The 106,515-nt window shown below is 54.2% G+C and overlaps 22 protein-coding genes across 22 annotated transcripts in view; 16 read left to right on the top strand and 6 right to left on the bottom strand.

The window, feature by feature from the left end:
• Positions 1-2,512: 2,512 nt before the first annotated feature.
• LBRM_20_2160 (putative acyl-CoA binding protein) lies at positions 2,513-2,782 on the bottom strand (the record flags this gene model as incomplete). The annotated part of the gene is made up of 1 exon (XM_001564447.1): positions 2,513-2,782. The coding sequence occupies one exon, from the start codon at positions 2,780-2,782 to the stop codon at positions 2,513-2,515; it is 270 nt and encodes an 89-aa protein (XP_001564497.1).
• A 995-nt stretch (positions 2,783-3,777) lies between these two features.
• Positions 3,778-5,184, bottom strand: LBRM_20_2150 (putative adaptor complex subunit medium chain 3; the record flags this gene model as incomplete). The annotated part of the gene is made up of 1 exon (XM_001564446.2): positions 3,778-5,184. One exon carries the CDS (start codon positions 5,182-5,184, stop codon positions 3,778-3,780), a length of 1,407 nt encoding a protein of 468 aa, XP_001564496.2.
• A 5,136-nt stretch (positions 5,185-10,320) lies between these two features.
• Positions 10,321-10,917, bottom strand: LBRM_20_2140 (conserved hypothetical protein; the record flags this gene model as incomplete). Its single annotated transcript, XM_001564445.1, has 1 exon — positions 10,321-10,917. The coding sequence occupies one exon, from the start codon at positions 10,915-10,917 to the stop codon at positions 10,321-10,323; it is 597 nt and encodes a 198-aa protein (XP_001564495.1).
• A 2,111-nt stretch (positions 10,918-13,028) lies between these two features.
• LBRM_20_2130 (conserved hypothetical protein) lies at positions 13,029-14,708 on the bottom strand (the record flags this gene model as incomplete). Its single annotated transcript, XM_001564444.1, has 1 exon — positions 13,029-14,708. The coding sequence occupies one exon, from the start codon at positions 14,706-14,708 to the stop codon at positions 13,029-13,031; it is 1,680 nt and encodes a 559-aa protein (XP_001564494.1).
• Positions 14,709-16,313: 1,605 nt separating this feature from the next.
• On the bottom strand, positions 16,314-18,818 carry LBRM_20_2120 (conserved hypothetical protein; the record flags this gene model as incomplete). The annotated part of the gene is made up of 1 exon (XM_001564443.1): positions 16,314-18,818. The coding sequence occupies one exon, from the start codon at positions 18,816-18,818 to the stop codon at positions 16,314-16,316; it is 2,505 nt and encodes an 834-aa protein (XP_001564493.1).
• A 7,028-nt stretch (positions 18,819-25,846) lies between these two features.
• On the bottom strand, positions 25,847-28,459 carry LBRM_20_2110 (conserved hypothetical protein; the record flags this gene model as incomplete). Its single annotated transcript, XM_001564442.1, has 1 exon — positions 25,847-28,459. The coding sequence occupies one exon, from the start codon at positions 28,457-28,459 to the stop codon at positions 25,847-25,849; it is 2,613 nt and encodes an 870-aa protein (XP_001564492.1).
• A 6,331-nt stretch (positions 28,460-34,790) lies between these two features.
• On the top strand, positions 34,791-39,419 carry LBRM_20_2100 (hypothetical protein, unknown function; the record flags this gene model as incomplete). Its single annotated transcript, XM_001564441.2, has 1 exon — positions 34,791-39,419. A coding segment is annotated over one exon (4,629 nt), but the record flags the coding sequence as incomplete, so codon positions are not given.
• A 53-nt stretch (positions 39,420-39,472) lies between these two features.
• LBRM_20_2090 (hypothetical protein, unknown function) lies at positions 39,473-43,285 on the top strand (the record flags this gene model as incomplete). The annotated part of the gene is made up of 1 exon (XM_001564440.2): positions 39,473-43,285. The coding sequence occupies one exon, from the start codon at positions 39,473-39,475 to the stop codon at positions 43,283-43,285; it is 3,813 nt and encodes a 1,270-aa protein (XP_001564490.2).
• A 214-nt stretch (positions 43,286-43,499) lies between these two features.
• Positions 43,500-47,825, top strand: LBRM_20_2080 (hypothetical protein, unknown function; the record flags this gene model as incomplete). Its single annotated transcript, XM_001564439.2, has 1 exon — positions 43,500-47,825. One exon carries the CDS (start codon positions 43,500-43,502, stop codon positions 47,823-47,825), a length of 4,326 nt encoding a protein of 1,441 aa, XP_001564489.2.
• Positions 47,826-47,859: 34 nt separating this feature from the next.
• LBRM_20_2070 (hypothetical protein, unknown function) lies at positions 47,860-51,036 on the top strand (the record flags this gene model as incomplete). Its single annotated transcript, XM_001564438.1, has 1 exon — positions 47,860-51,036. The coding sequence occupies one exon, from the start codon at positions 47,860-47,862 to the stop codon at positions 51,034-51,036; it is 3,177 nt and encodes a 1,058-aa protein (XP_001564488.1).
• A 1,425-nt stretch (positions 51,037-52,461) lies between these two features.
• LBRM_20_2060 (conserved hypothetical protein) lies at positions 52,462-59,727 on the top strand (the record flags this gene model as incomplete). The annotated part of the gene is made up of 1 exon (XM_001564437.1): positions 52,462-59,727. The coding sequence occupies one exon, from the start codon at positions 52,462-52,464 to the stop codon at positions 59,725-59,727; it is 7,266 nt and encodes a 2,421-aa protein (XP_001564487.1).
• A 2,881-nt stretch (positions 59,728-62,608) lies between these two features.
• LBRM_20_2050 (protein phosphatase 2C-like protein) lies at positions 62,609-63,964 on the top strand (the record flags this gene model as incomplete). Its single annotated transcript, XM_001564436.1, has 1 exon — positions 62,609-63,964. The coding sequence occupies one exon, from the start codon at positions 62,609-62,611 to the stop codon at positions 63,962-63,964; it is 1,356 nt and encodes a 451-aa protein (XP_001564486.1).
• Positions 63,965-69,048: 5,084 nt separating this feature from the next.
• LBRM_20_2040 (protein phosphatase 2C-like protein) lies at positions 69,049-70,239 on the top strand (the record flags this gene model as incomplete). Its single annotated transcript, XM_001564435.1, has 1 exon — positions 69,049-70,239. One exon carries the CDS (start codon positions 69,049-69,051, stop codon positions 70,237-70,239), a length of 1,191 nt encoding a protein of 396 aa, XP_001564485.1.
• Positions 70,240-80,371: 10,132 nt separating this feature from the next.
• On the top strand, positions 80,372-81,931 carry LBRM_20_2030 (conserved hypothetical protein; the record flags this gene model as incomplete). Its single annotated transcript, XM_001564434.1, has 1 exon — positions 80,372-81,931. One exon carries the CDS (start codon positions 80,372-80,374, stop codon positions 81,929-81,931), a length of 1,560 nt encoding a protein of 519 aa, XP_001564484.1.
• Positions 81,932-82,863: 932 nt separating this feature from the next.
• LBRM_20_2020 (conserved hypothetical protein) lies at positions 82,864-83,943 on the top strand (the record flags this gene model as incomplete). The annotated part of the gene is made up of 1 exon (XM_001564433.2): positions 82,864-83,943. One exon carries the CDS (start codon positions 82,864-82,866, stop codon positions 83,941-83,943), a length of 1,080 nt encoding a protein of 359 aa, XP_001564483.1.
• Positions 83,944-84,992: 1,049 nt separating this feature from the next.
• On the top strand, positions 84,993-88,337 carry LBRM_20_2010 (conserved hypothetical protein; the record flags this gene model as incomplete). The annotated part of the gene is made up of 1 exon (XM_001564432.1): positions 84,993-88,337. The coding sequence occupies one exon, from the start codon at positions 84,993-84,995 to the stop codon at positions 88,335-88,337; it is 3,345 nt and encodes a 1,114-aa protein (XP_001564482.1).
• A 1,286-nt stretch (positions 88,338-89,623) lies between these two features.
• On the top strand, positions 89,624-90,790 carry LBRM_20_2000 (conserved hypothetical protein; the record flags this gene model as incomplete). Its single annotated transcript, XM_001564431.1, has 1 exon — positions 89,624-90,790. The coding sequence occupies one exon, from the start codon at positions 89,624-89,626 to the stop codon at positions 90,788-90,790; it is 1,167 nt and encodes a 388-aa protein (XP_001564481.1).
• A 2,608-nt stretch (positions 90,791-93,398) lies between these two features.
• LBRM_20_1990 (conserved hypothetical protein) lies at positions 93,399-94,109 on the top strand (the record flags this gene model as incomplete). The annotated part of the gene is made up of 1 exon (XM_001564430.1): positions 93,399-94,109. One exon carries the CDS (start codon positions 93,399-93,401, stop codon positions 94,107-94,109), a length of 711 nt encoding a protein of 236 aa, XP_001564480.1.
• A 2,378-nt stretch (positions 94,110-96,487) lies between these two features.
• LBRM_20_1980 (conserved hypothetical protein) lies at positions 96,488-96,904 on the top strand (the record flags this gene model as incomplete). Its single annotated transcript, XM_001564429.1, has 1 exon — positions 96,488-96,904. The coding sequence occupies one exon, from the start codon at positions 96,488-96,490 to the stop codon at positions 96,902-96,904; it is 417 nt and encodes a 138-aa protein (XP_001564479.1).
• A 998-nt stretch (positions 96,905-97,902) lies between these two features.
• Positions 97,903-98,337, top strand: LBRM_20_1970 (putative ribosomal protein l35a; the record flags this gene model as incomplete). The annotated part of the gene is made up of 1 exon (XM_001564428.2): positions 97,903-98,337. The coding sequence occupies one exon, from the start codon at positions 97,903-97,905 to the stop codon at positions 98,335-98,337; it is 435 nt and encodes a 144-aa protein (XP_001564478.1).
• Positions 98,338-100,069: 1,732 nt separating this feature from the next.
• LBRM_20_1960 (conserved hypothetical protein) lies at positions 100,070-102,520 on the top strand (the record flags this gene model as incomplete). Its single annotated transcript, XM_001564427.2, has 1 exon — positions 100,070-102,520. One exon carries the CDS (start codon positions 100,070-100,072, stop codon positions 102,518-102,520), a length of 2,451 nt encoding a protein of 816 aa, XP_001564477.2.
• A 3,909-nt stretch (positions 102,521-106,429) lies between these two features.
• LBRM_20_1950 (conserved hypothetical protein) overlaps positions 106,430-106,515 on the top strand; it is a gene marked incomplete at both ends in the record, with an annotated part of 5,628 nt that continues 5,542 nt past the window's right edge. The window contains one exon of the mRNA XM_001564426.2: positions 106,430-106,515. This exon is cut by the window's right edge and continues 5,542 nt beyond it. Within this exon, the coding sequence (XP_001564476.1) occupies positions 106,430-106,515 (86 nt within the window).

Genomic DNA, 106,515 nt, shown 5'->3' with positions numbered 1-106,515 from the left:
AGAATCTCAGCTCACTGACCCCCTCTGCGCTGCGGCTACACTCTGCTTGTCCAGGACGACAAGCCGTCCCTGCCGTCGAATCAAGGCCTGCGTCTAACAGTCACCTGTCCTTCCTCATCCCTTCTTCGCATAGAGGCTGTGCAGTCGACGCCAGACGGGCCTGGATGCACTGCATGCCCTGATCCAAGCGAACTGCATCCAGGTTCCTGCTCGAGGACCACAGCGGTGGTGTCTGTTGTGCGCATAACATGGGTCTGATCTAGGTCCATGTCCGGTGAATTCGAGGAAGAGGTTGACCAGCCTCAGGTCAGGGCCTTCGGAGACCTGGTGCTCTGCCTGTATGCCATGCTTCTCCACTTGCCTTGAGCCACAGCATCTTGTAATGTGAGGTAAAGGCTCCTCACATGGGAGTCTGGAGGGCCCAATGGTATGATTCGGGGCGTTCTCGTCGTGCCTCCCACATCTGTCCCCCATCAGGCCACCTGGTCGAATGTAGAAGATGTCACATGCTTCGCACGCATGCGCGTTGGAGTTGATCGGCGTGGATCTCTTCGCGCCTTGTTTGCCCATCACGCGTGCTCCTCAGACCGCTGGGCCCCTTCTCTGGATGCGATACACCGTGCCAGATGTGCATCTCAGCGCCTGCGCATAGTTCTCGTCCTTCTGCATCCCGAGACACGTTTCAGAACGACATTGCGCTGGGGAGGGGACTCACTGCCTTCAGCCTCCACTTCCGCCGACGTGGCAAAGGGCTTGTCTGGGTGGTTTGCCCACATGTGCCGCGACAGGTGGAGCGCTGACATGAGTCTGGTGGGGCAAGGGCACGCCATCTTCTCCTGAACACGCACTCTTGACAGAAGTAGGTGCGTCAAGCGGAAGGAGCCCGCGCATAAGCTTGTCCCTAAGCACAAAGAGCGCATGGACCATCGGTCTGAAGAGGCACAGAGAGAGTCGTCATATACACCCGACGGAGAAACCCCATACAGTGCGAGTAAGGGTGGGTGTGTCATCAGATCACTACATGCAACATCATCGCGCAAAACGCGGTGTGTAGTGAGCGTCGAGAGATCCACTAGTCTCGCGTGGCATACCGCGCATGGCGGCGGGTTGAATGCCTGCATAGCTGAAAAACGGGCAGAGACGGAAGCTGTGGCGGAGGTGGCGGTACCACAATGCTAGCTCCGTGTTAGGCAGCACACCATCTGCACTCCATACAGTCACTACCAGTCACCCACCGCTGCAGCAATTCAAAGTACGAATAGGCAGCAGTGCAGAGCTGGGTGAGGATGGCCGACTGTCGTCTCGTCAGTTAAATATTCCTGTTCTTTTGGTGTGGAGCGGTGGCCGCGAAGAAGCATGAGTATCAGCGCGTCACATTCTGTAGCACGCCTTCGAGGAATGGCAGCGTGTCAGCCGAAACCGGTGATCAGGTACGTAATCCGTAGAGTTGGCGTCGGCCCCCTGACATTGCCGATTTTTTAAGCGTGTCTACCTCGCGGCGGTGTTCCCATTCACAAGGACCAAAGGCAAACGAGAATGAGGGGCGCGCGTAACAGACTAGCGGTGCGCCTATTCTTTGCTGTATCGGCGGCACAATGCGTAGTGTGCCGGTACAAGTGTCATCATGTCCGTACGCCTCTTCCGCAGAGCGCCAGCCCAGGCCTGTCCACCGGCACCCAGAGTCCGCACAGCCGCGCCCGGGGGGGCAAGCCGCAAGTTCCCGTCTTACGCGCAGAGCGGGTACTCGACGCTGATATCACAGTAAGGTGGTCGGCATCGCCAGGGACCTTCTCTGAAGTGCATTCGCAGCAAAAACAAGACAGCGACTCAGATAAGAGAGATAACATCTCCTTCCCTTTTCCTTTTTCTCCTCACGCCTCCTCCACTACATTGACGTATGCGTCCGCGTTGATTGAAAACGGTGGTACATTTCAGCGTGCGTTTGTGCGTTAGTTTCCTTCTCTGTTCTCTGTACTTCTAGCCGTGTTAAACGGGGGAGGGGAGGGGAGGGGGAATCTGACACGCACTGGCACATACGTGCAGACACACACGCACGGGAACGACGAAAGCGGCGAACACACGCGCGAGAGACTCTTTAAGGAATGCGCTGATGTTCAGAGAGCGGAAAGAAAGAAAGGCGCGTGCTCGGTAGGGATAATGAGGGCTACCCTCGGCAGGACTGCCACGGGGTCAGCATGCCGCAAAGGCCAACGAGAAAGAAAAGAAAGAGGAGGGGCTGTGGAATGGCACGCATTCATCGAAGCCACCGCCACCTATCCCGCTCAGAGAGTCGGCAATACCCCAGGCGACTTTCTGCATCCTCTAAGGAAGCGCTGAGCCGCCATCTGTCATCGCAGCAACCGTCTTTGTGGATTGATAGAGGTGTTTGGATGTTAGTTAAACTTTAGAAGTTGAGCATCCAACCGCCTGAGTGCGAAGAGAGGGAAAAGGAGACGCAGAGCAAACCACTCCTCGTCAGACACATACACGTTCCCCGCCTCTGACCATCCCATCACAGCTTGGACGGACTCTTTTTAATGATAGCCTTTGCCTTCTCAACAAAGAGCTCACGGGCGTCTTGCTGAGTAAGGTGCTCGTACTTCTTCCACGCAGTCCACTTGCGGTACTGCAGCAAGTTCGTGCGGGACGGCTGCTTGAGCGTGCATTTACCCTGGGTCGCCACACGCCAAAGTCCATACATCTCAATCTTCTGCGGAATTGACAGTTTTGACCGCTGGTTGGAGACCAACTTCGAGTATCGCTCCAACTCGTCGGCAGACATTTTCCGTTTTTGTGGCTCTATCGTTCTTCTTTAGTGAACTGATTAGGTGTGAAAGTGTGCCTACGCGAGGGCACCAGAACGTAGTGATGGAGAAGCAGAGGTGAGGTGTGAAGGGGTGCGAAAGGGAGAGGGGGGAGAGGAGGTGACAGATCAGCAAGGATAAATAAAAAAGGTGGCTAGCGTTTGGAGAGAGCTGGGGGGTGCGTTGCTGCGCGCGTATAGGTTAGTGTTTACGTGAGCAGAATAGGGCTAGAAGACCGACGTGGTGTCCTTGGTGTAGCCACAGCAGCACCACTGCGAGGAGACGGGATTGAACGCCAGGAAGCAGCATAGAGGCATGGAGGGGATGGTAGGTAGGCGATGCGATCCTCTATCAGGGAAGAGGAGGTGGGGCAGTGGACAAGCAACAAAATGCCGGCGCAGAGAGCTAGTTCTCACCGAGGCATGCGAGGACCGCAGTGCGTAGATGCAGTGACCGCGGCAGCGCTCAAAAACAAGTATTGAGCCACCCCTCTGTTTCGTCTGCAGGGGCACTTCGACCGCTGTACCGAATAGGCCGTAGGGGTCCCCCCGCTGCTGTCTCTCGCACAGTCTACTGCCCGGGTAGTGTGCAACCATTAACGATCCAGTAACGCCTTCTCGTGGCACTCGGCAGCCGATAGTACGCGGATACAAACAAAAATGCAAAAAGGGGGAGGGAGAAGGGCGTAGCTAAATCGTACAAGCCACATCCTTCACAAGACTGTTCATGGTGTTTCTGCCTTTTGTTTGTTGTGCGGTTATATCGTAGCCCCTACGAGCACGTGCCTTGGGTAAAGAGGAGAGAGGAGAGCGAGGAGCTTAGGAGGAACCCGCAAAGGCACAGGTACATGAGGCAAGTCCGCTGATGTAGCCCAAGTAAGAGGAAGAGATGGTGCCAAACAGAGAATGATGCGCAGACGCACGCAGATGTCCCACACCGTGCTTGGAGGCAGGCATTGCACCTTGTATGTGCCTCATACACCTCGGATGAAGTACTTGCCAGACTTCGTTATATACTTGATCCCTTTGTATGGCCTGCCGATCTCATTCAAAACCTGCACCGAGTCTACACAAAGGCTACTCATGATTCGGTTCGGCAGCTGGAAGGTCACGGTGGCCATGGAGGCGTTTCCAACTCCGGCCTCACGGGTTGTTCTCCGTGCCAGCTTCGATGATGCCGCGGCATCAGGCCCTCGCTCACCATTGCTGCCACCACCCTCCGCTTCGAATAAGAACTCGCCGCCAAGAGACGGCGTTGCGGAATACGTTAAGTTGCCCACGCTCCACGTGAGCGTCCCCTTGGAGCGGTCGAAAACGGTTGTGCCGCTTGAGCAGTTCGTCACAGTGAGCGATGACGTGTTTGGCGGCAGCAGGAGACACACCGACAGCCGCTGCACCTCCTTATCCCTCTCCACCACAGAAGAGAAACCCGTGCCACCACCGCGGATGCCTGCCATACAGTGGAAGCGGCCACCCGTGGCGTTAAAAGTGACCTGCGGCGTCACGTAAAACGGTGGCAGCGGTATCGGCAGGGTAGTTTTGCAGGTGTACTTCATCAGCGTGAACTTTCCATCGGGAGGAATGAAGCAGAGTGTGCGATCGTGCTCGTAGCGATCCAGACGGACGCATCGATGAAAAGCTACGTCGTCCACAACGGCGTCGAAATCCCGCAGGCGCAGCATCATGTCAGGCATGCCGCTAAGCCGGCAATTCACCTCGATGCTCCCCTGCACAGCGGCCCTGACGCAGCGGCCCTCGCTGTCCAACACGCAGTCCAGCGACTCCACCACGTCAAAGAGTATTTGATTCGTGCTGTGACGCGTCTCTGGGTCCCGCCACGGCACACCGCCGAAGGAGCTGGACACCTGCCGGGTGCCTACCCCAATGGCAGTGCGGCTGCCCACTGGCATCACCTTGTTCACAAGCGGTGTGTCTAGCATCGTGCGCACGCGGTTCTCAAGTGTCGGTCGCGGCACCAGCTCCTCCAGTGCGCAGAGCTCCGTGGTGAGGGGGTAGCCGTAGTCAAACATCTCCTGTAATAGCTGATAGACGGTAGAGAAGTTTTCTCGAATGGTATTCTCCGTCACCTCGCTAAGGTATGTTGTGAGAACGTGGGCCACGAGACAGAGCTGCTCTATTACCACTAGTGCCGTATCGTCCGAAGGGTATGTACCGACCAGAAATACATTGTTGCGGTGGATTTGCGAAAATACGGTGCCACCGTAAGTGACAATGGCCGCTGGCGCCTCGCTGGTTTCCTTCCACGGTGCTATGAAGGTGGACCAGAATCCCTCCAGCGTCGAGCGCGGGATTCTCTCACTAAATTGCAGCTCGACCATCACCTCGCCATCTTCACTAAGCAAAAAAATACACGACAACATGGTGCTCCGCGAGGTGACAGAGCGTCGTGCGCCAACACAACGCACACAGAAGGAAAAAGGAAAATAGACGACGTCTCCACTTCACGCTCTTTCCTCGGCTTGATGGAGAGAGAAAGGAAAACAGCAATGGAGAGGGAAAAAGAATGAACTACGCCCTTCCACAAGAAGAGAGAGAAGGGAGCGTACACGGGTAGCCCCCTTCCCCCGAAGTAATGAGTCGATTAGTGTGAGAAGAGCGCAACGATAATGTAATGAGAATTCCAAGAGAGAGGCACATGTGCTTCTAAAGAGGAAGAACGAGAGTGAAGAGGAAGCAGAAAGATGTGGTTAGGCGGTGGGGAGGACAGCGCCAGAGATTGTTGCAAAGTCCTTCTTTAGTGTGTGCGTGTATACTTGTGAGTAGGTGCAAGTCCCCTGGTGCACCGAATGGCAAACAGCAGGTGGGTGTGTATCCTCTGACAATTCTCTTCCACACACACACACACTCTCTCTGTACCTGTGCACTGCGCTTTCTTTGAAGGAACTCTACAAGGACACGCAACGTAAACAGAAACAAAGCACAGAAGAGAGATCAAAAAGCACCAGCGGCGGAAATCAGTTAGTATGAGCAGAGAATGAACGACAAGGAGAGAGATAAGTGAAGAACGTAGGGACAGTCTGTGTGTGGCCTTTTATGCAGCGTCCGCTCTTGTGGCGGAGATAGAATGTACATGTACGCTCAACAGTGTGGCTTTGCGGCTGTATCGCCTCCTATTTCGCGTGCCATGAACGTGCAGAAGTGCTTGTTTGCATGGAGAAGAAAAGATGCACGCAGAAAAGCGCACCACTCTCCCACAGTAGCAGTGCAAGCATGTGCAGTCCCGAAGAAACAGAGACAGGGAAGATAGAGAGGGGCCATCACGTCGAGTGGTGCGTCTCTCGCTCCTCATCTCCCTCACGGTAACACATCACAGAGGACATGTCCGCTTTGCGGCGATGTCTTTGGTGTCCCCCAAAGCCGCAGAACGTTTGGCCGAGCACACCCAACTTCACTTCTTTTTGTTTTTTTGCGTGTTTTAGTGGTCGATTTAGCAAACAAGAAAAAAGAAAACGAAGAGAGAAACAAAGGAAAAAAAAAGTAACACAAAAGCGAAAAAGCAACCATAATGTCCATGACACGAAGAGGGGAGATGGTGTTGCGCGAGGAGAAAGGGGGGAATGGAGTCAGATAGTAGGAGGGAAATAAATAAATAAATAACGCAGGCACACACGCACACACAACACCAGTTCTAACAGAGACGACGACAACACAGTTGAATCACAAGAGAAAAAAAGAAAGAGAAAGAAAGGTGGAAAGAAAAAAAAGAAAAAAGCACTAGTAGCAGCAGCCAAGAGAAGAACAGCAAGGCACAAGAGAAAAAAAAAATAGACACAAACGTAAAGTACGACGTAGAAGAGCAGCAGGTGACTTCCCCCCTTCCCTTGTCTTCGCTTCGCGGGCACCGGACTTTTCTCTGTGCATATGTTTTTTTTTTCGTTCCTTTAAGTTGTGCAGTGGCTCTTTTGTGCTTTCACTTGTTCTCTTACCATATTGAACCCTCATCTTCCTTTACCGTCATTGTCACTGCGGACGCCGCTCATGAGCAGCGCACTGCCCTTGATAGAAGCGTTGAACGTGGGGATATGTCTGGCCCATATGTTCGTGTGCGTGTGCGTGCGCTTGGGTGTCCCGCTCTTCTCCTGGTGAAAGGGGGGAGGGGGGGAAAGAAAATGGGCTCCCTTTCGTTTTTCTTCCGTGCACTACATTCTTTTACCCTCTCCTTTTTTTCCATATTTGGCTTTTACTTGTTTCGTTTCTTCTTTTTTTTCTCTTTGGCTTCTCTCGCTCTCTCTTTTTCCCGTTTCCTCTTTCGTGTATGCTTTGATCTTTTCCTTTTCCCTACAGCAAAAACCCCCTTTGTTGTCGCCTCGTGCCTTCCTTTTTCGCTGGTCCTCGTTGCTGCAAATCGAGCTTGATAGAGAACTCCAACTAACGAAAAATAGACAAATGAAAGAGAGAATAGTACTTTTTCGTGCAGTCGCTGCGAAAAGGGTGGAGGCAGTGCGTTTACGTTTGTGGTCGTGTTCGAGAACCCCCGGCATGTCTTTGGCTTTTCTTGTTTCGTCTCGTTTCGTTCTCTTGGTGTCTGCGCCACACTTGCACCTTCTCACACCCGACTTCGCCGTCACCGTTCTCCCTCACTCTCTTTTCGCATGGCAACCACAAAGTGCGATTGCGTCAGTGAGCAAAGAGAGAAGAGAACATGAATGAAGAAGGAGGAGCGACGTAAATAATAATAAAAAAAAAGCGACACCAACAATGAGCACACGGTAGGCAGAGAAAACCAAACAAACAGACAAAAACAGAGGGAGGCACAAAACACACTGACAAACACAGTGAGAAGCAAAAGCGTTAAGGTGCAATCCGAGAAGGGGAAAGGAAAAAATGATACAGTGCAAGTTTGGGTGCTGAAGCGACAGGGCGAGGTGCAGAGGAGACAGAAGAGGAGCAGGTTCATTCCTCGCGCCTCGGGGCATCTTCTACCAACGACACTCCTCACCACTGTGTGTATGTGTGTGCCCTGTCATCTTTTCTACACCTCCCTTGTACAATGCAAGTTAGAGGAAAGAGATCAAGAGAGAAAAAAGGAAACTGAGTTGCGCTAACAGGCGGTGGAGTGAGGGAAGAGACAGTCAAACACACAGAAATAATCTCTTTTACGTTTGGCTTCGTCGTATTTCGCGCACGTCATCTACGATCCCTCTTCCACGTGTACTCGTGGTTTGCTTGTTTTCTTTTCTGATGTCCGAGGTGCTTTTTTTTCGTTCTGTGAAGAGCACCAAACAGAATAGTGCGCACGTGTGCGATCCTGCGGGTGCATTCGTGTTTGTTGCGGTTCACTGTTCTTTTCTATTTTCCTCCTTTTGTGGTCTTTTTTTGGTTTTCTTCTTCCTCTTCTACTACGCATCTCTTTTTATTTCTGATTTTCCTCTGTTTGCTTGTTTTTTTTTTTTTTCGCTATGCTCGAATGGCACGAATGCGCGCTGTCTCTTCCGTGTCCCCTCGTGACTTTACGCGCTGCGCGAGGCGCTTCACTTCGAGGAAAATGAAGACGTTCATGGCACATATGCCCTCCTCTCAAAAAGGCACAGAAAAAAAAAAACGAAAGTAAACCTAAAAAAAAAAAGAAATGGCAGGAGATGGGCAGATTAAGAGAGATACATAGGAAGAGGGACGGGTCAAATTAAAGAGAGGTAATAGTAGTAGTCGTAATGGTGGTAATAGTTCAGAGGAAAAGAAACATAAATGAAAGGAGAACAAAAAAGAGGGAGAGAGAAAAGCTCTTGTTAAAACAAGGCAGAGAGAGAGAGAGAGAGAGAGCAAGCACAATACCGTTTGTGCGAATGGCGCCAACGAAAAGAAAAAGACGGGGCAGAGAGGTTCTTCGTTAGTTTCACTCTTGGTTAAGCGGCGGATTTGCGGGGGATGTGGAGAAGAGGGCGTCTCCCCCCCCCTCCCTCCCTTCGCTTTCACGATCTTTCGTTTTGCAAATCCTCTTTTTAAACCCCTCATCACAATCAATAGCGGGGGGGAGCACCTCTTCTTTCCTCCTCTTCGGCATTATCACTCATCTTTTTTTTTTGTTTTTGTTTTTGTAGCCATTCTCTGTCTGTCTCGATTCCCCATTCGCACGACTCTCTCGCGTGCATTGTCTTTCTGCTTGCTTCGTCGATAGTGAAAGAGAAGAGGGGCTCGAGCGGCAACGGAAAACGTAAGAGGAGCACAATTTGAAAATGGCACAGCAAACAAGACAAGAAGACTCGACACAAAAGGAGAGGAATGGTAAGGTGGCCCACCTCATTTTTCCTCTTTTTTTTTTTCTGCTTGCTTAAGTTACTCTCGTCGAGTCGCACAAGTTTCGGGGACTTTGAAAAGATACACGTAACGCTTGTTTTCTTTGTGTCTTGTTTTTTGTCTTACGAAAGAGAAGGGGAAAAGGAAAGCGACAGAGAGAGAGATGGCATAACCAAATACAGGAAAAAAAAAAGAGAATAGAAGAGAGATTGAAGGGCGAACGACGTCACGCCGCTCATGTGTGTGGGTGGGGGGTGGGGGGTGGGGTGCGCGTGCGTGTTTGATTCTGAAAATGCGAATGAGATGTTCACTTGGCTCCACATACGCCATTCCTGTGCACTGTGCAGAAAGAAAATGAGCTGTACAGCGGCTGTGGGGACACAGGCGAGTCACTACACGAAGAGAGTCGCGCCCCATGTCCCTCGAAAGAACAAAGAAAAACGGAAAAGAACCAAACCGCAACAAAGCACACCAAAGAAGGGGGAAAAAAAGACATGCGCTTGAGAGGAAACACAAAAAAGGGGCACACGAAGAGGGTGAAGTTGGAAGGGTGGAGGAGGCGGGAGGAAAAGAAGTAACGTGGTTGTCCCTTGGCCCTCCAGTCCCCCCCCCTCCTCTGCTCTTCCTCTTTTCTCCTTTGTGGTTTGCACTCACGCCGTCCATTCCACTCGGAGCCATCACTCTTTTTTGCTCCTTCACCTCAAATCCCGCACAACCTTCACTTCATTTCGGGTGACCTGCCTATGCACACCAAGACACAAATTAGCACCCCAGCAAGATAGATAAAAGGGGATCGAGCTCGGCGCTGCTGTCATCGCCATACCACCAGCCGAAGCACCGCGGTACAATGCCACCAACACCAGCAAACAGAAGACAAAACAGGGCAAAGTGGGTGAGCACAAGAGGAGGTGGTAGAGTTACGATGTGGGTACGAAAAAAAAAAATAAAAGCGAAAAGAAACCGTACAAAACAAGCGCAATAATGCATCTCATCGTCCGTCTCACAATTGAGCCTTGAGGTGTGCTTGATCTTGCTTAGGCGTGGCTTTTTTTTCCGGAAACATCCACCCAAGCCATCACCAATCTGAGACCTCACACAATGAACGCCCAGACATACAAAGATGGTCTAGTTTCAAAGGCGAGGATGAGGCGAAGGTAGATATGAACGGTCCTGGCGCTGACAGGGACGCTTGCGCGCCACCTTGGTGCGCCCCGGCGAATCACCAACCCCCTTGATTTTCGCTATTTTTTCTCCTAGTGTTTCTAATTCTCGCGGTCATCGCGGCGATCGACACCGATTCCACCACGCCCACCACGGCTGCCACCACGCCCACCACGGCTGCCACCGCGGCCACCGCGACCGCCGCCACGACCACCGCGACGGCTCATAGTGTGGTCGCGCTTCTCCTGTTCCGTCACCTCGCTCTCCGAGATCGGATCCTGGTAACCAGGGTTGGTCTTGTCCAACGGGTTACGGGACAGCGTGATGAGGATTGTGGACACCTTGCGCTCCACCACGACGTTCTCAGGGTTCTGGTTGCGGTCGATTGGCTCGTACTCGTCGCGAACCAGCTCAGAGCCCAGCTCCGTAACCTGGTAGAGCCCAACAATGCGGCGCTTCACAATCTCGGCGATGTTGACGGCGTTATAAATGGCGCCGCCCATACCGCTGATCTTCACCGTGTCGTTGCGTGCCTTACCGTCCTCACCGTTCAGGACGGCGATGACGTACGAGATGTAGCTGTGCTGGCCATGGGTGGCAGTCACACGCACCTCGTTCTCAGCACCCTCGGTGCGCTCGTGATTCTCGCGGTTCTCGCGGACGCGGCGGTATTCCTCACGGGACGGGCGCTGTGGCATTGTTGCTTAGCGGGGTTCCGTGCTGCGAAGATAACAAAAGACAAGAGGGGAGGAGGGGCAGAGGAAGACAGTCGTGTGCGATGCGAGAGACGAAACCGATTTAAAACACAGATGAGAAGGAAGGCCCGTTCTTTTTTCTCGGTGCTAATCTTTGAAAAAGAACGGGCGTCAGGGTGCGTAGATAAGTTATGGTGAATGGGGTGGGGAAAGAAATGGGGAAGAGAATATAGGGGAGGCAAGACATGTGTACCGAAGACGCCAACCAACCAGCAGCGCAGGTTTGTTAGGAGTAGGTAGGTAAACAAGCAAACCAGCGTGCACGCAGTTAGGTAGAGAAATAGAGGAGAGGATAACAAACAGGATGAAGCATACACGCCAGTTGTCAGAGAAGTGAAAGATGCAGTGCAGCACACATGGCAAACGGGGAGGAAGCATGAGAAAACACGCCTTAAGGATACTAGTCACGAGCATAGGAGAGAACAGCGAAAGAGTGGCAAGAAGGGGAAGCAACAGAAAGGATGTGCACGCAAGCATCGCACAAAGAGCGCCATCGATTTCCGAACGGCCTTTCCCTCCACCCCCTTTGACCCCCCTCCCGCGCCCTCCTCTCTCGATTGAATGAGGCGTGCTGCTCGACAGGTTTCTCCATCATGTGATACCCCTACGCGTCAGAGCGAGCACGTCTAGTCCTCGTATTCGCTCTCTGGTCTGATGAAGTTGTTTTGTGTCTTTTTCAGGTCAGGGAAGAGCAGCCACGTACGCCACAGCAGCTCTCTCTCTCTCTCTTCCCAAGTCGCGCCAAAGAAAACGACACTCCCATCACCAGTCGACTCAAGAGACAACATAAGGAAACGAGTACAAAAAAGAGTGATGAGAACCAGCACCTACTCACTCCATCCCATCGGCAAGTTTTTAGCGTACGTCTTTGCACACATACAAGCACAAATGCAGCTGTGTGACTGCATTCTGAGCGTTCTTGGGGGTATGGACTACATGAATGTTTTCCCTTCCTTCACATAGGCGGGTATGGGCTTCTCTCCACGCACGCTCATGTGTTTGGCGATTGCTGTCGCCTCACTACTTGCAGAGAGGGAAACAAGAAACAGAGAAAAGAGAAGAGACAGACGGTGAAAGTCAGTGAAGGCAAAGTGAAGACAAAAGGAGTTGTATCTGCGCGGGTGTGTCTAGTGAAAGAAGAAAGTGCTACCGATTCCCCCCCCGCTTCCTTCTCTCTCCACAAGCCTCTCGTGTCCATGAGCGCAGCTCTCTTTTGAAGTGATCATGACGGTAAAGTTTCTCTTCTCAAACTCTTCACTTCTCTGGTTTGTATGTCCATAACACTTGGCCTTAGTCCGTTTACTGTCCTTCTTCCACCTCGAGCCTTTGCTCCGAGATAAAGTTGCCTTTTCTTTTGGGGGTGTGCTTAAGGAAAAGGCTTGCGCGCATTGAATTCACTTTTGTGCGTCGATACGTGGTCAGTTATGGTCGAAAATATGAAGAAAAACGAATGAGCTGAGAACCCGCGGCTGCGTACTTGGAAAAAAGAGAGGACCTCCACATGAACATCGCCCTCGCCCAACCCCTTCTTCATCTCCCCCCCCCGCCGCCGTGCTTTTCAGAGAATGCGGAAGAAAGCATGAGATGCAAGCAGAGAAAAACAGACGTGCTGGTGAGGCAAGACGCACACACACACACACACACACACACACACAAGCGAAAATAGGTGACAAAGAAACAATGTGGGGTGTTGGGAGGGGGGGAGGGGGGGAGGGGGGGTAAGAGGGGTCACTGGATGGTTTGAAACGAGGAAAGCGCCCTCATGGGTCGCCTAGGGCACACAGCAGTAAACACGGGAAAACACGGCGAACCAGAAAAAGAGACAAGCGCGCACACATGCACATGCACAACAGTAGCAAAGGGAGGGGGTTGTTGCTGCTGTGTTTGTGGGGGAGGGGGGGGAAGCAATGATGACGGTAACGGGAGATTAACACCAAACGAAGAAACGCAGTGGAAACACGCATACACGCAGAGATACGCACACAGAAATGTGTAGTGGGGAAGTGCATTCGATAGGGAGGAGGAGGGTAAGCGGGTGGTGGAGAGCAAAAGGCCTATGTCTTGGATACCTTCTCGTCCATCAGTGCACGCTGCCGTTCAAAGGCTCGCTGGTTCAGGTCACGCAGAGAGCTCAAGAGCTCGCACATCATCTTATGATGCTGCTCCATCCAATTCCTGCGATCACTAAACGCACGTGTCTTGGAATCAAACATAGCAATCACCACGCGCACTGCCGCACTCGACTTCTCAGCGTTGGAAGCGGCTGCGTCGAGGTTCTGGATAATCTGCTGCGCTTCCGACTCGCGAGAGCCCCAGTAGATCTTCTGCAGCGCAATCGAACTGGTACGAAAGGTCTGACGGATCGCCTTGCTATCCTCGTCTTGCCCAACGAGAATCTGACGCTCTTTCGAAACGTTCGCCTCCGCCTCTGTCAAGTAGTTGCTGTACTCCTCGCTGATGGCATGCAGGTGATCCTGCAGAGAGTTGATAAGATTCTCAAGGCTGCTGGTGTACTGGCGCACAATCGTCGCGTTCTCCTTTACTGCCTCGCTCACCGAGCTACGACCGAGCTGGCGGTTCTCCTTAGCACGGCGTTCGTGGTCCTCCGCAATCCTCGTGTCACGGTACGAATGAACCTGCTGAGTCAGAGTAATCACATTGTTGTTGTATGACACCGACTCCGCCTGGCGCGCCTCCTCCGACTGCTTGAGCAAATCGGACAGTCGCTGAGCCTGCGCGCGAGCCTGGCTCTCCGACTCCTGGGTACGCTGCAGCACCGCGGCCATGTCCTCCATGCGCTCCATCAGCTTGTTGAACTCCTCAGACTGATCAACGTCGATAATGCTATTGCGCGGCGACGCGCTTCCGTTCGTGCGGGTGCGCAGCTGAGACTTGAGGTTTTCGATAATGTAGTCCTTCACCTCTATCTGCTCATTATGCTCGCGCTCCTTCGCCTCTTTTTCTTTCTTGTTCTCCTGAATGATGGCAGCGATGAGATCGTTGTGGCGCTGCGCGGTCTTCTCGGCACGCAACTTCTCCTGCTTCAAAGCGTCCAACAACTTCCTGTTCTCGTCATCCGCAGCCTTGAGCTGGGCTTCTATCTTTTTGCGAGCACCCTGCTCCTTTCCTAGCTGGTGCAGCAAGGCCTGCTCGCGCTCAGCAATGGGCCCGGCAATCTCCTCTTGAAGAGCTTGCAGTTGCTTCTTGAGCTCGTTTACCTTTTGCTCGTTGTCACCGCGCTCCTTCTCCAACTCGCGATTCTTATCGTTGAGCTTCATCTCAAGATCCTTGAGGCGCTGCAGGGCAGCATCCAGGCCGTCCGGTGCGCCGTCACGCTGGTTGTACAGGCGCCACATCTCACGGAACGGGTACTCCTCAATGCGGCGGTCCATCTCCTCTTGGCTGATGTCTTCATCGTGGGTGACGTGGAAGGTCACGTACAGGCTTCCAAGGCGAAACTGGACGTTCGTGATGGCCTCTGGACGCACCTTCAGCGCAATGCTTGCCTCGTAGACAAACGTCTGGCGGAGTAGCAAGGGTATGGATGCAACAAGACTCTTCCAGTCATCGCCGTCGAACTTTTTTGTGAGTCGAGACAAAACAGCGGCCACCGAAGGTGCTATCACCGCGGGCACTGAAACATTCGTGGGAAGCTTCTGTGGCGCCTCTTCAAAAGTAGCCGAATGGCCGCCAAGAATACTCACCCAGGAGGAGTGCTCAAATGTGCCCATCATCCCTTTTGGAATAGGCAAAGAGAGGGAGGTGTGTGGGGAAGAGGTGGTGGGGCTATTGTTCGCTTCCTATGAGAATTACAAGCTTCGTGTTGCCAAAGATGCACAGCTGTTTGATTGTGCAGCTGCGTTGTTTAGAGAGGAAAGGCGTGAGAGTCGCTGGAAGAGAGCGCAGAGCAGTCCCGAAAGTGAAAGAGGGGAGACACACTGTAGAGCAGGTTGGCCAAAAGTGACAACCAAAACACGGGGATGAAGAGGAATAGGGTGCGAGGTACGAACACACACACAAGACAAGACAAAAAAAAGGAGGCGCAAGGGATTAGACACGTCAGATTCTCAGTAGTGATTTGGGGCAAAAAAAAAGCGGCTGAAACGCGCAGCTGCGAATTGTTGTTGTGCCTCCGTACATAATGCGCGTGCCGAAACAAATGACACGCAGTGTGTAGCGCGCGTGCCAGCCTTCCGCCGAGCGCGTCGATTTGTTGTTCTGTTTTGTTTTTGTTTTTGTTTTTCCCATTCCTTCGATGAGTCTCTCTTCTCTGAACGGCCAGAAGTAAAACAAAGAGGAAGACGGGGTTGGGACGAAGAATTACCGTCTCGACACGCGCTTTGCACTGACGTCAGACACGAAAAAAAAAACGCGAGTGGGGAAGGAAGAGAGAGAGAGACGCGCCAACTTTTTATTTGATTTTTCTTTCCGTCTGCTGTGCCTCTACAATACGATACGACTATACTCTTCTTCAATGCGTGTTCGATTACGAGCATTCTGCTGTGGATGCGTATCCTCATTGTTTTCTGTCTTCATTAAACAAACAATGTCGTGGGGAGAGGGGCGAGGAAGAGTAGAATTAAGATTTTCAACGCCAGAAGAATGCGCCTCCGGCCAGTGTGAGCCAAAACGACGGCTACGCGGGAAAGGCATCACTACAGAGCGCGCGTGCAACCTAAGCACCTCTCCTGCCACCGCCAAAAAAAAAAGCAAAAGGAAACGCACATATGTAAACAGAAAAAGAAAAGAGGGTGGAGCGCTCACCGACTAGCACACACATATGCAATACAAAACGCAAGCGTGTGTGTATATGTGTGTGTGTGTGGGGGGGGGGGGGGGGGGGGTAGGAGCCACTGAAAGGCGACACGGCGAGGAGAAAGCGAAAATCTCAAGCTCAGGAGGCCGCATAAACGCAGCGTGTGTGTATATGTGTGTGTGTGGGGGGGGGGGGGGGGTAGGAGCCACTGAAAGGCTCCACGGCGAGGAGAAAGCGAAAAATCTCAAGACCTCAGCCGAACACCTAGCACCACAGGTGCAATGAGCATCGCACCAAAACACACAATGCGGGGCATATGAAAACACAAACACTACAGAATCACTTATGTGTGTATACGTGCATCTTGTGCAGGATCACCTGCCTCAACACAGAGAACGGAAGTTCCATTCTCACATGAGGATATGCAGATCTGCGATTACCTTCATTCTCGCACTCTGGCGATATGCGGTAAAACAAAGGAACACTCAGACAGGCACATATGAGTAAGAGAACGCTTGAATAGATTCCTCCATCCCCATTCATGAAAGCATGTGAAAAAAAAAGGTAAACACCAACTTGACTACTATACGCTACTTTCCCATCCATACATTTCCGAGCGAAACTTCTCTCGCAGCATTCGGTTAACTTGCTGCATAGTCTTGAGCCTCTCACAAGCCTCTATCAGCTCGCGTGATAAGTCAGACACAAGCAGCTCCCATGGGTTTTCTTTTTCAGAATCCTCTTCCGCATTGACTGCTGCCTCCACCTCCAGATAACGCTCCATCATAACTATAAAATCACAATGGGTCGCCACAAGTTCTTGATGTAAGTCCTCCCCGTCTTCTAAAGAATCTGAATCCACACAGGCTCGCCTCGCACTTAATTCAGCACACTTTAGCCTTGCCGCCTCCACAGAAGCCTTAGCTGCCATCACTCTGCGAGTTGAGCTCACCAGCTCCTTCGCTCGAGCCTCAAAGACTTGACGAACAACAAACACAGCAACTTCAGAAGAAGAATGACATCCCTCAAACAACGCCAGTACATCACTCATGACAGGCAGACTAATAGAACCATTTTTCTTCGTCACAACATCGTCGCGCGCAGCAGCCATCTCGCTCTCGGCAGCCGTGTTCTTCGCCTCCAGCGCAGCAACCGCCTCCGCTCGTGCAGCAACCGCCTCCGCTCGTGCGGCGTCCAGCTCAGCGCAGCGCCGCCTCGCCGCCTCCAGCGCGTCGCGGGCCTCCACAAGCGCCGCTGCGTCCAGCTCAGCAGCAGCGTGCGTCTGATACTCGTTGCGCACCGCCTCCACGATGCCGCGCGTGCAGCTCACAGCGGCCTCCTGCTCCGCACGAGCAGCAGCGGCCTCACGCTCCGCGGCACGCGCCTTCCCCTCCAGCTCCGCAACCACGCGAACACGCTCCGCGTCTGCCGCCACAGCACGCTCCTCTGCAGCGCGTATCGCATCGCGCGCAGCAGCCATCTCGCTCTCGGCAGCCGTGCTCTTCGCCTCCAGCGCAGCAACCGCCTCCGCTCGTGCAGCAACCGCCTCCGCTCGTGCGGCGTCCAGCTCAGCGCAGCGCCGCCTCGCCGCCTCCAGCGCGTCGCGGGCCTCCACAAGCGCCGCTGCGTCCAGCTCAGCAGCAGCGTGCGTCTGATACTCGTTGCGCACCGCCTCCACGATGCCGCGCGTGCAGCTCACAGCGGCCTCCTGCTCCGCACGAGCAGCAGCGGCCTCACGCTCCGCGGCACGCGCCTTCCCCTCCAGCTCCGCAACCACGCGAGCACGCTCCGCGTCTGCCGCCACAGCACGCTCCTCTGCAGCGCGTATCGCATCGCGCGCAGCAGCCATCTCGCTCTCGGCAGCCGTGTTCTTCGCCTCCAGCGCAGCAACCGCCTCCGCTCGTGCAGCAACCGCCTCCGCTCGTGCGGCGTCCAGCTCAGCGCAGCGCCGCCTCGCCGCCTCCAGCGCGTCGCGGGCCTCCACAAGCGCCGCTGCGTCCAGCTCAGCAGCAGCGCGTGTCTCGTGGTTGTTGCTGTTTACGTTGTCCGTTGCTTGAGTACGTGGTGTGAATACGTGGTTTGTTGAAGTGAAAAGATGCTCATCACGTGCTGTTGTTATTTCGTTGTCAAACTGTGTGTTGGTGTTTGTGGCTACGGTGGCAGCTACTCCATATTTTGTAATGAGTGGGGGTACGTGCGCTTCGGGTGACTTATTGCGCAACAAACGGAGCTGAGTTTCGTAGTGGTCGACGAGGGTTGCGTATTCCTCTTGAAGTGTTGTATGTTCGCGTTGCGCTTTTTGCCGTTCGTAGCGATGTCGCTCTTCGTTCTCACTGACGAGTTGTCGCAGTAGATTACATGATTCTTGCGTCTCTAGCAAAGCTGCAGAAATGCTATCAAGTTCGTTATCCAAGCATGTATGGTCCAGGCGCATTGTGACCAATTGCTTCTGCAAGTCGGCAACATGTTGTGCATTGCAGCGACGCTCTTCGTCGAGCTGGGAGGCTAGGTGCTGAATTTGTTGTTCCTTCTGGAATTGCATGGACTGCATGTCTTCCAATGTGGTTTCGAATTCGGCAACCAGCTGCCGACGATCTTCGCCGACCCTGCTGTGGCTGTTGATGGTGGGCACGAAAACTTTATCGACAGGATGATAATCATCTTCCTGAGAGTGTGAAGTCGATTTTGTGTTCTCCCCATCCACTGGCAGAATCGCCATGGCTGCGGCGAGGAAGATGTGGTAGAGCCCTTTAAGACGCCGGAACTCACACATCTCCAGTCCAAGTCGCAAGGTGTGTTCGCGCTGCGCGTCACCACACGTAGCAACCTGAAAGCAAATTTGGAGCCCAGCTTTCTCGGTGGCTATTATTGTCAGATTCGATAGCTCGCCTGTGGTTACGCCACAATCGGATGTGATATCAATGGTTGCGAGGCGGTGCACTGCATCTGTGTGCGCAGCGACCACAGCACACCATTCAGCCCCCTTGCACGTATACTGAAAAGAGGCAGTAGTGGAAACGAACTCATCCTTGCTGACGTCGAAATCCGCCACGGCAGACAAAAGGTCGAGCGTTTCCGGCTCGTACATATTGTCCCTCGAGGAATGGAGGACAGTGAAGAGCGCCATTTGAGTCAGAGAACCGTCAGTTTTGTCGCTGACACTGTCACGAGCGCTGCAAGCAGGAGTAGCAGCACACGTCTGTATGCCAAGCTCAACGCGAGGTGTGGTTAGCACACCAACTTCATTTGTAGCCAGGTGAAACCCCATAACCTGGGACGAGAGTGGTGATCGCGCATGTTTGCAATGGCTCAAGATGGAATTGGGAGACCCGATCGGTTTTTCTTTCCCAGTTGTCAACCGTGGGGTGCACTGCACGCTTGTCAGCGGAGTCGTGATCACCGATGCCGTTGTGACGTCTGTGCACACGAGTGCCTCAACAACAACACTTGTGGAAGTGCACTCGGCAGGCTCTAGCGCTGCCATTTCCTCCATTGGATTTCCGGGGCTGCAGTAGTCTCTGGGCACGGATGTCTTCTGGAGGCAAGTGTTGACGACAGACGGGTCGCAAACCCGCAGCAGGGGCTCTCTTCTCGACGGCCGTGCAGGAGAAGTAGACGCCATGTTAACCTTCCGTGGCTCTCTCAGCTCCAGATGAGTGAAGCTGAGGTGTGCGTGTGGGTGATGGGGAGGGGGCAGAGGAGACTATAGTTCGGGGTTTCCGCACCACGGGTTCGTGAAGGCAAGTGTCTAGGTGCGCAAATCCGCTGCCCTTTACAGCTGTTCTGCTCACCGGGCAGTAGGGGAGAGTAGAGGTGCGAATTGAGAGAAGCGGTCGAAAACGAAAAAAAAAACGCACAACTGTGTGCCCTGTCGAGGTCGGTATCTTCGGTGCTTCTTTGCGCTGTACGACGTTTTCTGGGAGGAGGCAGACGCAAGACGCACAACTCTGAAAAAAAAAAAGAGGAAGCAAAATGCTGCGGAGTAAGGAAAGGGGGGCCAGGAGTGAGGGAGAGGAGGACAAGGAGAGGAAAAAAAAATGAGAAGGAAAAGTGAGAGGAAAAGTCACATACACACACACAGTAAAGAAGGAACGAAAAAAAATGACAGATACTGAAGAAGAGAGCGTGCACTGCTAGTTTCTCTTCCTTTTGTATGCTCGCTTTTTAAAATATATTTTCGGAGACACACACATACAGCTTGCTTACTTGAGAGAAAGAAAAGGGGAGAGAGTACAAGGATAAACACATGAAAGGTAACGGAAGAAAAAAAAACTCAAACGAACATGCACACACACACACACATACATACACAAACAGAGAGAGCAGAGGAACAACGCTTAACAGTACAAGGCAAGAAAAGCCAAAGTAGCAATCGCCCCAATACGACTTTACATAACCGTCTTTTCTGCACCACCTCTCACTTTTTGTGGTGGTGGTGGACTTTTTCCTTCCTCCCTATAGGAGGGGGGGGGGGGGCCGGGGGAAGCAAGTGGCCTTTGCTCTTGGAGGTGGGGAGAATGAGCGGCCGACCCGCAATCGAAAAATACGAGAAAAGAATGCAACTGAAGGAAAGGGGTGTCCCGGTGTGCTTATTCCAGTTTCTGAAGAGGGGGACGGGGGAGAGGAAACAAGAGAGGTAATAATAAAAGGATCTAGGGTGAAACGGAATGAAAAAATTTCGAAATGAAAACAGCTGATAAAAAAATAAAAGAATGAAGAGCTATCCGAATGGTACGGTCTTTGTGGCGAGAAGAAGGGGAAAAGGGGGAAGGTGTGTAGAGAAGTAGATCAATCCAAAGAGAACGGGTGGGTCGGTTCACGGTACAGATCGGCTGTAATAGCCAGGAGGAAAGGAAGGGGGGGGGGGGGGGGGCAAAGAAAAAAAGGAAGCTGCAGAAGCAGTACAAAACAGAGGAAAGGTGACGGGGGCGGGGGGCTCAATTGTACAATTAATGTGCTTGAGCAAAAAGGGGAGTAAAAAAAAAGGAGGCAACGCGTGAGTGAGAACGAAAGAAAAAACTGAATTCTCGCGAACAGAGAACACCGAGGAACCTTGAAAAAAAAAAAAAAAACGAAGTGGAAGAAATGGAGAGACGAAGAGGAAGTTACAAACTTGTGTTGTCAATCAATATAGTTGACGTGTGTGCTGAATCATCAAACCAAGCTCAGACGGAAAAGAGGATAACAACCTGGAAAACAAGATAAGAAAAAATGGGACTTGAAAAGGCCAACACGAGTGAAGAAGAGGGGGGTCCTTGGGAGGGGGGTGGATCTAGTGATGTCGTGATGATACAAAAGGGGCAATCTACAAGGCTAAAAGGGGAAAAGGGGGAAGCCAGAGAAGCAATTTCTCTGCCCTAGGAAAGAAAAGATAGAGGACGGCAAAGAGTTGAGATGAAGGAGAGCCCTTACCACTCGTATCTTGTTTTTGTTGTTGCCTTCGCTTTGTTTTCTTTCTTTGGGGGGTGCTTTTCCTGTGTGTATGTGGAAGTAAGGAGGTGGGGGGTGAATTGCCAAACGTGTACGGAAGGAGGAAACGGAGAGTGGAATCAACGAAGCGAAATGAAAATCTCGACGTTGTCCTCGTCGTGGAAAAAAAGAACTAACGTAACTGGCGTGGAATCACTTGTATTGAGAGGAAGCGCACTCCACAGTGCAGAGAGAGGTAGGGCACAGTCGAGGAAGAAAGTGGGTAGCAAGAAAAAAATTATGCAGTAATTACAGTGGGGAGTGGGAGAAAGATGGGAAAAAAAGTGAAGGAAGTGAAAGGGGTGAAGAAGGCCAGGCGCGACGAGAGTATCAGTAACGATCGATGCTACCCAAGTGGCTAAAGGCGAGGGGAAAGCACACCAGTCACAATGTTGCCTGAAGTAGCGTGCTACATGAGCGGAACGACTACTCGAGGCTACATAAGTGTAACTATTTTTCTTTCCTTTCCTTCTCATGTCACTACATTGGGCAAGAGCACCGAGACGACAAGAGCGAAGACTAATGTACGGCTCAGAGCTGTGTTGTTGGTTCATCACGTGACTTTTTTTTATTGAGGTCCTAATTCACCCGCTTCACTTCTCCCGTGTAGGTCTTTCTGTTCTTCACTGTTTTTGTGTGTGTGGTGGGGGGGGGGGGGGTCGAGAGGGGATGCTTCTGTTGTGATTTATATACGTAGGAAGACAAAGGGTAGTGGGCACACACGCACAGGGACATGCCGTGCCATATTACTTCGAAGAAAAGCTGCCGTGAGGGGGGAAACAAAGACTTCCCGTTCCATTTCTTCTCTCAGGAAAGTAAGGAATCTCTCGGAACCTCTACGTCTCCCACCTTTTCTGTCGCTGAGAAGACTCTCCCTAATTTCACGCGAGTGCGGGTGGGGGTTCTGCTGGCGGGTGCCTGCGCATTTTGCGTGTGAGTAGGCAACGACTGCCGCGTCATTCAGATGTAGACAACTAACTTCCATAATCACAATACAAGGACCGATGTGTCACGCTACCACGCAGTACTCAGCAAAGACAATTTTGTTTAACGTTCGCCACGAGATGACATGCACAAAAAAAAAAAGTATCCTCCACTGTCTGGTGGTGTGTCTTTCAGCTCTTCTTTCAGCCGTTCTTGTCTCCTCCCCTCTGAGTCTTGTACTGCCATAACGAGTGGAATGACACATTAAAAAAAAAAACACAACTAAAGCGGAGAAAGATTCCCCAATAGCACAGACAAACAAGGTGTATGGTGAAATTGCCCGCTACGAATTCCTCTCCCCGTGCATATCACTCTCCTGGCTTGTGCTACGGGGAGATCAAGTTTAGAATGTCGAGGAAGATGAGAAGCGCACAACAGTGGGGAGCAACGACAACGAAAAGCGTGCAGAGGAGCACGCACTTTCCGGCGAATGCGGACGCAAAAGCGCACGCCACAGAAAGAGCAAAAGAGAGAGAGCACGAAGTGAGAAAACTGAACATTATTCAAAAGCAAATGGAAAAAAAAAAAAAGAAACGTGCCAAAACAGAAAAGCACATAAAGTCAGAAAAGAGGAATGAGGAAAGGCGGTGGCAGTGATCAAATGTAACGCTGAGAGAATGGACGCCCGTAAGCGTCAGCGGAAAGGGAAGAAATCGGTAATGGGGCGGCGAAGAGAAGAGGGTGGGCAGGGAGAGGAGAAAACTAAAAGGAGTGCGCAGAGAAGAAGAAAGACCGAGATGCACAAGAGAACAATTTACAGCAGCGAGACAAAAAATAACGCGTGTTTTCCGTGTTTTCGGTCCATGTGCGTGCGTGTGTGTGTGTGTGTGTGTGTGTGTGTGTGTGTGTGTGTGTGAACGTACGCGTGCATCGTTGGTCACACCCCCTCCCTCTCTTTACTCGCTCTTTTCCTACCCACCAACGCGCACGCACAGGGAGAGATGCTGGTACGGGGGAGTTCTAGGCCCTACCGAGAGAGGAGAAACAACACAAAAACAAGAGCAAACAACATAAACTGTAAGAATGGAGAAGAAAGGTAAGCACAGAAAATAAGATGAACCAACAAAAAAAAAAGCAACAAACGGCGAAAGGTCTTTGGTAGGCATCTTTCTCATCTGTGTGATTAGGGGAAAGACGTCGAGGGAGGAGTGGGCACGTGAGTAACAGCGCGACGATTGAGCGGCATTAACTACGCTACCTCACCAGCATCTTTCCCACTCTTGTAACTCACCCCCTCCCACTCCGTGTCACCTCTAGGATAAGCTCACACAGTGAGGGTTCATGCATTCCTGTTGAAAAAAGCCTCGCTCAAAGCTGATGTCCCTATGAGCTGTGCGAAAATATTTCGCTACGTTTCTCCCCCTTATATTCCAATGGGCCTTCCTCACCACCACCCCACCCCTCCGTCGTACGTGCACATGCGCAAGATGGGGTGAGAAGATGGAAAGAGCGACGCACACACACACACACACACACACACACACACACACTCACTCACTACAGCACACGCCAGTCATCATTCGTTAAGATTTCTCCGATGACCACGTCTTCTTCTGCGCCAGCCGTTGTGTGTCTCTCTCCCTCTGCAATGCCCAGTAACCCATTCGAAGACACCAAGCAAGAAAAAAGAAGAATCTCAAGAAGAAAAACGAGAAAAAGATGAAAGACAACAAGAGAACAAAAGAGATGTGTCCGAGTTCGAGCACGGAAAATCGAAAAAAAAAGAGGGTGTCCGCTGATGAACAACGGCGCGCCAAGCAGGAAGCAGAAGACAGGGCGGTGGCTCCCTCCTGCGCTCATCTATCCCGATGCCCTTCTGCAGAAGGGTGGAAAGAAAAGGTGATGCTGCAGGAAATGACGCCCGCCATCTTTTTTACGTTTCTTTACGACTGTTGCGGTAGGCAGTGATCTTTTGGCAGTAGAGCGGAAGCGTTATTGTTGCTGTTGCTGCGTGTGGGGGAGGGGGGAGGCTATCCCACCTACTTTCCCTCACTCTCTCCGTTCCGCCACCTCTTCCAGAGAAATTTCGACTGAAGGATGCGTGCGCATATGCCTTTAGAAGAGTGTGCGAGAGGGAAGAAGGCAGAGATGATGGGAAAATAAAAAGAGATGCTCATTTATTACATTTTCCTTTTTTTTACAATCCTGTTTGGTATTGGGACTTCGTCAAAAATACGTGGAGGCAACCAGAAAACTCAACATCCGCCACGAAGCGTCACAAGGATCTTACAGCGAGAGATCCTGAAGGGTGCATAGCCGTGTCGTTTCTTCTCTCATAGGCTTATTGAGAACGTCGCACTCTGATGTCGAAAGGTGTGCAGGAAATCGCATCACGTAAACACCAAGACAGAGCTGAGAAAACTGGATGAAGGGAAGAGGCACACAGGGCAATCAGGTGACAGACACGTGCGCTTCAAGAAAATGAACATCATCTCCAATTCTCTTCTTCTGTACTAGACGCGTCATCACTTCTATTCGACTCCACAATACGTCAGTTTGTAGACCGCTATGTGCCGACGTAACGCGCAAAATACAGACTCCCGTGGCCGACCAACAGGAAAGAGGAGCACTTACCAGCACCCCGGCTCCCCGTCCCTCCCCCTCCACACACACGCACACAAAAAGAAAGAATGAAGACAAAACGATGCACATATTCTGAGAACGCTGCTCTCGGAAATGGGGTAGAGAGCGGCAATAATAAAGAACAATGATGAAGCACAGATGGGAAAAAAAGTGAAGAGCTTTACACGAATGACCATCGCATAGAGGAGGGGAAGCGAGGCCGAATGAGAAAGCACACGACAGAGACACATAGCATACCACACAACGCAGATCACACGCAAACCCAAACACACCTAGTAAGACAACAAGCAAATAAAAAAAAAGGCATGGGGAAAGGAATGAAAAATATGTCGACGATGGTGGTAGCGTAACGACAGAGCGCCCGCAAAAAAAAAAAAAGAAATGACACTTCGCTGTTGTAGTCTCAAAGACACAAGCAGGGAGCGACGCAAGACAAGACTCGTCCTGGAAAATTGAAGGCTGTGACACGTTAGAAAAAAAAAAGCGAGCGATAAGGCGAAACCAGAGGCACGCGAACTACAGCATATCGGAAGTAGGGCAATGAAAACTGTGTGTGGTAGCAAAGAACAAAAAAAAAAAGAACAGTGTTGTTTTTCGCGTTTCTACAGTCATTATGCCTGCAAAATGTTATTGCTAAGATGTGCTGGCTTGCTTACCTTTGTCTCATGCAATCGTGTTCAAGCGCACCGCAACACATACACACACGTACACATACACTTGCGCACGACAGAAAATGCGCGCATAAGAAATAAAAGCTCTTACAGAGAGGGACTCGTGCCGGCCGCAGACACAAAAACAAAAGAGACACGCAAAAGAGGAACGCACTCAATATTCATCCACCTTCTGTACAGATCTAACACACAGCTGCGAAAACGTTACTCCCAACGAGAAACCGACATTCGCAAGACTAAACCCACATGGAGAAACAAGCTCTACACGCAAGAAAACGAAAAAGACCTAAAAACAGACATGTACTCGCCAACACTCACTGACACACACGCGCGCGCAGGCATCTCACACAGCGGTATGGCCGCGACGACACTGTTTGTTGCTCCTGTGCAGCAGGTGCACGCGAAAATGTTACTGTAGCTCGTTGGATGCCATGTAAACATCTACCGCGTGCAGCATCTCCGGGGCGCTGTTCTCAAACTTCTTCACGAGCTCGTTGAATGACGTTCTATCCTTCTTCACCTCCTCCTCGGTGGGCTCCATTGTCTTTCCGAAGTCATCTGTTTGCAGACACACTTCGACTTGTGCGGCACGACGCGCTTCTTTTGTTCCAGGGTTCTGCACCACGGGAGCTATGCGCTGGCGAGGAACTCCTCGGTACAGTGTTGCCATGGAGAAGCAGGCATCCCCGATGTGAAACTCACGGGAAACGCCGTGCTGCTTATAGAAGACGTGCAGAGTGATGACATCCTGGTCTGGCTGCGCAAGATAGAACACAAATGTCTCGTCAAAGCGGATCACAGACGACAACACCTTTACAGAAGTCCTGTACTTCTCTTTGATGGACTTCAGCTTGATGATAACGTGGCCAGGTTCAGTGATTGGTCGACCATTGCGCAGTACATCCATCAGCATCACAACTGTGAAAGCGAGGTGGGCACCTTCAGGGATAGCACTTCTATGCTGCTCATCTGTTGAGCGGACAGATAACTCGGAGAGAGCAATTGCCTCAGGTGTCCGACGCCGGGCGCTGGGTCGTGGAGAGCGAGTAACAGATTGCGGAGAGCGGGCACTGATGTTTGGAGAAACAGGCCGACTACCTGCCTTACGTGCATTGGTCAGCTTGCGTGTTAAGTCAACAATCTCAGCCTGCAGCTTTTCGACACGCCGTTTGGCTTCATTTTGCTTTGCGCTCTGCTGCTGCACTACTTCCTCCTTGTCCTTCTCCAGGTCCCCAACCTTCTTTCGAAGCCTGTCGTTTTCGCTGGTCACACCTCGGTTCTGCTTGCGCAGAGCATCCACGGTGTCCTTCAAATCGTCATTGTCGTGCGCCAGCTTTTCAGTGTCGCGCAGTTTGCTTTCCAGGTCACTGACATATTTCTGGAGACGCTGAATCTCGTCGTCCTTGGCGGCACCCCGAGCAGCCATGGCAGCACCTTGGTACTTGGCTCTGCGTAGCTGACGGTTCGCCTCATCCTCGCTGTCCCACGTGAACTCAAGAAGTCGCATCATTTCCTCTACCGACTCTCGCTTGTCCTTCGTCAAACGCATCACACCATCCAAAAAGTTAATCACAGTGTCTCCGCCCTCAGAATCAACCTGAGCCCTTCCTACATCTCTAAGATTCGCATTTTCGTGCAGTAGCTCCACGATCTGCTTTTCGTACTCCTTAATGCGAACATGACTGATTGCCTCCTTCTGCTCTTGTGCGCTGTTAAGCTTCTTCAACTCTGCCTCTAAGTCACGCACTCTCTGCTTCAAGACTATCATTGCACGCGCATCGTCCTGGCTGTGTGGAGCTCCGGTTGCGCGACTTCCATAACTGTACCCACCGGTCGAGCGGACAGATGATAGCCTATCTGTCAATGACTCATGAGAAGCGTCTTCGAGTTGCTTCTGAGCAGCTGCGAGTCGGACCTCCATCTCTTTGCATGTTACCACCTTCTCGTCAATAACGTTTTGAAGTTCAAGAATTTTCACCTTAGCTGCATCTGCCTGATCACGAAGGTCGTCATTCGCCCTCGATACGGATTCATAGCGAGCTGCCCATTCCTCCAGTAAACAACTCTTCGCAGCCGGCTTCACAGTCGAGGAAGCATGTATCAAGCTCATCGGTACGGCTTGTGCTGATCGAGAGCCACGCCTATCATACCGAAGAGCCTGAATTTCATCTTGCAAAGACCTAACTTGATCCTTCATGGCCTGGAAAAGTGCTTCGTCGTTACGGCCTTCTGAGCTGCCATTCACCTGCAATTCGCTAATCTGGTGGCGCAACTCGTTCTCGGTGCGCACCCACTCCTTCTCCTTTTCCCAGCTTTTGTGTTGCGCCTCCTTCAGCTTCCTTTCTAGCTGTGCAACCTCTTCCTTCAATAGAAATTGCTCCAGCGGTTCCTCAACGCCGCCATTTCTGTTCCGAGCAAAAGGGGTCACAAGAGGCCTTTCCGCGCGCTTATTGAAGTCTAGCAGTTCATCGATCTTCTGCTGATACCTCTCACGCTCCTGGTCCCATAGCTCTTTTGCAGACTTCAGTGTCTCCTCATTGTCATCAAGGCGCTTTCGCAAGTCAGCGCACTGATGACGAGTGTTCTCCAACTCTTTGCTCTCGCGCAGTCTCTCCTTTTGCATTCTTTCGCATTCGCTCTGTAGTTCACGAATTCGCTTGTCAGCGCCATGGTCGCTATTGCGCTCACGGATTGACATTTGCCTCACATGTCTCTCAGCCTCTGTTAGCGACTTCCGCAGCTCCTCATTCTCTTGAATGAGCTTCATCGCCTCTCTCTGCAAGGGAAAGACATCCGAGGTATCGCTTTCCTTCTCAAGGCTCTTGATACGAATGTGATAGTTGCTGTTTTCCTCTTCAAGAACTCGGGCGTTACGGTTCGCGATACGTAGCTTTTCATCGAGTTCTTTGGCTTCGATAAAAAGATCCTTGACACGGTTCTCAAGCTCGCCTATTCGAAATTCCTTTTCTGAGAGTTGTCCCTTCAACAGCTTCAGGTGGTCTCCGGTAGCCATGCGAGACATCTTAGCTACAAAATACAACAGCGGAGATACCTGAAAAGGGAAAGAAAAGAGGAATCTTTATCTAGCATGCAAAGGCTTCTTCCGTTGTGGCGCACACTTCGGAAAGAAAACAGGTTAGCACCTAGATTGATTCTCATAAAATTTACATACAGCACCAAGTGGTAAATACAAACTAATACGCTAGGGGGTTCGTATTCCTTCGAGTGTTGTAAAAAAAAAAAAAAAGAAGCGAAATGCTATGCGTTGCAGAAAAGTACTGAAGCCAGAAAGATCCCTTAATAACAGAGTCGGTAATAGGGAAAAGGGCGCAAATAAGGATAAGGAAAGGTACATAGTAAGATGTCAAGGGAAAAGTGCAGTAACACGACAGGTTTCTCATCTGAGGAAAGCAGCACACCATAAGTTGCACTAAACTGTGCAAGAATGACTATGCTCCTCCTCACTGAGGCGCAACGAGTACTGTAGAATCAGCTCAAACCCGCGCTGGGACAGAGTTGCACACTACCTACATTACAGCTGAGAATACAGAGAACGCTTTGTAGCAGTCCCAAAAGGCACCTAGTTGCGTAATTTGCAATATGTTCTTGTTGTTGGTATTCTCCTCTGCAACATCCAATAGTGCGTATTCTCATGTCAAGTCCGAGCATATTAGGCAAAAAAGTGAAAATACTACTGTGCATGCATATTAAGGCAGAGAATCTTGCACAGCGTACAACGGAGAAAATTTCTTTCAGTGGTGTAGAGAAGATGTAATTGCTAAAGTGAAACTAGAGGAACCTTCAAATGATATATATATATATATATATATATAATAGAAGCTTTGCTGCCGTTAGAAAATATGCTGAGGTAACTTCCGAGGTTTAGGTGCACAGTTGCGTATCTACGAAAGTGTCTGTAGAGGCTTAACAAGAGGAAAGATGGAAAGCACGATAGCGTGCGGCGTTAACCTCTCCCTCTGGAGATACACTTAAGCTGTGTCAGCCAAGTATAGCTAGCTGACAGTGGCAACAAGAACATGTAGACACTGAAAATGATCAGAAACAAAATCAGCGGAATGAATAAATAAGGAGTATTGAATAGCGTCGACTAAGGTATCTAGTTCATGCCTCTAGAATGTAAGTCAGATGCCCCAACAACTGAAACGGAGAAGCCGGTCTTCTTCCTCCAGAAGTGAGTCAAAAAAAAAAAAACATATCCTATGTTTTAGTCGTAATCACACGGATGCACTCATAAGCTTCACAGCAGCAAATTACAAATCGTTTAGTAATTACAGTGTTCAGCTTTAAGGTAACTCTCCAGCATTCATATTTTGTGGTAACTACAAAAGAATGAACCTTGTGTACTCAAGCTGCGGATATTGCTCTTCGAGGAGCCTTCATGGTGTCTTGCCGTTCGAATGCTTGAGTTGACTTCCTTAAGAAACATTTTGACTCGGCTCAAAGCGTTATTACGGAAGTAATGACTACGGTGCCTTGTTGCTGCATTTTCAAACCATTTCGGTAAATTCATTGAAGACAGCATAAGCGGCAAGTAAAGGGATGCTAGTCCTAGGTAGCCTTTTGCTTGGTTCATGCCTTAATCGCCTTGATCAACACACAGAACCCCCAGGGATAAGTGCAGTGCCCGTTTCGCAAAGACTGAGGGGTACAAGAGCCACGAGCAAGTACCACTTTTTTTGACGTACGCGGTTGTATACACTTACGCAGAGCATGGCTGGCAGGGATCACGAAAGACAAGTAAGGTGCGAATGGGTATGGGTTGGCAACATCCACCAAGAAAAAAAAATATTGCACTAGCAAATTCGGACACTGTTTACTGATGTGACAATTGCCATAGCTTTTTATTGGCTCGGAGTAATAAGCCAATTGACTCAGGCAACACAATAATTACTAGCGGATTCAAGAGATAAGACGAGCATAAATTCCTCAAGCAATTAGAAACCTAGGTAGTTATTTGGTCCACAGCAACCATTTTAGCGTCCTTTGGCACTGTTCTTCTCAAGAGCAACCGAGGGGAAAGGAGCGACAAAAAAAAGACGAGCAGCTGCAACAGAAAAGTGTCCTCACAGAAAACATAGGCTTCAAGGAGAGGTCTCAGATTCCATTTGAAGTTCCAACTCACTTGATGGCCTCCACTACTTACGACTAGGTAAAATCTGTACCAGATACCTTATGATCGGTCAACAACAGTAACAGGTACAGATGATATCTCAAACTTGACTATCGCTAGCACTATGAGGAACTTTCACCCAGTTGCCTTCCACTGTTTATCATCTACAAAGCCAACGGTTGCTGGTGCCACTTCATAAGCAGCTTCGACTTCTATGCTGGAGTACACAGCGGTGAATTGTATGAAGGGTAGACTTGCCACCTTACATCACTTCTGCAAGTACTTTAATGGGTAAAAAGTGACTCAGTACGACAGTTCTAATTGAGGAAAGGGAAATGGTTCCACATGTGTACATGCAAATTGCTGACCTGCCCGCTGGGCATGCCATGCCTAGGTCTCACACTTGTTAAATGTTACGAAAGGGGTCAGCATGCTCAAGCCACTCCAAAAAGTTAATTCTTGGGTGTTTGAAAGAGCCGTCGGCCATGAAAAGTTAATCCAGTGCCAGTTCTTTTCCATAAAGAGAAATGCTTCAAACGGGGAATGTCTGTTGGATTGTCCCTAACGCGGGAGACGGACACGCCTCTTTTCCGCTCCGGAAGGTACCTCATGTCTGGCTGATAATTTGCGCTCAAAAACGTCTTCCACAGCGTCGAGGTCAGCACGGATGGGCAAGAGGTATCGTGGCTTCTACCAATTGTTTCTGCCCTCTGAGAATGCAGCATCGAAAATACCATCCGTCAAGCAAAGGATGTCATTGAAAGGCTTTCGTACCTTCATCCCCCGCGGCAGGGAATTCCTTAGCGCATCGCAAAGACTACGGGGGCTCCGCTCTTCACCGGGGGGCAAGGCAGCTTTTTCAGCTGCAAATGCCAAGCCGCACCTGCTGCTGACAGGGCCAAGTATCCACGACGTGGGGGGTTGACGCGGCGCACCGCTGCTGCTGTCAATGGAAAAGCCCTGAAAGATGTGGCGCGTGATGGCGAACACATCAGCGGCACCCAAGCAACGGGCATTGTTTCAACACGGTCCGGCTTATCTCACGCGACCCCCGCGGCACATTTGTACGGGGAGCCTTCATGTCACACAAACGGTTGCGCCACACAGGCATCAGCATGGTGGAAGGAACTGTGGTGACCTGCGAAGTGGGCGAACAAGGTTTGATGCGGTGATCATGCTGAAATCACTGAGTTCGCGCATTCCTGCAGCGCGCATGTCCGCAGCTGCATTCCACTGTGTAATAAGTGTGTGGCTGGCCCAGTAAAGTTTGCTTAGCTCATACTGAATGGCAGGAATGGATGTGAAGGGCGATTAAGCTAGCTGTATTTTGCGGTTATTTGCTGAATTAGCTATACGCCATGGGGGTTCAGTTTAGATGGTAAAGGTGAAAGTTTCAATATTACCATATTTTTTTTTTTTTTAAGCAAATGAATATCACGACGAATGAAGCATTGTGTACAAGCGCTATCAACGATGAGAAATACTCGAATACGCTGAGGTTTAACACAGTGCCACTTTATATATGAGCTGACTGCACCTCTATTACCTGGCGCTAAAAGAAGAACAATATTCATAAACACTAGGACTCCACCGCTACGCATTATTTGGACCTATTTCTATTGATAATATGTACTAGAATAAAGCAAACTCACTTCTCCTGAGAAGCCACAAAAAAGGTGCTCTTGCTTCACTTCAGAACAACTGGAGTGCAGGGCTCTATAAGAGTTAAAAAGTCGAGGGATGACGCTTTAAGCAAATCGACGTCAAGCAGGTGTGCTATCATTGAGCTTTACATCAGCCACAAAATGAAATAGTTGCATCCTTTTGTTATTGCCTCTTTACAACCTCATAAAGCAACATATTGCATCACGAGTGTATCACCGTTGCACATTCACGGGATCGGTAGTGTGATACGCCGCGAACCCCCCGTGAGAATACAGGAACCAGACACGCTGGGAGATAAATGGGGCCTTGCCGCACTTCTCGCTGCGACACTTTGTACTGATATCGTGCCTATCTGAAGGTGGCCCTAACACACACACACACACACACACACACACACACACACACACACACACACAAAGCTCTGTTTTGCACAAGTTCCTACAATCGGAGTGTCGTGATAGCCAAGCGCATTACTTGAACGTTCTGTTTGTATCACTGTATACAGATCCGCACACGCTTTCTAATACTTCGCAAACCACATCTTCGTATATATATATATATATACGAAATCTTCCCGGGGATGAAATAAGGGCTTTGAGCGTCATGCCGACAAATTCACACATCTGTTTTCTGTTCGGTGGGTATGTGGTAAAGTATATATTCTGCGATTGACAGGCTCTAATATAGTTCTCGGTATTACTTTTTTTCGTTTCACAGAAAAACAAAGAGGAGTAGCTTAGTTGCGAGCGTCGAGAGCTCGTTAGTCAAGCAGCGGAAGGAGTATCTAGTCAAGAGGACTCATTAATTCGCTTTTTAACTCGAACCATCATCTAGTCTGATGTCTGTGATAAGTCTTACAGGAGGACTGTATCCTCAAAAAGTCTGCAGCTGCCTCAGCACACGGGACTCGCGAAAATGTAAATCGTGGGATCTCTATTTCTCATGGCATTCAATTGAAGATACGTTAAGTATGCTATTGACTTGTCTTCTTTTTTCACCCCAGTAATTGCAGGCTTAACTTTAAGTGCTGGAAATGCTCTGTTGGTACTGAGGGTGCGATCTAAGTACAACCTTCTAGTGCATAAAAGTTCGTGAGGCGTAAATCGAAAAAAGGGAGTGGGTGTTGAACTACTGTATGCTAAAGGGTAGTTTCCCTTTGACTGCACCGATGAAAGAGCTACACAGATATGTTTTGTTTCTAAGAATCCATTCCAAATTGTGTGCAGTCTTCGAGTGCGCATCGCAATGGGCGAATAAATGCGTATTTCCACAGCGTCACCTACTAAATGGTGCATTAAGATCCAGACATTTGCTTGCAGCAGACTTGAGCCGCACGAGGACACGTATGTGAGGCTTTCCTTTCATTCCCTTTGTCTGAAAATTTCAAAACGAGTCTTGCATAACCCTAATAAATGCAACCTGTATGTGTACACGGGACCTCAAGCCTCTCATTGTTGCATGCTGCTTTCGTACTTACCTTGGGTAAAACAACAACAAAAAAGATGAAGTCAATATTTGGCTATACCACTTGGAAAGCCACGCGATGTAGTTAATTCAAACAGATAGAAAATGCTGATGCAGTTTTTTTCTGCTGTTTTCCTAAGAAAGTTAACACCGCGGCATCACAGCGCTCTCGATTTTCATGTTATAGAACCAGTTCGTTGACGTTTATCTAGAAATACTCCATTTTCGTCGTAGCGGAATTAAATGTTCTGCTTTTGAATGGAAATTCTTGACACTCGTGTCGAGCGTTGTATTCTCTTACACCTCATGTTGCACACTCCACCTCCTTACCTTTTCGTCCCCTCTTTGCTCTCCAGATAGCTTTCATAAGTCTCTCTATCTTTCGTACTCACGAACAGTATATAGCGGAATTTCTGTTTCTGGACATGCTTTCGGAATCTCGTTTTCAACTTCTCTCGGACACTTTTTCCGCGCTACCAAAATTTTCCCACTCGCGAAAAGAAACTTAGTTGGATCGGAAATACAGTATCGTATTTTCGCTCTTCAATTTGCGCGTTGCTAGCGCCTTGTCTATTTTCTCAGTCTCGATCACTCTTGCAGTTTTGTAAGTTGTGTATCCACATCGCTTTTTTTTTTTTTATGATTATTTCGTTTAGGTCCTTCGCTACTTTTCTCCTGCCATTTTTACCATTCGTCTTTTTTTGTACTAAGCCGCTATTGTGTGCTTTAGCTTTCTCATTGTTCAAAAGGCCAAAAGTATTCTGCTTGGGCTCTCTCAACAGTACTAAAGAGCATTATCCGTGATCAGTAAATCTTGACCCGTCTCATCCACTTTCAAGGAGTCGAAGCGTAGAGTTGGTTTTCGGGTGTCTTTTCTCCCGTTTTGTGTGGCTAGCACGTGGTAGACGCAGGTTTTAGAAGTTGACTCTTTTTGAGGTGTTTCTGAATTGCACGTGGTTTCATCAGGACTATCGCTACATGCTTGCATGAGAAAGTAGAGTTATCAGAAGCCTTCTCAATTTTTTTCTTCCTGAAGCGATTATCATTCAGTACATAGTTTTCTTTAGAGGGACTCTCTGTAAACACAGTGACGATGTCCTATATACCTCTGGAAGGGTCTGTTGTGTCTTATGAGTTTCTGGATGCTCATAAGGAGTGGCTGTGGGGTGTTGGGACTGTTACTCGCTGTGATGACCGTGTGTGCGTAATCAAGCAGTGGGTGGGCGCCACAGTAGATGAAACTATGGTGACAAAACTAGAGAGTGAAGCCGCTTCTTCGAAGGCTGAAGCGAAGGCCTACCAAGAGCGTCTCCTCGCCATTCGCGGGCACATTAACTCACAGGACTCTAGAACTTCCAAGGAGGAGAGAGAGCGAACGTCACAGGAGTTGTCAGAGTGCCTTGCCTTAATTGGCAAACATCGAAATCACTCTCGATCATTGTTGGCTGATCTGGAAAGGATAAAGGGATCTTCGGTAATGCAGGTGAAATGCCAACATTTCGCCCCAGCGTCTTCTTCCATAACAGTCCTCTGTAGTTCCGTTCTGCGGGTCATATCGCAGACGACAGTTCCGTTTCTCTTGCTTTCCTCAGAGGAAGTAGATTCTATGGAGGAGGTGATTCAGAGTCGCAACCAGCTCAACAGTGAGCTTCATAAACTGCGCGCCGCCGTTGAGGCGGCGAATATCGAAAATGATGACTTGCACAATCAGCTTCACCACCTCGCCGAGCAGCTGAAGTGCATGGAGAATGTATCGACACCCATAGGAATTTCTGATGGTGTAGAGAGCGGATCTGTTTTCTCCGAAAAACTTAAAGAGCACCAGCATTTGGACTTGCTATCGGCATGGGACAAGAACGCAGCGTCGGTAGTGACTGACCATACTATAACATTTCCTTGGGTTGATGGAGATACCCTGTTACATCACAAACCCGAGGAAACGAAATCCGTCTTTATCGCGGAGGCTGCCTTTGCATGTTGCGCGCCGATTCAGTGCGTGACAAATCTGAAAATGGCAGCCCGTGGAAAACACCTTTCTGCAGAATTCTCCGTCAGCCATCCCGCAACTTTGACAACGAAGGAGATCAATCAGAGGCTCTCAAGCTACCCTTTTCCATCTATGCACGGCCTTCATGAGGATCCTCTGGGTGCAAAGACTGGGCTCGACAAAGCTATCGAACGCCTTGAGCACGCCCTGGGCATTCCAGAAGGTAAGCATGAAGGTCTATGCTTCGACGAGTTCATGGAAAACATGCCAGACACCACTTTTAGCAGCGACAAAGATGCGTACGAGAGCGAAATTGGAGACTTACTCATGCTCCTCGACAAGCTCAATAACGAGAATCGTTCCCTACAATACACTCTAGACAAATCTGCTATCGAGTTGAAGAAGCAGCTTGCAGCGTCTCAGAGAGATCAAGATGCACTACACACCGAGGTTGCTCAGCTCCGCCATATTGTCGCAAAGCTTAAGGACCTTGCAGAACAACAGGAGAAACAACTTGAAGAACATCGCCTGCAGAAAAAACGGGCTGAACAAACTCGATTCCGCCACCACCTTGCTCTCCTAGAAGACCCAGCACGGAACTCAGAGTACGCTGTTACAATAGATGAATACCACCGTCAAAAAGAAGCTGCCGATAACCTTCAGGCGGCAGTCATTGTGCAAAAAGCGAAGACTGACGAAATGCATCAGCTCCTCAAAGACTACGAGCTGCAGTGTACCCAGGCCACTGACCAGCTCAGTGAACTCAAAGAAGCCTTGGCTGTCAACGAAGAAGAAAAAAATCAAAATTTGCGTGCCATCGAATCCGAACTCATGGATACCCTAATCCAGCTCAAGGCTGCAGAAGCATACGCCCAGGTTCTCCTACAAGTCAACACCAAACAGAAAGAAGAGCTTACCGCTTTCCGACAAAAGCGTATTAAAGCTCTCGCCCAACGAGAAGCTAGCGGCTGTCTACCTTCGCCCACTTCTTCTAAAACAGAATCAGCGCCACATCATCCCATTTCCCCAACCGAAATCACAAGAGAACCGCTGTACGCTGTGACACTGGAGGAGTACCGCGACAGGGATGCGGCCGTGGGGCAGCTTGCTGCGGAGCTGGAGGAGAAGAGGGCCGAGGCGGAGAAGCTTGCTGCGGAGCTGGAGGAGAAGAGTGCTGAGGCGGAGAAGCTTGCTGCGGAGGTGGTGGAGCAGAGGGCCGAGGCGGAGAAGCTTGCGGCGGAGCTGGAGGAGCAGAGGGCTGAGGCGGAGAAGCTTGCGGCGGAGGTGGCGGCCTTCCGCGCGAAGCGCAACGCTGCGCTGGAGGCCCGCGACGCGGACGGCACGCTGCCCGTGCTGGAGAAGGCTGTGGCCGCGGACGAGGCGGCTGCGCAGGCGCTGGACCCGCGGCAGATCGCCGACGGGCCGCTGTACGCTGTGACGTTGGAGGAACTGTTGCGGGCACGAGAGGAGGCGGCACGCAATGTAGAGGCGATGGATGACAATGCTGCTGCCTTGGAGTCAGAACTGCTGGATGTGTTGATGCAGTCGAAGGTGATGAAAGGCGAAAACGCTGCTCTGGAGGATCTCTGCAAGGAAAAGGATGCTGCGGTAGCTGACCTTGAGAAGCACGACGTGCGTGCGAACAACAGCGACAAGGCGAAGCCACAGACTACTTCGCGCCACAGCAAGGTGTTTGAGGGCGAGGAATGGGGCACTGTTATGGCCACTAAGCCCCATGCGCTTCACGAGGCATTTGTGTCCGATGTGTGCGCCGCGTGCCGCGTGGGGCGCGATGATCTCTCCGAGGTGACGTTTGCACTTGGGAGTCTGATGGCCGGCGTGAGTGTGACGCATAATAGCGACATCAGCTGCGACGACATTGCAAAGCTTGTGATGGACTACCACTATCCGAATGTGTGGGCACTGTATGCGAAGCGTTGGACTCCCAAGGATGGCCTGGATGCGGCGAAGGACATGATCACCGAGCTTCAGGTCGCGCTAGCAGCGAAGGAGGAGGAGGCCGCCAAGAATGCAGCAGAGCTGGAGGAGCAGAGGGCCGAGGCGGAGAAGCTTGCTGCGGAGGTGGTGGAGCAGAGGGCCGAGGCGGAGAAGCTTGCTGCGGAGCTGGTTGAGCAGAGGGCCGAGGCGGAGAAGCTTGCGGCGGAGGTGGCGGCCTTCCGCGCGAAGCGCAACGCTGCGCTGGAGGCCCGCGACGCGGACGGCACGCTGCCCGTGCTGGAGAAGGCTGTGGCCGCGGACGAGGCGGCTGCGCAGGCGCTGGACCCGCGGCAGATCGCCGACGGGCCGCTGTACGCTGTGACGCTGGAGGAGTACCGCGACAGGGATGCGGCCGTGGGGCAGCTTGCTGCGGAGCTGGAGGAGCAGAGGGCCGAGGCGGAGAAGCTTGCGGCGGAGCTGGTGGAGCAGAGGGCTGAGGCGGGGAAGCTTGCGGCGGAGGTGGCGGCCTTCTGCGCGAAGCGCAATGCTGCGCTGGAGGCCCGCGACGCGGACGGCACGCTGCCCGTGCTGGAGAAGGCTGTGGCCCCGGACGAGGCGGCTGCGCAGGCGCTGGACCCGCGGCATATCGCCGACGGGCCGCTGTACGCTGTGACGCTGGAGGAGTACCGCGACAGGGATGCGGCCGTGGGGCAGCTTGCTGCGGAGCTGGAGGAGCAGAGGGCTGAGGCGGAGAAGCTTGCGGCGGAGCTGGAGGAGCAGAGGGCTGAGGCGGGGAAGCTTGCTGCGGAGCTGGAGGAGAAGAGGGCCGAGGCGGAGAAGCTTGCTGCGGAGCTGGAGGAGAAGAGGGCCGAGGCGGAGAAGCTTGCTGCGGAGCTGGAGGAGAAGAGGGCCGAGGCGGAGAAGCTTGCTGCGGAGGTGGTGGAGAAGAGGGCCGAGGCGGAGAAGCTTGCTGCGGAGCTGGAGGAGCAGAGGGCCGAGGCGGAGAAGCTTGCTGCGGAGCTGGAGGAGAAGAGGGCCGAGGCGGAGAAGCTTGCTGCGGAGCTGGAGGAGAAGAGGGCCGAGGCGGAGAAGCTTGCTGCGGAGCTGGAGGAGCAGAGGGCCGAGGCGGAGAAGCTTGCTGCGGAGGTGGTGGAGCAGAGGGCCGAGGCGGAGAAGCTTGCGGCGGAGCTGGAGGAGCAGAGGGCTGAGGCGGAGAAGCTTGCGGCGGAGGTGGCGGCCTTCCGCGCGAAGCGCAACGCTGCGCTGGAGGCCCGCGACGCGGACGGCACGCTGCCCGTGCTGGAGAAGGCTGTGGCCGCGGACGAGGCGGCTGCGCAGGCGCTGGACCCGCGGCAGATCGCCGACGGGCCGCTGTACGCTGTGACGCTGGAGGAGTACCGCGACAGGGATGCGGCCGTGGGGCAGCTTGCTGCGGAGCTGGAGGAGCAGAGGGCCGAGGCGGAGAAGCTTGCTGCGGAGCTGGAGGAGCAGAGGGCCGAGGCGGAGAAGCTTGCTGCGGAGCTGGAGGAGCAGAGGGCCGAGGCGGAGAAGCTTGCTGCGGAGGTGGTGGAGCAGAGGGCCGAGGCGGAGAAGCTTGCGGCGGAGGTGGCGGCCTTCCGCGCGAAGCGCAACGCTGCGCTGGAGGCCCGCGACGCGGACGGCACGCTGCCCGTGCTGGAGAAGGCTGTGGCCGCGGACGAGGCGGCTGCGCAGGCGCTGGACCCGCGGCAGATCGCCGACGGGCCGCTGTACGCTGTGACGTTGGAGGAACTGTTGCGGGCACGAGAGGAGGCGGCACGCCGACGTCGACGCTATAGCGACTCAGCTGCGACGACATTGCAAAGCTTGTGATGGACTACCACTATCCGAATGTGTGGGCACTGTATGCGAAGCGTTGGACTCCCAAGGATGGCCTGGATGCGGCGAAGGACATGATCACCGAGCTTCAGGTCGCGCTAGCAGCGAAGGAGGAGGAGGCCGCCAAGAATGCAGCAGAGCTGGAGGAGCAGAGGGCCGAGGCGGAGAAGCTTGCTGCGGAGCTGGTGGAGCAGAGGGCCGAGGCGGAGAAGCTTGCGGCGGAGCTGGTGGAGCAGAGGGCTGAGGCGGAGAAGCTTGCTGCGGAGCTGGTGGAGCAGAGGGCCGAGGCGGAGAAGCTTGCTGCGGAGCTGGTGGAGCAGAGGGCCGAGGCGGAGAAGCTTGCTGCGGAGCTGGAGGAGAAGAGGGCCGAGGCGGAGAAGCTTGCGGCGGAGCTGGAGGAGCAGAGGGCTGAGGCGGAGAAGCTTGCTGCGGAGCTGGAGGAGCAGAGGGCCGAGGCGGAGAAGCTTGCGGCGGAGCTGGAGGAGCAGAGGGCCGAGGCGGAGAAGCTTGCTGCGGAGCTGGTTGAGCAGAGGGCCGAGGCGGAGAAGCTTGCGGCGGAGGTGGCGGCCTTCCGCGCGAAGCGCAACGCTGCGCTGGAGGCCCGCGACGCGGACGGCACGCTGCCCGTGCTGGAGAAGGCTGTGGCCGCGGACGAGGCGGCTGCGCAGGCGCTGGACCCGCGGCAGATCGCCGACGGGCCGCTGTACGCTGTGACGCTGGAGGAGTACCGCGACAGGGATGCGGCCGTGGGGCAGCTTGCTGCGGAGCTGGAGGAGCAGAGGGCCGAGGCGGAGAAGCTTGCTGCGGAGCTGGTGGAGCAGAGGGCCGAGGCGGAGAAGCTTGCGGCGGAGCTGGAGGAGAAGAGGGCCGAGGCGGAGAAGCTTGCTGCGGAGGTGGTGGAGAAGAGGGCCGAGGCGGAGAAGCTTGCGGCGGAGCTGGAGGAGCAGAGGGCCGAGGCGGAGAAGCTTGCGGCGGAGCTGGTGGAGCAGAGGGCCGAGGCGGAGAAGCTTGCTGCGGAGGTGGTGGAGCAGAGGGCCGAGGCGGAGAAGCTTGCGGCGGAGGTGGCGGCCTTCCGCGCGAAGCGCAATGCTGCGCTGGAGGCCCGCGACGCGGACGGCACGCTGCCCGTGCTGGAGAAGGCTGTGGCCGCGGACGAGGCGGCTGCGCAGGCGCTGGACCCGCGGCAGATCGCCGACGGGCCGCTGTACGCTGTGACGTTGGAGGAACTGTTGCAGGCACGAGAGGAGGCGGCACGCAATGTAGAGGCGATGGATGACAATGCTGCTGCCTTGGAGTCAGAACTGCTGGATGTGTTGATGCAGTTGAAGGTGATGAAAGGCGAAAACGCTGCTCTGGAGGATCTCTGCAAGGAAAAGGATGCTGCGGTAGCTGACCTTGAGAAGCACGACGTGCGTGCGAACAACAGCGACAAGGCGAAGCCACAGACTACTTCGCGCCACAGCAAGGTGTTTGAGGGCGAGGAATGGGGCACTGTTATGGCCACTAAGCCCCATGCGCTTCACGAGGCATTTGTGTCCGATGTGTGCGCCGCGTGCCGCGTGGGGCGCGATGATCTCTCCGAGGTGACGTTTGCACTTGGGAGTCTGATGGCCGGCGTGAGTGTGACGCATAATAGCGACATCAGCTGCGACGACATTGCAAAGCTTGTGATGGACTACCACTATCCGAATGTGTGGGCACTGTATGCGAAGCGTTGGACTCCCAAGGATGGCCTGGATGCGGCGAAGGACATGATCACCGAGCTTCAGGTCGCGCTAGCAGCGAAGGAGGAGGAGGCCGCCAAGAATGCAGCAGAGCTGGAGGAGCAGAGGGCCGAGGCGGAGAAGCTTGCGGCGGAGGTGGTGGAGCAGAGGGCCGAGGCGGAGAAGCTTGCTGCGGAGGTGGAGGAGCAGAGGGCCGAGGCGGAGAAGCTTGCGGCGGAGCTGGAGGAGCAGAGGGCCGAGGCGGAGAAGCTTGCTGCGGAGCTGGTGGAGCAGAGGGCCGAGGCGGAGAAGCTTGCGGCGGAGGTGGCGGCCTTCCGCGCGAAGCGCAACGCTGCGCTGGAGGCCCGCGACGCGGACGGCACGCTGCCCGTGCTGGAGAAGGCTGTGGCCGCGGACGAGGCGGCTGCGCAGGCGCTGGACCCGCGGCAGATCGCCGACGGGCCGCTGTACGCTGTGACGCTGGAGGAGTACCGCGACAGGGATGCGGCCGTGGGGCAGCTTGCTGCGGAGCTGGAGGAGCAGAGGGCTGAGGCGGAGAAGCTTGCGGCGGAGCTGGTGGAGCAGAGGGCCGAGGCGGAGAAGCTTGCTGCGGAGCTGGAGGAGCAGAGGGCCGAGGCGGAGAAGCTTGCTGCGGAGCTGGTGGAGCAGAGGGCCGAGGCGGAGAAGCTTGCGGCGGAGCTGGAGGAGAAGAGGGCCGAGGCGGAGAAGCTTGCTGCGGAGCTGGTGGAGCAGAGGGCCGAGGCGGAGAAGCTTGCGGCGGAGCTGGAGGAGCAGAGGGCCGAGGCGGAGAAGCTTGCTGCGGAGCTGGTGGAGCAGAGGGCCGAGGCGGAGAAGCTTGCTGCGGAGCTGGTGGAGCAGAGGGCCGAGGCGGAGAAGCTTGCGGCGGAGGTGGCGGCCTTCCGCGCGAAGCGCGATGCTGCGCTGGAGGCCCTCGACGCGGACGGCACGCTGCCCGTGCTGGAGAAGGCTGTGGCCGCGGACGAGGCGGCTGCGCAGGCGCTGGACCCGCGGCAGATCGCCGACGGGCCGCTGTACGCTGTGACGCTGGAGGAGTACCGCGACAGGGATGCGGCCGTGGGGCAGCTTGCTGCGGAGCTGGAGGAGCAGAGGGCCGAGGCGGAGAAGCTTGCTGCGGAGCTGGTGGAGCAGAGGGCCGAGGCGGAGAAGCTTGCGGCGGAGCTGGAGGAGAAGAGGGCCGAGGCGGAGAAGCTTGCTGCGGAGCTGGTGGAGCAGAGGGCCGAGGCGGAGAAGCTTGCGGCGGAGCTGGAGGAGCAGAGGGCCGAGGCGGAGAAGCTTGCGGCGGAGCTGGTGGAGCAGAGGGCCGAGGCGGAGAAGCTTGCTGCGGAGGTGGCGGCCTTCCGCGCGAAGCGCAATGTTGCGCTGGAGGCCCGCGACGCGGACGGCACGCTGCCCGTGCTGGAGAAGGCTGTGGCCGCGGACGAGGCGGCTGCGCAGGCGCTGGACCCGCGGCATATCGCCGACGGGCCGCTGTACGCTGTGACGCTGGAGGAGTACCGCGACAGGGATGCGGCCGTGGGGCAGCTTGCTGCGGAGCTGGAGGAGCAGAGGGCTGAGGCGGAGAAGCTTGCGGCGGAGCTGGAGGAGCAGAGGGCTGAGGCGGGGAAGCTTGCGGCGGAGGTGGCGGCCTTCCGCGCGAAGCGCAATGCTGCGCTGGAGGCCCGCGACGCGGACGGCACGCTGCCCGTGCTGGAGAAGGCTGTGGCCGCGGACGAGGCGGCTGCGCAGGCGCTGGACCCGCGGCAGATCGCCGACGGGCCGCTGTACGCTGTGACGTTGGAGGAACTGTTGCAGGCACGAGAGGAGGCGGCACGCAATGTAGAGGCGATGGATGACAATGCTGCTGCCTTGGAGTCAGAACTGCTGGATGTGTTGATGCAGTTGAAGGTGATGAAAGGCGAAAACGCTGCTCTGGAGGATCTCTGCAAGGAAAAGGATGCTGCGGTAGCTGACCTTGAGAAGCACGACGTGCGTGCGAAAAAGGGCGACAAGGCGAGCCGCGTTAAGGTCAGATGCACTACACACCGAGGTTGCTCAGCTCCGCCATATTGTCGCAAAGCTTAAGGACCTTGCAGAACAACAGGAGAAACAACTTGAAGAACATCGCCTGCAGAAAAAACGGGCTGAACAAACTCGATTCCGCCACCACCTTGCTCTCCTAGAAGACCCAGCACGGAACTCAGAGTACGCTGTTACAATAGATGAATACCACCGTCAAAAAGAAGCTGCCGATAACCTTCAGGCGGCAGTCATTGTGCAAAAAGCGAAGACTGACGAAATGCATCAGCTCCTCAAAGACTACGAGCTGCAGTGTACCCAGGCCACTGACCAGCTCAGTGAACTCAAAGAAGCCTTGGCTGTCAACGAAGAAGAAAAAAATCAAAATTTGCGTGCCATCGAATCCGAACTCATGGATACCCTAATCCAGCTCAAGGCTGCAGAAGCATACGCCCAGGTTCTCCTACAAGTCAACACCAAACAGAAAGAAGAGCTTACCGCTTTCCGACAAAAGCGTATTAAAGCTCTCGCCCAACGAGAAGCTAGCGGCTGTCTACCTTCGCCCACTTCTTCTAAAACAACAGAATCAGCGCCACATCATCCCATTTCCCCAACCGAAATCACAAGAGAACCGCTGTACGCTGTGACACTGGAGGAGTACCGCGACAGGGATGCGGCCGTGGGGCAGCTTGCTGCGGAGCTGGAGGAGCAGAGGGCCGAGGCGGAGAAGCTTGCTGCGGAGCTGGTGGAGCAGAGGGCCGAGGCGGAGAAGCTTGCGGCGGAGCTGGAGGAGAAGAGGGCCGAGGCGGAGAAGCTTGCTGCGGAGCTGGTGGAGCAGAGGGCCGAGGCGGAGAAGCTTGCTGCGGAGCTGGAGGAGCAGAGGGCCGAGGCGGAGAAGCTTGCTGCGGAGCTGGTGGAGCAGAGGGCCGAGGCGGAGAAGCTTGCGGCGGAGGTGGCGGCCTTCCGCGCGAAGCGCAATGCTGCGCTGGAGGCCCGCGACGCGGACGGCACGCTGCCCGTGCTGGAGAAGGCTGTGGCCGCGGACGAGGCGGCTGCGCAGGCGCTGGACCCGCGGCAGATCGCCGACGGGCCGCTGTACGCTGTGACGCTGGAGGAGTACCGCGACAGGGATGCGGCCGTGGGGCAGCTTGCTGCGGAGCTGGAGGAGCAGAGGGCCGAGGCGGAGAAGCTTGCTGCGGAGCTGGAGGAGCAGAGGGCCGAGGCGGAGAAGCTTGCTGCGGAGCTGGAGGAGAAGAGGGCCGAGGCGGAGAAGCTTGCTGCGGAGCTGGTGGAGCAGAGGGCCGAGGCGGAGAAGCTTGCTGCGGAGCTGGAGGAGCAGAGGGCCGAGGCGGAGAAGCTTGCTGCGGAGCTGGTGGAGCAGAGGGCCGAGGCGGAGAAGCTTGCTGCGGAGCTGGAGGAGAAGAGTGCTGAGGCGGAGAAGCTTGCGGCGGAGCTGGAGGAGCAGAGGGCCGAGGCGGAGAAGCTTGCTGCGGAGCTGGAGGAGCAGAGGGCCGAGGCGGAGAAGCTTGCTGCGGAGGTGGTGGAGCAGAGGGCCGAGGCGGAGAAGCTTGCTGCGGAGCTGGTGGAGCAGAGGGCCGAGGCGGAGAAGCTTGCTGTGGAGCTGGAGGAGCAGAGGGCCGAGGCGGAGAAGCTTGCGGCGGAGCTGGTGGAGCAGAGGGCCGAGGCGGAGAAGCTTGCTGCGGAGCTGGAGGAGCAGAGGGCCGAGGCGGAGAAGCTTGCTGTGGAGCTGGAGGAGCAGAGGGCCGAGGCGGAGAAGCTTGCGGCGGAGCTGGAGGAGAAGAGGGCCGAGGCGGAGAAGCTTGCTGCGGAGCTGGAGGAGCAGAGGGCCGAGGCGGAGAAGCTTGCTGCGGAGCTGGAGGAGCAGAGGGCCGAGGCGGAGAAGCTTGCGGCGGAGCTGGAGGAGAAGAGTGCTGAGGCGGAGAAGCTTGCGGCGGAGCTGGAGGAGCAGAGGGCCGAGGCGGAGAAGCTTGCTGCGGAGCTGGAGGAGCAGAGGGCCGAGGCGGAGAAGCTTGCTGCGGAGGTGGTGGAGCAGAGGGCCGAGGCGGAGAAGCTTGCTGCGGAGCTGGTGGAGCAGAGGGCCGAGGCGGAGAAGCTTGCTGTGGAGCTGGAGGAGCAGAGGGCCGAGGCGGAGAAGCTTGCGGCGGAGCTGGTGGAGCAGAGGGCCGAGGCGGAGAAGCTTGCTGCGGAGCTGGTGGAGCAGAGGGCCGAGGCGGAGAAGCTTGCTGCGGAGCTGGAGGAGCAGAGGGCCGAGGCGGAGAAGCTTGCTGCGGAGCTGGAGGAGCAGAGGGCCGAGGCGGAGAAGCTTGCGGCGGAGCTGGTGGAGCAGAGGGCCGAGGCGGAGAAGCTTGCGGCGGAGGTGGCGGCCTTCCGCGCGAAGCGCAACGCTGCGCTGGAGGCCCGCGACGCGGACGGCACGCTGCCCGTGCTGGAGAAGGCTGTGGCCGCGGACGAGGCGGCTGCGCAGGCGCTGGACCCGCGGCAGATCGCCGACGGGCCGCTGTACGCTGTGACGTTGGAGGAACTGTTACAGGCACGAGAGGAGGCGGCACGCAATGTAGAGGCGATGGATGACAATGCTGCTGCCTTGGAGTCAGAACTGCTGGATGTGTTGATGCAGTTGAAGGTGATGAAAGGCGAAAACGCTGCTCTGGAGGATCTCTGCAAGGAAAAGGATGCTGCGGTAGCTGACCTTGAGAAGCACGACGTGCGTGCGAACAACAGCGACAAGGCGAAGCCACAGACTACTTCGCGCCACAGCAAGGTGTTTGAGGGCGAGGAATGGGGCACTGTTATGGCCACTAAGCCCCATGCGCTTCACGAGGCATTTGTGTCCGATGTGTGCGCCGCGTGCCGCGTGGGGCGCGATGATCTCTCCGAGGTGACGTTTGCACTTGGGAGTCTGATGGCCGGCGTGAGTGTGACGCATAATAGCGACATCAGCTGCGACGACATTGCAAAGCTTGTGATGGACTACCACTATCCGAATGTGTGGGCACTGTATGCGAAGCGTTGGACTCCCAAGGATGGCCTGGATGCGGCGAAGGACATGATCACCGAGCTTCAGGTCGCGCTAGCAGCGAAGGAGGAGGAGGCCGCCAAGAATGCAGCAGAGCTGGAGGAGCAGAGGGCCGAGGCGGAGAAGCTTGCTGCGGAGCTGGTGGAGCAGAGGGCCGAGGCGGAGAAGCTTGCGGCGGAGCTGGTGGAGCAGAGGGCTGAGGCGGAGAAGCTTGCTGCGGAGCTGGTGGAGCAGAGGGCCGAGGCGGAGAAGCTTGCTGCGGAGCTGGTGGAGCAGAGGGCCGAGGCGGAGAAGCTTGCTGCGGAGCTGGAGGAGAAGAGGGCCGAGGCGGAGAAGCTTGCGGCGGAGCTGGAGGAGCAGAGGGCTGAGGCGGAGAAGCTTGCTGCGGAGCTGGAGGAGCAGAGGGCCGAGGCGGAGAAGCTTGCGGCGGAGCTGGAGGAGCAGAGGGCCGAGGCGGAGAAGCTTGCTGCGGAGCTGGAGGAGAAGAGTGCTGAGGCGGAGAAGCTTGCTGCGGAGGTGGTGGAGCAGAGGGCCGAGGCGGAGAAGCTTGCTGCGGAGCTGGAGGAGCAGAGGGCCGAGGCGGAGAAGCTTGCTGCGGAGCTGGAGGAGAAGAGGGCCGAGGCGGAGAAGCTTGCTGCGGAGCTGGTGGAGCAGAGGGCTGAGGCGGAGAAGCTTGCGGCGGAGCTGGAGGAGCAGAGGGCCGAGGCGGAGAAGCTTGCTGCGGAGCTGGTGGAGCAGAGGGCCGAGGCGGAGAAGCTTGCTGCGGAGCTGGAGGAGCAGAGGGCCGAGGCGGAGAAGCTTGCGGCGGAGCTGGAGGAGCAGAGGGCCGAGGCGGAGAAGCTTGCTGCGGAGCTGGAGGAGCAGAGGGCCGAGGCGGAGAAGCTTGCTGCGGAGCTGGTGGAGCAGAGGGCCGAGGCGGAGAAGCTTGCTGTGGAGCTGGAGGAGCAGAGGGCCGAGGCGGAGAAGCTTGCTGCGGAGCTGGAGGAGCAGAGGGCCGAGGCGGAGAAGCTTGCTGCGGAGCTGGAGGAGCAGAGGGCCGAGGCGGAGAAGCTTGCGGCGGAGCTGGTGGAGCAGAGGGCCGAGGCGGAGAAGCTTGCGGCGGAGGTGGCGGCCTTCCGCGCGAAGCGCAACGCTGCGCTGGAGGCCCGCGACGCGGACGGCACGCTGCCCGTGCTGGAGAAGGCTGTGGCCGCGGACGAGGCGGCTGCGCAGGCGCTGGACCCGCGGCAGATCGCCGACGGGCCGCTGTACGCTGTGACGTTGGAGGAACTGTTACAGGCACGAGAGGAGGCGGCACGCAATGTAGAGGCGATGGATGACAATGCTGCTGCCTTGGAGTCAGAACTGCTGGATGTGTTGATGCAGTCGAAGGTGATGAAAGGCGAAAACGCTGCTCTGGAGGATCTCTGCAAGGAAAAGGATGCTGCGGTAGCTGACCTTGAGAAGCACGACGTGCGTGCGAACAACAGCGACAAGGCGAAGCCACAGACTACTTCGCGCCACCGACGTCTGCGCTTCCGAGGCATTTGTGTCCGATGTGTGCGCCGCGTGCCGCGTGGGGCGCGATGATCTCTCCGAGGTGACGTTTGCACTTGGGAGTCTGATGGCCGGCGTGAGTGTGACGCATAATAGCGACATCAGCTGCGACGACATTGCAAAGCTTGTGATGGACTACCACTATCCGAATGTGTGGGCACTGTATGCGAAGCGTTGGACTCCCAAGGATGGCCTGGATGCGGCGAAGGACATGATCACCGAGCTTCAGGTCGCGCTAGCAGCGAAGGAGGAGGAGGCCGCCAAGAATGCAGCAGAGCTGGAGGAGCAGAGGGCCGAGGCGGAGAAGCTTGCTGCGGAGCTGGTGGAGCAGAGGGCCGAGGCGGAGAAGCTTGCGGCGGAGCTGGTGGAGCAGAGGGCTGAGGCGGAGAAGCTTGCTGCGGAGCTGGTGGAGCAGAGGGCCGAGGCGGAGAAGCTTGCTGCGGAGCTGGTGGAGCAGAGGGCCGAGGCGGAGAAGCTTGCTGCGGAGCTGGAGGAGCAGAGGGCCGAGGCGGAGAAGCTTGCGGCGGAGCTGGTGGAGCAGAGGGCCGAGGCGGAGAAGCTTGCTGCGGAGCTGGAGGAGAAGAGTGCTGAGGCGGAGAAGCTTGCTGCGGAGGTGGTGGAGCAGAGGGCCGAGGCGGAGAAGCTTGCTGCGGAGGTGGTGGAGCAGAGGGCCGAGGCGGAGAAGCTTGCTGCGGAGCTGGTGGAGCAGAGGGCCGAGGCGGAGAAGCTTGGGGCGGAGCTGGAGGAGCAGAGGGCCGAGGCGGAGAAGCTTGCTGCGGAGCTGGAGGAGAAGAGTGCTGAGGCGGAGAAGCTTGCTGCGGAGGTGGTGGAGCAGAGGGCCGAGGCGGAGAAGCTTGCTGCGGAGGTGGTGGAGAAGAGGGCCGAGGCGGAGAAGCTTGCTGCGGAGCTGGTGGAGCAGAGGGCTGAGGCGGGGAAGCTTGCGGCGGAGCTGGAGGAGCAGAGGGCCGAGGCGGAGAAGCTTGCTGCGGAGCTGGTGGAGCAGAGGGCCGAGGCGGAGAAGCTTGCGGCGGAGGTGGCGGCCTTCCGCGCGAAGCGCAATGCTGCGCTGGAGGCCCGCGACGCGGACGGCACGCTGCCCGTGCTGGAGAAGGCTGTGGCCGCGGACGAGGCGGCTGCGCAGGCGCTGGACCCGCGGCAGATCGCCGACGGGCCGCTGTACGCTGTGACGCTTGAAGAGCTTTATGTTGCTCGTGATGAAACTGATCGTATTCTTGATGCTGATGGGGAACTTAGGGGTAACCTTGCTGAGAAGGTTGCCGAGTGCAGAGAATTAATCGCGAAAATCGAGGATGTGGAAATGTGTCTCTGTGATGCGCGAAATGAGCAGTGCGGTATGCAAGCTAAAATGGATGAGTTGGAGCGATCATCTGCAGCTGCTTTGCGGGATCGAGATGAGGAGCGAAGGAAGGTGGCGACGGAGCTGATGGCGTTACGTGAAATTAACGAACAGCTTGTAACTGAAGCTCGGGCTTTTCGAAAGAAGCGTTTAAGTGCATTTGCTTGTCGTGAGGCTAATGGCTTTGCGTTATCGGAGAGGGTGGGTTCGAGTTTCGATAAGGAAGATGCAAACGTGCCCGTACCTTCTGTGATGATCGAACGAGAAGCGTTATTGTGTGTCAGAATGGAGGAGCTCAATGAGCAGCGCGACTTGAATACTCAGCTGCTGCGGGATATGAGTGCTTTGGGTGAGCGTATTCGGGATGCCATGGACCCAGAGTCAATAGCCAATTCAGACAGCGATGCTGTGTTTTCTCATCTGGAGGCTCTCTTGAAGGCTCTGGAAGAGTCTCGTGCTGCTGAGCAGGCAGCGCGTGACCTCGCAGAGGAGCGAGAGGGCGAGTTGGCGCAGCTGCAGAAACTGTTTCAGAATGAGGAAGAACGCTTGAATAACGACCTTGGGGAGGCTCGTGAGGAGGTTGAGAGACTCCAAGGTGAACTGGATTTGCTCACGGATCAATTGGACGAGGCATGCAGGCTTTTTGGCGACGCGGATGCTGTAAATGCCGAAGGTGTTGCGAAGCTGGAAACCTTTTCTGAGGTTTTGGCGGCGGCACGCGGCGGAGAGAAAGACGCTATTGAGCAGCTTGAAATCAAGGAGAACGAGCTCGAGGATCTTCGCAGCGCGCTGAAGGACACGAGGTATCGTGAGGAGATGCTAGAAAACCTGGAGGATGAAGTAGCACAGCTGCAGAGAGAGAAGGAGATAACCGAGACGGAGCTCGGTGCGGTGCAGAAGGAAATGAGCGACCTACGACGCGATCTACGTGCCGCTGAGGATAGGGCTGCAGAGAAGTCAAGGGATACCGAGAGAATGAAGTTAGACCTCGACGCCCTCAACAGTCGCATCCAAGACCTGCTTGAAGAGCTGGAGGAAAAGACAGATCAGTATAACCAAGTAATCAAGGATCTGGATGACTTTGCGAAGAATCAGAGCCGTGAGAACGAAAAGGAACTGCTTCAGCGTCTTTTGGCACGAGAGCAGGAGCTGTTTGAGTTGCAGGAGGCACGCCGCGGCGAGAACGATGAGCATGAGAAACAAGTCGGTGTACTACAAGGTCAGATTAATCGCTTACGAGATCAGACGCACCAGGACAATGCGCTACATGATGGACTTCAGGACGAGCTGGCTCGTCTACACAAGTTGCTCGCTGATGCCGAAGCCGCACTACGGGACAAGGTTGCTGAGAACGAGGCCCTCAAAGACGGCATAGAGGGCATGATTGATGAGCACGAGGCGCAGATGCGCGAGATGGAGCAGGAACTGGAGGGCAAGAGCAAAGAGGTTTCCGACGCATTGGAGAGGCTGGAGGAAATGTCAGCCATGGTTCAAGAGGCTCGTGAGAGCGAGGAGAGTGCGTTGCGGTTGCGCGCCGACTCTGACGCGGAGGTGTTCCGGCTTCAAAGGGAGCTCGACAAGATCAAGCAGATGCAAAGCGTGATGACAGAGTCGAGTGACGACAGGGGCGGCCTCCTTGCTCAAATCATGGACAGTGAGGGTCAGCTGCGCGATGCAGAGACCGCCATCCGCAAGAAGAATGCTGAGCTGGAGGAGGCAGAGAAGGAGTGGAGAAAGAAACTAAACAGGTCAGAGAATCTTAATCATGATCTTCGACGACTGCTGAAACGGACCATGGCTGCGCTTTCTAAGTCTGCAGACACCATGGGTAACTCAGCAGGCGCGTTAGACGCCTTCCGCGATGAGCTGAAGCCCATGATGCAATAGCGTTCGAGCATCTGGCTTTTCGTGTACGAGCTGCGAGCAGGTGTGTGTGTATGAGAAGGCTATACTGTACAGGAGGCGTTAGCCAGCGGCAGAGAAAGGAGGCACTGCTGATTTCTTTGTCTTTTTCTGGATACTCGAGAAGAAAACTAGTCACCATAATGCTTGTCGAAAGATCCTCAGTCGAGCAGTCGCAAAGCAGCAGGAAGCACAAGAAATGTGCAGTAACGGCGAAACCGCAGGAATTCAGAAACGGTCGAGAACTGCGCTTCTTACGGAGGATGAATAGAGGAGCTCTTTCTTCCTCGTTGTGAATTTTACTTCATGAGTTTGACACCACCATCCCCTTCGTCCCCCGTAAGACTGACCAGGTCGAGGAGGGGGAGAAGTGAAGGCCACGCGTGGAAGTGGACGAAAAGAGTCTACACGTGGGTGTGCCTTCTCCATGTCCTGCACTTTCGTGGCACTCGAGCGCCAGGATTAAAGCACGCGGGAACAGCATACGTTGCTGTGTTAGACGGCTACAAGGGTATCAGTGGGGAGGGGAGGGAGAGGGATGAGAGGTGGGGGGGGGGGGAAGAGTGCGGGAACGGTGACAGGGAAACATGAGGGAGTCTTCTCTGGCCCAACGAAGCGCGCCTGTGTCTTTATCTGTCTTTCAGAGCACATGGTGACTCAGTGCTTCATCCACGTTCAATTTCTTCCCCTTGTTGTTTTTCCTTGTTGCCTTGTGTCTGGGAACACATGGAGGTACCTCCACATCTGTATGCGTTCGCGTGTGGATTTATGTGTGCGCCTCTGCGCCACTTTAATTGGCACCTGCCCTGTGCTGGAAAGAACGGAAGAAAAAAAAATAACTTTATTCGTCCCAACAACTGTCGATCCTGTAGTTTTGTGCAGTAGCTGTGTTGTAATGGCTGCTCACCCCATCTCTGCGACTCTCGCATGTGTCTCTTCGACTTTCCCAGTGCTTTTTCTTCGTATCAAGACCCTCTCGCCCGCAGCTGCGTACCTCTTCCCCTCTTTATCGGGTGCCCTTTGTGTCTTTGACGTCTTCACTCTTCGCTCCCTCGGTCACTTACTCACTCTCTTCCTCCTATTTTGTCTTCTTTGGGGAGCTGCGGAGTGCAGCACTCCCTCAAGCACCTATATGTGTGGAGGTGTTTCCCCTTTTTTTTTCGTTCCTGTGATCAGTGCCTGCCCCCTCTTGATCTCTTGCTCATCATCCATCACCACGCTACGCCTACCACAACTGAAGTCAGCCTGCGTGTAAAAAAGGGAGCCCCTCTCTTCGTTCCCATTTTCCCTTTCTTGTAGCGGCACCTGTGCTTGTTCTCCCTCTGGTCTGCTCTCTTTCCTATTTCAAATCCTGCAGCTGTCTCTCTGAATCAGTCAATCTATTATTTCTCTGCTTCGTCATTGGTAGCTATGGAGAAGGGTATTGAAGAGATACTGGACGCGTGTTCGCGTCTTCTGGTGGAAATGAAAAGTGGTACGAGGGAGAGAGCAATGGTGTCTACGGTGAGCAAGGCGCTGAAGCGCCACGCACAGCAGACTTCTCAGCAGCAGCACCAGCTCTCGACACAGTCGACGCCGTCCAAGCCTGTGGGCGCGACCCTAGTAGTCCCCCCCACTTCCACTTCGTCCCATAATACGTCGGTACCGCAGTTGTCTGCTGCAAGTACGTCTCCCACAGGTGGTGAGCGGATGGCGGCTCCCGAGGTGGTTGGTGAGGCAAATACGGAGACCCCCGATGCAGCACCATCCGTTGCAGCGGTGACATCTACCCCTTCCAGCTCCCCGGTTTCTCTACCTGCATCCACCACTGCCTGCAGTCCGCTCCAGCAGTTCTTATGCAACGACGAGGAGCTCAGCAAACTGGCGTACGCCTGCCGTATGGCAATCGTTGGCGAAAATGGAGGCATTGCACGCAACTCGGTGCGAATACTGACGGCAGCGCTGGAGTTGGCGGCTGTCGTCCTGACAAGTGGAATTCTGCCGTCGGAGTTGGTGGCGCCAGCTCCCACGTTTACAGTACCGGTGTTGACCGCAAGCGGTACAAAGATGTTTTTTTCAAAGCTGCTGGGCGGAAAGAAGCGTACTTCGTCGCCAAGCGGCGCTGGCGCGCCGAACGCGGCATCTACCGACGGTATATCAACGCTTACCGACACTCTGGGGCCGAGTGAGAACATGCGTGACTACCTTGTAGACGCGGTCTTGGCGGCGGTGGATACGGTGCAGTCCAAGGAGTCGAGCGACCGACTGTACTTCGTGATGATTGTCGCGCTCAAGGCGGCCGCTGCACCTCGCCTCAGTCGAAAGGAGAGCATCGACACTCAGCCTTCTGCATTGCAGCCGCTACAGCTGTCCGTGCACGGCTGTCGCCTAGTAAGCGTGTTCCGCGTTCTACTTGGGGTCTGCTCCCGACCAGCAGGGGTGTCGCCCATTCTTATTGACGAGGCACAGAAGGCGCTGCACACGATAACGCGCGCCTTGTCCAATTATGTCGAGCAGGGAGTTGCTGACGGCAGCGACAGAGGCTGTGCGTGTGGCTGCTTGAAGGAACAAGCCACCCCATCGCACTCTGCGATGAACTCGTCAGCCGGCACTCCGCTCATGCCTTTGCCGACTGCGGTGATCTCGACCTCGGCAGGCAAGTCTACGACTCCATCCTTCGACGACCCACTTCTACAGTGCACAGAGACTGATGATGGAGCACCACCGGAAAAGGCATGTGAAGCGGCGACACAAAAAACATCTTTAGCCACATCCTCCACTATCACTGCTGCTGCGGAGCCACTTGTGGTTCCGTGTGTGTGTCAGAGAGCGGAAACGTCGACTGCTGCCACGCCGACGACGTCGTCACCGCCGCGACGACTCCGTGGGGTGATGGACATGCTTCTGCTGCTCGAGTTATGCGGTCACATCGTTCGCCTGACACCGCTCTCCGGAATTTCGTCTATATTGTCCGCCAGTGGCGGCGGACTCGAGGCGGGCGTTGTAGCGGCATCGGCGAGCGTGTATCGTCGGGACACTCCGTCCAACGGCTCCGGCGGTGGCAGTGGCAGTGCAGCGCCACAGGCTCCGAGCAAAACCCCTGGCAACGCCACAGAAGAGGGTGCCTCAATTAAGGGCTATTCTGCGGCGTTGCTGAATGAGCACACGCTGGTGACGGCGCTGAGTTTTCTCTTGTACAGTATCGTGAACGGCGGTCCGCAGTTCCGCAAAAGTGCAGATATCGTGCAGCTGCTGCGCCAGGCTGTCGTGCCTGCCGCGATTCGAACGTCAATCTCGGCAGACCTTGACATATTTCGGCTTTCCATCAATGTGCTCTCAAGCTGCTGCCTGCGCTTTGGTCCTCAGATGGTGAGTGAGACGAGCACGGTGTTCCGTCACGTATACTTCCGTGTGCTAGACTCTTGTTTCACCTCCTTGGAGCACAAGCTACTCGTGCTGGAAGCCTTTGGGTCGTACATCGAGGAGCCACAGCTCCTACTCGGGCTCTTCCTGAACTACGACTGCAAAACGCACTCGCAAAGCTTCTTTGAGATGATGATCCACTACCTCGGCGCGCTTGCCATGCCTCCGGCGCAGCAGGTGCGCAACACCAACCTCGTCTCTGAATTGAAGAGGGTTCTGACGGTGCGACTGGAGTACGACGTACCAGAGCCACTGCGCCGCAAGGCACTTGTGAGCTTGTTGCAGGTCTCCGACTCCAACATTCAGTGGATCGAGCGCTTTGAGTGTGATCAGGAGGAGGACGGTCACACCGGTACGCTCAGCAATAAGGGTGTGTCTTGGCACGGCTCGACGACAGATGCGGAACCCGACGTACTTGCCAGCACGTCGCCGCTCATGCGCAAGTTGAGCGAGGACGGACTGCGGTGCGTTAGGAACCAGGCCCAGCTGCCCTGCGTTGATATTATGGGTTTATCGATGAGTGGCGGTGGCGCCAACGGTGGCCTCACCGCGACCACGAACGTCGACGCCTTCTTGCATGCGCGACGGTACAGGGATGCTTTCAAGAAATTTCTCGAGATGTTCAATCAGAAGGCGGCCCCAGATGCGGCCATTGAGTACTTTGGAAACTCTGTGCTGATTCTCGAGTGCGCTGATGAGGCGGTTAGTGCATCGTCGGAGCCACCGGTGGCTGCAGGAAGGGAATTTCCGTTGGACAACAGAGCGGGGGTTGCCACTGACTCAACCACAGCTACTGCTACTACCGACGAAAGCGCCTCAGGTAGGCTTTGCAATGCCAACACAGAGACACAATCCGGTGTCGATGCGGTGTTAGGAGGGGCGGAGCAGGTTTTAGGCGATGGCGACGTTGAAGCTGCCGCAGAGTCCCCCACCCCTGTGGCCAGGGCAACGACGCCTACTGGAACCATTACAACTGACGTGGACGACGCTATGCTGCTCTCTGCTAGACAGGTGGCAACGTTTCTGCGAGGCAACGAGGACTACCTTGACAAGATGGTGCTGGGAGACTACTTTGCCAAGTGCTTTCGAAATCCGTTCTCTCGTGTCGTATTCGAGGAGTGGATTAGGCTACACGACTTTACCGGCAAGACGCTGGACGAGGCACTGCGTCTCTTCCTCGGCGGCTTCAAGCTTTTGGGCGAGGCACAGGTTGTGGACAAAACCATGGAGCTCTTCGCGGCGCAGTACTGCCGCCAAAACCCCGGCATTTTCGCTTCTGCAGATACCGCCTTCATTTTATCCTTCTCCATCTGCATGCTTAACACTGACGCCCACAGCCCGCACATCAAGAACAAGATGACGAAGGAGGGCTTCCTGCAGAATAACAGAGGCATCGACGAGGGCAACGACATTGACCCGTCCATACTCGATGGAATCTATGACCGCATCAGCAGGGAAGAGATCGTGCTGCGGCCGTCGGCAAAGTGCTGCACTCAGCCGTCGGTGCACGCGTCAGCTGCAGCCGCGGCGGACGGATGTGGAGGCAGACGTGGTAGCAAACTGACGACGAACCTACTGGACTCTATTCCCCTGCTGCGCCACCTCTCGCCGATCGCTGCCGCCATCACGGACAAGGTCTTGCTACCAATGGATGCCGCCGGCAACGCGCTGTTCAACTCAGCCCGGCGCAAGCGAGAGGATATGTATCAGCAGGAGTTACGGGCGACGTTGAAGGAGGTGATGGACGCACTACAAGAAGCCTCCACCCACGACGCGGCGCACCATGCCATGTTTGTGACGGCGACGAGCATCGAAAATGCCCTTCCGATGTGGGAGGTGTCGGTCGATGTGGTGTGTCACATTGTTGTGCTAGCACTACAGCAGCTGCTGGAGGACTCGGAGAAATACGTGCGACCGCAGGGCTTGTCGCCGCCGTCAGCTGGAAATGAGCGGGAGACAGGGGCGGAGTACGAGGCGGTGGCCGCATACATGGAGGATACACAGAGCACTGGCTATTTCAGCACTATCCTCCTCGGCTTGCACAATACTGTCCGCGTCTGCTGCGCGTTCGGCAACGTTTCCCACACAGAGAAGCTGCTGGAGCACATGTTCGAGCTGACACGCCTGACCTCCGCCATTATCCTCACGGCAGCGCCTAGTTCACGCGTGAAAGTGAAGTCGACAATCCCTCTCACGCGCTTACAGGTGCTCTCCACATTTTTAAACCTGTTCGTGCAGTGTGGTTCTTCCTTCAACGCGCGTGGGTGGCAGATGGCGTATAAAGCGATGTCACTCGTGGATGCCTTGGCGAACGGCATCGAGGGCATGTGGCAGCGCCAGACGCGTCGACTGCTGGGCACGACCTCAGTGGCTAGAGAAACTGGCGTGGTGCTTTCAAAGCCACCAAATTCCACGATAAAGCCTGCTGTGTCTTTGGCGTCCGCTGCGGTCGACACGGACAGCAATAACCCAAGCAGGAGCTCCCCTGTAGCGACCGCCTTGGAGCAGCGGCAGTACGTGGATCTCTGGTTTGGTGCGCTTGACGATGTACCTGCCAGCGTTGTCGACCGCAGCTCTTGCGAAAATCGAAAAGCTATACTTTTGGCGCTTCGCTCCGTTCCCACGTGCCACGTCGATCTGTGGCTTGATCGCCTCTTCGACGCTACGCAGTACCCACCGCGAGTGCAGCTGGAGATGACGAACGGTTTGGTGAAGGTATGCGAGATGGAACTACAGCATACTCGCACATTCTCGCTAACTAAGTTGTTCGACTTTGTCAGCATTTGCGCCTCTTTCTTGAGCCGGCTGCAGTGGCGCGATTTGTGGGCGCACGCAAGTGAGGTGTTTACGCTAGCAGGATGCCGCAGTAACAGCGATATTGCCCTGTCCTCCTTGGACGGTCTGCGGCTCGTCGCGCTGACTTTCCTCATGCGTGAGGAGCTACTCAACTACTCCTTCCAGAAGGAGGTCCTGAAGCCGTTTGAATCAATTCTCATGTCAAACCAAAACGTCGCCTGCCGGCAGAAGGTGATGATGATTCTCTCCGAGGTAATCGACTTCCGCGCCGAGCACTTGGCAAGCGGCTGGAACGTCGTCTTTTCGTGCCTCAGCCACGCCGCGGCCATTCCAGAGGTGGCGCCGTCCGCCTGGTCTATCTGCGAGGGCGTGATACTGCGGCACATTAGCTTTGTGAAGGACTGCTTTAGCGACTTGATCTTTTGCTTGACGACATTTGCCTGCTCCGGCGTGGAGGAGAGCATGCCACTGCGCGCCATTTCGTACCTTGTCGCGTGTGGCCACTGGCTGCAATACGGGCTCGAGGCTCCGCCCCTAGAGGTACGAACGGCTGACGCCATCACGCGGTGGGCCACGCGCTTTCTCACCCCGGAACAGGAGCTGGCAGGGTTGCACACGGTGAGCAAGCAGCTATCGCGGGTTACGCTCTCCGCGGAGCCCCTGACACAGGATTCACTCCTCCAGAAGCCCATTACTTTCACCAGCAAGACAAAGTACCACCTATGGATGTCGCTGTTCGAGGGAATGATGCCAATTGTCGTCGTGCACAGTTCCGTGCGAGTGCGAGCGCATGCATTGTCGTCCATCTGGACGCTGCTTGCGCAGTATGCTGGCCTGTTCGATGCGGAGGTGCTGAGCTCGCTGTTCAGTGGCATGGTGCGACCGATGCTGACGACGCTGCTGACGCACGTGCCTGGGGACATGGATGCAATGTCGACACCAATGTCTATCGGCACCAAGTATGACTGCTTTGACTATCGACTCCTCATTTACTTTGCGCTCAAGGGAATGCTGCTTGCATGCAAAGATCACGCTCAGTTGCTGGAGTTAGCGTGTAAGGTTCTCACTGAGCTTGTGGTATCGACCAAGATCACCTTGAGCATGCTCCGCAGCGGCTACGTGGACGAGATACTGCGGGTGTGCTGCGACTTTGTCTGGGCTGCGCCGTCCTTGGCGACAATGGACGCATTGGACGGGCTGAGTAGCACCTCTGGCGCGTCGTCGTTCACGGATGCGGTGAACTATACAGAAAGGTTGTATCAGTGGATTCCGGCGGAGTCCCGGCACAGCAATCCGTTTGTCGTGAGCCTGGTGCGTGAGATTCAGCAGGTTGGCCTCGTCGATGTGATACACTTTGAGCGCACCGCTGACTGGGTGGAGCTGCATCAGACACCAGCGGCGTGCAACACCCCAGTGCACGTGTCTCTCTCCAGACTGTCTGCCACCTCGGTGCAGTCAGCGAGTGCGGCACTGCTGCAGATTCGCTCTACCATCTTTGTCTGCCTCACGCAGGGCCTCCTGGGTAAACTTCAGGGTCTGCTCAGCGCATGCGAGGCGGACCACAACGTTTGCCTTGAAGTGTCGGGCGCTATGCGCCACGTGTTGCTCGGTGTGAGCTTCTATTTCCTCGTCACCCGCGATGCCCGCGCTGTGGGGTTTCTCAAGTCCGTCATGGCCACATCGCACGAACTCGCAGTGGTGAACTCGCACGGCGTTGCGTCTCATACGGAGTCAGCGGTGCTTGCAACTGCTGCTGGAGACGCCTCGGTAGGCGACGGCGCACCACAGAGCAGGTGCTCCTTCCCGGACATTGCCGCAATATCGCCGGCCTACATCACAACCTTTGCAAACCCAGTGCCGGAGATGCTGTTGCTGATTCCCTACGCATGTCTGTTGATCGAGTTCATTGCCGCGTTTGATCTTGGCGAGGCCGACATGAACGTGGTGCGGAATGATTTGTGGGTTTACGTAGGTCGGTATTTGGATGAGCTGAAGCGAAGCCGGCTGACATGTATAGAGCTGCAGTCGGCGGCGCAAGCGGGCGTGCGGGCCGAACTGGAGGTCACAGGAGCCACCACCACCCCTTCGACTCCTGCAAAGGAGGCAGTAAAAGAGTACAAGAGTTGCCATTTCTCCGACGTGTTCCGCTCCGCGCGTTACCCAATCGCTGCCCGCACCCACTACTTGACTGCCCAAAGTGACCCACCAATCCGCCAGCGCGTCTTCAGCGAATGGTGTTACCTTCTTCATATCTACGCTCTCAAATGCATCGCAATTCTTGGTGCCGGCTCTGTCTTGCTACAGACGTGTCCTACACATGACTTGATCAATATCTTTCGAGTCATTCCCAGTGCATTGGAGGAGGCGGTAGGGAGTGTCTACTTCAACAGCTGCTGGGAGGAGATGAATTTGCACTGCAGCATGCCGCCTGAGTCGTGCGTGGAGTTGTGTGCACGGATTCTTGAGTCACGCATGTGATGCTTGTGTCACTGTAGGTGTCCTCCCTCTCTCTCCCATCTCATACCAAAAGTGTCATGCCTTATTAAATGCGAACTGTCAGGCATGCGTCCTCTGTTTTTTTTTCGCCTGCTATCGCTCCTTTGCCTTGTGTGACCTCTCTGAGCAGTGCATTTTCTCCCGACCCAGGTATACATAGCCAGACACACAGACAGGCACCTGCGCACGCCTCTCTGCATTCTTTGTTGGTGACTCTCGTTTTTATGTATGTCACGTGAGTGTGCCTTCTGTGTTGACCTCTCTGTGCATCTCCTGACGTCTCCGTGTTCGTGTGCGCTGGCTCAACGATAGGAGCCCATATCCGATCTGCCAACGGACCTCTATATGTGCATGTGTGTCAGAACTGTGGTTTTGCTTGGGTTCCTGTCCTCGTCTACTCTTTCTCTCATCGACCTCCTTTGTCATTTTCTGCCCCCCCCCCCCCCTCTCCCTCTCCCTCCCACCACGCTGACATACTCACGTGGCTTCATTACTGTGGTGCAGATTTGCGTCACTGTCTTGCGCGTGCGATGCCTTGTGCGTCACGTCTGTTTTCCTTACCCTTTCTTTCAGTGGTGACGTGCCAGAGTTTCTTTTCCGCAAGATGATCTAGTCGTGCGGTGGGAGGCCGAGTGAGTTGGGGGACCGCGTAGAGCTTGGATCGCGCCTCTCACTTGATGCTTGTGTCTACGTGTACGAGCCTATGTGCGTTGTGCAGTACCTAACAAGTAATGAAGAGATTATAGGCTGCTGGGTCCACAGCACATCCACCTCTCCATAGGGGGGGGGGCCTCTACACACTCACACTCCTCCCAAAAGTAAAAAAAAGCTCCAAGAAAAAACACGAAGCAGGAGGAAAAACGCATACCACCCAGGGTGTATCATAATACCACCGACGTTGCGGTGACTGTGCCTTCGAGTTACTTGTGTGTGCGGGTGTGTGCTGTCCTTCTCGTGATGAACACAAGTGAGGGAGAAAGAGAGCAGGGTGGGTACTTTAGTGGTGGAGCTCTGGTGGTGGCGGTGTGGCTCGACGAAAAAAAAAACGATAGAGAAGCTGTAAGACTCCTTCCTCTTCTTCAGAGGCATGACTGGATTCATCATGTTTATCGCAGTGCGCAGTAAAAAGAGCGAGCTAAAAGCAACGTTCGTGTGTCCATCACCCCCCCTCCCTCTCCCTCTCCCTCTCCCTCTCCCTCCCTCAAGAACTAGGAAAGCACCTTTTGGGTTCTTGGGCTGTCCCCATGCAGGAGAGAGATTGTCATCTAAGGGTCTATGGTCCACCACCTTCACCATGTTCCTTCTCTCTCTCTCTTACATGAGTGTCACATTCTGCTCTTCTGCTTCTGCTCTCTCTCCCTCTCTCTCGCTCGCTCGCTTTTCTTGTCGATTGATGGCACCATGAAGATGTGTGTACACGTACGCACACTATTGTACGTTTTTATTGTATTTTCTTCTTGCCTTCTTCTTTTTATCTCCGCGATTCGCTATCATCGCCGCAGCGAGCGAGCGCGCGCGTGTGCCAGTGCATTCAGAGTGCCTATAGCCACCGCTGCAATTGTTCGCTGCTCTTTCTCTTCGTCCTTTTCCACACCGTGTCTATCGCCTCACACATAGCAGTCCACAGTCGCTGTTAGGGCGGATTCTCACAACAGCGTGAACGAGGAAAACGAGGTGTAGGTCAAGAAAACGCAGGGATCTAGAGAGAAAAAGAGAGAGAGAGTGAGAGGATTTGAGGGTGTTTGGGGACATCGCACCCTTGTGTGCCGGCGCATACAACACGAAAAACGAAAGCAGACAGCGCGAACAAACTAGCGGAAGGGGTGCACTGCGCAACGCCGTCTCTTGGCAACTCATGTGCAGCATGCAAAAGCGAAAAACGGCACGCAGTTCTTCCTCCCTCTTCTTCTCCCCCTAGAAATCCCTTAGTCGGCGTCCACTTTGCAATTGATATCGTCACGAACTACGTGAGCAGCGAGAAGGTAAGCAGTGCTGGCAAGGGACAGCTACAACCGCAACGACGGCGTAATAACGCAAGACGACCAAAGCTGAGGCACGTTCCGCGCATCTTTGCATCCTGCTGCCACAAAGATCGTTACATACACACACACACACATACACACACACACACACAACAACAACAAAAACGAGCAGCTCACACTACTCTGCTTTTCTTTTTCTCAGCCACCCTCTGTTTCTCTTTCTCGTGTTCCACTTTGTGGCTACCACTGACAGCACAGCATTCATTCTGTCACTCTGCCCTCTACCGCTTTTTCTCTGTGTCTCTCATTTCTCTATCTCTCACGCAACCAGCAGCTTCTCTACCTATCTACGTGGCTACCACACACCGATACGCAGTGAAGGGTGTCGCACTGGAAAGTGGGTCTTGTGGATGTTATTGCCCGCGACCGTGTGTCTCCCCGACTTTTTTTCTACCGCTTCACTCGCTTTCCTCTCCTCATCTTCGTTCTGTGCTAGGCATCGTTGTCCGTTCCTTTGGTTGCTGTCTGGTTGTGTTTTTTTTTTTTTTTGCTAGTTCTTTTGTTTACTCTGTTTTCCCCTTTTCCTATTTGCTCTCCTCCTTCGCGTTCTACTCGAACACTCCCCCAAAACCAACCCACATACACACCGACACACACCCACATATATACACCCACACTCCGTATTACACTTTTCTCTTGTCTTTTCGCTGTGTGTGTGTGTCTCCGCTGGCGTCTTCCTAATTTCTTCTCCGCAGCGTTGTCTCCCTCTTTTTCTTCTTCGCTGGAACAGTTTTGCGTCTCTCTGCGCGACGTGCTTGCGCTTTCTAGAAGGCGTTCTTTTTTAATATTTGCTCTCTGTCATACCGGCAACGTGCCAAAGCATGCCGGCAGAGAAGAAGAACGACGCGACAGCGACGCGGAAACCCGACTCACCGCACTCCCCGAAGAGCCCAGCCTCCTCCAGCGCGACAACAGCCTTCGCCACGCCGAAGAAGAAGTCCATCATGCGACCAAAACAGAAACCGACGACAGTTCTCGTGAGCAAGAACAACTCTACGAATAGTAGTACATCCTTAGGCAAACACCCACATTTTCTTTCGCCATTACCAACGAGCTCGCCAACGAGGCCGCGCGACTCAGCAAAGGGTGGCCTGCTCCCGCAAGTGTCACCCTCTTCCACAGGGAGCGCTGATGCACCTACACCGAAGCCAGGCTGCGCCGGCGGTGACGGCAAGGACCATCAGGTTAACCACGTAGCCGTTCCGTCCAGCATGAGCTTAGAGCCGTCGTCGCGGCAGAACTCGGCGACGCTGAACCCCATTTGCCGCCACAACAGCATGCGAAAAACCGCTTTCGTTGTTGTGGACTACGGTGCAACCGCCGAGCAGGGCACCCGCAAGACAATGGAGGATCAGCACACAATGCTATTCGAGGGAATTCCGTTTTTCGGCGTCTACGACGGTCACGGCGGCACCCAATGTGCCGAGTACCTCCGCGACCAGCTGCACGGACTCATTCTCGGCCACCCGGAGGTGAAAACTAATCCTGAGAAGGCCATCATCGATGGCATTGTAGAGGCTGATCGCGCCTTTCTCGCACGCTCTGAGGCGGAGACGAACGAGTCTGGAAGCGTCTGCGCCGTTGCTTTGATTATAGATGACAAGCTTGTAGTAGGAAACGTGGGCGACGCGGAAGTTGTGCTGTCGCACAACGCAAAGCCTGTAGTTCTCACAGTGCGACACAGCATCTCCAGTAACCCGAGCGAGGAGGAGCGGATTCGATCTGTAGGAGGAAAAGTGTGCCACAATCGTGTCGGACACCCAAACTACAACCCTGCGGTGGTCAGCCTTGCCGTGACGCGCGCTATTGGAGACGCAGGCTTCAAGCTTCCTAAGTACACGGATGGCAAGCCCTCTGGCGTGATCGCTGTCCCAGAGACGTCGGTTACGCGACTGACAGATGATGATGAGTTCCTCGTGATTGGCTGCGACGGACTCTGGGATGTCATGACGTACGCGGAGGTGGTGGATTTTTGCTACCAACGATTTGAGGAAGGTGTACCGGCGCAGTGCATCGCCGAGGAGTTAGCTCAGGCGGCGCTCATGAAAGGGAGCACTGATAATGTTACCGCCATGTTGGTACACTTGACGCGCCGGGAAGGGCCTCTCAGCACACGCGAATTTGTACCAGAGGCGGCTGTGTCGACCTCAACGCGCAATCTCTCCGAGGAGCCGTAGTCGGGCCATGCGAACTACACACATCCATACACAAAGGCGTGTACGAGCGTGCGCGGCCACCTCGCTTTGCGCCTTCTTACAGTACTTCCTCTTCCCCTCTTCTTCACCCCCAAAGGAAGAAAAAGCAAACGAAACTAATAAATTCCCAATCGCATGTGAGGCCCACGGAAGAAAGACAGCCTCGAGGACGGAGAGTCTGTTTTGTCGTTCTCTATGTCTATGTTGACGCCATTTAGTGGCAGACGCATGGTAAAGTATGCCTGTGGGGAGGGGCAGGCAGCGGGGAGAGGTACGAGAGGGGAAGACAGCGAAGATGAATACGGGCGAGGAGGTTCTGTGGTCGATTGGTGCGAGCTAGCCGACCGACATCACCTAAGCAAAAAGGGAAGAGAGACGAGAGGCGGCTACGGCCCCCCAATTCCATCTCTCCACTACCGAAGCCTTCTCCAGGCTCTACACTTTTCCGCCTTTTCCCTTTCCAAGCACCAACCTCTCTGTCTGACTACCCCCCGTGCCTTCTTTCTCCTTTCTTTTGATGACCCCCGTCAGCACGCCTCCTCGTCGCGGCTGTTTTTTGTCCACCTTTTCTGGTAGAGAAGAGGTTTTCCTTGCTTGTGTTTTTCTCCTGTTGATCAGGGGATCAAAAAAAAGCAAATAACAAAAGGGTGGTGAGGGAGGGCGATGGATAGGGAGGACTGAAAGCAAATCCTGGTGTTGCGAGAGGGAGGGGGAAAGGCTTACAGGAGAGGTACAAAGATATAGAAAGTGATGGTAAGGAGTGCTTTTCTTTTACTTCCGTGGGGGTAAACTCTGTGTTTCGATCTTTCTGTGCTTCTCTGTGTGGTTGGATCTGCGCTATCTTTATCCTCTGCTCCACCTCGCGCGTTGCTTCTGTTTCCTTCTCCAGCGTATTTTTTCTCTCTTTCCCTGTTCCCTCTTTCTTCCCTTATTTGTCTTTCTGTCGCTTCTTGGCGTAAAAGGGGGGGGGGCGACGGCAGCAAAAGAGACTATGTGCACGTGGCGATCTATGGCAGACATGGAAGGTGTACGTGTACACGTGTATATGTGAGCGTGTTTGAGCAGATGGTTGAACCGTTGAATCTGTGTACTTCTTTCATTTTTGTATCTTTTGTTGCTTGTTTTCATTGTGGGTCCCCCTAGTCTCCCCTTTTCCGTGGTTCTCTTGTGCTTCCTGCCCACCCATCTATCTTTAAGTGTGTGCGTGTGTTGTGTGTGTGCTTGTTATGGGATACTAGAAGCGGTTGTTTTACAAGCTCATCTGCGTTTTTTTTTTCTTTGTTGTTGTTGTTGTTGTTGTGTGTGGGCGCGCCTATGACGGCTGTGTCTCCCGTGCTCTTCCTGTTTCTGCTTTTGTTGGTGTTTTGGAAGGCACACAGTAGTGGGTGGCTGTGTGGGCTATGGTGGAACCCCCTGAGGCTCTGTATGTACGTGTCTCCCTGCAGTAATGGGGACGCCGACTTCGATGACGATGAGAACGCAAGGCCGCCTTTATTGAAAAAAGGGGTGGAGGAATTACTCCACAGATCCCTAGTTCTCGCGCAAGTGGGACTGCTCGAGCAATGTGTGTGTCTACGTGATGAGGGCTCAGATGTACTATGGAGAGTTGATAACTCTTTCTCGAGGGAAGAGGGACACGGTCTTTGCTCTTGCTCTCTCACCTTCTCTGCCTGTTGATGAAGCGGGGGGAAAATGAGACGCGGCAGCGGAAGAGCATGTCGAACACACCCAAGCGGTAGCAGATACGTGCCACTTGAGTATACAACGATACACTAGGTGTGTGTCCATGGTTCTCGGGTAGATGGAAGAGGGAGTGGAGAATAGCGCAGAGGTGATTGTGTTTGTTGGTATGTTACGTGTGTGCGTGTCTGCATGCCGTGGGCGTATGGAGTATGCGCATGTGTAGTCTTGCGCGCGTTGATGCTTGTTATGAATATCATGTCTGGCTCTTCTGTGTGTGTTTTTTTTTCCTCTCCCTCTCTTTGTACGAACGAGATCCAACTTTTTTCCTCCTCTTTTTTTTTCCTGCTTTCGCACGATTTCTGCGCTTTGTGCCTGTCAGTCTGTGTTTCCCCTCTTCTGGTCGTTTTCTTACTTTGCTTTCCTTGCGCGCTTTTTTTTTGGTCGTCGTTTCTCTGATTTTCTCTCCATCATCTCAACAGCCCCGTAACGACGTTTGATCAACCATGTCAACTGGGCAAAGAGGGGAAGCAGCAAAGGAAAGGAAACGAAAAGAGCGGAAAACAAAAAAAAACAAAGAGCGTCATTCCGTCCGTTGTAGCTCTTTTTTTTTTTTCATATATTTTACTGTCACTCAATCTTCCTCGTCTTTCCTTCTCTCTGCCTCGACGATGTGCCATTGCCGCCGCCCCCTATCTCCGCTAAGGCGTTTTCTTTTTTTTCTTATTACCCCCTCTTCTCGTTTGGTTGTTACTCATCTTCTTCCAATGGCCGAAAAGATGCATACGCACACATACAACCCCTCTCAAGCAAACAAAGAGCATTTTTTTTTAGGACCCTGCATAGTGCGCAAACATGCATGCGCGCTCTATCTCAGATGCTGGGGTGAGGCTGATCCCTAAAGGGAAAGAGACTGCATCGCTTGCCTCCTTTTCCTTAATCGAAAAGGTGTCGCGGTGCGAGCATCCTTGCTGCACGAAGATGGACTGCTCTTGTGAAAAGGGTATCGGGGGGCAGCTGTCATTCATAGGGCTGTGTGCATGTGGTGGTGGTTACGTGGGGCAGCGGAATTACGAGAGTGAGTGATAGTTGTGTATGGAGGCGCTGTGTGTGAGAGAGAGAGCGAGAGAGCTCGGCTGCCATTTTGGGAGTTCAAAGGGAACTCGAAAAATACAACCAGCAACCCATCATGCCTCCTTTTGTGCTCTCGCCCACTGCATTGACTCACAAATACTCCACCTCTTTGCACACAGTGGGTGAATCTCCACTGCACCGTGAATGACAGCTCTGGGGCCCTTTCTTTGCCTCGTGCTGCTCCTCCTCTTCCGCGCGACGGTCGCGCTTCGTCGACGAGCCTTATACCACTGTAACTCCACGTCCCTTTTCTCCCATATCTCTTTGTGTTTTTACGCTCTTTCTCCTCCACTGGCGGCTCCATCCTGCCTCCTGCTCTGCTCTTCCGTCCCCCGTGACACGCAAGGGCAGTAGGCTGTTTTCACACAGCTTTTCTTTCTCTGCCCTTTCCTGACACCGGCGTTCACTCCTTTGTTGTTTTTCTCTCACAGTTGTCTCTTTTTACTTTCGCCGTTCTCGTCGCGGAGCAAAGGGTCACTGCCTTTGCGTCGACGTGTGTGTGTGTGTGTGCGTGTGTGTGCTTGGGTGTGCGTGAGTGTACCTCTCTCTTTCCGGCTTGTTTTCCAAAGCACCGTCGTGCGAGGTTAGAGCATAGCTCTAAAAAAAATTGTAAATGGACTTCGAACGCGGATTCGACAGGGAAGAACACGCATAGTTACATTAATATGAGAGAGGACGGTGGGGCAGGGAGCAACAAGCTGAGACTGTATGCGGCGCTATGTGGGTACGACTGAATGGGACTGGAACTTTCTCCCTTTACTCTTCCCTTTACACCTTTGTGCAGGCAATTAAATGTCTGGTGAGGTGGTAACGGCCTGCCTTCTGCCAAAACACCACCGGCTCCGAAAGAGCTTTAAAAAGCCGCTTGCCCACCTGACCCTCATTTTCTTTCTTCCGTCTCTCTGCAGTGGGAGCCACTTCTCTTCTAATCTTCTTTTCATCTGCTATGCTCAAGAAGACTCGACGGCACTTTCTATGCATCGAGTTACTCCCCTCTTTTCCAGCCGAGGGGGGGGGACCACAGACGAATATCTGAAAAGACCAAAAATAGTTTCTCGTTGCTCCCTTTCCACAGGGAACAAGCCACGCCTGGATTCAGACAGTAAACACAGTATACTCGCGACCCACGCACATGTGTTCACGATTTCTCCGCTCCTTGGTGCCTGAGTCTGTGCGGTATTTTCTCACTCTTGCAGGACAATTCCGCATAGTTTTTATTCGCAGTTGCAGTGTAGTTTTTTTCCTTTTCCGCTGAATCACGTTTCAGTCAACTTCTCAGCACGCAGCTTCCCAGTTCCCCTGTTTGTGGGACCCAAGCCTACCGACAAGTCGCTTTGCTCGATTACTTTGAGCAGGTGGCACTGTCTACACGGACTGCGCAGCAAGGAGCTCCTCACCACTACGTGTAGGCACACTCGCTGCTAAGCAAGAATGTGTGACATGGTTCGCCTTGCGAGCAGCATATTACCCGCTTGTGTTCCCTTCCGAAAAAGAGATGTTGGAGTTTTGCTTGACCAACGTCCCGGCGATGTTACTCGCGTCGCCCCTAGTGGGAGGGAGTCTGGTCCTAGCCTAAACGTTTGCTCAAAGGGTAAATGAGACTTGTGATCGTAGCGAAGACACCGCAGCATTTGCTCCCCAAGTATGGAGGAATGCTGAAGAAAGGCACGCGGCTAGCCGGAGTTGCCACCAATGTCCATCGCGTTCTTTTTATCTCCTCACCTTTCTCCCTCTCTACCCAGTCGCACGACAACATCTTTGCGTTTGCTGTTCTTCCTTTACTTTCTAAAATTACTCTTTTCTTTCGCTTACACCTACCTGCTCCACACGTCTCTCCCTCTCTCTTTCCTCCTTTCCGTTATCACCTCGGTGACTCTTTCCTGTAGTTCGTGCTCACGTGTTCGTGTGCTTGTGTGCTTTGGCTGGTATACGGTTTCTCGGCTTTTCGCTCGACACTTTTCTTCTTTTTTTTTTTTTGCGTTTCTTCCTCCTACTCTTTCTCTGTGTTTGTGTCCTCAGCGTAGAGTGGGGGAGAGTAGTGTTTGTCATTATCACTTCTTGACCTTTTCTACGGATACCGCAAAATCCCCTCCACCCAGCCACCCACCCAAAGGCCTCCATCTACTCTCTCTCTCTCTCTTTAGCAGCAAACACGCGCTTACGTCAAAGTCCCTCCGCCCCCCTTCCCTCGGCGTTTTTCTTTATCCCTTTCCCTTTACCCCAGGTGCACCTGCTGCCTCCTTTTCGTGGTGATGAGTCTCCGACCCGTCCATCAAGCTGTTTCCATTGAACTGGCAATCGACATGATTCATGACAGTCAATCACCGCACCACAAGTCACGCTTATCGGACAGCTCAAGCTGCTTTCCGCCCGGTTATCTTAACCGTGATAGCTTTGACCTGAACTCTCTGACGGATCACAGGCTCACCGACTACTCTACATGTGGTCCGGTGGAGTCCTATCCCCACTACCTCCTTCCCCGAGAGCTGCGAACTCCGGCACAGCATTTCACGCAGGAGATTCCGCACAATTCCTCCCATTCATCACTCTGCAGTGCCTTCTTTTCTTCCGTGAGTGATATGCAGCATCAATCGGTGAGGGAGGTCGGCGTGGCAAGCGATCAAGGGATCCGTTCGAGCATGGAGGACGAGCACGTGGCTGTGGTGGAGCCGGAAGTTTGCTTCTTTGGCATCTATGACGGGCACGGGGGTCGCCAGTGCGCTGAGTACGTCCGCTCCCGGCTGCATGAAATCACACTGACCCACGAGAGCCTTAAGACAGCTCCACAAAAGGCGATCAGCGACGCGTTTGCACAGGTGGAGCGCGAGTTTTTGGAGCAGAATACGAGCAACATAAGCTCTGCTGGATGTGTGTGCGCTGCTGCTGTCGTCCAGGGCTCGGTGCTAACGGTTGGTAACGTTGGCGACTGTGAAGTGGTCCTCGCGCGCGGGGGAAAACCAGTACTGTTGACAGTGAAGCACAACCCCAGCTGCAACGATGCTGAGGCAACGCGGGTCAAGAATGCTGGCGGGTGCATTTTCAACTGCAGGGTGGGCCATCCACGTCTCAACCCGCGCATGTGCAGCCTTGCCGTCTCGCGAGCAGTGGGAGATGCTGGGTTCAAGCTTGAGGAATACACGAACGGCAAGCCATCAGGTATCATCGCTGTCGCCGACACTTCTGAAGTGCTGTTGGCAAAGGAGGATGCGTTTTTGATTCTGGCGTGTGACGGCTTATGGGACACGATGTCTTACGCCGAGGCGGTCGATCTGGCCACCGCGTACGCGGCGAGTGGTGCCGACGCCAACGGCGTCGCCGACCAACTTGTAAGAGAGGCGCTGCGGCGGGGCACGCGCGATAATGTCACAGCCATTTTTGTGCGGTTAGGCTGGTCAGCGCATGCTGGACTTGATGAGGACGAAAAAGAAGTCCAGCATAGCTGAGAGTGTCCTTGTGTTTCTCTTCGTTTCTTTCCTCTTCACGTATAGGTGCGTGCCTACGGTGCGACGTGCGAGGAGGAAGGGTACATGGACGCATTGGCTCGACCTTGCATGGCAAAAGGAGGGCAAGCACAACAGAACCTTCTTATACCCAGGAGCTCACAACTATGCTCCCTGGATAAACCCTTCACTTCTCTTTTCTACTCGCTCTTGCTTTACCTTGTACGACACAGGTGGCCACTCCCTGTTTTGACTCGATGTGGTTGCTGTTCATGGCTTTCTGCTTTCGCATTGCTTAAGCTCGTTTTTGGAAATACAGGAAACGGGAGAGTTTCCTCGTCCTCCTCCGATTGTCGTCGGCGGGAGGGGAAGGGGTACCTCATACGGAAAAATAGGAGGCTCTCGTGGGTTCTTTTCCTTTGGTATACGAGATGTGTTAATATGTATGTACGTATATGTATGTATGCCTACGTGTGTGCAGCGCTGTCAGCATCCTCTTTTCGTTTGTGTGGGAGCTTATTCTTCCGTGTCAATGTGGCCACACCTTCTTTGTCTCTTTGAGGTGTTTTTTTTGTCTTTACCCCTCACATCTCCTTCGTATTCCCCCCTTTTCAGCCTCATCACCTTCTCTTTGCTGGTGCTTGTCTTCTCCAGCCTCGCCTGTCTCTCTCTCTCTCTCTCTCTCTGTGTATGCTCTCTCTTTGTTTCTCCTTTGTCTTACAGCTACTCACCTTTTTCACTGAGGCCGTTTCCTTTTCCCCTTCCCCTCAACTACTTTCTCTTCACTCCCACCACTCGCTCGTGTTGATATTGTGTTTCCTCTATGTGCCTGCCCGCGCGAGTGTGTGTGTGTGTGTGCCTTTCTCTTCCCTTTTTTCTTTCCTTTTGGAACACTTCAATTGTGCTTCGAATTCCCTTTCAGCTCCTCTTTCGTTCTCCTTCCCTCTTTTCGTTTGACGTGTGACGTTAAATCGTATGTTTGTGTGCGTGTTGCATTTCTTTTGTGCTACAAAAAAATTCCGCTTTCGCATGTAAACTGCTTCGAATTCTGACCCCTCTCTACTCCATCCTCCTCTTCGACTTACCTTTCGTTGAGCACCTACTTCCCCCGAAAGTACTCGACTGCTTTTCTCGGGGCTATAGTCGTTCTTACGTGGTTGTTTCTACCAAACTCTTTTCCTTGACATGTTTGTCATGGTTTCCTTCAGCGTGTCTTTTGCATGTATGTGCACGCGCGCGTGTGTGTGATTCTTAAAAACATTTCTGTTTTCCTCTTGTGTGTAAGCGTCTTTGCTCTCTCTGCCCTCCTTCGTTTCACTTCTCTTGCTCTCCTCATCCTTGGAACTCCAGAACTTGTTTCTTGCGCCCCCCTTTTCTCGCACAATTATGTATCAATCTTTATCTCAGTCGCCTGCCTTTTGATTACTCTTCTCTAACCACCTCTCTATGTATTTATTCTACCATTTCTTTCAGCTGATTTTTTTTTCTTGTCATTTTCATCACTATGTATGATCATACTTATGAGTGCGTTTCTCTATGTTATGTGCCGTTGCCACACGGGAGTGCAGGTGGCAGAGGAGGTGACTGTTGCGTTGTGCTACGTGCTCGCCAAGCTCGACAGCATCCACACCGAGACGGTATGGAAGTCCTTTTTTGATTTTTTAAAAAAGAACGACTATCGAAACAGGCGCTTCTACACGATGCGAAAACAGTAATCACAGTGGATTAGCCACGCATTTGTATCCCCCTCCTTCTCTTTTCACTCAGCAATGAGGAAAAAAAGGACGAATGTGTGGAAACAAGAACGGAAGGCACAGTGAACGTAATCGGAGGATAGGGAATAAAATGGACGGTGGCGGCGAAACGACGTGTAAAACAGGAACAACAGCAACTCTGCTTTCTTTTTTTTTTTTGCCCTTTCCTCTGCTTCGTTCTCTTCCTTGCATGCCGTCTTTATCATCCCCTTGCTGCTCTGCTCTCTCAAGGCTATCCTTTGGGAAATTGACTCACTTCTCCTAGCCATTCCCTCTCTCCGTCCAACCACACCGCTTCCCTTCTTTTTTTTTTTTTCAATTGTTTCCGTGTACCGATGCAGGCTTTCGTTTTTTTTTTTACACTTCTTCCCATTTTCCTTTCCCACCTCCTTTCTTATCTCAGCAACTTCTCAGCCCCCCTTTTTTTTTGCTCTTTTGTTTTTTTTTTTTTCTCGCCTACTTTCTCTCTTTTTTTTTTTTTTTGCAGTTCTCTTTATTCGTATGTTGGAGGAATCGAATGGTTTTCCTTCCCACTTCACCTTCCCTGCAGTAAAATCAAACGTGAATGTTTGTGTTTATGCGTTTTTTTTTATTTTATTTTAATGTGTGTGTGCTCGTGCTCGTTTTTTGTTCCCCCCTTTCTTTTGTGTGTAGGCCGTGGTGTCGTGAAGGTGTGCAGTACTAGGCGTCATTATATATGGCTGTAAGCGCGCATGTGGGACCGCCTGCTCATCGCCCTTCGACCTCTTTCCATACGAACTTGTCATTTCTGACGGATATTATGTGCTTGTGTGAGCGAGCTTGCTCGTGCAGGTATACCAGCGCATGTGTTGCGCTTTGTTGGCTTTTCCTTTTTTTTCTTCTCGTTAACTCTGATGTCACTGCGGCGGGTCGCTGCGGTTGTTCTCTTTTACGTGATACAGCACTTCTCACCTTCACCACAGTACAGCTACCCCTTTTGCACACTTTGTACGTCTCTGCTGTCTTTTCTGTCTGATCACATGCTCTGTGGCACACGTGTTTCGTGCCTCTTTTGATGCTCGTGTCCGTTTTTCTGAAACATCTGAGCCTGTACTCACAGTTTCTTTACACACAGATGTATCCACACGCTCCTTCTGTCCGACTCACAGGCAAGGAAAGAGGAAAGAGGGAACACACTGCCCAACGCTTGTCTTTGCTTTTACTGCTGATTTGATACCGGTTGTGTGTGTGTATGTGTGTTTGCTTTTCATGTCATCTTTGACCTTTCTCCTCGTGCGCTCGGCATTAGAGCTGCTATCGAGTTTTTCTCTCCTTTTCTGCTTATTTTTCTTCGCAGACAAGCAGGAAGAGAATGCACGCACGCCCCCTCTCGGGTCTATGTGCTAACTGACCCTTTTCTCTACCCCTCTCTTTCCCAGAGCGGTGGAGGGGTCGCCATCCCGTTAAGTTGGTGTGTATCTTTTTTTTTTTTCTACTTTCTCCTCCCGCGTGATTCTCAGCGTTTTTGCTTTCTTCTCTTTTCAGAGGTCCCTTTTCGTTGGGGGGGGGGCGGCCGTGTGTTTTAGCTGCCGCTCGCATGTTTCTTCTTCGCGCGCAAGTGTGCGTGTGCCCTGTTGTATCAGCGCGCGTATGAGAGTGGTCTATTGTTTGGAAGCCCCATCTGCCGACTCACAAGCTTCCCCATCACCTCCGAATCTCTCTCCTTTTCTGGGGTTTCCAATGTGTCATCTCCTTTCCCCCTTTTTGTGTGTCTTTTTGCCCCCCTCCCCCCCCCTCCCCCCCACACACACACACACTCCTGCTTTGCCTGCCTGCTGTTCCCACCCCATACTCCTCCACGTGGGCAAGCGCAGGTGCTGGAAATAGAAGAGACGTGAGCAGTAACGCCATGGACGAAGAGGGAGAGAGGATCAATGCTGGTAGGGGAGAGAGGTGCTGGCGCGGACTGTATGACGAGGCAGCAGTGGCAGTGTCCATCTGAGGCACTGCACTCGAACTCCCAGCACATACGTGCATTCTCTCCACAACTAGGTCTCCCCACTATGTTCGCTCCTTTCCTTCCTCGCTTGTGTATCTTCCCCCTCTCTCCCATCTCGCTCGCACTCTTCTGGAGGGAGGTGAAGGCAGAAAAAAGGAGGTATTTTGCCGTTGTTTAACTGATCTTGTCCCGTGACTAGAGTGGCGGTGAGGTGGACACTGTCGAGACTTCGTTGACCACCGAGAAGCGTGCGCACACACTCACAGTCATACACACACACACATCCATTTAGCCAGACGCAAAAACACATACAGGCGTTTTTCTTTGGACTTTTTTTTTTGTTTTCAACTGCTCCCTCTCTTACTCACCAAGGTGATTCTTCATTTTCTCTTTTTTTCTGTGGATGGGAGCACTTGTACCCTTATGGGGAGAACGCGCAGCACAGCGAGAGGCATCTGTCCCACATAGACAGGAATATGCACATGCAAGCACGCGCCCGGCTCCTCTTGAGTTTACGGTGCTACTAGCACGCATATTTTCTTGCCTTCTTTCACCGGACTCTCTTCACTGCTTCCCCTTGTCGTATACACACACGCACCTATATACGCACAAGCGCACATACACCACTTTCATAGGATCGGCGCAAACGGGGTGTAGGCGCTGACGTGTGTACCGCATTTTCGGCATTGATACTTTTTGTTCTCTGCGCGTTTCTGGGTCATTCTTTCACTTCTCTTTTTACTGCAACCATACCGTCGCAGTACACGTTGCTTTTCCTCTTTGCGCTCGTGTAGCTTCTTTTTCTCGAGAAAGCGTATGTGTACTCGCATGCATGGCGGTGCATCTCGCGTCTTCGGTTTCTTTTTTTTTGTTTGTTTGTTGATCGATTGCGGGATTTTCGTCTGTTTTCCCATCGTCTATCCTTTTCTTGTCCTCGCCTCTGATACGACCGCTTTAAAATAGAACGGATATATTTTTTTTTTGTTTTTTTTTTTTTTTTTTGTTTTTCGAGTATTTAACGTTGGTTCTCTCTGTATGGGCGCCTTTCTTTGCTTAGATATGCGTGATGGATGCTATTTTGCACTTTCGAAAGCAAAAGGGGGACAATGGAGAGGCGTTCTCGGTGCTCATGTGTCGCACTTTACACTTTACCCCACTCACCCACACAAACGTATACGTAATGCTGTCATCGTTGTAAGTGACTCGAGCAGGGAAGTACGTGCGTCAGTGAACCTAAGAACTGCTGTTTACCGCCCAGTTGAACTTCATGCAAGCAGTCTTTTTCCCTCTTTTTTTTTTTTTTTGCATGCTTGCATAGCTTTCCTTGCCTTCTTCAGGTCTATTTTCTTCGCATGGTTTTCCTCTCCCACTCCCGATTTTTTTTTTTTTTGGTCTGCGCGCCTTTCTCTCTCTCTCACAGTGTTCTCGTTTTATGCTTTTATGTATGTTTCTCTCTTGCTCCATCTGTTTCTCCCATCTGCTCCATTGACTTGCATCAAGAGCTCACTCTTTCTTCGCCTATTTTCGTTGTCGTTTCTTCTCTTGACCTGTATCACCGGAATTTCTCCGTGTCTTTTTCCCCTCACTCTGTATTTTCACTATATGTGCTTCTGTGTGTGTGTGTGTGTGTGGTGTTCTTCTCATCCCTTCCTCACCTCTTTCTTCGAAGTTTTTTTTTTCTTTTCATGAAATCAATCGCTTCCCACTTCTCTGCTTTTCCTGTTTCTTCCATTTTTTTTTTTGTGTGTTTTGATCTCACACGCACACTCACGCACATCTGCAGCACAACGGCAAATAATGATTCAAACACGCATCTGCCCACGCACTAACCCCACGCATACGAAATTCACACTTTTCTCTCCCTTATTTCTCCTTTTCCTCCCCACTCATCTGCCCACAAAGAAACGCATTCCTGCACTTACGAAAAACTGGATGGAGATGAGCTTTTTCGCCGTGTCTGTATGCGAAAACAAAGCTACGCTTGCTCGTATGTTTTTTTTTCTGGCACATTCACCGATCGCCAAGAGAGGGTTGTGGGTGTGCCTGTGCTAAGGTCTGTGTCAGGCTTTCTGTGTGCGTATGTCTTTTGGCTTGTTCGAGGCAAAAAATGGCGCGCGGAAACCCGAAAAATCTGTTTTCCTTCTCCTATTAACGAGAAGTCTTCTCCCCTCCCCCCTTTCTCTTTGCCTTTGCCATGCAGCACACTTTGCTGTACTTACGCAGCAAGCTGTCTTCTCTTTTACCTCTGTGTTTTGCTTTCCTCCTTTTTTCTCTTTGCCGTTTTTTTTTTTTTTGTTAGTTCCCTGCGTATGTTTGTGAGACTGTATGAGTTTGCTCTACATGCTCATGTCTTTTTCTTTGTTCAGTGTCCATCTTGTTGCATGCATATGGCCATATGTATATATTCCTCTCTTTCCCACTTAGCGCTCATTAAGCTCACCACAAATCCCTCGCGTCTCTTTTTCCGCTCCTGGATAAGTTCATTTTTACTTCATGACTCGGTGAATGCGAAATTCCCGTCCCCCAACTGCACCTCTACTCTCTCCCTCTCTCACACACCCACACACAAGCGTGTGGGGGCTGATGGACTCACCTCTACTGGCGGCCCTTTGCTCTTCTGATAGTTTTCCCTTGTGGTATTCCCCCACTTCTCCTAGCAGAATCCCGCTACTTGTCTCTCCTAGTCTTCTCTGTGGTTCTCTCTTTCGTTCCTCTTTTTTTAATTTTCTCTCATGAAGGGGAAATGCAGAGTAGCGGCACCTGCGACGCAAACCCGACGAGCGGGAGCGGCAAACAGAGAAAAGATAGACTGAGGAGGCGGGGACAGGCGGGCTTTTTTCGTCGTCCCGTGAAGCAAAGCAAAACTGGATATGCTGTCATTGATGTTCATCAACGGAGTCAGAGGACTGGAGTAGGTGGGTGAACGTGTATCACCACGGAGATGTGCGCGCAGAGAGAAGCGTAAACAAGTGTTTGCAGTGAATTTGAAAGTGAGTACCGATTTGCTTGTTTGCAAGTCTATGCGTGTACTCCTTTCTCCTTTGTTCTTTGATTGCTTGTTAGGCCAGTGCTACTGCTCTGGAGCTTATGAGTCGGTGGAGTCGACATAGGCGATGCGAGGTAGGACCCACAGCGACTGCCGGTTCCGGGCAAAGCACGGATGACGATAATTGAAAGAGCGAGAGATAGTTCTTCTCTTCTTACTGCTCTTCCATTGCAGCGTCCCCTCAGCAACCAGCATGCTTTGTCATGAGGACGAAGGTCGTAAGTCGATGGGAGCTGTAAAGGGGCTTTTGTGGACGCTGACACATCCACGCGTATGCTTGGACCAACGTCTAGCGTGGAGGGAAGCAATGAAGGAGCGAGGCACACCCCAATCATCAGCGACTTCTTAAGCCTCCGCCTGTGTTAAAGCCCCCTCCTTGTTTTTGCTCCCTCCGTCTTGGCATTGTCCGTGCTTGACTGCGTTCTCGCCTTTTTTCCCTTTCGTTTGGTCTCCCTTTTGCCTGACGGGTATTTACTTGGCAAAGTGATGCCGAGGAAGCGGGAGGGAGAGGGGAGCGACAGCGCTCTCTCTCGTTTTCTGGCAGCCCAAACTCTCTTTGATGTTTGCTGCTCCTCCGCTGTCATCATCTTATTCACTGCCTCCATGTTGCCCTGTGCTCTCTCCTCTATGTGAAGACGCACGCTATTTGTGTGTTTTTTTTTTTCTCGTCTTTGTTTCTTGTTTTTGGCGTGTCTCTTAGCGGGACGTGGGGCGTGTTCTTCATCGTTGTTCTTCTCGCTTGTGTTTGTTCCTATTTTCCCGCACCCACATCTTCCCCACTCTCTTATTTCCTTTCCTCATTGCCGTCGTGGGCAATCCATTTGTTTCTTCTTTGGCTTTGGTTGACTAGCGTATGCTCTTCGCTGTTTCTTTTCATTCTTCCCGAGTTTTTTTTTTGTTCTTTGTTGTTGTTTGCCACTAAACGTTCCCCCTCCTCCGCTGTTCTCTGTGTTCGTCTTTTCCCTGTAACTTTTTTCCCTTCTCTACACTCACCCCAACACTACCACCGTGCCCCCCCCCCTAGTATGCGTGGGTCGAAGCGATCTGCTCCTCTTCTGTTGAAAATCAATTATTTTTTCTTTTTTTTTTTTTGCACTTCTCTCGTTGTGTGGATTTGTTTTTCTCCTGCTTCTCCGGTATGCCGATTAGTATTACTCCTTCAGGTTGCGTTTTCACTCCCTTTCTTCTCGTTGTCCTGCTTGGCGGTGATAGTGACTGGCAGACTAACTTTTCGGTCATCAGGTCCTGACAACTTGTGTGTGCTTCCTTTGCTTGTCGAAGGTCGTCCTTCAGTTTTGTTGCTATGTTTTTTTTTTTCAATCTCACGCACATGTCTCTCACCTTTTCAGAAATTTCAAATTTTCTTCCTCTTTTTGGCTGTCGTATTTGGTGTTGTGCAGCCGCTGCGTTGTGTTCGTCTCTTATGCACGGTGCTCTTTTTTTAAAAATGTATTGTTCCCTCACATGCGCATCTCTCTCTTTTTTTTTTCGCTGCAATTTTGTGCTATGGCTGTCGTTAATCATGTGAAGATTTTCTGTGCGTATATGTGCAATCTCCCATCTCTTTCCATGCTCTATCCTATTTATTTCTTTTTTCTTTCGTCCCCAGTTGTTGTAGCTCGACACACACACACACACACACACACACTGACGGATATACGCTTACGCGCACTCCCCATTCCTCCTCTCGCCTTCTCTCTCTGCGTTTTCCACTCTTCTCAGAATCAATTCTTTCCTTTCGATTCTTGGTCCTCCGCATCCACTATCGCCACCTCTCCTCAGCTCATTTTCGTACCCTTTCTGGTCTTTTTTTTTGCTGATGCACCTCTTTACCTTGCGTAGTACATGTGCTCGCACGGAGTCACAAGTTGCTGGAGACGAACAACACGAGAAATATGTGTGGCAAAAAGTGAGAAAAAGTCGAAAGAGGGAAGAGCGGCGGGAGCTGCTCTACGCAGGTGGAAAGCGACAGCGCGGAGATGAAATACGAAATCAAATGGCGAGGGGCAATAAAAGCATCAGGAATGAGCTTTCTATTTGCGCGACGCCGATGTTTCATATGCACCAACAGAGCATCTTCGCTGTCACACACCTCACTTGCCTCACGTCGATCTTTAGTGAATGTTTTGCACTTTTTTTTTCTTCGTCGCTTTACCTTTGCGACTCTCCATCTTCTGCGTTTCCCGTTTTACGTGAAGCATTATGTACTCCTTCTCTGGCCGCTTAGCGAGGCCCTTTTCTGTCAGTGTCTCTTTTCCTCCCTCGCATTTTCTTTACTGTGCATCACTTCCTTTCTTATGTGTGTGTGTGTGCTGTGTTTTTCCTTTTTGCGCTTGTTTGCTTTGATCGTTCGTTGTACTTTAAGAGTAAAGTGCCCACTAACACGTGCGCGCGCTCTATTTCTTGTTTCTCTCCTTGCACCTTCTGTAGTGTTGTAACTCTCCCCTTTTAAAGTCTTCTCCCTCCTCGTGAATACCCTCATGACGAGGGGGCACCTCAGCACGTGCCATCCAGCGTCCAGTACCCTTTTCCCTACTCTTTGTGGGGAAGCTAAGCAGCCCCCCTCCTCATCTCTGTCTATGCACAACCACTTCTGGTGCTGTCAGGGTCAAGCATCCACGATGTGGGGAGATCAAAGCTATGTATTGCTGCTGATATGGGCAATCAGGGCATAAGCCAAAAAAAAGGATCAGAGCAAAAAAAAAACACAGGAAATCCAGAAGAGCGTTATTGCCCTTCGAGAAATAGGCTCAAAGGCGGCGCAAGGGAGGCCACACATGCACACGTGTGCTACTCCCTCCCCTATCCTTATCCCTACACACGTCATCTGCGCGTTGCCATGTCGTGTGGACGACAAACGCTGCGATGGGGCGCAGTGTATAGGAAAGGGGGAGGGGGTTGTCACACGGAGACGCCTATTGACTGAACAGCACGCCTCTCTTGGATTCTTTTTATTCTATTCTTCCTCTTCTCGCAGGGAAGTACCATTACGAAGACAAAAAGCTAGCGTGCACCTCTGTGTATCCGACTGCCACGGGATTCTTATGCATCTCTCAGCTGCTGCATTACTTGCGAGCGCAGTGACGCGGTTCTGTGATTTCTTTCTCATTTCTCTGTTCCTCTGCTCAACATCTTTTCTCGTTATGTACTTATGGATCGGCTTTCCTGAACTGGCCGCACACCGGCATGCATATACAACTACATAGATACGCCTGTTGTTGCAACCGTGCTCATGCAACCTCCTTTGCACGCACCTCCTGCGACGCTTCCGGACGATGGCCGCCACGGTGCGGCACTGCCCCCGTTTGAATACGGCGAGCGTTCCTCGTAGCANNNAAAGGATCTTTCAAGGGAGTCGCCGTAGGGTCAAGTACGATGCTGGCGCATGGAACGGATTCGACTCAGGGTGCCGTCCACCACACCGATACTGCAGCAGCGGCCGAATGGCGTGCTCTTTATGGAACCAGCACTGACATGATGAACTCGACTGCGCGCAAGTTCCGTGCCGGTGGCACCGGTGTCTCATATATGAACCCCATCTTTCACCTTACAGCTGACGACGCCACGATCCTCTCCATGGAGCACAACAACCACTGCAAGCTTCTCGGCATCGCCACCTCCAAGAAGGAGATCCTCGTCACGTGGACACAGCTGATGCCGGTGATAGAGAACATGGGGATGCTACAGGGCCCAGATGAAGACCTGTTTGGCGGCGAGCAGGCCATTCCAGTAGATGAGCGGCTGCTCGAGTGGGATCCAGCGACCATGTCTATTTTGATTGACAAGTTGCCATATACTTGCACCGAGTTGTCATGGGCACCGTGGCAGCAAGGCATCTACCTCGCAGGGCTCTGCCCAGGGCACGGCATCCGGCTCTATCGCTACTCCCACGGGAATTGGGCACTGGATGATTGCATCCGCTCCTCGGAGAGTGTGAGCTGCACCATCTCTGCGAACTTTACTGTGGCATGCGCGTGTAGCGGCGGCCGAGTGGAGCTGTGGGTGAGAGGTTCCACCGTGTCTGGCCGTGCAGTGGCACCTGGGCCGTCACCCGGCTCGAGGGCGGGTGACGGCACGGCGATAAACGGTGGCGATGAGGCGAAGGGCACCTCATGGATGCTGTGCCGCACCATCATGCTTCCCTTCGACGAGGACGACGGCGGCAGCTTCCGCGCACATGACGGAGGGAGAAGCAGTGGTGCTGGTTCTACCCCCGCGTCCGCAGCTCGACATCGTCGGCGGGACATACTCGGCGTTGCCTGGGACGAATCCGGCGCCCTTCTGGCGGCCGGTGATCAAGGAGGGTCTGTGTACGTTGTGGCGGCCACCCAAGACAGCACGCGATTGGACGATGTGGTATACCACCAACCGACCTCTGCGTCGTGCGGTCCGTGTAAGCAGGTTGCGTGGTCCCCTTCGTCGGGCCGTAGCTTTTTATGTCTGGCGATGGTGTTCACGACGTTTGTTCAACTGGTGCTTTTTCGCCGGCCACGCTTTATGAACGCGGCCGGTCTGCCTCATGTAGAACACAGCATCGACAGCGCTGGCGGTGGGAGAGCGAGAGAGGTGCGGGGCAGCGCATCGACGATCGCCGCTAGCCCGCTTCAGGTGCTGGCAACGGTGCAGGTGCCGTGCGGGGAGGTCGCGAGATTATCGTGGAACAACACCGGCACGCGCTTCGTCACAACGCATCTCGACAGTTCCGTGAACATCTGGGCGGTAGACTTTAGATACCAGCACTCCTTGAAGGATGACAGAGCTTACGTGACAGGCAGCCGAGAGGACGCCAATGCCCTGCAGTACGCTGACAGCCCACGCGCAGATGGGCACGTGGAAACGAGCGTTCCCGCAGAAGCGGGGGACAGGCGACTCTGCGTTGTTGTGTCCGTACGGCGTACCACCGCAGTGCACCCGTACCACGCCGTGTCGAAGTGATTAGGGTTGTCAGTGCTGTGGGGACAGCTCTCTCCCTCTTTTCGTTTCGCCTCCTTTTTGTTATTCTTCTCCTCGGGTCGCCTGTGCTCATATTTGAGGGAGGCCCGCTATGAGCGCTGGGAATACGCGGATGACGCTGTGCTTCTCTGAGATGCGTGCTCTATCGTCAGACACAAAGAACAATAAAGGGGACACCCCCCCCCCCAAAAAAAAAAAAGAAAGACAAAGAAAGCATGCGCTCTCTCGAGAGAGTGACACGTATTGAACTGGAGACGTGGGAGAGGCGTGTCTTGACGACGATTGAGTACCACCACAGCGGTATCGCTCTCCAGCGCTTGACGCTGTGAGAGGCGCTCTCTCCTTTTCTTTCTTTTCCCCCTTTCCAGCCCTTTGGTCCTTTTGCTAAGTTCTTTAGCACTAAAGCAACAGGAGCAACAGCCACGACGACAACGCACACGCAGTTGGCGACTGATCGACAAGCTGCTGCCCTATTTCACCATCAGAAGGTCCTCTATGTGATGGCTATGTGGGTGTCGGCTACGCGTCGTGGACTCAGTTCCTTCCTGCACCACGGAGCGGGGAGCGTCGCATGTGCGTATGTGGGTGTCCAGCGGTGCCTGTTGTTTGCTTTCGGTGCTTTCAAACTGATATGAGGACGGCTGAGTATTTTAGTGTGTTCTTCGTCGCACCACCACATCACTGGGCGTCTAGCGTCTCTACATCCTCCGACGACCTCTCGCTCTCTTTGTCTTCTCACTGCCCCCCTTTTTTCGGTCTTCCTCCTCTATATACGCCCATGCTGAGACAGCTCCTCCGTCGTGTTTGAGCAAGAGCGTGGGTAATTTTTACAGGGACGCCCATGCACCTTCACGTACGCACGCACACAGTGAATCGGCGCCGTGTCTCCTCTTCCGACTGAGAGAACGCCAGAGATGCCGGGATCTCTGAGGGTACAGGCAAGCAAGCGCAGTGCCCGAAAAGCTGTGAAGAGGAGTCTCCCTAAGGAAGGTAATATCGCACACGGTGGTACTTCCGCAGGGGGTGTTGACTCTGCAACTTCGGCTTCTGTGGTGACAGGCAGCGCCGCCTCTACATCGACCCTGACGAATGCGGTAACGCTCAGCACATCCGAGCAAGAGCGGGCGGTGGAGGCGATCAAGGAGACTCTTCCCGTATCTGCCAGTCGCACGGAGCTTCGCAAAGACCCGATATATCGTATCATGCACGCTCTTCCTCGTTCCGATGTGCTGGAGGTGGTGCGCAGTCGCTTTGCAAAGTCGCACTGCGAGCGCGCTGCGGCGTATTTTGACATCTCCTACATGAAAAACCCTCTGCGGCACCTGCGTCTCCAGCTTGGGTGTGACGGTCCTACAGGGATTCACTTGTTCTTCCAACGCATCGCTGCGCATCGCCACACTCTGCGCGTGGTGGACTTCTCACGAAATCGGCTGAGCACTGACGATGCCATTCTACTCTGTAACACCCTAGGTCTAGGAAGCGCCGGAGATGCAGCCACCGCGCTAGGTACTACGAGATCGTCGTCTGGAGGTGTTGTAGCTGATTTGACAGTCTCAACGACAGCGAGGGCCTCCGCGCCACCGCCTTCCTCGCTCGAGCTTTTGGACCTCAGCTACAACACAAAGCTTGGTAATGACGGCGCCATACACGTCGTGACGGCACTGCGACACTGCCCGTCAATACGGGCAGTGATCCTCAAAAGTGTAGGCATCGATGATGATGGTGTGATGGCGGTGATGGGTGTCGTACGCCGCTGGCCGGCGCCGACCCTCTGCGCCTCCTCCGCTACCCCACACGCGCTGCTTCGCCCACCTACTGCCTCGGCCACCAAGTTTTATCTGAACTTGAACGAAAACTACATCGGCGCTCGCGGCACGCACGTGCTCGGGAAGGGTCTGCCAGACCACGTGTCACTTACCCTGGCAAAGCAACGGCCAAGGCCGGCGCTTGACCGGAAGCGCTCGCGAGACGATAACGGAACCGCATGCCGATGAGCGAAGGACTCTCGAAGACGTCAGCGCAGAGGGTTTTTCGATGCCAGCTGGAGAAAGTCATTGCGATGTCTGCATCCTGCGTTGTACTCTTTCGCTGTGTCGTTCTACCCGCGATGGGAAATCGATGGCATCCTCAACTTTATGGCGTGTAGATGCGATGGGGATGCGGTGTGCTGTGGCGCGTGGGTGGTAGTGGTGCCGAACGCGAAAGTAAGTGTGTATCGCGTTTCATAGTGCACTCACCACCTTTCTGCTTGATTTGTCGCACCACTCCTACGCATCTGTGGTTCCAGACGAGTTGCACGCTTTCGCTTTCCGCTCTTGGCTGGATGATGGCGTGCGGTGTCTTGCATGTGTCTCAGAAGAACTTAATAGGCATATAATCTTTGTTTTGTTCGCTGCTCTCAAGGGTAGCCGCAGACTCGCCCACACAGCAGCAACCACCGATCGAGGACAGCCGCACACCTTAGGATGCGTAGGAGCAGAGGGAAGAGCACAGGACACGCCGCCACGGCGGCTTTTGCCCTGCCGTTTCCGTTGCGCAGTCGTTTTGGCACTGTTTGCGACTCCGCTAAGCGGTTTACTCTTTCACTTTCCTGCCTCTCCTCCAACGGCGCCATGCTCCTTGTTGGGCAAGTCTTTTTCTCTCCTCTGCTACCTCCTGCATCTCTTCGCATCCCCTTATCTTCCACCATCATCTACACCTCTCTTCCTGCCTCTCTCTCTCCGTGGACTCATGCGCTCGGCTGATCTCTCCCTCTTTCTCGTCTGCTGGCGCACATGCGGGGCGCTACACCCCTGATGACACACCTCACAACACACGCACACACGCACACACCTACGAGCACAAAATCACAAACTCGCTATCCTCTTGCTTACGTTCGCCGCCATCGTCCAAGCACACGCCCACGCGAAGAAAAAGAGAAGCAGCACACTGTGACGAGGGCGTCCCTCTGCGGCGTGAAGTGTTTGCTCCCACACTTCAGTCGCCTTGTGGCCCTTTCATTGGGGTACTCTTTCTAACCCTTTCGCTTCACCTGCTCGTCTCCATGACGCAGCAAGGTGGCGACCCAGTCCCCTCTTCGGCGGCCTCTCCGCAGGAGGATGTTACCGATGTGACACACTCGACGGCGTACTTGGCGCTGAACGCGCTCCTCGACGAGGGCCAAGTCTCTGAAGAGCGCGCCGATTACTTGAAGCAGAAGTTCAAAGACTTGCATTCGCGTGTTCTCGCCATCTACAGACGCGACAATGCACTTCTGAAGCGCGCGCGGCAGCTGCGGAGCCGGCTTGAGGTGGAACGACAGCGTATCTACACCTTCGGCGACGTCGCCAAGAAGGATGACGAGGTGATCCAGGCCCTAAAGCGCAGTTTAATGGAGCACGAGCGTGATCTCGCGGCTGCGCTGGAGCGCTACAGCGTCCTCCAGGTCGAGGTGCTTGAGTATGACCGACGTAAGCAACACCTCATTCTTGAGCGCCAGGACGCCATTGCGGCTGAGGAGGCGCGTCTACGGCCCCAGATGGAGTCCATGCAGACGGAGATCACAGAGATGGGAGCCCACATCAAAGAACTCGCTGCGGAAGTGGACAGGTGCCAAGCGGAGAAAGATGCGCTCACCAAGGACGAGGCGCAGAAGAAGGAAGAGATCGCCAACTTTGCGGCCACCCTGGCACAGGCGAAGCAGCAGCTACAGAACGTGCAGAGCGATCCTGAGCGCGCGAAGAAGCAACTTGAGCTCGTCCAGGAGAGGCTAGCCGGCGCGCAGCGCGACCTCACCAGCACTGAAGAGAAGATCTCGGCGCAGGCAGAGCGCATTCAGGCGCTGGAGCTGCAGCGCAACAGCCGGGCCGAAGACTACGAGGCTGTCAAGAAGTGTGTGCAGACTCTACGTGCTGAGATGGATGTGAAGCGCAAGGCACTCGCCACGATGAACACGTCGCTGGAAGTGGATCTAGAGACACGCCAGTCTACTCAGGAGCGCGTTGCTGAGCTCGATCATCTCATCCTGACGACGAAAATAGCGCTTCAGCAGGAGCAGGACGGTGTCGATCGCATGGAACGTGAGCGCGAAAAGTGCATGGTACTTTTCTCCTCCTTGGAGCGAGGGAAGGAGGACGTGCGACACGAGGAGGAATCCCTGCAGGAGCAGATTAGGCTTGTGCACAAGGAGCTGGAGCAGGTGAAGCGTGCCACGGCGCAGGTGGAGAAGGAGATTCAGGCGCACCGCAAGGATACTGAGGCCCGCACGAAGAAGCTGTTGTTTGAGCAGGCCAAGTCGAAGGAGTTTGTCAAGAAAGCGCAGCGGTTGCTCGCTGAGATCCGCGAGACCGAGGAGACGATCGCTGTGAAGGCAAAGCAAGACGACGTGAAGCGGCGGGAGCTGGCGGCTATCGCGATGAAGCGGCAGGAGCTCAGCCGAGCCAGCGCACGCGAGGAGACCCGCGCGTCTCTGGCGCAGCGTGAGCTGCAGATGCGTGAGTTGTTAGTGAAGGAAGCACAGCGGCGCCACAGAGAGCTGGAAAAGCGGCTTAGTAAGGACATGGATTTGTTTCAAAAGGTGAAGCAGGAGCGGGCGCAGAAGGCTACACAAATCCAAACGATTGCGCACATCATGGCCCAGGTGGCGGAGAAGACAAAGTTGCTCGAGAAGGAGCTCGCCGTGCTGACGCGCGAGTTTACCCTGAAGGACCAGGAGATCGCGAAAGCCAAGTTCCAGGTGCACGAGCTGACACACCTGTGTGCCAACCTGCGGCTGGAGAAGAACCGGCAACGCAAGCAGATGGAGAAGGCTGCAGACAGTGAGCGGGAAGTGAAGGCCCAAGTGCGGCGCCTGAACACCGACATTGCAGCGACAGAAGACACAATGGCGGATCTACGCCGCACCTACGCAGCGGCAATCGAGAACCGCAACCAGACGGGCATCGAACTCATTGATCGAAACGACGAGGCGGCGCTGCTCACGGCCCGCATTAAGGCTCAGGAGGCAGCTATCGCCGAAGGTACGCAGATGACGAACGACCGTGCGAATGAGATGCGCTTACTCAAGGCAAAACTGAGCAACATTCTGCACGACATCGAGGTATGCCAGCACTCAATTCCAAAGGTGTCTCAGATGGAGCTGGAGCTGACGCGATTGAGGGAGGAGATCGAGACAGAGCAGTGGCGCACACAGGTGCTTGAGGATGACCTCACTGACCCCAAGAATCCGCATCGCTGGAAGCGAATTCCGCTCGTGCTCCCTGGTGGTGTCGCCTTACCGACAGTCAGCGAATCGCAAGCCACAGTGGCAGTAGCGGCAACTCAAACCCAAGCAGATGGTGCAGCAGCATTACGTAGCTCTTCCTCGTTTCCTGGCGACGCAGGACTTGCTGGGAGAAGTAGCGGAGGTGGCGGCGCGGCGCTGGTCGGTGGGCCTTCCGAAGAGTACGTACGCCTACAGGCTCGCTGCCAGGAGCTGGAGGTGCGCGTGCAGAACCTGAACGCCAAGCTACGCGAGAAAAGCCTGATCCTCGAAGAGGTGACCGAGCTGGCTGCGCGAGTCGGCGACCAGGCGGATGCCGGAAAGGAATGCACACTGGCACTGGCGCGGCAGGTCAACGCGTATCACAGTAGCATCCGCCACAAAAGTCGCCAGATGATGGCAAGTATTGCGGAGCTGTCCCTCTTTCAGGCCTCAAGCATTCAGCTCCAGCAGGAGGCACAGCGTCTCGAGGCGCTCGTGGAGGAGGCCGAGGAGCGCTTGGAGGCCGGCGAGGCTCCGTTCGTTGAAGCTGAGCTGCATTACGAGCGGAAGCGGCAGTGCCAGCAGCGCTACGCAGCCGCCCGTCAGCGACAGCGGGACACAGCACAGGAGAACGAGGCAACTTTTGGGATGCAGATGGTTGCCACCACGGCGGCCCCCCGCCCGAACGCATACGTACCTCAGGACGACGACCTGGGCCTTCCGCGGCCGTATGGGCCATTTGCGCCGTTTAAATCTTCACCTAGTGTGGCGTTGAACTCCCCTCGTGCGGAGCCGTGGTCGTCGTGTGGCGCTCAAGGTCCCTTGCCTGGACCGCGATCTATGGCACCAGTGTGCGGTTCCACACTGCCCTTCTCGGCATCTTCTTCCCTGCCGGGGGCTTCGGCTAGTGTACTGTCTAAAGGCCGTGGCCTTTCCACGCCTCCCCCGCTTTCAACTACTACAGCGGCTGCTGCGACGACATCGAACGCAGTCCCCTTCAGTAGCTCCATTCCGACGCGACTGCAGTCACGCACCTCGCGAAACGTACGCGATGGCGTGACCATGGTGACTGCAACGCATCAGCGAAACTCCACTGCCGCCCCGCAAGAGCAGCTGCGCGTCAGCCAGCGGAAGGGTCCCAACAGTGTCGGTGGTGTCAGCTACTGAGCTACATTGCTACGCGCGCATAGAACAGTTTGTGCACGTCTGCTACCCGCCCCTTTTGGGGGTCTTTTGCCATTTTTTTCCCTCTCTCTGTACAGTTCTTGTTGTGTTTCATCTTTGTTACTTGTTGATGCGTTTTCCTCTTCGTTGCAGCCATGTACAGATTATCTAGGCGCTGCTGCTGCTGCTGCTGCTGTGGCGGCGAGAGAACCACGATGAGAGAAAGAGAGCGGCAGACAAGGGCAGCCCCGTTGCACCAGGAGGCATACACTTTTGTGGATGTACGCCTACACTCGTTGATGTGTTTCTGTGCGCCCCCTCCCCCCTCCTCTCTGTCTCTCGCTCCCTGCAAGTGAACTTTCGCCATTTTCTCCCTTCGGCGGCGGCGGCGGCTGGAATGTCCCACTTGATGTACAGTGGGCGGCATTGTCCCCATTTCATTATAGTTTGCTATGCCTGCTCTCTCTTACCTGGTCTTTCCTCTGAGAACACACATGAAAAAGGACAGGTGAAAAGAAAGGAAGAACACCCAAAGTGCGCCTGCGCAGGGGAACAGAGGAAACAGCTGCACTCCCGCCAAAGACACATTCTTTGTGCATCAATCTGTCGGTTCTCTTTAATGACGTGCTAGGGAGGGAGGGCGGGGGGAATGACCGCGTAGTGAGTGGTGAGGAAGGAGGAGGAGGGGACAATTTCACAGACTGTGCCTTAGCAATGCAGCAGTGTGCCTGTCGTACGGCTGCCACCCGCAGGAGAATGATGACGGCAGCGGTGTCGCGGACACGTTTCGGTGCATTAGATGACGTTGGACCGGTTTGCTGTTCTTTTTTTTTCCCTTTTGCGGATGGTGTTGCTTTTGCTGGGCATTTGGGAGACTCACCGTCGCCTTCCGTCGCACTCTCCCTCAGTTGCCCCCCTCAGTAGAGCACAGTCGTCTCACTCTTCAAAGGTAAACGTTTTTACCTTTGCACATTCCTGCCTCTCTCACAGCACCATCTTCTCTTGATCCTTTTCCTCATCATTGACGTCGTCATCACCATCTCTAACACTACGGCGCTCTCTTCTCCTCTCACACGCCTCTTGCGTGAGGCACTTGGGACTCAGCGAAGTTTGCGAAACAGAGCACATACGAGCGCAAGCGAAACGGGAAAGTACGCACTGCACATCTCTCTAAAGCCCTTCCTTTCCCTCTCGGCGCTAGGAGCCACCTTCCCTTTCATTTATCGATGCTCAAACAAATATAAGACCTTCCGCATCTTTCCAGTGTATAGGCCTCTCATCACCAGCGGATGCGCTTCCAAGTTCAGGCTTGCTTCGATACAGCGGCACATGCACTTACCCTTTCCTCCGAGGCATCCGAGAACTCTGCCATACTAGTGGCCGATGACTGCGCGGTCGAACTACAAGTTGCGCCGGTAGGTAGTGATGGAGCTGGTGCTACTGGCATCTTGCCAACTACGCACACACTCACTGCATTGCCGTGGGATAGCAGCCGCATGCGGCTTTGCGTCAATGGCATTAGCTACGGCACGGGCCCGCTGGTGCTGCGGGATGGCGATCAGCTTACGCTGCACCCCAGCCACGCCACAGAGGCCACAACGCCGTTCATATACACCGTCGATGCCGTTCCTGCGTCGGCGAATGTGGATGATAAGGAGATGAGGGATGGCGTCCCACTTGCGACCCGCTCCAGTGCATCGGAGGAGAAGAATCGACTGCGCGCGGTCATGTCAAACGTGGAGCAGTATGCGAAGTGGAACAATTTTTACAGCCACCGGTTCACCAACCTCGCCACGATTCACCTGCCGCCGGGCGATGGCACTCGTTCCGTAGGTCATCTCCACAAATGTGTGTGTGGGCTCTATGTGCAGACGGAGGTGGGCCCATCCGATGCCATGCCGCGTGAGACACACGTACCCGACGCCGCGCAAACGCATCTAGTACTGAATGGAGACGCTGAAGTGAGCAGTGTGCCGTCGTCTGTACATGCCCGCACCCTCGTCACGCTTCTCCCCAGCCTCCCCCAGCTGCTGGAGTTTGAGTCTTCATCAGCGCAGCAACAGACAACACTCCATGAACCTTTGCCGGTGATGTGCTGCTGCTGTCCATTCACATCTGCGTCCTCAAATCCTGCGCTGCGACTCTGCGAAAGGAAGTTATCTCATACATTGGCGGCCAAGACCTCCGCCCCCATGGGTGCGAACACCGATGCGCAGCAAGTCCGAGAGGCCAGGTCGTCCTCGTGTGATGTAGGACCGACTCCTTGGAGTGTCTACGCTCACGCTCGTCGCGGAGGCTCGGTAGCGGCTCAGCACGTCAGCCATGTAAAAGAGGCAATTGATGCACGCGGCACTGACGCATTCGTGGATGAGGCTTCACTTGACCGGGCAGCTTCAGAGCTTCTGAGCCGCATTAGCTTCTTAGAGAGTGCCCTGATGGGGCTTCACTACGAATGAGCTAGTCGTCATCTGAATCCTTTTCTCTCCCTTTCGTAAACTTCGCCAGTGCTGCCTAGAACAGCATGAATGTCAAAAGCGCGGCCACGCTACCGTCAGCACACGGAATAGACCTGTGCGTGCACACGTGGGCGATGGCTTGCTCATGTATGTGCTCGCGTACGAGACCACTGTGCTTTGCCCTTCTATGCCACCTTTGAAAAAAAAATGTTTGTGGGCTCACCGTATCCACTCATGTACAGCCTCCCCCCTCCCTCCCCAAAATGCCTTTTCAGCATGCACCGAGCGTGTGCGTCTTCGCCTCGATTAGACCTGCTCTTTTCTTTTCTCTTTTCGTTTTTTTTTTTTTGTTGTTGTTGTTGTTGTTGTGGTCCATCACGTACATGTGAAAAACACCTCTTCCCCATTCTCGCCTCTCCCCCCTGCCTTTTATTTGTTCCTCTTCTCCCTTTCCACCCTCCGGACGACGTGCGGATGCCCCAGTGCCTGGTTCCCAGGGTCCAGCACCCCCCACACTGTGAGGGAAGCCGGGGCAGCCTCTCTCTCTCTCCCTGCCAATGCCGAGCCGTTTCTGCTGCTGACAGGGTCAAGCCTCCACGATGTGGGGAGGTGAGCGCGGTGTGTCGCTGCGGATATGGGCGTCAAGGCCCTGGTTGGCGTTGCGTCCCAGCGACCTGCGGCAGCGAGCACGTCTGTACCATCCATGTGATAGGCACAGTGTCAGCGCGACTCGAGCGCGTCTCACTCGTCCCTCAGTGCCTACCCGTGGGGAGACCGAGTGTCACCCCGTGGGATGCACCATGTGACGTCCGGCATGATGAGGGCGGCTGCGAGGCGACCTGCAAGGCGGGTGGGTGGGTGGGTAGAGTTTGAGGCAGGGGGCCGTGGGCTCCGATGACTGAGTCGGCGCATTGCTGTAGTGCGTGGCCGCCACCGCTGCTTCGCACCATGCAGTAGGCCTGTGGCAGGGCCTAGAGTGGAGTGGAGCTCGGGTATTGCATGGCAGGAAATGGACACGCTGGAACAAAGAAACGGGGATACCCATCCCGGGGGAATGGGATTTTCAAGCGAGGAATGTGGGGGAAAAGAGGAGCACCGCGTCCTGGATGCGTGTTGTTATCGGCATAAAGCGAAGACATCATTAGCACATGCGAGCGACTTCTGAAAGGATTTAACGGCGATCATGTGATCGGTGTGTTTTCGTCCGTATTGTGTACCAGAGCTCGCCGTTGTGCCGCAAGGCACGTACGCAACAAGGGACGGGCACGGTAGCCTTTTTTCCACCTATCATGGATTACGTATGTCATGTTGATTCTCGTCGTAGTTTTGTACCTGTCTTCTTTCGTACTGAGGACTTCTTTCTGATGTCCACCTTCCTACTGCTATTTGAGCGACCTCCTGTCTGCGCCCTACCACTGGGTCTCGCTTTTCTTTCGCCCTCACCCTGCGCGTTCGCTTCCACTCATGCACACGCACGTCTGAACGTCGACCATTGCACGACGCGTTTTCATATTTTTCACTTGAGCGGTAACTTTGGGAAGATCTCGCTCAGTACCGACAGAGCACGCCGAGGTCTGCTGTGTCAACGGAGGGAACTAGGACTACGCGAATCACACCACCTCACGGGCCGAGACACAAAGCAGCAACAACCGTGGAGGAGGATGATAAGGTCAGAAGTTGCTCGGGTGTCTCTGTTGCGCTCAACTCACGCAGCTCCAGCGGCACGTCAGTGCTTGTGAGATTTTTATTCTCGTTGCCGCTGCACGTATTCTCGCGCATCTCTTTTCGTCCGTAATATTATTAACTGTGCTCCTCTCATAGGGAGCATATCTATGAACCCCACTGCCTCTTTTCCCTTCCACTTTGTGGCATTGCCTTCTACTTCGTGTTACGTGTCTCTCACTGCGCGAAGGTGAAGGTGGGAGAAGTGCGAGGTAGCGGGAGAACCCCTCTTTGCCAACGCACATCTATACACAAATAAATTGTGCGAAGTCTGGAGCGGACGCGAGCAGCGGAAAGACCGCCGTTGACATGCGTCAAAGCACTTTTGCTTGAAGAGCACTTCCTCCTCTCCCCTTTCCCGGCCTCTCTTGAAGACATGTTTTTTTTTGGCGAACGTGCGCCGCTATTCCAATTCCTTTTGTTCGTCACTCCTTTTTTATTCTATCGTACATGCTGCATTATGCTTAGAGAGTCGGCCTCGAGCTCGCCGTGTGTCGAAGACGGAGGGGGTCGAGTTGCGAGAGAGAACATTCTCAGCCGATCGCCCCTCTGGCCTGTCTGGGTGTTGCCAGAGTCCTCTACCGTGCATCAACGAGCGCCCTTGTGCACACCTTCAACAGGCTCACCAGCCTGCTTGCCTCTGCTGAGCCGTCGCCGCTCAAAGGCGTCTGAGATGGTCGGGTACCATGGTGGTAGGTGGCACGGAACGGGCTCTAACGCGTCATCACAGCCACGTCTGGAGGGCTTTCGCTCTAGCTTGTCGCTGTCACGAGCGTGGGGGTCACGAAGCACTTCGTTTTCGCCACTCAGCGGCGTTTCTCAGTCGCCGCATGTGTCGCAAGCGCAGCACTCAGACATACCGATTGGCCCAACCTTTCCCTCGATCATGCCGGCGTCCTCTTCCTCCGCTACCGCTGCACAGGTGCTGATGCACGCCATGGTTTCGTCGTCATCATCGCGCCGCAGACTACGATTGGTTCTCGGGACTTTCTGTATACTGAATGCATTTACCGCTTTTCTGTTTGCATGGATGATGTCCACGGAGCAAACTAGCTTCGCGTTGACGGCAGCGAGGCGGCGTTGGAATCTAAGGGAGCGCTCTAACGCGACCTGCAAGGCCGGTGTCTACTATGTGATCATTGGTCTTATGCTGCTTGTTGACCGTCTAAGCTGCACTATTGCAGTGATAGTACAACTAGGCGTGCGGTTCGTGCGGGCTGGATGTTCATTGATTCTTCGTTGGCTATTGTGGTGCGCTAGGGTTATACCGGCGTCGAGAGGTCGTGGCCTACTGCTGCGCCGCTTTGTCACTCGTTCCGCCGGCGCCTTGCCAGAGAATTACAGAGTCTTGTTGCAAAGCAACAGTTTGGCGCGGCCTCCCCGATCTCCTCCTAGTGCTGCTGTTCCTGCTACGGGTGCAGCGAGGGCGCCTTCGAGCCACAGGTTACTGCCACGTGTTGCAGGTATCCACCTGGGCTCCTCATTGCAGGGCGCACAGGCCAGATCGACTCTCGAAACCCTGGCCGATTTGGAGAGGGATAGGCGACCGCGCAATGCCACCGCTTCCCCACCGAGTATTCGGCTACGTAGCAGCTGACATTCTCGATGCATGACCTGTGCAGCGGCGTGATCATTCCTGCCGTGAGGTGCACCGACGGTTGACCTTTGCGGCATTGTAATCATGCGCGTCTCGGCGTCTCACCACCTGGGGACTTTTTACGTGTTGTTTTCGTTCTTCTCCTCGACATGTCTCTCTCTCTCTTGCTTTGTTGCTCGCATCAACCAAACCGAGGATACCGCTGCTCTCTCTCTCTCTTTGTTTCCCAGTGTGTGACGTTATTTTTATTTTTTTTTTTTATATTTGTACGCGTTGCCCCCCCCCCCCCCCCCCCACTGTAGTGGCCTTTCTTTCGTCGTGCACGCACTTGTGTCGTGTTTCCAGCGTCTCTTCCCCTTTTCGTGATGGCGTCTTATGTGGGGGGCGCGAACTCGAGCGGTTGCCTCCTCTCACGTCCTCCCTTTCTTCTGCCACCACACATGTTTTTTTTTCTCTTCCTTTGAATGCTTGTGCGGATCTTTTTTGGGGCTATGCCGAACTGGAACTCTGCAATGGGGGAGAGTGGTGACGAGAGCGGCGTGCGTGCACATGCACTCACGAATTCGCCTTTCCCTGGCGTGTCTGCTGTATGTCGCCGCTACGTGTGCGTTTCGGCGTGCGTCCGCCCTTGCCGAACTCTCCTCTTGGCAACTCTTTTTGCTGTTATTTCTACATTAGCCATGCCGAAAAGACGAGGTGTGCATCCCACCCACCCCTGTAGATCGTTTGTGTGTGGTTCCTCGTTCTACTTCTGGCTCCACGCGCCAAGAGCATGGAGTTATGAGAACCGGAGGAGTGAGTGGACGGGGGAAGCGAGGAAGGGGAATGTCGCGCAAAGCTGATGGGGTGGAGGGGGTAGGGGGCACAAAAAGAAACGGAAAGCGCCACACGCAATCACACAAATATACCTGCAAAGGAACACAAGGAAGGAAGTATTCCTTACACCCAACAGGGACGACTCTGTGGAGTTGGCGGCTTCATACTCTAGTACTGCAAACACACATACTCACACAGCTCTGGCACCGCACGGAGATGAACGAGGTGCGATGACAAGATGGGAGGGAAGACACCGTACTTCTTGCCGCTCCTTTTTCGCACTTCAGCGTGGGCAGAACAACCCCCCCCCCCTGCAAGCACGAAGCATAGCTGCGGGTGCTTGCCTCAACTTACCTTCTTGCATTGAATGCTCGTAGCCCCTTTTTTGTGTTCCCAGCTCATTTCTTTGTTTTTCGTCTTCATTACACGTGCCATACGTTGTACACACGCAATGTCGCCTCATCTACCGTCAGCGGCGGTGATAGCGACTACTGCGTGTGACGTTGTGCCTCGCTGAAAAGGAATGTATTTGCTTGTTTTTTTTTTTTTCTTGTATGCGGACACTGCGCGAGTTGTTGTGTGCCCCACCTTTCACCCAAACGCGTCGTAGCCTGTTCTCGCATGGGTATCTTTCTGTGCTCCTCGGTTTTCCCTCTTTCTCGCCCCCTCTGGACCTACTCCGTCTGTGTGCTAGGGTTTCTTCAGAGACGGTGTTGTCTGCTTCCATGTTTTGGTCGACAACGCCGAGTTGTCTCTTCGTTCTTCTTGTTTGCGACTCGTTTTATACAGGTTCATCGGCATTACCAAAGCCCGAAAGACCCACGCACATGAGGTGCAGCAGCAGCTTTGATACACCTACCCTCAACTACACACCCACGCCCGTACACGTGTGGGTTGCCAAGTGGACTGTCCTGGACCTTGCATGAGATTCTTTCATTAGGGATAATCGTGACTTTCATGGAGAGTTGTTGCAAAGATGCACACCCAAACAAACGTGTTGTTTTGCTTATTTTTGTTCCTCACGTTCACATACTTATTGCACCCATCCCTCCCTCCCCCCGCTCACGCGCGCTCACCCCTTTTTGACTTTAACCGCTGCCTCCGTGTTTTTTCTGTTTACTCCGCTCCTGTCATTCATCATCATTTTTTGTGTTGTTGGTCCGTTTTACTCGTAATGTGTTGATTTCTCCCTTTTTTTTTTCAACTCTCCATCTTGGTGAATCTCAGCGCTCATTTACTGCAGTCGCGCTGATGCAGAGTAAGCACTGGCAGCAGCGGCATCGGTGTTTTCTATCCCTATTTTTGTCGTCTCTTGGTCTAGATCTTGTTTTTTTGGGCGCTTCGTCGTGATGCGCCTTGTGCACTCCGTTCGACCTTCATCTCTGTATCTACACAGAGACAGCCACACACACACATGTCTAGCATCTCTACTCCCTTTCCTTCTGCCTTTTCCTTCTCACCCTTCACCGTTGTGATCTACTCTTCGCCTTTCCATCTCTTCATACTTCACATCAACACAGACCGAAACGCACCCATACTGGTACACCGCTAGGTACTTCATCATGGGATTTGGCACCCGCTCCTGCATGGTGTTCTGCTACTTGAACGCTGTATGTGCTATATTTATTAGCTACTTGTTCAGCATAGGCATCAGCTCGATGGCTATCGCCTCAGTGATCAACAAATGGGATCGGCAAGAAAAGGCGCGGGCGTGCCGCAACGCCGGTATTTTGTACTTTATCGTGGCTGTGGCCATGACGGTTAAAGATATGATAGACACCTGCCGTGAGCGGCACATGAGCAGAGGGGTGAGCCAGCGCATGGCGGAGTATGGCGTGGCTGACGGACCTGCCGGTACCGCGGAGGCAATAGCGCTGCTTGAGCGTCGTGCTTACGTCCAGAGAGGGGGTGCACGTCGCAGCGATGCTGCCAGAGGTGGTGGCAGTAGCAGCGGTGGCTACGGTAGTGTACCGTATTAAACAGGATGTACAGGTGCAGCTGTTGTCGCATGCGCGTATACTTGTGTATGCAGCGGCGCTGCTGGATCACAGAAGCGTTGCGTTGTTGTCGAGAGTTTGCGGGGTCCCTCTGTGGCAAACGTAGAGGTGAAAGTATGCGGGCATGCGTATGTGTTGCACTTACTTACGTGTGCGTGTCTCTGGCGCCTTTCCCCTGTCCCTTCACTCCTCTTTCGCTCCTTCAAATTGCACTAGAACGAAAAGCAAACCAAACAACGGCAAAGGTGGAGAGAGAGAGAGGGGCCGAGGAGGCGTCTCGATTCACAAAACGGGTATCGGATAGCACTGCCGGCGAACCCTTGTCGCGTGCTTGTTTGTGTTTGTGTGTGCATCATTGAGGACGTTGGGAGAAGCAAACAGCACCACAGATAATGATGCGGTCTTTCAAGAACAACATCATAGACCAAAGAGCAAATGCTCTACTTCCCATGCGCTACAGGAGAGGGAGCACAGCGCAGAAGGTTAGAGATTGGCTTTTGGTGTACCAGTGCAGGGACAAAAATGACTGAGTTTCCTTTGCAGGAGGAGCATGAGGGGAGGCAGTGACGCTTGCTGTTCTGCTTTTCTTCAGTATGTCTTTTTTTTTATTTCCTTATGGTGTCGCTACGCAAAGCAAAAGCCCACCTCGGCAGCGCTTCATCAAGTGGGGTGGCCCCCACTTGTGTTGAGCTGACGAGGAGAAAGTAGCTAACCGCGGTGCTCGTGTCGTTGACTATATTTTGCACTCGTAGAGGTGACCCTGAAACGCTAAGCGCCTTCGCATCTTGGTGCCTCATTCTCGTGTGGCTCTGAGATCTACTCTCTTGTATCGAATGAGACACTCTTTTCGCTTTATCGCTTTTTAACTACTTCATGTGCACCAAACCTTCCCCTCCTCCTCCCCCCTCCCCCAACACACGAATGTGCAATTTCTTTACTCGCCTTTATAGCCGTTAACATCCGGATCAACTTCAGCACGGATGACTATCTCGAAGGTCCATGCCCAGCGCAGCAAGAAGCTGCACCAGCTGTCTGCCAAGACAAGCAAGGTGAACCGCAACCGCAAGGCGCCTCGTCTCTACATGAAGGGCACGCTGGCCGGCTACACACGCGGCCTCTACGGTCAGACCAAGCAGACTGCACTAGTACGCGTCGAAAACGTCAACACCCGCGAGGACGCCAAGTGGTACGTGGGCAAGCGCATCTGCTACGTCTACCACGGCAAAAAGGTCAAGCGGTGTGTACGCTGGAGCAAGGCGCCCGCACGTCGCAGCACAACCCGTGCGCTTTGGGGTCGCGTGACACGCCCGCATGGTAACGCCGGTATGATGCGCGTGAAGTTCAACGGCGCGTCTGTGCCGGCGTCCGCCATTGGCCGGCGTATCCGTGTGTACCTGTACCCGAGCCAGATCTAAGGCACGTAAATCATCATGAGAGGTGGGGCGGCCGCGACGGCGTTTCGCTTCGTTCTCGAGTACAACCTCTTTGTGGGGACTTCTGCTCGTTTGACTGACTCTCTGCAAGACACCGGAGAGGAAAGTGTGGCGCGGGTACGGCTGAGGTAGGAAAGCACGAAAATATGACGGCATAGTTTGGGGTGGCTCTGGCAGCATGTCTATCCCCTTCGCCTCTTCGCTGATTTTTGGTAGGAGGTGGTGGTGGTGGCTGCCACGTGGGCTCTCTCAATCTTCGCTGTGCGCCACCCCTCTTGCTGCTTTTTTTTTCGTTCATTTCATTATCTGCGACTCAAAAAAAAAAAGCAAATACCTGAGAGAGCAGTGCGCGCTACCTCTACAGGGTGAGCCGGTGAACGGAGAGGGGGTGAGAGGTTGTGATGCCGACGCCTCGTTAGAGGGCGATGATGGTGCGTCGGGTGCATCCTCGTCAGCCTTTTCAAAGAGTTCCTCTGGACTGTCTTTGCAGAGAACTGTTTGAGCGGCGTCAAGGTCACACTTAGAAGAGGTGGACGGCGTTGCACTACTCTCTTGTCCTGCCTTTGAGCCCGCGTGTGCGTGTGTGCGTGTGCTGCGCTCCCCCTTGATGCCACTTTTCTTCTCACGTGTTTTCTTCAAACATGTCCCTTCCGCATATGGACCCTTTTCATGTATGGACCCACAAACATAACTTTGCTCTTCTCTCTTCACCCTCTCCTTTCCGCCTGTAATGTTTGTTGTTTTGCTCTGCTGAGGATATCGTTGTATGGGGCACATCCGCACCCCGAAGCGAAAGGGACGAACGTGAAGGCCGCTAGTTGAATGTCCCTCTCTTCCTGCCGTTCGCGCCAAAACCCCCGCACAAGCACATACACACGCACCAGTATCAGCAGCAGCAGCGAGCTGCAGTTACCTTGATGGACTTGCGCTTTGATTAGGACCCCTCTCTCTCTCCCTTCATACAGCGGGTTGCTACCTATTGTATTTTATGTATTATTATTTTACTGTCTGTGCTTCATATTGCTGCGCTTTTTCTTCACCTATCACCGGCGTCGAGGTGGATCTGCGAAAAAACGACAAGGAGAAAACTATTTTAACCAAGACACGTATACTCAGCCTGCGTTGTGAAGAGCAACCTCGTTTTGCTGTTCTCTTTTTCATTTGAGCTGTGTTCAAGTCGTCCTTCCCCCACCCTCCACTCAAAGCACATTTCCCTTTGTGGCACACTAACTCGTCGTGCTGCGCGCTCTTTCTCTCACCCGCTCTCTGAACTCGCTTTTTTTTCTTCCTTCTTCTTTCGTTGTTGTTGTTGCTTACTAGGCCTGTGAGGTGTGGTGCGGCGGGGCGTCGCTTTCTGGTTTCTCTCGGCCCCCCTTCTGCCTTGTGTCACGCACATAAAAACGACGCTTTTCATTCGCCTAGCTGGACTGCATTCGGTGTCCTCTTGCAGCTCGTGCGTGCTTCTCTCTTTCTTTCGACTCTCTCTCTTTTCCCCTTTCTCCTGCTCACTGTTTATCTCTGTTCGATTCCGTTTAGTATGTTGCAACAGGAGGTGTTTAGAATACACAGGAAGTCTGGCGACGCCACAAGTAGCATCTAGAGGGGTTACCAGGGCAACGCTGTTGCCACCGCCACTCAGTCTTGCACTTCTACTTCCCTCGACGTACCGTTATCGAGGTTTCCTGACCCTAGTACGTACTCGTCAACGGCGGCGATGGGGGATGGAGCAGTCGCGGCGGAGCCATCAGCACTCTCGCTATCCACCTTCTCGTCAGTTTACGACGAGGAGGTGCTGCACCTCCGCACAGTAGAGTCGGAGACGCATGTTCAGCCAGCATCGCAGCAGCACATCTTGGCCGAGCGCGCGCACACCTCGTTTCACCACGACCGCCGCCTTCAGTGCGGCCGGATAGCTCCGATTCGGACCGAGGCGCGCCCATTGTCAGCTCCTCACTCCCCTCTCCCTTTGATGGACTCTCCATCGTTGTTGGTGCTCCCAGAATCTTCGTTGACGTACAATGAGGAAGCCGCCTCGCTATCGCTACCGCTCGACGGCTCAGATGGTGGCAACTGTGTTTCTGCTCATCCGACTGCGTGGACGTACAGCTCGCGCTCAGTGATGGGTGCTACTAGGCCTCAACCGCTCCTGCCATCCGCTGCATCGACGATGAGCACCGCAACGCCACGTGGAGACGCTGCCGGGGTAGCGTACCAGTCACTTATCGCAGAGGATGACGAGGGCGATGTGGAGTACAAGTGGCGCCTCACCGACATATCGGCAACTCGTTTTCAACACCTCGTGACCCAAATGCAATTTCGCGTCTCAGAGGGCCATGGCCAGTGCCTCTACGAACTTGGTGTCTCCGACGACGGCACCCCTAGCGGGTTGATGCGTCGGGACTTCAACGAGTCCGTGCAGACCATTTACCGCATGGCAGCTCAGCTGCAACTCGAGGCGACGCTGCTGCAGTGCTTTGTCGTCGGAAAGACTGCGACGGACACGACTGGAGGCAGAGCTGCCTCCCCATACAACAAGGTGAACGCCACAGCGGCAGAGGGCGCAGAGAGATATGGTAACCAAGACGTGCGATGGGACAGCACGAAGAATGAGGAGGAGCTGCTGTGTGGGGAGATTATGCTATCGCGGCGCCAGGCAGGGAGTGGCGGCCACGATCTGAGCCTCGCTTTCTGCGGCGCCGTCGGCTCCGGCAAGTCCACGCTGATGGCGGTGCTTCTCACGTCTCGCCTAGACGACGGCTGCGGTGGCACGCGGCAGTCCCTGTTCAACCACAAGCACGAGCTCGACACAGGGCGGACAAGTTCGCTCGCGTCGAGGGTTTGGACAGTGTTGCAGGAGCCGACTGGCCCGTCCCCAGCTCTGGCACGGCCTGTCAGTGCAACACAGCTGCCGTCGCCCAGGGACTCGCCCGCCGCGGTACCGAGCAGCTCCGTTGCCAGTTGCTCTTGCGTTTCGTCTCCTGCGGCGGCGCTGCCATCGCCAACGCCGCCTTTCACGCGCGCCTCACCCCGCTCCATCACGCTCCTTGACGCCGGTGGCGACATCACGAAGACGATGCTGTTTGGCCTCATGAGCCGCAAGCCGGACTACGTGTGCGTGTGCGTGGCGGCCGACACCGCCGATGTCTCCGACGTATCCCTGTACGCCGAGGTATGCTGCGCAATGAACACGCCGTTTGTGGTGGTGGTTACGAAGAGCGACCTGGTGGAGGAATTTGAGCTGGATGGCCTCGTCATGGAGGTGGCGGTTGCGCTGGATGTGGTGGGGTGTGCGTCGGACCAGGTTGATTCCATGCTGATGGCCTCGGCGTACTGTAGGGACTGGCTACCGCGCCACCGTGATGCCGCCGTGGAGGGTGGTGTGGGTACGACGACCCCTGTTGAAACCCCAGCTGCGACAGCTGGCCCTCTCAGTGCCGAGCGGCTTCGTGTGCCCGTGTTTTGTGTCTCGTCGGTGCAAGGCGGAGAAGGCCTGGAGCTATTCCGCTACTGCCTCTCCCACCTGCAGAACCCTCCTCCCTCGCCTCTGCTGAGCCCGCCTTCGTGGACCTCAAAGCCTCCCTTTGAAGTCCTTCTGGACTCCGCCTTTGCCGTCGATGGCGTGGGGCACGTTGTGCACGGCCGCGTCGTACGCGGCCCAGTCGAGGTGGGGTGCAGCTGCTACATCGGTCCTGGGAGTAATGGTCGCTTCTACGCCGTGCTCGTGCGCGGCATTCACGTTGACGGTGAGCACGTGAATGAGGCGCAGGTTGGCGACGAGGCTACTTTCGCCCTGAACCGACTGCCGGAGGCGGTGACGGTCTCGCACAAGGGCAAAGTTCTCGTGCGTCAGCCGGAGACTGCGGTGCGGCATTTTCAGGCTACCGTCTCGGTGCTGTCGCAGTCGATTGGCGCGCACATGGAGCCGATCATGTACACTCGCAATGCACGACAGGCCGTGCGCGTGACTTCTGTCACGTTGCCCAGCAGCGAGGAGGAGAGCGATGCCACTACAAATGCCGGGCACCGCGAGAGATTCCTGTTGCAGTGCCGTTTTCTCTTCCGTCCAGAGGTTGTCAGCGCTGGCGACGCTGTGGTGCTGCACTGGGCTCCGCGTGGTATCGCCGTTGGCCGCATCACGTCCGTGATGACGCCGGTTACAGTGTAGACAGAGGTCAGAGGGGATTTAGGAATAGGCTCCAAATACAACGAATTCGAGGTAGCTCCTCGGATGAAGAGGAGACTGCGTGTTTGAGCGCAGAGGCGTGGGGTGCGCTTGCCGAGGTTCTGGCAACGCGGCAGAGAAAGGGAGGTGTGGGCGTTAGTGGGGTAGCGAGTGCAACACCGTCGCCTCTTCTCGCTCTCCACCTTCGTTCCTCTTTTTCCCGCCTACTTTATTCTCTTTCTCCCTGCCGACTCGCTCACCGATTCCAACAGACTCGTTTTACACACACACGTAAACGAAAACAATGAATGCTGTTCGGCCACCTAAGATGCACCTCACGTGCATGTTTCCCTCTTATGCTGTTGTCGGTTACATTCTCGTCACTTCAGACGTTGATCTCTCTTCACATCCTGTGTTTCTGTTTCTGTTTTTCCACTGACGCCTTTCACTTGATCCCCCCCACTTCCTCCTACATCGATGCGGCTGCCACGACGTGCGGTCTGTGAGGGAGGAGGGGTGGGTGGCTGAGAAAGGCAACTCTCTAGAATGATGTTATCTTATTCAGGAGTGCTCATTTGTGTTTCCTTTTTTTCTTTTCTTCGCTGTTCCTTTACTGTGTGCGTGCGCGTGGAGAGTTTGGTGGAAGTACACGAAGACGGTTAAGCGGCTATGCTCACACCGGAGCCCGCATGCCACATACGTGAGCATGTGTAGTTACGCATGTCATCATACTAGATCGTGCAGCTGCTGTCGTCTGCCTCAGACCTTCACAGACATGCAATGGAGGAGCCAATAGGGAGACAGTAGTGTGGTACTCACCATCGGTGCTGTGTATTGAGTGAATTTCCCCTCTCTTGTGGGCTGCCCTTTGTATGTCTCCATTGGCTGGTCCACCACGTCGAGAAACACAAGAAAGCACCCGATTCCTTCTGCTGGCCTCCTGAGATTTGTGAAGTCGTCGCGGACAACCGACTCCCCACGTTTTCTTTTCGTCTTGTCGGTCTTCTTGTTCACTTTGATTTCCTTTTTTGGCGCTCTCCTTCCCGAGGAAGGGGACATCTTAGCAATGATATCAGAATCGAGTACACACTCTGTGGGGAAGCCTAGAGCATGCAGCCTGCCCTCGGGTATGGCTGCATGCTCTAGCTTTCGGCAGGCAGGTCTGTCCTGACGTTGTACGCGGCGTGCTACGCGAGGTTCGCGGGTCACCCGAAGGGGCCCAGCGCGCCGCAGCCCACCCCATTGTCTTGCGCGCGGTGATGTGGTGACGCGCACCCTGCTCGCGCTGCCGCTCTGTGTGCTCTTTGTGCGCGGAGGCGTGCTTGTGCATGTGCCCCCTGCCCCGTCTGGCGCGCCGGTGTCGCGAGGCGTAGCTGGCATGGTGTATCGCATCTGGGCAGGCGCCACCGCTTTGGCCATCGGGCAGGACTCTGTGCGCTGCCCGCTCGGAGCGTGGCGTGGCTTCCAGAGCCAGGCCCGTCTGGCGCCGATCGCGCAGCACGTTACCCGGAGAAGGGAGGAGGGCGGGCAGGAGGGGCCTGCCAGACGCGTGGCGCGCCTCGACGGTAGGAGGGTTCGTCATAGTGCGAGAAGGGGGTGGGCGTGGCGCTGTGTTTTTCCTAAATACTTTCGTGTTTTGTCATTTCATCGTCGCCACTCTCTCTTCCCCTTTTCTGCGCTCTCAGCGTCTCGCAAAGAAACACCCCAGCGTGTGTGTGTGTGTGGGGGGGTGGGGTGCCTTGTAGCTCTCTTTTCTTGTTGGAATGCGCTGGGGTGTTTGTGCACCGTCTCTTTCTCTCCTCAACCTTTGCCTCCCTTTCCTTCCCCTCCGCCTCCCTCTTGAGGCGCCTGTGGGTGTGTGTGTGTGCGCGCATGTAGGCGAGCAGGTCTGCTTGTGTTTTCCCCTTTGTCGTTCCTAACTTTATGTTGGTCCTTCGGAGGAGTTTTATCACTTCTGCTGTCGTTTCTTGATTTTTTTCTTTTCCTTGCTCCTATTCAAGAGAGATCTGCGCCGCCAGTGCGGGCGGGGAGGGGGGAGTATGGAGTAGGTAAGGCGTGTGTGTTTGTGTGTATGTAGAGAGAAGGGTGTATGGAGGGAGGAGGGGCGCAGTCTCTGTTGTTCTCTCCCTTCCTCTCCCTACATGTTCAACAATGTGTGCGTGAAAGTTGTCGGGCGCTTGCATGGGTCTTAGCGAGTGTCACTGCTTACAGTCTCCTTTGAGTGCTCTCTTCGCTCTACACTGCTTGTGTGGTGGCAACTGCAGATCTCATCTTCTGAGTTTTCTTTCCTGATAGGGTTTCAGTATGAGTGCATGAGACTACTATGGCTTTCTCCCATTCGATTTGCTTGCGGCCCTTCCCTCCCCCTCCCGTTAGGATCGCCCTTTTCTCGCTGTTGCCCCTTTATTGCTGCTCTCCAGGCTCTTGCTCTTGTTGGTACTGTCGCCGCAAAGAATGGCAGTGTGCCGATTGGGTCCGGACAAAGAAAATAAAGAAACACACCCATTGGGATTGTGAAGCGACAGGCAGTGATGCACCGGTGCTTGCCTGACATCGTCTTGGTATGATGCGGTTGTACTCCATGCATTAGGAGTGGGCCGAGGAGGACCAGGAAACGCGTGTGGCGGTGATGGTCGCCGCCTTTGGTGCCTTGCAGCAGTGGAACTCGCATGCGTGATCGACGAGGAGATCCTTAACGGTTCTGGGCTCTCCTCACGCACAATCTGCCTCATATGTTGTGCGACTTATTTTCGGATGTTGCGGTTCAAGGCACGCCGTACTTTTCTGTTCCAGCGTGTCCATTTCCTGCCATACAATACCCGAGCTCCACTCCACTCTAGGCCCTGCCACAGGCCTACTGCATGGTGCGAAGCAGCGGTGGCGGCCACGCACTACAGCAATGCGCCGACTCAGTCATCGGAGCCCACGGCCCCCTGCCTCAAACTCTACCCACCCACCCACCCGCCTTGCAGGTCGCCTCGCAGCCGCCCTCATCATGCCGGACGTCACGTGGTGCATCCCACGGGGTGACACTCGGTCTCCCCACGGGTAGGCACTGAGGGACGAGTGAGACGCGCTCGAGTCGCGCTGACACTGTGCCTATCACATGGATGGTACAGACGTGCTCGCTGCCGCAGGTCGCTGGGACGCAACGCCAACCAGGGCCTTGACGCCCATATCCGCAGCGACACACCGCGCTCACCTCCCCACATCGTGGAGGCTTGACCCTGTCAGCAGCAGAAACGGCTCGGCATTGGCAGGGAGAGAGAGAGAGGCTGCCCCGGCTTCCCTCACAGTGTGGGGGGTGCTGGACCCTGGGAACCAGGCACTGGGGCATCCGCACGTCGTCCGGAGGACAATCGCTTCCTCAATAGAAACGACAAGAAACAAATCAGCAGACTGAGTACGCTGGTGTTTCCTTTCTCTCCCTTCCACTCTTACTTCTCTCTCTGTCTTTGGCTGTCTTTCTTGGGCGGCGTTTCGTTGCACCTCCAACGGCCGCATCGGTGATACCGTGACGGTTGCTGCAGTGCTGCACGAAAGGGTTTTTTATTTTTATTTTTGCTAACGCCTTGAATGTGGCGGAGAGAGTTGCTTCTCGCACACTTCACACCACGCGGTGTAACTGCTTGCTCCGCTTACCCCTGTGCAGGTGTGCGTGGATCAGCTTTGATTGTTCTCCTTCTCCCCACCAACTGAAGCCGCGCCGGTCCGCTCGTAAAACGGCTCGAGGACCAACTCCCCGCAAAGCTGCCGAGCCATCAAGAAAAAGGTGCGCTCTGCTTTCACTTCCCCGCTCAACCCCGCTGAGCACACGAGGGTCTTTTTTGTCCAGTCTTTACTCTTTTTCAAGTTGTGTGTCCCGTGCGTTTAGTTCCCTTTACGGGACACCTCACTATCAGCAGCGAAAGGATGATGACGTCATCCTTGTTGGCGCAAGATCTGCACGCGGCACTGCCGGACGGCGGTGAGACAGAGAGGCAGATCGTGCTTATTCA

Source organism: Leishmania braziliensis, assembly GCF_000002845.2.
Source record: "Leishmania braziliensis MHOM/BR/75/M2904 contig, possible fusion of chromosomes 20 and 34".
NCBI classification, from domain to species: domain Eukaryota; phylum Euglenozoa; class Kinetoplastea; order Trypanosomatida; family Trypanosomatidae; genus Leishmania; species Leishmania braziliensis.
This window is presented reverse-complemented; position numbering and strand designations above follow the sequence as displayed.